This window comes from Misgurnus anguillicaudatus, chromosome 21, assembly GCF_027580225.2.
Source record: "Misgurnus anguillicaudatus chromosome 21, ASM2758022v2, whole genome shotgun sequence".
Lineage (NCBI taxonomy): Eukaryota > Metazoa > Chordata > Actinopteri > Cypriniformes > Cobitidae > Misgurnus > Misgurnus anguillicaudatus.
In genome coordinates this window covers 3,078,235-3,222,413 of record NC_073357.2, presented here as the reverse complement: position 1 = coordinate 3,222,413, position 144,179 = coordinate 3,078,235, and the positions used below count along the sequence as shown (strand labels likewise).

Here is a 144,179-nt window from a genome sequence, read left to right as displayed (position 1 = left end):
CAGGCGTTAAAAGAAAGCTAGAAAAAAACAAGTTGAGAAATAACCAAACGGAGCTCTCCCACACGTGTCTCTCATTCACTCCCAGCATCCACTCAGAGAGAGAGAGAGAGAGAGAGAGAGAGACTTTGACTTTTAACACACTTTATTAAACCATCTGAAAACCACCATATTACACCTTAGAACAAACACATTGCCATATAATCAGGGCGTACAAAATTATGTATAAATGTGAAATATAAACAAAAATAAAATAAAATAAATTAACTCAATTATTTGGGATAAAACCAAGGCATCACCAGTTAAAAATAATCTCACCATCATCACCAAGCATCAGTAAAGCTCCATTTACACACCACTTCAAATCAAACTCAAATAGGTTTTCAGTCATTTGATAGAATCTGTATTCCACCCTTACTCTAGATTCAATCAACCCAGTGAACAGCTTTAGAACATTTATATGTTGTCCTTCAGCAGCCAGACTGCGAGACTTCCAAATGGCTAACTTCGCTTGTTCTAAAATGAAGTTAGCCACAGAGCACTGCTGCTTGCGTGCCCTTGAATACTTGCATCCAAACACAAAAAGTGTCATGTCAAAACCAAAACCCAACTCCCCAAGTATTTTCATTAACAGTGTAAACAATGGAAACAATCTGGAACACTCTGTGAAAACATGATAAACAGATTCTGGTGCAGAACAGAAGATGCAAGCTGGTAAAACATTCATATTAAACTTTGAAACATGTGTGTTGGTGGGTAAGACACAATGCAGTATCCTCCACTGCAGATCTCCGGATCGTTTGGGTAAGGGACCCTTATAAAAAGCCTCCAAGAAGGAGAAACATCAGCTGAAACCCTTAACTCTTTCCCCGCCATTGACGAGATATCTCGTCAATCAAGAGAAAACGCTTCCCCGCCAATGACGAGTCTTTCCGCAATACCGCTTTTATCCACTAGGTGGCGCACTTCCGCAACTTTTAAAACCGGAAGTATTGCTCTAGGGCAGGGCTAATCAATTGGCGGCCCGCGGGCCACTTCCGGCCCGAAAGCAACCTCAAAGTGGCCCAGCCCGTGGTCTTGCCAAAAACGCACATTCACTACGTAAGTCTTTATGAAGTTGCATACCCCCGCTACAGTGGGGGGCGCTATCACCTAAACAAGTTGGTCGCGATCCGCCTATAAACCCAGAAAGAGAGAGAGACCAGAGCGGTAGACTGAACGCTATCAATATGTCTTATTCAACACTAAAACGTAAAATTGACAATGAAAACCGTCAGTTTAACCCTACCTGGACTGAGAAATACTTGTTTATTTTACCGCCACATCCAAACGCCAAACCGATGTGTTTAATTTGTAACGAGTGCGTTGCAGTAGTTAAAGATTACAATGTGCGGAGGCACCACGTTGAGAAACACCAGACTTTCCGAACTAAGTTTCCCGAGGGATCTCAAGAGAGGGCTGCAAAGGTGCAGAGTTTGATTGCATCTTACAACCGGAGCAGTACTACCATAGTGCGTTCATCCACAGCCCAAGAGAGAGCTACCGCAGCATCACTTCGTGTGTCCTGGATATTGGCAAAAAAGAAAAGGCCATTCACAGACTCTGAAACCGTGAAGGACTGTATGTTGGCCGTTGTGGATGAGGTGATACATGACGATAAAATTAAAACTAGCGTGGCATCTGCTATAAAAAACATACCCCTGTCAGATACTTCCAACATTCGTAGGGTTGACATTCTTGCTACAGAGGTGTATGAAACGTTGTTGGGAGACCTGATGAAAGCTGAGACTATGTCTATAGCAGTAAATGAGTCCACAGACAAAACTGATACTGCTCAGTTGTGCATATATGTCCGTTTTTTTGACAGCAAATGTTTCCGAGAGGAGCTGCTCGCCCTACTGCCGTTAGACGGACACACAACTGGCGATATAGTCTTTGGGAAAATTTCCGCTTTTTTTAAAGACAATGGTCTAGATATGAAGCGTGTGTGCATGCTTGTGACAGATGGGGCTCCATCCATGACAGGGAAAGTGAATGGTTTGGCAGCACGTTGGTCTACTGTTGCACCTCAGTTAATCTCCTTACACTGCATTGTGCATCAGGCGGTGTTATGCGCAAAACTAAGCGGAGCGCTCAAAACAACCATGGACAGCGTGATGGCTATAATTAATTTTATTCGCTCAACATCAAGCCTCCAACACCGTTTATTCCGCATGCTGCTTTCAGAAATGTCTGCTGAGCACCACGACCTGCTTTTGCACAATGACGTAAGATGGCTCTCCAAAGGCAAAGCACTGGAGCGTTTCTGTGGTCTCAGAGAGGAGATCATAACTTTCTTCCGCAGCAGCAAGCAAAAAAAGGCAGAAACGCACTTGAGTCGCATGCTGGACGACAACTTCATGGCCGATGCATGCTTTCTGAGTGATGTATTCAAACACCTGAATGATCTCAATTTGGGACTACAAGGCAGAGACAAAACTGTTATCGACCTTGTGGAACAGATGCGCGCATTCCAAGTCAAACTGGACATTTTTGCAACTGATTTGAGCACAGGCCGAATGCTGCATTTTCCGACACTCAGCAAATGCATCTCATCCCCCGCACAAATCACAGATGTGATGACAGATTTCATTGCGATGCTGAAAAAGAACTTTGCTAGTCGATTGGATGGACTGGTTTTGCCCACAGAGGTGGCAGTTTTTGTCAGAAACCCGTTCAATGTTGCAATAGAAGGGGACTTATCCGCCAAAGCAAAGCAAGTTGTCCCTTCCATTGACGAGGGGAAATTCACACTCGAACTTGTTGACATGCAGTCATCTGTAACTATGGCACAGGAGCTTCGCACTAACGGGCCTGCAAAGTTTTGGACTGATGTCAATGTACATCAGTTCCCAAACATGAAGAAGGTAGCGATCGTCATGCTCAGTATGTTTGGATCAACATACACATGTGAGTCAAGTTTTTCACACATGAACTCCGTAAAAAGCAACTCTCGTTGCTCCCTGACTGACCGTACTCTCCACCAATGCCTTCGAATTGCATTGACCACTTACGAGCCTAAAGTCACTGCTCTCGTTCAAAACAAAAAATGTCACTTCTCTCACTAAGTCAGCGGTAACTGTAGCCTTCATCAATTAAATTAAAGAGTTAAAATATGTTCTAACAGTGTGCAGTAGTACACATTGTATTCATGTGTAAGTTAAAGCTGTGAATATGTGCACTTTTCATTTGATGCACTTTGAGATGTTCCTGGGTCAAATGTAAGCAATATGTTTATTTAGTTTTAAAAGGATTTTAATGCTAATACTTTGCACTTTTTTGTTTTATGAACTTTGAGATGTCCCTGGGTCAAATGTGAGCAATATGTTTAGTTTCAAAATGATTTTAATGCCAATACTTTGCACTATTTTGTTTTATGCACTTTGTGATCAAATAGGTCAAATATATTGTCTAGGTAGGCCTAGGCAAGATGTACCAAACCTTATGTCAGTTTTTTCTTTTGTAGCCTAAGTGGAAAAGTAGGGGCTACCTCAGATTCTGTTCAGTTAGCTGTTTTATTGTTTTTTAAGCACCTTTTGCTGTGCAAACTGACCAAAGTTAAAGGAAAAACAATGAATAAACCTTAAATGTAAAAAAAAATGTATTTGTGTTGGTTTTAAAATTGCCGCTGTAATGACTGGCCCAGCTAACTTCTTGGTTTTAAAATCTGGCCCAACTGAATTTGTAATTGAATAGCCCTGCTCTAGGGCAAACAGCTGCATGTCCGTGTCTGTTTTAAAGATCGCTCTGAATGGGATCTCTATGAAAAGTCAGTCCCAAAAATGGAATTATCTCTGCTTTTTGCTCAAAATGTGGTGTTTTTGCAGAAACCTACCCATATTCAAAAGCTGATTACAAAAGAACTTCTCAAGGTAGGATGAAACGGGTTGTTTTGTTTGAAAGCAGAGGGTCTGTTCTTTCATTTGGTATATTGTATGTTTATGTACTTGAAGAAGAACATTTTCTGGAAGGCATTAAACTTTTGTGAAAATCATGAAAAACGCTGGCGCTGGCTGGCAACTTTTTTCAAAAACGCTGGCAGTGAAAGAGTTAAAAGCTCTCTCCATTTCGTATCACATTTATCTTTTATCGCCTCAAAATAATCCGTTTTAATACAAATCTGATAAAGGTCTTTTTTCCCAACCAGCTCAAAATCAAGTTCTTGTAGCTGCTTAAAAGTAAGCAGCTTTCCATCACAGTCATCCCCTGAAAGAACCTAGGGAGACACAATTAACTTAGGGAAAGAGCATATGGAAGGGCCTCCAGACAAAAAAGAGTTTACAAACTGGAGGACAGCGTTAGGGCGCGCTGTTTTCACCACCCCCAATAACCTCTCTGTCGTCCTCAAAGACCTGAATCCTGCCTGATTACAAATGTCCAGTGTTGACCTCCATGTTCTGGAGGAAATGTCAATCAAGTGAAATACTTTGGTCAATCCTTTAGCCATAAAAGTTTTAACAATGGTATTAGATATAGAAGTAATGTCACCTATAAAGGGGTTGTAAAACAAAGGTTCATCAAGGCCATAATGATGATTTTCCTGTCTCAGCATTTTAAAAACATTCCAAGATTTCAAAACAGAAACATAGAATTTTACATCAGATGAAAAATTTCCACCGTGACACGACATTAGAAACAGTTGCCTATCCAAACTGAAACCACCAACAGTTCTAAGGAGTGCCAGACCAAATGACACCCAAGGTTTAAACCCCACAGGATAGAGTAGGTTTTGGGCAGTCCTTAGCCTCATTGGTTTTACCTTTGCTGCTAAGTCAATTAAACCTTGGCCCCCTTCATTAACGGGCAAATAAAGAACCGCTGGGGGAAGCCAGTGATAGCCATCCCAAAAAAAATTAACAAAAACCTTCTGCAAACGCTGTAAGAGCTCTTTGGGTGGGTCCAGTACATTTAGACGATGCCACATCATGGAAGCTGCTAAATTGTTAACAATAAGAACTCTTCCCCTGTATGACAACTGGGTCAAAATCCACTTCCACCTCTGTAATCGTCCAGAAACTTTCTCGAAAAAGCCATCCCAGTTCCTCTGCATGTATTCATGTGTCCCAAGGAAAACTCCCAGCACTTTAAACCCCTCCAAACTCCAGGAGCAGTGCTGGGGAAGTTCTGGAGGACCTCCGTCTTCCCATTCACCAAGCAAAAAAAATGAGCTTTTTTGCCAGTTAATTCGCGAACATGAGGCTTTCTGATAGACCTCAAGGGATTTGTTTAGATTTTTGACATCCTCAGCAGATCTAATAATAACAGTGACATCATCAGCATAAGCAGTAAGTCTAACCGTTACCCAGTCTGTAGTGAATGGACACACTGTTGATATACCGCAAAGCTTTTTCCTCAGCGATACCAGTAATGGTTCGATTGCCACAGCATACAAAATTCCTGACAGACCACAGCCTTGACGTATACCTCTGCCTATCTTAAAAGGTCTTGTCAGGGAACCATTAATTTTCAACATACTAAATATATCCGTATACAGCAGTTTGACATACGATATAAAAGAAGAGCCAAAACCAATAGCCTCTAGACATTTAAAAAGAAAATCATGATCAACACGATCAAAGGCTTTTTCCTGGTGCAAGGAGACAAACCCAGTGTCAAGGTTATGCACCCTGGCAAAGGAAATTAAGTCCCGTATGAGAAAAAGATTATCAAAAATAGTCCTTTCTGGAATACAGTATGACTGATCCATATGGATCACTGAGGAAATGTAAAGTTTCATCCTATTGGTTAGAGCCTTAGACAGTATTTTGTAGTCCACGCCAAGTAACGAAACCGGGCGCCAGCATCTGATGTCTTCAAGATCACCCTTTTTAGGTAGTAGGGTAATCACAGCCCTCCGTAGACTCACTGGTAAGGTACCTCTCTCAATGCTCTCCTTAAAAACCAAAAACAAGTCTTTCCCAATAACTGGTCAAAATTGTTTATAAAATTCAGCATTTAGCCCATCCAAACCTGGAGCTTTACCGGCAGACAATTCTTGAACAGCCAAAGACAGCTCATCTAAAACCAGCAGTGTATCGAGCTTTGACTTCTCTTCCTTTGAAAGCTGGGGTAAGTCCTGCAAAAGGAGGTCAGCCATTTCCCCATCACAAGGTTCAGCTTTGTAAAGATCCTCATAAAAAGACAGCGCATGCGAGATAATGTCATGAGCCTCAGTGACTCTCCCTCCCTCCGGGAGTTTCAAACAGCTTAAAAATTTCTTATCCACAGTTTTCCTTTCCAGGTTGAAGAAAAAGGATGTTGGAGCATCCATATTATTGAAAGTCAGAAATCTTGCACGAATAAGTATTCCTTGCGCTCTTTCCTCCAGCAGAGTCTGCAAAAGGAGCTTGTTTCGTTCTAGAGCCTCAGCAGTATCCACAGTGTCCGCCTCAATGTCAAGATGTAGAATCTCCTGTTCAAGTTGAGCCATTTTATAATCCAAAATATGTTTGTTGTAAGCAGAATATTTCTGACAAAACAGCTTTATTTGGACTTTGCCAATGTCCCACCATTGGCTCAGGGACTTTTACTGTGGTTTTCTCTCTCTCCAGATCTCCCAGAAGTGAGTAAAAGAGTGCACAAAGTTAAGATCTTGTAATAATCTGCTGTTAAATTTCCAATAGGAATACTTAGAAGTGCTCTCTGTAGTGGTGATATCAATAGAAATTAAATGGTGATCTGACAAAGCGGTAGGAAAAATACAACTGTTATAAAATTTTCCCCTTGTGCTTCTCTGTACATAAATCCTGTCCAGCCTAGCTCCAGACACCATATTTGAATTTATTTTTAACCAGGTGTATTGTCTGACCTGAGGAAAAGCCTCTCCAGACATCAACCATGTCATGATAAATAATCAGAGATCGCAGGACATCAGCTGATTGGCTATGAGGTTCTCCATGATTTCTGTCTAATGTGTGCTCTAAAGTACAGTTAAAATCCCCAGCCAGAACAAGCGTTCTATCATTAGCGACATCACTTAAAGCAGTCTTTAGCTTTTCAAAAAAAGAAACATGTTCTGACCCAACATTGGGAGCATAAACATTAAAAAAGGAAACCATAATGCTCTGGACAGAAACATCCACTCTTAATAATCGACCAGGAATTACTTCAAAAATAGTAACAGGTTGCTCTTTATATTCGGGTGCCAGCAGAACAGCAACCCCTGCACTCAGACTGGTGCCATGACTCAAAACAGCCTGACCCTTCCATTCACTCAGCCACTGCGTCTGATTGTTAATATATGTGTGCGTTTCTTGCAAAAAAACCACACTGGCATTTTTTAAAGTGATATAATCAAAAAGACTAGTCCTTTTCACTGCATCACGACACCCATTAATGTTCAAAGAACTCAATCTCAAAGGTGCCATAAAAAAGGTTAAGGAAAAACTCAGAAATAACGCTTTAAAAGTGCACTTGCAAGCCATATTCATTTTTTACCATGTACACTCAAAATACTTCTAACATTACTAAGAAGCTTCTTAAGACGGTAACATTTGGGTTTGTCAAGCTCATCAAAGGTAGCTTTTCTCATAGCCAATTTGCAAGACAGCAAAAACAATTTTAAATCTGGAAAGTATGTCTCAATTTTGGGTTTGCGAACTCCCTTTGTAATATCAAGAAAGTTATTAATTTCTTGAACAGAATAGAGTTTCGTCTTACCGCCAGAGGTAGGCTCAGAGTCCATCGCGTCATTTTCAGGAACGTCAATATCCTCATAATACTCATTTTCGGAATCTTCCGCCTGCACCTTCAAATCCAGTACAGGTTCTTGAGATGACAAATCATCCTGACTCCGAATAAACGAGTCATCGGCAGATTTATCAAGCTGCGATAGCGAATCAGTTTCAGACACAGCCTGCAAGTGCACCTGTCCCGGCCCCGTATCTGCCTGCGGGACAACGGGCAAATGACTCGGCCCGGCCGCCTCCTCATCAGGCTCCATCGGGCCATCATTGGAGGTAGCCAGCACCGGTCTCACCTCGGGCGAGTCAACCGGCGCAGAAATCACTCCGGCTGGCTGGGGTTGTAACTCCACAGCGGCCGCAGCGACATCCGCGCCTCTCGCCCCCTCGCTGCTCCCCGCATCTACAGCTGGAGCCGCCTCAGGGCCCGCCGGCCTGTCCTGATTCGGGCAAGTTTGCATAACGTGTCCATAACCACCGCAAACAAAGCATCTCATGGATTCAGAGCTAATAAATATTGTGTAATCCTTGGCATCAATACTTAATTTTACTGACAGGTCTAAGGGATCACTTTGAGAATTCAGGATCATAAAAACCTGACGCCAAAAAGACATTACATGCTTGATTTCTGGGTTTTTACATCCAAGCGGGATCATTTTGATTGGACTTACTATTTTGCCATACCTCTGGAGTAATTGTTCTTGTTTATCATTTGAAAAAACGGAGGTACGTTTGAAAGAACAACTTTCTTAGATGGGCTTGACAAAGGCAATACGGGCACAAACTGATCTTTAATTATTAATCCATTTTCAATCAGGTCATCCACCATTCCACTCTCATTTAGAAAGAAAACAATGGCCTTATTCATTCGTGAGGCAGATCTGATATTGGCGCCACCGACCACCACACTCACAGCTAACAAACAATCTTCCACCAACACCGGGGCATCAGGCATACATTTACAACCATGCCTAGGTGTTAGACGCGAGAAATCTCTCGCCTCCGTCCCCATTATTCCACCCGCTGACCAAAGTCAGTACTAGTCTCCACACTAAGCCTATAAACTATAACCTAACAGAAAAAAAATAATAAAGTAAAAAAAAAAAAAAGAAAGTGAAAAAAACGAACAGAGAGGAACTCTCGCTCACGACAACCGACTCCGACCACTCACTCCCAGAGAGAGAGAGAGAGAGAGAGAGAGAGAGAGAGATTGACCTGTATGAGATGAAGATGATCTTCACTGTGTGTGATCTTCTCCAGCTCACTGTCTCTCCACTTCAGCTCAGTGATCTCCTGCTCCAGATCTTTAATGAGATCTTCATCCTGTTTCTCTGCTGCTTTCTGTTCCTCCTCCATCATCTCCAGCAGCTCAGTCTGACATCTCTCAATGGATCTGATCAGATCACTGAAGACCTCAACACTCGCTGCTTTCTCCTGCTCTCTGCTTCTCTGAGAAATCAGTTTTTCATTACAATTCATAACCTTTATTTATCATCCATCAAATATTTCACATCTTCAACTCACTTTTCTGAGTTCTGCTGAGTGTTTGATGTCTTGAATCTTCTTGATTCTCTTCTGGATCATCTGCTGAATGTCTGTCTGTGTCTTCATCAGTTGAGTCTATAGACAGACACATTTGATCATCTTCTGACAAAAGATCATGTTGTTTGAATATGTATAACAGATGAATAAAGCATGTATTAATGTTGTTATGAACTCGTACCTTCTTCTCTTTACTCTCCTCCTCTAGAGGAACAGTGTTGTGATTCTTGTGATCTCCATCAGTACAAAACACACAAACACATGTCTGATCATCTCTACAGAAGAGCTCCAGAGGTCTCTCATGTTTCTCACATATATAGTCCTTTATATTCTCCACAGGATCCAGCAGTTTGTGTTTCTTTAAATTAATTTTCTCATGAAGGTCCAGATGAGTTTTACAGTAAGATGTCTGACATGTTAGGCAGGACTTCAGGGCTTTCAGTTTTCTTTCATCACAGACGTCACAGAGGACTTCAGATCTTCTCAGACTGAACTTTTCTTTAAAGATCAGTGTGACCTCTCTAAGTGTTGTGTTGATCTTGAGCTCTGGTCTTTTACTGAATGTTTCTTTACAGTATGGACAGCTGTAGATCTGACTGTTGTCCCAGCACTGTTTCAGACAGATCCTGCAGAAGTTGTGTCCACATGGAGTGCTGACTGGATCACTGAACACATCCAGACAAATACAACACTGAAGCTCTTCAGACAGAGAAACACTGGAGGATGACAGAGATGAAAAACACAGAGAGAAGTCATCAACATTTATCACTGACAGTTTATGTTTCTGATCTTAAGATAATGTTAAGATTTCATATAATAAATAATGTGCTTTGTGTTGTTTGCTTACATGGAGGTAACTCTATACTCTCTCTTCTGGTCCGTCTTGGTTTTGGTGATGTTGGTGAAGATTCTGCCATTGTTTGTCTTTTCTTTAAAGCTTTTCAGAAAACAATCACAACACAAATCGCATTTTACAGCGTTTAGGTTTTTCTCTCTTCAGTTTACTGTACTTCCTGGTTCACTTTGAGTCGTGTTACTCAGTGACAACAAACACTAAACTTTAATTTACTTTACTATGATTTACTATCATTTACATATGATTTATGATTTACTAATACCATACTATAATTTTACTGTAGATTAAAATAGTTCAACTAGTTTAACTAGTTAATTAATCAGACTTTGTCTAATGTGTTCTAGTTAGACATAAACCCTACTGAACCAGAACACTAACATTAGAAACTTGTTCAGAGAAATTTCTCATATATTTTCATCATGTTACCTGTGAATGAGTATCAGATGTGTTCATGTCCGGCTTTAAAACTCTCAAAAATCTTCTTTTTTGAAGAGATAAAGAGTAAAAAAGATAAAGACTGTAGATCATCAGTTTAGTTTCACTTTCACTGTCACACCTGTGCTGATGTCATAGCTCCTCCCTCTTATATATGTAGCTGATCTGTATGATGTGTGTTTATATACAGCTTCAATGTAGGTTGTATAAAATTTTATATTTATAGATTGATCCATTTATTCCCCAGGTTAAAGACACATCAGATTAATATGTGTCAGAGTCATGTCTTGTATTTCTCTGTCTCATGCTCTTATTTTGAAGTTATGTCTTTACCATCCATCTCTGTAGTTCTTTGTAGTTCTTTTGTTTATTGGTCCTTATGTTGATTGTTTCACAGGTGTGCCTTGTTATCTTGTTTACTCATGTGTGTATATTGCTCTTGTGTTTCAATTGTCTTTTTTTAGTCGTTGTTTGTGGATTCTATGGTTTGGATTTATGTTTGTTTATGTCTGTTATATGGGCGCACACAAAATCAGATTAAAAATGAGATCTAGACTTGAAATAAGATAAAGTGCATGACGCTGTAAAGAGCCACCCATTGGCCCAACAACGGTATCTAATGGTGTGAGCGAAGGTAGTGATGGGGAAATGAAGCCTCGAATGAAGCACCGATACTTCCCTTACTGTTTCAAACCATGATCTGAAGCCTCAAAGAGGGTGTCGAAAACAGCGCCATCTTGTGGTTAATAAAACATATAGCAGCTCCGTCTGTGATTAGACCAAAGGCACGAGACCGCAGGCCGATAGAGGAGTAAATCACAGCCGTGATGATATAGAGCTACAATCTATCACACGAGCAATACTCGAGCAATATTGAGAGCGATATTGCTTTTATTCAACAGTTTAAAATAAATGGCACACGTTTGAAAAAGAAAACTAGAAAACAACAACAGAGCCTTTTTTTAATTACAGTAAGTTACGTGCAGTAGCAATCGGTGACTTCTTTTTAGGCATCGTTTGTGGTTTCTTATTTCAAAATATGTGCTTCGCGCATCATGTGAACCATGTGCTTTATGCGTCTTGTCAAGTTAAGCGCGTGCTGCACACGCATGCTGAAACGCTGGTTTTTGCCAGACTTCTTAGGTTTTCCTCTACTTGATGACACCAGGCTTTTTATGCTCATCTTTTGCTATCTATTTGCTTTATTCTCAGGATATAAATTAATATTTTTTTGGCACTTAAAACATTAAAAGTTTTTTTCCATTTAAATTACTTTTTAATTAATTGTTTTTAATGCTTAATTAAGTTGAAGCCTTCATAAAAATAAAACATTTCACATAATGTGTAAAAGCCAACAGAGTATTTATGCACTTTAAATATTACTTTTATGCATTTTAATTATAGTTATGCTATAATGTTTTATGTTTACAATATTGAGCTTTTATTTTGGCAACCTCAGAAACCGGATGTGTAGTGACGTAATTCAGTTTGGAAGAACGGCGGAAAAAAGACGAAAGAAAGTCTAAAGGGTTCACGGTTAAAACGTAAAAGGCACGGATAAACTACAAGGTTTTAGCTTCGATCAATTGGGGAACAAGGTTTGTAAAGTTAATAAAACATATATTCGAACCACTTGATGAATGTTATTGTGAAATGTATAATTTAACTTAATGTTTACGGATTGAAACTAATGTAAGGAGCTGTGTTACGGTTGAAATGTATGTAAAGCATGGTTTATTTGTTTTACTCAGCTCTTACGTTGGTTGATGACACGGAGAGCAATAAAAATCATTTAACCATCAGTTCTGGCCTTCTCAATATTGACCCGATGCTACAGTAAGAGCTTGACCACCGCTACAGCCTGCATGACGTAGTTACAAGATTCAACGGCAATACCCGCGACGTCCAGCAGGTGGCAGAAGTTGGTCAGAAAATACAACAGTTCAACTAAAAGCACTCAAAATGGAAGGATCACAGGCTGCTTCAGTAAGTCAAATGGATGTAAATGAACAGATCACAAGTTTACAACAAGAAATTCAAGATTTAAAGAACTCACTTGAAGCTGAAAGTGAGGATAGACAAAACATTAAAGATTCAATCACATGCAAGGAACAAATTTTAACAGAGCTTCAAAACAAAGCTCAAAGCATATCAGAATTACCAAGACGTTCTGAAAGAGTTAAAGTACAAACGGAAAAGATGATTACATATCAAAGGGAAGAAATGAGCAAAAGGGAAAAAAGACTAACAACTCTTTATGAACAATGGAAAACACAGGTACGTGAAACAAGAGAAAAGTTAAAATCAGATATCACAGACAAGGAGATGTCAGAACTTGCAGATATAACAGAGCAAAGGAGAGATGATGTATTAAGGTTATACTCAGAAATAAGGAACCAAATGGCACCATCATCTGACATAAGGAGGAAGATTGATGCATGTGATGCAATAACTCATGACATTGTTAGGATAATTTTGGAAAGATTAAGTGGTATTGATGAGGAATTTGATGCAGAGCGCGAAAGAACTCGTTTACGTGAACTTTTAAAGCACGATTACGCCCAATCCATATACGGCTCAACCGCAGCATCAAATCCCAGCCAACGGTCCTCAGCTTCACAGCTCACAGCACAACGAGCCGCCGCAGCAGCTGAGCTAGCTGCAAAGGAGGCTGAATATGAGACTGTACTAGAGGAACTAAGACAACAGGAAAAGATAAAAGCTCTAGAAGAGGAGCACAAGAAACAAATGGCAGCTCAAACATCTGAGTTAGAACGCTTAAAGGCACAGAAGGACGTGAAGGCAGCTCGAGCTAGGTTTGAAGCATATGACAGAGAGTTATCACAGGTGAATGATGTACAGTCAATAAAAAGTGAACAGGTGAAACCATACTTCATACCCAAACAGCCCACATCAGCACTTTCTTTCACTCCTGCGCAGACAACTCCACCTAATGTCATTCAACTAGCTCAAGCCGTACAGGACAGCATTAAACTGAACAGACTTCCCACGCCAGAACCAACAGTGTTTAGTGGTGAATCACTAAGCTTTATTGAATGGAAATCCACGTTCATATCACTGATTGAGCAACAGGGCATCTCAACAGCAGATAAGTTGTACTATTTAAAGAGATGTAACGGGCCCAGCTCGAAAATGCCTTGAAGGGACTTTTTTTCCGAAACGATGAGGAGGCATACAAAGACGCTTGGGACAAATTGAATCAGAGGTACGGCCAGCCATTCGTGATACAGAAAGCTTTTAGAGAAAGGCTAGCAAACTGGCCTAAAGTTCAGCCTAGAGATGCTGATGGACTGAGAGCATTTGCAGATTTCATAAATGCATGCTTACTCGCGATGCCTCACGTAAAGGGTCTACAAATACTCAATGACAACGAAGAGAACCAAAAACTGTTGCACAAACTACCAGACTGGATAAACGCAAGATGGAACAGGCAGGTAACAAAGACTTTATTGGAGGGCGAAGAGTTTCCCAGTTTTAGCGCTTTTGCCTCTTTCCTCTCGCTAGAAGCCGAAGTCGCCTGCAATCCAGTCACCTCCATTCATGCACTTCGCTACACTGAAACAAACAGCGACAAAAGGTACACAAAGGAAATCAAAGGAAACAAGGCAAGTGTATTTAACACAAATACAACTGTACAAAATGACAAAAAGATGATAACAAAAATACCTAACGGCTCACCATGCACAATGTGCCAAGGCACCCATCAACTTCACCTGTGCCCTGACCTCTTGAAAATGTCCCTAGAAAACATAAGTAAATATGTGAAAGACAATAGACTTTGTTATGGTTGTCTAAAACAAGGACACAGCGCTAAGGACTGCAAACGCCGCCTCACATGTAAAACTTGTACAAAGCGACACCCAACGTGTCTTCATGATGAAAGTTACAGGAACAGTCTGCAAAGAGAAACACGTGTAAACACAATCAATTCAACTCAAGGTAACTTACCTGAAACAGCAACAGCCATGTCACTTAACGTTGCCAGATCTGAACAGTCAGTCAGCACTTCAATGATTGTTCCAGTGTGGCTCTCGACGACCACCAACCCACTCAAAGAAAAACTGGTCTATGCGTTACTGGACACACAGAGTGACACTGTTTTCATCAATCAGGATGTCACGCATGAGCTGCAGGCAGATGTTTGTCCAGTGAAGCTGAAACTTACTACTATGATGGGTAAAAATGCAGTTGTAAGCAGTGGAAAGGTGTCTGATCTTTTAGTAAGAGGTTATAACTCAGCCACAGTCATAAAGCTCCCCACTGCATACACAAAGGATTACATACCTGCTAACAGAGAACACCTACCTGTGAAACAGCCAAACAGTGGAGTCACTTGCTGCCGATAGTAGACGAGATCCCTCCACTGCTCAGTTGTGAAGTAAGTCTCCTCATAGGTTATAGTTGTCCTAGAGCTCTTGCACCAAAACAAGTAATCTTAGGCAAAGAAAACGAGCCCTATGCCATTCACACTGATTTGGGATGGAGCATAATTGGCAACTCGACACCAGACTGCGAAACAGACATGGCGAGCAGCCTCTGTCACCGAGTCACTGTTAAAGAAATTCCTCCTTCTACTCCAGCAGATGCAATACGTGCTCTGGAAAGAGATTTCAAGGAGACCGACGGAAATGAAAGGACTGTGTCACAAGTTGATTTAATATTCCTTCAGAAGCTCGAGCATGGCATAAAACAGACTGAAAATGGACATTTTGAAATGCCATTAACATTTAAAGAAAAAACACAAATGCCAGATCACAGACAACTCGCTGAAACCAGCGAAAACCCAGCAGACATAGCATCAAGGGGGACATCTGTAAATGAACTGCTTTCATCTAATTGGTTCACAGGCCCTCCCTTCCTGTGGGAAAAAAATTTACAGCTTCCAACAAAAGAGACTGTTGTACTTCCAGTCGGAGACCCAGAGGTGAGAAAGGTACAGTCACTAAGCACTGAAACAGTTGAACATACAAACCTTAGTGTCCGGCTCACGAAGTTCTCATCCTGGTCCCGTGCAGTCAGCGCAGTCGCACGTCTCAGACGATACCTGCTCAAAGACAAATCAAATACACTCACAACTGTGACTGAAAGACAAAACGCAGAGACTGTGATTATCAAAGACCTGCAAAGACACGCATACCAAAATGAAATAGAGACATTAAGCAAAGGCAAACAGCTTTCAAAGAACAACAAGATGTACAACTTGGATGTCTTTTTGGACAAGGACAATGTGCTCAAGGTGGGAGAAAGGGTCCAGCACTCATCGCTGCCCAGCTCTTTTAAACATCCAACAATCATACCGAGAGAACATCACATCACAAAACTGATAATTGCTCACTGTCACGATAGGGTCAATCATCAAGGAAAGGGCTTCACAATGAACGAGATACGATCCAATGGCTATTGGATTCCAAAGTTGAGTAAAACGGTTGCATCCTACATACGTCAATGTGTGTTTTGTCGGAAACAAAGGAGACCTGTGGAAGGACAAAAAATGAGAGACTTACCCACAGAAAAATTTGAACAATCTCCGCCTTTCACATATTGTGGAATGGATGTTTTTGGACCGTTCCTGACCAAACAAGCAAGGAAAGAATACAAAAGAGCTTCTGCTCATCTACGCGAGATGAGGTTCGTCTTGCAAAAGAGGCCAGCAAGAAATATGAAAACCTCAACCCCTCTGCCTCCCCCAGGACAGTGTGTTAAGGAGGACTTGTATGCACAAAGGCGATGGCGTCAAGTACAGTACTTGCTCGAACAGTTTTGGAGCAGGTGGAAAAAAGAGTACCTGCAGAACATAATGGTCAGACAAAAATGGCACAAGCCTAAAAGAAAAAAAACATGTAAATAGGAGACATAGTAATGGACAAAGATGAAATGCAACCATGATCCCAGTGGAAACTTGGAAGGATATTGGACACTGTAAAAGATACAGATGGACTTGTCAGAAAGGTCAAAGTAGGCTTTGCAGACAAGAATCTTACCAAAAAGGGTCAACGTGTGAACAAAATGTCTGTAGTAGAATGCCCAGTTCATAAGTTAGTTCTACTGTTAGAAGATTGTGAAAAGTAAATTTACAATGCTTAAGTGTATTGAAAGTTAAAGTTGTAATATGCTTACAAGGTTATTTCTATATTTTGGTAAAGTAACTTGAAGAAATTATTTGTGTTTTAGTTGTGTAACGACAAATAATTTGGTGGGAGTGTAAAAGCCAACAGAGTATTTATGCACTTTAATTATTACTTTTATGCATTTTAATTATAGTTATGCTATAATGTTTCATGTTTACAATATTGAGCTTTTATTTTGGCAACCCCAGAAACCGGATATGTAGTGACGTAATTCAGTTTGGAAGAACGGCGGAAAAAAGACGAAAGAAAGTCTAAAGGGTTCACGGTTAAAACGTAAAAGGCACGGAAAACTACAAGGTTTTAGCTTCGGTCAATTGGGGAACAAGGTTTGTAAAGTTAATAAAACATATATTCGAACCACTTGATGAATGTTATTGTGAAATGTATAATTTAACTTAATGTTTACGGATTAAAACTAATGTAAGGAGCTGTGTTACGGTTGAAATGTATGTAAAGCATGGTTTATTTGTTTTACTCAGCTCTTACGTTGGTTGATGACACGGAGAGCAATAAAAATCATTTAACCATCAGTTCTGGCCTTCTCAATATTGACCCGATGCTACATAATGTTTCTCCTATATTAGTTTGCAGCAAAAGTGTGTGCATGTGTTGTGAGCAATGCCTTTGAACAAACACTAATAATGCTTCCACTTGATATTCAATATTAAATACATGAAATTAGAAAACAAGACAGCAAAGGCTGTTGTAAAATCTGGCATAGGAGGTGAATGTGGTATTTTATACCACGGGTCTGTTGAATGCTGCATTCTGATTGGCTGAGAAATGTTCTATGGGTGTTGATTACTTTTCTGTAAACCGCACACCTAACTTTTCAAATGTCTTAAAAATAGGCACTAGAGCAATGTTTGTGGTAACCGTGGTATAAGCGGAATAATTGACTTCGGTCCTTTGAATTATTTGAAAATAATGCACACCTTCGCGTCGTGCCGCATTACCACCTTGGTGTGCATTATTTTCTTATAATTCAATGGCCCGTCGTCAATTATTCCTTACACAACATGGCCCTCTATAGACAGCATCAACTTATTTGCCAACAAAACAGTGTCTCCTGCAATAATCAAACATAAAACAATGATTCAGTCATTTCTGTTAAAACTTTCATTTATTGTCCTGTGGGAAACTGAAAAGGGTGCTAATGTCATCTTTTAAATGGCACTTTATATGGAAAACAGCACTTCAACAGGAGGCCTGCTTTTATTCGCTTTGCCCACTATGCCAAGACTACTTTTATTTAATTAAAGCTTTACCAACCACAATGAGGATTGGATTGATAAAAACTGCCAAGACAGGAGAAAAGGCCACGTTTTACTTATATCCATAATGCTGGGGGTGGATCTGCATTTATGTCCTCTCACTGCTTTACATATGTTATTGTCATTAATTAATTTGCTCAATATATCCAACATTTAATTTCCTTTATCTTCAAGAGATGCTGCTGTGGGTATTCCTGTGGGTGCCAACTAATACATCCATAACTGTTAAGTCTTGCACATCTGGAAGTTGAAGGCTGATCATCAGTACATCCCTCCGAGCATCTGGGCTTTATCAGACATGAGAGTGTATTGCCTTTATTGATATACTAAACTATTGTCTTGAGTTGATTTAGTTAACTGAAGTAGCCAGACCCAGTTATATCTCCATCCTCAGTTTAGTCTAAAAAACTTTCAGAATATTCCTCAATTATAGCTTGTGCTAGTACTGTGCAGTCTTTGCGTGTTGGGTTTAAACAGTGTTCTCTTACAGAATCAGCTATGACTTTTATCATGTCTCTCACGGTCTCTCACCATCAAGAGCTCTTTTGAGAGTGGGCCTCATTTGCTCCATGGCACCTGAAACATGTCCACCATCTGCTGTTATCAGTAATCATATCAGGAAATGATCTTTGAATGGGGTCAGGGGAGCAGCCAGCAGTTTGGAGTCAAGTGCAGAGGTGGCTGATTGTGACTGTCTTGAATCTGCATAGAAATTAATACAGGTAGAGACACAAACACACACATGTTACATTTTCATCTAAAGCAACTGAATGAGAAAAAATGCAGGTATAACAAATTTCTTACCACATTTGAAGGAATGGAGAAGTTTTCTGCACTGGACAGGTGTGAGCAGTTAATCATAAACAATTCATAAACAACCACTTTCTAGTTTCTCTCTGTCTAGCTGTGGTAGCACGCTCCGTATCACACTATCAATAAAGTCCATTATAGTCAATGGATATTAATCTGCAAGACTGTCCACGTTCACATGTAATTTTGGTAAACTAAAACAGTCATGTTTCTTTTATACAGTGTGCCTTTATATGTGACAGATACTGTTTCAAGAGTGTCCTCATGACAAAAGCCTCTGAAACTGAAAGCACTCTGAATGCCAATCTGTTATACATTATCATTAAACTTTGTTGTTTCCCATATTTAAAGCATTGGAGGAAATAAACTTCCAGTTTGTAAATATGCTTGTTACTGATTTCTTTTAGTCAAAGTTCTGCAGAAGTTTTTAAAGTTATGCAGTTTTCTCACACACTGCTTGAAATATCTGTGCTTGCTTTCAAAGCGCAGCGTCCATAAACGAATAAGAGGACCAAACTAAAGGATGAGCTCAGGGAAGTGGACAAGGTAATGGCAGCGGTTCTCCTGGAAATAAAGTGCTTCTTAGTTGAAGGAAATCCTCAATGAGAATCTTAAGATATGACATTTAATTGAGGCGATTGAGTGCACATATCAGATCAACAACCTCCCTCAGTTTAAGACACAATGCCTAAACGTCATCTTCAACTGAAGTTTTCATCCTGTCTCCAATCATTACAGGTAGGAGACGTACAGTAAGAGACCAGTTTTGAGCAGCATGACCTCCAAGCTTTTCTCCAGCTGGTCTTTCCTCGCATCGTTTGTTGGTTGCATCTCTGCCTTTGTATTGAAAGTTTGATATTATTCTGTTTAGCTGGCAATAAGTGAATTGTTTCTCAGTTGTCATCAAATAGTTCATGTACAGAGAAAGATCAGCAGAAAAAAAAAATTCTCAAACAGGTCATGGCCCAAACACGACCTGGCTGGTAAACACACACTTTTAAAACGTTTATATAATAGGATCTGATTTTGTGGGTGATCGCTTAAAAGAATTCCTGTCTATGAAGCAGAAATATTTGCTTTTACATTTTTCAGTAAAGCCTCCAATGCTGTGTGACCCCAGTTATAGTGATCAAAGTCTCCTTCACAATGTTTCCATAGGGACCATCAATTCCTGTTTCCTTCATTTCTTTCAAGTCTCTCACTGCAGCAGAAAACATCTTCTCCTGACCAAAACATGTGAAGTCCTCCTCACTACACAACACTGACTACTGTAGCTGCATTTGATCAATTGAAGATCTGTTGTGTGGCGCAATCTCTGACAGTGTCATATACACAGCTAAAATCTTATGTTTCTTCTTCTCAGATCCAAGAGGGTTAGCAACCTCAGATGAGTCTTGATATAAGATTATGAATAATGATGATAGTGAGTCATGTAACAATTTTTTTGTTTTTGAATGCTTTCCCATCTCTCAGGTCTGCCAGCACATCTGAGTTTGCTACTGTGTTAGATCTTGCTTGCAAATATTGGTCTAGTCTAGCACTGAAGTGTTATTTAGTAATGTCTTTTATGTATTTTTGACACATACTGGCAAAATCTCTCATTTCCATTTGCATCAATACACAGATAAATCTGGGTTGGCTTAACATCACTAAATGCGTTCTGTGTCTTCTTCTTGGGAAGTCATTTATGAGAGATTTTCAATGAGTTCCTTAATATCTTAATATAATAATTATATATACTTATAAGCACCGCATCATCACTAATCACTTACAAAGTAATTTATTTCAGGCAACAAACTATTAAAATTATTGAAAATAAATGGATCCATAGAGACACAACAATCACATGTTGACCACAAGATGTCATTAGTGTGCACCGTGTTAAAACCTTAAATGAAGAACCCCCATTTTAGGCTGAGGGGCCGGATATTTTTTAAAACCTTAGTGTGCTGATAATGTGTTAATATTAACTAAACAAACTAATTAATTAGCAAGAAAACTAGAGAAACACACAGCTCAGTGAAAACTAAACTTCATAATTCACACCCATACTGGACATTCTATAAACAAACATTTACATTTGTAAAAACTTTAGGTTGAAAAGCCTTCATTTAACTTCCTTTGCATGAAACCTTAACAGAATTATACCTTAATAATGCCAAAATCATTTATAAACCGTTCACTTTTCTGTGTTATATATTTGTAATGAGAATGATCTTTAGAAAATGAAAATGCTAGATAGGGGCATTGGCCAAACCAAAAAGGGCACTAAGGGGGGTGCTACAATTCATATGGTTTTAATAAAATATTATAACGATGACGTGTTAAATTACTAGCATCAACTAAGACAAGCGATTATAATGAGAAATACAATAAAATGGAACTTTGAATCCATGTTGGCAATGTTGAACTGCCTTTAGCAGCCTCCCTTTCCTCTCTCGGTTGTTATTTTGTGAAGGCATTGGAGTTTTTTGTATTTTTGTATAAACAGCAAATGTAGTTTTTATTAGATCAGGAAAATTAATTCAATTAGACGAGCATTGTAATTCTAAAAATGCGGATGTCGTGTTGTTGCTTGCTTGCTAAGTTGTTAGCACTTTAAAACACAGACAGCTAGTAGTGCACATACTGCAACATATGAGAAGCAAACATAAGCTCACAACATAATGAAATAAAGTTTCATGTGAAAAACTATTAAAGGGATAGTTCAACCGAAAATGAATATTCTGTCATCGTTTACTCTCATGTTACATGTTACAAACCTGTAAAAATGTATTACTTTTGATGAACACAAAAGAAGATAATTTGAGAAATGTTTGTAACCAAACCATTCGTGGACCCAATTCACTTCCTCAGTATTTTTTATTCCTTCTATGGAAGTAAATGGGGTCCACTAACGGTTTGTGGTTTATGGATAAACCATAGTTGTTTATTTTCTTAATTTTGCAAAAAGCACAACATTTTGTTTTTATTGTGAGTGGACACAAATGAACTTTTAAAGTTTTAAATGATGTATAAATCATATCTGTATGTCCAAAATCAGCAGAGTAATTTAAGTCTTTTTGAGGAGTGATTGAAAAATAAAGAGTTTGTGTCGACCTCAGAGAGTTAAGAGTGATTTTGTGCCTCTCTGTGAAGATGAAAAGTTCAGTGTTTTCCAGGTTAAGTTGCAGGTGATTTTCTTTCATCCACGCAGAGATGTCTGATGTAAAGTAGGATTCAAAACAAGCTTATAAATCAAACAGAATGATGTTTCTTGAAAATGTGAAGTAGCAGAAAGTTTTCTGTGATGGTTTGGGTTAGGGCAGTGCTTCTCAAATAGTGGGGCGGGACCCCCAGGGGGGGCTCGAAGCGACACCAGGGGGGTACGCGAGACCCAGGGAAAATACTTTTTCAGGAAGTGATTTTTTTTGCATCGTCACTTAAAGACATTACACCCCAAACACGCTGATAAGCCGCTTGAGTTTTTTATTATTATTTATTGATTATATTTAATTTAATTTTTTCAGTATCAAATGGTCAAAAATATACTGTAAATAAGGATTGATTTATTTTATTTCAGGTAAATTTTCATCTTTTCTGTTACAGACTAAAAAAACAATGTTAATAAAGTTATTATTTGTTGTAAGTTGATTGATATTTCTTTTTTGTGTTTTCTTTAATGTTAATAAGGATACAGTGTTTTGCAGATCTGTAATTTTATAGACAAATTATACTATTTACAGTCGCGGCGGAGAGTTGGGGGGTGGCGCGAAATATTTACTTCTTCCTAGGGGGGGGGGGTGACAGAAAATAATTGAGAAGCACTGAGTTAGGGGAAGGGAATAGAATATAACGTTTGTACAGTATAAAACCATTAAGTTTATGAATGTCTCCACAAAACATGGAAACCAGAATGTGTGTGTGTGTGTGTGTGTGCGTGATGCTGATAATTGACTGCTGATGGAAGTATTTATTAAGAGATATGGTTACGTTGAGTTATTGGGTAAAATGCTTTCACATTGTAATAATCTCTGTTCAGTGTTAAAATAAAGAAAAATGAACCACACTTTCTATCAAAATAAACATTGAATATGCTAATTAATCCCAGACTCCATTTCAATAGTTCACCTGTGCATTCAGTTCTTAATGATTAAAGGGAAAAAAACTTGGCTTACTGTCCTCGAAGGAGCTCTGCAGCTGAGCTCTGAAACTTCAGAGAGAGTGAACCTGAGACCGGGGCTCGAGCCCCAAGTTCAACCCCCCCTTGCAACAGAAATGCACAGAGGAAGAAAGAGAGCAGTGAAGGAGGAGATGGAGAGGAGAAGGGATGCCGGAAAAAATGTTGGGCAGCTGGACCCGGAGGCTGGAAGGCTGCCTTATATACACCCCTAATGATGATTGACAGACCTGAATGTTTAGGCTCCTCTAGAACCTACGTTTAGAACTACAATATATTTCACCCGCTTGGACTCAACTGTAGTAAACATCAACACAATTACAGGTTTAGATTTACATTTATGCATTTGACAGATGCTTTTATCTATTGACAATGTATTCAAGATTTACATTTTTATAAATATTTGTGTTCTCTGGGATTAAACCCAAAAGTTTTGGCACTGCTAACGCAATGCTTTATCAGCTGAGCTACAAGAACGGATCGTTTCAAATTGTATTTTTGAGACTGTCTTTGGTAAACTTCAGTTTTGAGAAAATACTCAACAATGGTGTTGAGTGTTGAATTTGCACATGGTTACACATTGCATAAGCAGGGGTGAACTCACAGAGTTTAGATTCAACCCTTATTAAGCACACCTGAATGATCAAAAAATCCACTTCTTTGCAAAAGACATAGTAAACAATTCTAAAATCACTAAAGATGCGACTAGAAACATTGCAAATGATGAAAGTCAGAATGTAAAAATGAAGAAACTGAATCACACATTAGGGGGCGCTGTGATTCATGTCACTGCCACATACGGGTCGTATTCAGCTCCAAGTATTTACAATGGACCAAAGTTTTAATGTGATCCACGGTCATTCAATTTGCCGTCATTCATTCAATTCATCTTTGGTGCACTTTTCTGAAAAGTATTTTTAACAATTAGCAGCTTTTGCATCTGAGCTTCTCATTTGAGAAGCATTTCTTGGCATTGTTTACATTAATGTCAGCCAGCTGAGTGCTTTCAGCTTCAGTATCAGGTTAAATTATATATCTTACCAACTAATGTCACAACATTATAGTCTTAGAGCTTAATATCTGAAATGACATTGTTTAAACTCTGTTCTTGTTCAAATAAATATCTTTTTCAGATGTTGTGTTACTCAAACCTTTTGATCTGAAGTCTGAATTTTTTAAATATACAAAAAAAGAAAAATATAATTCTGCCAACATATTAATTTGTTTTCCATTAAAGAACCGATATTTAAAAATGGGTGAGTTGGATGAAGTAATTAAATATAAGCAGCAAGTATTAGTCCAGAACGGATGGGAACTCTCTCAAAACTCATGATGCGAGATCAAGAAACTGATTGATAAAATGTCAAGAGAAATATGTTTTTACAGTGATGTTGTGTTGCCAGGTTTTATTGAGATGTTTTATAAATGTAATTACTTTAATACTGTACAAACTGTATATTTTATGCCCTTCCCCTAACCCAAACTCTAAACCTAAACCTCACAGAAAAACATTTTACACTTTCAAATAAACATCATTTAGTTTGCAGATTACTTTCAAACTAATTGCACTATTATACTGTAAATACGGTTTTTGGTTTTGTTAGCTTTTACTGTAATTCATCAAACAAAAAAAACAGAAAATTTGTATTTATTATTTTCAAATAGTCCTCATTTTTCATTTTTATATTCTGGATGTGAATTCATTTGTTGTAATGAACAGGTGAGATGATCAGAGGAGCTGAATTTTTACCTTTATCATTAAGACCTGGACTGAATAATGGAAAGAGTTTCTCAGTGAAAGTTTGATCAGTGAAAGAGTAGATATGAGACCTGGACTCTACATCATAAAAACAAACCAAACCCTCCTCATAATCCACAAACACCCCGACCTTCTGTGGTTTCACTTTCAGACACAGAGAGACATCAGGATCAGCACGAGCTTTATATTCATTCTCATTCCTCAGAGTCAAAGCCCAGAATCCATTCTGAGGCGTCGGTGTGATGTCTCCCTTTCTGTTAATAGATTCTCTGGCCACTCCTAAAGTCCATTTAGTTTTGTCCTTCACCTGAACCTCAAAATAAAATCTCCCTGAGGTGAATCCCTCTTTTCCCAGGACACAGACACACCTATCAAATCTCTCTGGATGACCTGTGAGTTTGTGTTTAATGTCTTCATGTTTCACTTGTTTACCATCTTCAGAAAGGATGAGTTTTGGATGAGCTGTATCAGGATCCAGAGTCACATCCACTGAGAGAGAGATGAGAGAATATGAATGACAATATAAAGATGTTGTTGTGTTTATAATATTAGAGATGAGTTTGTGTATGTAAAGTATTATTGTTAGTGAATGTTAGAGAAGATTTTAGATCACAAATTGTACCGGCATACTGCTGCATCTTCATCAAATCTGTCAACACAAATCTCAATAAAACATCAGCAAGAGTTTAAAGATGAAACTTAAAAACATTGACAGAGAACAAGGATCAGTAACTATATTTCTGTAACAGATGATATGTGAGTTATTATCAGCATATATAGTCTTGTAGAAGATGGTGTTTAAAACACACTTTTTTGTCTAGTTTGTGTACTTATCCTTTAAAAGTGGTCATACTGTGGAGGAGAGCGGGGTTGAAAGTAACAAAGTGATTTTCTCAGTGTTCTGAATACATTTGCATTTCAAGCTATGACAGCACATTCAGCAGGTAACCCTTGATAGGGCTGCTAAATATCTCATGATTTTGTCATCTTTTACTGCTGTCATGATTTACGATGAGGAGAACACAGATACAGATGTTTTCACACAAAACTGTGTTCAAACTGTTGAAAAAAGGTTTTATTCTCAACAATTCAAGTTTGTACTGTCAGGTTGCTTTTGAAACATTTGACGAAACAAAAATGTACAATGAAAATGTAATTTCATTATTTTTTGCAAAGATAAATGACAAAATATATTTGCAGTTACATATTAATGAGGTCATAGTCATGTAAATTTACTAAAAACAAGTGTAACACAAAAATAATTTATTGTTATTATAGTACAATATTTTTTGTGATTTTTTTTTATCAGATATACCTTACTTTGACCTTGTTAATATGTAACTGCAAACATATTTTGTGTGCAAAACATGCAATTTATGTTCAAAGTGAAATTATACTGAAGTCGTTCTACATTTCTACAAAACAATGTCTCTGTCTAAAACATTATCTTTGAAAATTATGTTTTATTCTAAAATATTGTACTTTTGCCCACACTCTCCCCTACATACAGATTCTGTTTTGTCTGGGTTTTTTTGTCATTTCTTTAAAACTTTATGCACATTTCTGGAGGACATAGTAAAAGGGAAAATATAAAAAAGATGGTTGGGAAGAAAAATAAATTCATATTTTGTGTTCTCTTAAAGAATCAACAGTTTACTGTTTTAGAGTTCACAAACTTAATAAATAATCTAAATTATCACTGATCTTGATGAACTAATATTTACCAGTTTGAGTGAGTTTCTCATTGAGAGTCTCCTGTAGTTGAGTCAGAGCTCTCCTCAGAGTCTCCACACTCATACTGATCTTCTTACTGATCTCAGAACAGTTCTTCGTGTCTGGAGCTCCGTACAGGGATGATGAGTCAATCTACAAGAGAAGAGAGAGAGAGAGAGAGAGAGAGAGACTTGACTTTTAGGTCTTTTAGTAATTCAGTAAAAACACAAAAGACCTATACTGCCCTCCAAAGGCTAAGTGCAGTAACTACGCAAAGTTTTTTACACCAACCAGTCAAACATGTTACTGCAATTTTGGCACACACTTTTCTGTAGAATGGGACAAAATTGAACCAGGAGACTTTGTCACGAGACACAACAGATCTCACAAAGCCTTTTCAACCCATAACTCAATTTTGACCAAATGCGTAGTTACTGCGCTTTGGCTTTGTAGGGCAGTATATTTCTTCAAGATTAAAAAAATTTCAAAAATACAGTTTTCACATAAATATATACATAATGAATACAAAAAAGAAAAAAATAAATAAATAAATCTCCCCACACATGATAAAATAATTGACATCACTAATGAGGCTATAATAAGCATATTTCATCATTAATCTTTTCTTAATGAAACCTCTCAACATCATGACAGCATCCACTTTGTTTTTCTTGAACACCAGATTGCCAACTTAGCTGTACCATACAAGTAATTTAATAAAACCACTTTAGATTTATATTTTACTGAGTATTTAGGACCAAAAAATCATCGACTGAATCCGAAACCGCATACTGTTATACTATATAGTAGGCAAAAAGCAGTAGGCGAACAAATAGTATGTCCGAAACCTCAGTATACGTAAAAGGGTAGGCAAAAATTACAGGGATTTTGGACTATTTCTCGCGAGATTCAAAGGCACGTGTTCTTAAGTATCGTACGAAACCGCCTACTTGCTAGAAATGTAGAAGGGGAAACAGTATATGAACAGAGTAGTATGTCCGAATCCTTAGTATTCATAAAATAAGTAGGCGAGAAATCCCCGGATGCCCTACTGAGTTCGCCCAGATTTGGAAGCAGATTTGCAGATTTGTGTTGCGATGACAGTAAATATGTGATAGTTTGTTAGAAAATACATTTGAATTAAGTTTTGTTTCATATGGTATTCACTTCTATACGTTTTCATTTATTGTGATAGTTTTATTCTTTCATTTTTTTATTCATGTTTCCAGTTGTTTTAAATAAATAAAAGAGCATCATTGCTTCACTAAAGTGTAATCACTTGTCATCTGACAATACACATTAAATTACAGTCTGCTTGTTTTACTTATTTTTGTCCACTACAAAATTATGTGTAATAATATACTCTCGCGGTATTGGTGATGTCGTCCTCCTGTCGGTTCTTGTGGTTCCGCATGAACCCTAACAAGGCTACTATGTCATAGGTGACATGATAACGTCAACATGGCGGATGCTGTCCATACTAACGCAAATGTACGTACTGACTTAGCGCTTGTTATGTAAGTACTCAGTGAAATTGAGTACTTACTTAGTAAATATGCGATTTCGGATTCAGCCATCATCTTTACAACTGTCTACAGTTATTTCTGACAAATCATCCATATCTTCACTTTGCCCATCATGCATCTTATTTTCCTGTTCTGCATCACAATATTTTCAGAAGAGTTTTGCCTTAGCTCATTAATAGTGTCTGTCTTATCAGGTCGTTGCGGTGTATTTTTCGTCACAATCAACAGGGTAATTTCTGTCTTGGTGCCGACAGCGGTGTAATAGGCACAAACGTTTCATTAATCCATATTCCGCTTTCAATCAAGTTTTTCACCTGATTTCCAATTTTCCACAAAAAAAACGACTACTGCCTTGTTCATTCTTGAAGCCGAACTAATGTTCTCATGGACAAATTTAGCTCCTACAGCAAGGAGAACATCCTCAATAGAAGTATTTGCCTCTGGTATACACCTCAAACCATTCCAGAGGATAAGAGGCGACGTTCCCCTGCGGGGGTACTTTAGGCGTCATATTGCCTCACACCACGCAATATAAGAGTGAAACTTTCCCTTATAACAAAAATTGTTAAAAAAGAAATAATAAAAATAAAAAACAGACGTTAAAAGAACCCTTGAAAAAAACAAGCAGGGCTCTCCCACACGTGTCTCTCATTCACTCCCAGCATCCACTCAGAGAGAGAGAGAGAGAGAGAGAGAGAGAGAGACACTGACCTGTATTAGATGAAGATGATCTTCACTGTCTGTGATCTTCTGCAGCTCACTGTCTCTCAACATTAGCTCAGCGATCTCCTGCTCCAGATTATTAATGAGATCTTCATCCTGTTTCTCTTCCTCCTCCATCGTCTCCAGCAGCTCAGTCTGACATCTCTCAATGGAATTGATCATGTCACTGAAGAGCTTAACACTCGCTGCTTTATCCTTCTGTCTGCTTCTCTGAGAAATCAGTTTTTCATTACAATTCATCATCTTAATTTATAAGACAAATCAAAACATTATCATCCATCAAATATTTCACATCTTCAACTCACTTTTCTGAGTTCTGCTGAGTGTTTGATGTCTTGAATCTTCTTGATTCTCTTCTGGATCATCTGCTGAATGTCTGTCTGTGTCTTCATCAGTTGAGTCTATAGACAGACACATTTGATCATCTTCTGACAAAAGATCATGTTGTTTGAATATGTATAACAGATGAATAAAGCATGCATTAATGTTGTTATGAACTCATACCTTCTTCTCTTTACTCTCCTCCTCTAGAGAAACAGTGTTGTGATTCTTGTGATCTCCATCAGTACAAAACACACAAACACATGTCTGATCATCTCTACAGAAGAGCTCCAGAGGTCTCTCATGTTTCTCACATATATAGTCCTTTATATTCTCCACAGGATCCATCAATTTGTGTTTCTTTAAATTAATTTTCTCATGAAGGTCCAGATGAGTTTTACAATAAGATGCCTGACATGTTAGGCAGGACTTCAGGGCTTTCAGTTTTCTTTCATCACAGATGTCACAAAGGACTTCAGATCTTCTCAAACTGAACTTTTCTTTAAAGATCAGCGTGACCTCTCTAAGTGTTGTGTTGATCTTGAGTTCTGGTCTTTTGCTGAATGTTTCTTTACAGTATGGACAGCTGTAGATCTGACTGTTGTCCCAGCACTGTTTCAGACAGATCCTGCAGAAGTTGTGTCCACATGGAGTGCTGACTGGATCACTGAACACATCCAGACAAATACAACACTGAAGCTCTTCAGACAGAGAAACACTGGAGGATGACAGATCTGAAAAACACAGAGAGAAATCATCAACAATTATCACTGACAGTTTATGTTTCTAATCATAAGATAACGATAAGATTTCATATAATAAATAATGTGCTTTGGGTTGTTTGCTTACATGGAGGTTCAGTCATACTCTTTCTTCTGGTCCGTCTTGGTTTTGGGGATGTTGGTGAAGATTCTGCCATTGTTTGTCTTCTCTTTAAAGCTTTTCAGAAAACAATCACAACACAAATCGCATTTTACAGCGTTTAGGTTTTTCTGTCTTCAGTTCACATACTGTACTTCCTGGTTCACTTTGAGTCGTGTTACTCAGTGACAACAAACACTAAACTTTAATTTACTTTACTATGATTTACTATCATTTACATATGACATATGATTTACTAATACCATACTATAATTTTACTGTTGATTTAAATAGTTCAACTAGTTTAACTAGTTAATTAATCAGACTTTGTCTAATGTGTTCTAGTTAGACCTAAACCCTACTGAACCAGAACACTACCATTAGAAACTTGTTCAGAGAAATTTCTCATATATTTTCATCATGTTACCTGTGAATGAGTATCAGATGTGTTCATGAACAGCTTTAGAAGTCTCAAATATCTTCTTTCTTGAAGAGATACAGAGTTTAAAAGATAAAGACTGTAGATCGTCAGTTTAGTTTCACTTTCACTGTCACACCTGTGCTGATGTCATAGCTCCTCCCTCTTATATATGTAGCTGATCTGTATGGTGTGTGTTTATATACAGCTTCAATGTAGGTTATATAAAATTTTATATTTATAGATTGATACATTTATTCCCCAGGTTAAAGAAGCATCAGATTAATATGTGTCAAAGTCATTTCTTGTGTTTCTCTATCTCATGCTCTTATTTTGAAGTTATGTCTTTGCCATCCATGTCTGTAGTTCTTTGTAGTTCTTTTGTTCATTGGTCCTCGTGTTGAATGTTTCTCAGGTGTGTCTTGTTATCTTGTTCACCCATGTGTATATATTTTTTTTAGTCGTTGTTTGTGGATTCTATGGTTTGGATTTATGTTTGTTTATGTCTGTTATATAGGCACACACAAAATCAGATTAAAAATGAGATCGAGACTTGAAATAAGATAAAGTGCATGAAGCTGTAAAGAGCCACCCATTGGCCCAACAACCGTATCTAATGGTGTGAGCGAAGGTAGTGATGGGGAAATGAAGCCTCGAATGAAGCACCGATACTTCCCTTACTGTTTCAAACCATGATTCAAAGCCTCAAAGAGAGTGTCGAAAACAGCACCATCTTGTGGTTAATAAAACATATAGCAGTCGCTTCTGGAAGAAGCTCCGTCTGTGATTAGACCAAAGGCACGAGACCGCAGGCCGATAGAGTAGGCAATCACAGCCGTGATGATATAGAGCTACAATATATCACACAAGCAATACTCGAGCAATATTGAGAGCGATATTGCTTTTATTCAACAGTTTAAAATAAATGGCACACGTTTGAAAAAGAAAACTAGAAAACAACAACAGAGCCTTTTTTAATTACAGTAAGTTACGTGCAGTAGCAATCGGTGACTTCTTTTTAGGCATCGTGTGTGGTTTCTTATTTCAAAATATGTGCTTCGCGCATCATGTGAACCATGTGCTTTATGCGTCTTGTCAAGTTAAGCGCCTGCTGCACACGCATGCTGAAACGCTGGTTTTTGCCAGACTTCTTAGGTATTCCTCTACTTGATGACACCAGGCTTTTTATGCTCATCTTTTGCTATCTATTTGCTTTATTCTCAGGATATAAATTAATATTTTTTTGGCACTTAAAACATTAACGTTTTTTTCCATTTAAGTTACTTTTTAATTAATTGTTTTTAATGCTTAAGTTTAAGCCTTCATAAAAATAAAACATTTCACATAATGTTTCTCCTATATTAGTTTGCAGCAAAAAGTGTGTGCATGTGTTGTGAGCAATACCTTTGAACAAACACTAATAATGCTTCCACTTGATATTCAATATTAAATACATGAAATTAGAAAACAAGACAGCAAAGGCTGTTGTAAAATCTGGCATAGGAGCTGAATGTGGTATTACAACATGGCCATCTATAGACATCAACTTATTTGTCGACAAAACAGTGTCTCCTGCAATAATCAAACATAAAACAATGATTCAGTCATTTCTGTAAAAACTTTCATTTATTGTCCTGTCGGAAACTGAAAAGGGTGCTAATGTCATCTTTTAAATGGCACTTAATATGGAAAACAGCACTTCAACAGGAGGCCTGCTTTTATTCGCTTTGCCCACTATGCCAAGACTACTTTTATTTAATTAAAGCTTTACCAACCACAATGAGCACTGGATTGATAAAAACTGCCTAGAGAGGAGAAAAGGACACTTTTTACTTATATCCATAATGCTGGGGTGGATCTGCATTTATGTCCTCTCACTGCTTTACATATGTTATTGTCATTAATTAATTTGCTCAATATATCCAACATTTCATTCCATTAATCTTCAAGAAATGCTGATGTGGGTATTCCTGTGGGTGCCAACAAATACTAGTACATCCCTCCGAGCATCTGGGCTTTATCAGACATGAGAGTGTATTGCCTCTATTGATATACTAAACTCTTGTCTTGAGTTGATTTAGTAAACTGAAGTAGCCAGACCCAATAATATCTCCATCCTCAGTTTTGTCTAAAAAACTTTCAGAATATTCCTCAATTATAGCTATGGCTGAGAGTGTGCAGTCTTTGCGTGTTGGTTTTAAACAGTGTTCTCTCACAGAATCAATAACTTTTATCATGTCTCTCACGGTCTCTCACCATCAAGAGCTCTTTTGAGAGTGGGCCTCATTTGCTCCATGGCACCTGAAACGTGTCCACCATCTGCTGTTATCAGTAATCATATCAGGAAATGATCTTTGAATGGGGTCAGGCAAAAATACTGGAGCAGCCAGCAGTTTGGAGTCAAGTGCAGAGGTGGCTGATTGTGAATGTCTTGAATCTGCATAGAAATGAATACTTGTAGAGACACAAACACACACATGTTACATTTTCAAGGTATACTACATTTCTTACCACATTTGAAGGAATGGGGAAGTTTTCTGCACTGGTCAAGTGTGAACAGATGTTTAATATCATCTTCTTTTATAAACCGTAGATCATCTGGCCCATCCACACCTATGTTAATCATAAACAACCACTTCCAGTTTCTCTCTGTCTAGCTGTGGTAGCACGCTCCGTATCACACTCTCAATAAAGTCCATTATTTTATTTTACCTATTTTATCTATAACACACTGAATGATGGATGACAATCAAAAAGATTATACAGAGTCAATGGATAGTAATCTGCAAGACTGTCCACGTTCACATGTAATTTTGGTAAACTAAAACAGTCATGTCTCTTTTAGTGTGCCTTTATATGTGACAGATGCTGTTTCAAGAGTGTCCTCATGACAAAGCCTCTGAAACTGAAAGCACTCTGAATGCCAATCTGTTATACATTATCATTAAACTTTGTTGTTTCCCATATTTAAAGCATTGGAGGAAATAAACTTCCAGTTTGTAAATATGCTTGTAACTGATGTCTTTTAGTCAAAGTTCTGCAGAAGTTTTTAAAGTTATGCAGTTTTCTCACACACTGCTTGAAATATCTGTGCTTGCTTTCAAAGCGCAGCGTCCATAAACGAATAAGAGGACCAAACTAAAGGATGAGCTCAGGGAAGTGGACAAGGTAATGGCAGTGGTTCTCCTGGAAATAAAGTGCTTCTTAGTTGATGGAAATCCTCAATGAGAATCTTAAGATATGAAATTTAATTGAGGTGATTGAGTGCACATATCAGATCAACAACCTCCCTCAGTTTAAGACACAATGCCTAAACTTCATCTTCAACTAAAGTTTTCATCCTGTCTCCAATCATTAAAGGTAGGAGACGTACAGTAAGAGACCAGTTTTGAGCAGCATGCCCTCCAAGCTTTTCTCCAGCTGGTCTTTCCTCGCATTGTTTGTTCTTTGTTGCTTGCATCTCTGCCTTTGTATTGAAAGTTTGATATTATTCTGTTTAGTGGGCATGGGCAATAAGTGAATTGTTTCTCAGTTGTCATCAAATAGTTCATGTACAGAGAAAGATCAGCAGGAACAAAACCCTCAAACAGGATGGCACAAACATGACCTGGCTGGTAAACATGATAATACTTCAGCTGATTGAAAACTGAGTCAAACTTTATCCCATCAGTCATTTCCTCATGTAATGATGCTCGTGCCACACACTTTTAATACGTTTATATGACAGGATCTGATTTTGTGGGTGTTCGCTTAAAAGATTCCCTGTCTATAAGGCAGAAATATTTGCTTTTACTGAAGTTTTCAGTAAAGCCTCTAATGCTGTGTGACCCCAGTTATAGTGATCAAAGTCTCCTTCACAATGTTTCCATAGGGACCATCAATTCCTGTTTCCTTCATTTCTTTCAAGTCTCTCACTGCAGCAGAAAACATCTTCTCCTGACCAAAACATGTGAAGTCCTCCTCACTACACAACACTGACTACTGTAACTACATTTGATCAATTGAAGATCTGTTGTGTGGCGCAATCTCTGACAGTGTCATATACACAGCTAAAATCTTATGTTTCTTCTTCTCAGATCCAAGAGGGTTAGCAACCTCAGATGAGTCTTGATATAAGATTATGAATAATGATGATAGTGAGTCCTGTAACAATTTTTTTGTTTTTGAATGCTTTCCCATCTCTCAGGTCTGCCAGCACATCTGAGTTTGCTACTGTGTTAGATCTTGCTTGCAAATATTGGTCTAGTCTAGCACTGAAGTGTTATTTAGTAATGTCTTTTATGTATTTTTGACACATATTGGCAAAATCTCTCATTTCCATTTGCATCAATACACAGATAAATCTGGGTTGGCTTAACATCACTAAATGCTTTCTGTGTCTTCTTCTTAGGAGGTCATTTATGAGAGATTTTCAATGAGTTCCTTAATATCTTAATATAATATTATATATGTATATATATATTATATACATCATCACTAATCACTTACAAAGTAATTTATTTCAGGCAACAAACAATTCAAATTATTGAAAATAAATGGATCCACAGAGACACAACAATTACATGTTGACCACAAGATGTCATTAGTGTGCACCGTGTTAAAAGCTTAAATGAAGAACCCCCATTTTAGGCTGAGGGGCCAGATATTTTTTTTAAACCTTAGTGTGTGGATAATGTGTTAATATTAACTAAACAAACTAATTAATTAGCAAGAAAACTAGAGAAACACACAGCTCAGTGAAAACTAAACTTCATAATTCACACCCATACTGGACATTCTATAAACAAACATTTACATTTGTAAAAACTTTAGGTTGAAAAGCCTTCATTTAACTTCCTTTGCATGAAACCTTAACAGAATTATACCTTAATAATGCCAAAATCATTTATAAACCGTTCACTTTTCTGTGTTATATATTTGTAATGAGAATGATATTTAGAAAATGAAATTGCGAGGGGCAGTGGCTCAACCAAAAAGGGCACTAAGGGGGGTGCTACAATTCATATGGTTTTAACAAAATATTATAACGATGATGTGTTATATTACTAGCATCAACTAAGACAAGTGATTATAATGAGAAAAACAATAAAATGGAGCTTTGAATTTATGTTGGCAATGTTGAACTGCCTTTAGCAGCCTCCCTTTCCTCTCTCTGTCTTTATTTTGTGAAGACATTGGAGTTTTTTGTATTTTTGTATAAACAGCAAATTTATTATATATTAGATCAGGAACATTAATTCAATTAGACGAGCATTGTAATTCTAAGAATGTGGATGTCGTGTTGTTGTTTGCTTGCTAAGTTGTTTTAAAGCACTTTTAAAACAAAGACAGCTACGGTGGCCTAGTAGTGCACATACTGCAACATATGAGAAGCAAACGTAAGCTTACAACATAACCAAATAAAGTTTAATGTGAAAAACTATTAAAGGGATAGTTCAACCGAAAATGGAAATTCTGTCATCATTTACTCTCATGTTGTTACAAACCTGTATAAATGTATTTGTTCTGATGAACACAAAGGAAGATATTTTGAGAAATGTTTGTAACCAAACTGTTCGTGGACCCAATTCACTTCCATAGTATTTTTTATTCCTACTATGGAAGTAAATGGGGTCCACAAACGGTTTGTGGTTTATGGATAAACCATAGTTGTTTATTTTCTTAATTTTGCGAAAAGCACAACATTCTGTTTTTATTGGGAGTGGACACAAAGGAAATTTTAATGTTTTAAATGATGTATAAATCATATCTGTATGTCCAAAATCAGCAGAGTAATTTAAGTCTCTTTGAGGAGTGATTGAAAAATAAAGAGTTTGTGTCGACCTCAGAGAGTTAAGAGTGATTTTGTGCCTCTCTGTGAAGATGAGAAGTTCAGTGTTTGCCAGGTTAAGTTGCAGGTGATTTTCTTTCATCCACGCCGAGATGTCTGATGTAAAGTAGGATTCAAAACAAGCTTATAAATCAAACAGAATGATGTTTCTTGAAAATGTGAAGTAGCAGAACGTTTTCTGTGATGGTTTGGGTTAGGGGAAGGGAATAGAATACAACGTTTGTACAGTATAAAAACCATTACGTTTATGAATGTCTCCACAAAACATGGAAACCAGAATGTGTGTGTTTGTGTGCGTGCGTGTGTGATCTGTGATGCTGATAATTGACCGCTGATGGAAGTATTTATTAAGAGATATGGTTACGTTGAGTTATTGTGTAAGATGCTTTCACACTGTAATAATCTCTGTTCAATGTTAAAATAAAGAAAAATGAACCACACTTTCTATCAAAATAAACACTGAATATGCGAATTAATCCCAGACTCCATTTCAATAGTTCACCTGTGCATTCAGTTCTTAATGATTAAAGGTAAAAAAACTTGGCTTGCTGTCCTCGAAGGGAGCTCTGCAGCTAAGCTCTGAAACTTCAGAGAGAGTGTACCTGAGACCGGAGCTAGAGCCCCAAATTCAACCCCCCCCAACAGATATGCACAGAGGAAGAAAGACAGCAGTGAAGGAGGAGATGGACAGGAGAAGGGATGCCGGAAAAAATGTTGGGCAGCTGGACCCGGAGGCTGGAAGGCTGCCTTATATACGCCCATAATGATGATTGACAGACCTGAATGCATAGGCGCCTCTCGAACCTACGTTTAGAACTACAATTAATTTCAACCGCTTGGACTCAACTGTAGTAAACATCAACACAATTGCAGGTTTAGATTTACATTTATGCATTTGACAGATGCTTTTATCTATTGACAGTGTATTCAAGATTTACATTTTTATCTATATTTGTGTTCTCTGGGATTAAACCCAAAAGTTTTGGCACTGCTAACGCAATGCTTTATCAGCTGATCTACAAGAACGGATCGTTTCAAATTGTGTTTTTGAGACTGTCTTTGGTAAACTTCAGTTTTGAGAAAATACTCAGCAGTGGTGTTAAGTGTTGAATTTGCACATGGTTACACATTGCATAAGCAGGGGTGAACTCACAGAGTTTAGATTCAACCCTAATTAAGCACACCTGAATGATCAAAAAATCCAGTTCAAAGACATAGTGAACAATTCTAAAATCACTAAAGATGCGACTAGAAACATTGCAAATGATGGAAGTCAGAATGTAAAAATGAAGAAACTGAAGCACACCTTAGGGGGCGCTGTGATTCATGTCCCTGCCACATACGGGTCGTATTCAGCTCCAAGTACTTACAATGGACCAAAGTTTTAACGTGATCCACGGTCATTCTGCCTGCCATCATTCATTCGATTCATCTTTCGTGCACTTTTCTGAAAAGTTTTTTGAACAATTAGCAGCTTTTACATCTGACCTTCTCATTTGTGCATTATTAAAGTTTACTGAATTGCCAAATGCAAGACAAATGACTAATACCAAACAAACATTTGCTTGGCATTGTTTGGTACATTAATGTCAGCTAGCTGAGTGCTTTCAGCTTCAGTATAAAGTTAAATTATATATCTTTGTCACGGAGTGACTTTTGTGCAGGCGGAACCAAAATGGAGGAAGTAGTTACGCCCGGACCGACTTCGATGTAACACCGGGCAGAGAAATCAAGGATAATCGGGATCAGGTGTGCTGAGTTCGATGTGGCGATCAATGATTGGACATTGTATGGAAGAGGAGGCCCATAAATAGGGCAGCGAAGAGACCAGAAGTGTGAAGTCGTGCTGCGGGTGAAGTCGTGCTGCGGGTGAAGTCGTGCTGCGGGTGAAGTCGTGCTGCGGGTGAAGTCGTGCTGCGGGTGAAGTCGTGCTGCGGGTGAAGTCTGTTCCGTGTGAAGCATATCTGTATGGAGTGTGTTGTGGGCAAAGCTGTTTGAGTGTACACAAAGAGAAGGCTATTGGGGATTACAGACTGGGCAAGGAAACTACGGACATCAAGCTGACTCTATTTGGAAGATAAGTGAAAGATCATACATGTTGCAGCATTGTTATGATTTCACTGTGTATTGAAGGAACTAGAGATGCCGAATGGATGTAACAAGGAAATCTGAAGGGAGGATGCAGAGGCGGAGGAATAGTACATCTGCTGTGAGGTACTGTGAATTGAATGTAACAGTGTGACGTACCAGAACCCCTTCTGTGATATACTGCTGCCCTTATCTCTGTCCTGTTACTCTCTGAGTTTCGTCCGTGTGTAGTAACAATGGATGCTTCTGTGCCACCCAGTCTGTTTTAGTCACTGTGAAGCGTGTGAAGTGTGGAGGAGTTTCAGGATCGTGTAATTTACATCTTCACGTGCTGTTCTCCTGCCCTTGTCGCCTGTGTATCCAGGTCTCTGAAACTGGGCCGAAGCTGTGGTACTGACCTTAGTTCACGTTGAGTGTGAAGATTGCGGTGGGTGCTTAATTTGAAGTGAGTACACGTGGAAGAGTGCTGTGCTGTTCTAAATGTTTGCCAGTAATCACATCCTAGGCTGAGTCAAGAGCCCTGTATACGAGGAGTTGAGTGGTGGGATTGGGCAGCCGTTTCCTATATCTGCACACGATCCAGAGACTGGTTACATCCCCCCAGGCCTGTGTAGAAAGGTGTCGTATGCTCACCGAAAATCAAGAGGAGTTGATAAATGTGAGTGAAGTGTGTGTGCTTTCTGCTATTCACCCTACAGGTCCGGAGCCAAGGGCTCGTGTCGATGTGGGACTGTTTCCATTGATCATTGCAAAGTGAAAGCGTTGGGAAGTCTGCCTGCAAGTAGAACGCCATGTTCAGGAATAAATTCACACTCGCGTCCTCCATCTGGTGTGCTTTGAAAAGTTTAAGCCTCCTTGCCTGCTAAAAGCTGAAGACCCGTGTATTCACCGCCCGCCGTAAGTTAAGCTTACCAAGTACTCACCTGTAAAGCCTCCTTGCCTGTTGTAGTGAAAGCTCAGTGTATTTACCGCCCGCTGTAAGTTAAGCTTACCAAGTATTCACCTGTACAGCCTCCTTGCCTGCTAAAGTCCAGTGTATGCACTGTCTGCTGTCAAAGTGAATTGCCCAAAGTTAAAGGCTCCGCATACTTACCTGCTGTCCCAAGTTAAAGGCCCCGTACACCTACTTGCTGTCCAAAGTTAAAGGTCCCATATACTCACCTGCTGTTGAAGTTAAAGGCCCCGTATACTTGCCTGCTGTCCCAAGTTAAAGGCCCCGTACACCTACTGGCTGTCCAAAGTTAAAGGCCCCATATACTTACCTGCTGCCCAGTTAAAGGTCTCCGGTGCTTACCTGTTTGTCCAAAGCGAAAGGCCCGTTACTCACACCTGGCTGTCCAATGTCAAGAGCCCTGGGAACTTACCTGTTGGCCTAAAGCTAAAAGTCCGGGGTACTCACCTGTATGTCTGTTTGTTCAATACTGAGAGCTGTGATATTGATCGGCGCACCCTTCCGGACCCCTGTTGTACAACGAACATAGAGTGATCAGTGGATGGACCGTAAGCCTTTTAGTCCAGGCAAACTATCTCATTTTGGAGCAAAAAATAGAAGTAATTGTAAAAGAATTTTTTTCAGCATAGATAATTTCTATGAGGTGTCCAGAACAACATACTAAAAGTCCTAAGAAATCTTAGTTGAGGAAATATGTTAATTTCTCATCAATCCGAAATGTGTGCCAATAAGGCCAGACTACAATACACCCCAATGGGGCTATTTTTTTCCTTTACTCCTATAAAAATGAAACTTTACACAATGAAAGTACCCATGAAAAGTAATTTTTTTTGTATTACAAGTTGCTTTGAAAATTAAATTTAATATGCAAATGAGCTATACACTAAAATTGAATATGCCCAAAATACACCCAAAAGTAACTTTTTGGTATTACAAGTTTCTTTTAAAATGAATTTGAATATCCACATGAGCTTTACACTTATTTAATATGTCCTAATTTGCATAGGCAGAAACATTTATATGTATGATAAATATATTGGCCCAATGTTCATCCAATCATCCTGCTGCTTTTAGACTGGCCTCTAACCTGAAAACTGCCTGGCTTGGTAGTTCCTGCCAGCTGTATAACCCCGCCGGTATAATCTTAAGTGTCACGGAGGAACACAAGCCTGAACAGAAGGGGAGGGTTGTGTTTTTTTGTATGTGTTTTTGTTTTTAAATTTTTTTATGTTTTTTATTCAGCCTGGATCCTCAACCCCTTCTCTGTGGGTTTTGGTTCGGGCACCCCCATATCATTTCCTGGTTTGTTCTTTACTTGGTTCTTCCCCTCTGGGTTATATTCATCTGATAAAATTGCCTCACTAAAGCAATCTGAATTGCAGCACTAGCAAAATCTGTACAATTTAAATGCATGTTAAGTTAGAAAATAGATCAACACAGTAAATGCATCAACAAAACACAAGAAAGACTGATACCTTTTTTCTTAAGATCACTAGTATAACAGCATAAATGTACCTGAGGTTTCCTTGCAGCATTGATATGGGTAAAAAATTGCATTGCAAAATACATTCATTACAATGCAGTGCAATTGGCCATTTATTTTGTTGGGGCACTATTATGGGTCAGTGCTGAAATCCTCTTATGTTTCAGAATTTAAATGACATTTTTATTAAGAATGTGTAATTGATTGTTTTCCATAGTTACATTTTAATCAGGGAACGAAAACACTACCGTATTATAGATATTTATTTAAAAGCAACTAAATGATTTCAGACTTTTTCCATTCAAGATGACACATCGAGCTCTTCAAACAATCCAACCCCAATCATTTTGAGGCTGTAATTCTACATCTCGTCTATTTGGCATAGGAAAGGGATGGCACTGAAAAAAAGTAAAGAATGACACTAGCTTTCTCAAACAATCTAAGGTGTTCAGCCAGTCACAGGAAAATGTGGGAAAAGGCATCATCATTGCAGGTGAAAAAGCTCTAGTATCACTGTATGGGGGCAAAAGGATGAATCACTGGACATGCTAAGATACAGGCGATTCTTTATTAAAGGAAGTCATCTCCAGTGGAACCTTAATCTCTCCCTCCAACATCAGCAGCTGCAAAGTTCCATAGTCTTCGGGTCTTTTACCAAATTATGAAGTGGAAAGGGGGAAGTGAACCTATGGACCCAAAACCTTGGGGGTGCCATATTTTGGATGGGAGATTAATGCCAATAATGACTGATCAGCCAAGCAGCGTAATGAGCCAACACCAGGTCATTTTTTGCCAGGCTGGGAGGACCAGCTTAAACCAGCTACTGCCACCTTAAATCAGCAAAAAACAGCTACCAGCTTATGCTGGTCTTAGCTAAAATTTTCAGTAGGGATTGTTAATCACTGCTATGACTAAACACATACGCATAGGTCTAAAAGGTACCAAATTGTGAAAAGCACTATATAAATAAAATTGAATTGAAAAAATATAAATACATAAATAAGATGCTCACTTACATTATAGGCTATAGCATTACATTATAACCACATTATAATTTATAGCAGCATTTTCCGGGCTTCAGTTCTGGATGGCATGATGCACACAGCAGCTCTAAACTTCAGCTCAATCATTACATACGCAGAAAGATTGATCCATACCATTTAAAATAATGTTTACTTACTGCTGCACTTTTGTAGTTGATAGTATTTGCAAGAAAGACTGCAGCACAAAGAGATGCAAATGCAAAAAAACATGGACTCCCTTGCACTAACATTTGTGGAGAATGTTGTGGTAATAGCTGTACAAACTCACAGTTGCCTGATTTATCAGATGAATATGACCCAGAGGGGAAGAACTAAGCAAAGAACAAACCAGGAACTGATATAGGAGGTGCCAGAACCAAGAGACACAGAGAAGGGGTCAAGGATCCAGGCTGGATTTAAAAAAAGATGTAAAAACAAAATCTCCAAAAAACAAAAACACAAAAAAGGCCTCCCCTTCTGTTGCTACCTTGTCGTGGTGGGGAGGCTTGTGTTTCTCCGTGACCCTGAAGATTATACCGACAGGGGTTATACAGCTGGCAGGAACTACCAAGCCAGTTTTCAGGTTAGAGGCCAGTCTAAAAGCAGCAGGATGATTGGATGAACATTGGGCCGATATATTTATCATACATATAAATGTTTCTGCCTATGCAAATTAGGACATATTAAATAAGTGTAAAGCTCATGTGGATATTCAAATTCATTTCAAAAGAAACTTGTAATACCAAAAAGTTACTTTTGGGTGTATTTTGGGCATATTCAATTTTAGTGTATAGCTCATTTGCATATTAAATTTAATTTTCAAAGCAACTTGTAATACAAAAAAAAAATTACTTTTCATGGGTACTTTCATTGTGTAAAGTTTCATTTTGATAGGAGTAAAGGAAAAAAATAGCCCCATTGGGGTGTATTGTGGTCTGGACTTGTTGGCGCACATTTCGGATTGATGAGGAATTGGCATGTTTCCTCAACTGGGATTTCTTGGGACTTTTGGTGTGTTGTTCTGGACACCTCATAGAAATGATCTATGCTGAAAAAAATTATTCCACAATTAGTCTGTCGTAAAACGCTATTTTGCCTGGACTATTTGGATTACCTACCGTTAAGAGTTGTTGTTTCGGTCTACGTACTTACCCTTGCACTTGCAACTGTCATTTCCTCTTGTAAGCCCAGGGCCAGAGGTTGAGAAGAAGATACCAGCTGCTGCCTGGTGAAGAAGGATCACTTAGCTGTTGTGCACAAGGTCTATCAAGAGGCATTCCCTTCTCTGCACCCTTGAGTCCGGGAGGACGAGCCTGGGCATACACATTAGTTCCCCCAGCTCCCCATCTGATTCCAGCAGCCCTTTTTAGATTTCCCCTCTTCCCTTTTCCCTTTTTAATATTTAATAAAACTTGTTTAAATTTTATATCTTATATCTATATTTATATTTTATATTTATATTTTTTATATTTATATCTAAACAATGTGTGTGCATGTTATTGATGTTGGACTGAATAGTTGCTTATAACTCTCTTTTTATTTTACTCTATTATTATTTTTTTATGTAGCTGTTTAACTGACCTAAATGACTTAGGTGGACTTAATCTTGGGCCTTCTTTTGTGACGCCTTTTTTTTCTTTTATTTCATGTAGTATGTGTTCTAATTGTGTACTGAGGCAATTGAGTATTGAGGTAAAGGCGATGTGTTTATTGTGATAGTTAAAGCATGTCAGGGTTATGCTGTGTTATAGGTTTAGGGTGTTGGTGTAGGCTGCCTAGTAACTTATTGGCTTTGAGCAAGTGTGTTGTTGTTGTTGTTGTTGTTGTTTTATGTTATGTGTATTGGACCCTCTTGAAAATGAGAGGTTGCATCTCAAGGGGCTATCCATAAATAAATAAATTACAAATTACAATATCTTCTTGTCTGTGTTGTCGTTGGGGTGTTTTGGGACCTCCTCGGGGTGGAAACTGAGGGACGAGCGAGACTTACGATAGGGGTGGTCCGCTCCGACCTGTGACATCTTACCAACTAATAATTCACAACATTATAGTCTAAGAGCTTAATATCTGAAATGACATGGATGAAGTAATGAAATATAAGCAGCAAGAATTAGTCCATAAAAGATGGGAACTCTCTCAAAACTCATGATGAGAGATCATGAAACTGATTGATAAAATGTCAAGAGAAATATGTTTTACAGTGATGTTGTGTTGCCATGTTTTATGGGGATGTTTTTTACATGTAATGACTTTAATACTGTACCAACTGTATATTTTATGCCCTTCCCCTAACCCAAACTCTAAACCTAACCCTCACAGAAAAACATTTTACACTTTCAAATAAACATCATTTGGTTTGCAGACTACAAACTAATTGCACTATTATACTTTAAATACAGTTTTTGATTTTGTTAGCTGTTACTGTAATTCATCAAACAAACAAAAAACAGAAAATTTGAATTTATTATTTTCAAATAGTCCTCATTTTTCATTTTTATATACTGGATGTAAATTCATTTGTTGTAATGAACAGGTGAGATGATCAGAGGAGCTGAATTTTTACCGCCATCATTAGGACATGGACTGAAGAAAGGAAAGAGTTTTTCAGCGAAAGTTTGAGCAGTGAAAGAGTAGATATGAGACCTGGACTCTACATCATAAAAACAAACCAAACCCTCCTCATAATCCACAAACACCCCGACCTTCTGTGGTTTCACTTTTAGACACAGAGAGACATCAGGATTAGCACAGGCCCAATATTCATTCTCATTCCTCAGAGCCACATTCCAGAGTCCATCCTGAGGAGTTAATCTGATCTTTCCCTTTCTGTTAATAGATTCTCTGGCCACTCCTAAATCCCAGTTAGTTTTGTCCTTCACCTGAACCTCAAAATAAAATCTCCCTGAGGTGAATCCCTCTTTTCCCAGGACACAGGCAGATTTATCAAATCTCTCTGGATTATCTGGGAGTTCATGTTGAATGTCTCCATATCTCACTTGTTTTCTATCTTCAGACAGGATGAGATTTGGTTGAGCTGTATCAGGATCCAGAGTCACATCCACTGAGAGAGAGATGAGAGAATATGAATGACAATATAAAGATGTTGATGTGTTTATAATAGTAGAGATGAGTTTGTGTAAGTAAAGTATTATTGTTAGTGAATGTGAGAGAAGAGTGTAGATCACACATTGTACCTGCATACTGCTGCATCTTCATCAACACTGTCAACACAAATCACAATAAAACATCAGCAAGAGTTTAGAGAAGAAACTTAAAAACACTGACAGATAACTGACAGATATTTCTATAGCAGATGATATTTGGGTTATTAGCAGCAATTTCATTTTTGTGGTTATACTGTACATGCAGATTGTGTTTCTTTTTTATTATTTCTCTAAAACTTCATGCACATTTCTAAAGCGTATTTTTAAATGGTGGGGAAACAAAATAAATGAATGTTTTTGTGATCTCTTGTGTAGTGTTTTGTATTCGCTCTAGACACTTTTATGTTTTCAGATTCTTGACTCTTTCCTAACTCATTTCCCTAACAACACTGTAAAAATGTCTGTAGAAATTACAGTATTACAGTATTAACTAGCTGCCAGTAACTTACTGTAGATTTTACATTTATGTTATTTACTTGCAACAGTTTGTTTAAAGGTAAATGAACATGAAACAGTTTCAGTTTTTCAGTAATTTTTTACAGTGAACCACTCGGTACATTTACAGTATTTAAAAAAAAATAGTTTTAAATACACTCTCAGATAAAAAGATACAACAGTTGTCACTGGGCCAGTACCTTCTAAAAAGGTCCTAATATGTAACACGTAGGGCCCTATTTTAACGATCTAAGCGCATTGTCTAAAGCACACAGTGCGCAGTCTAAATGGGCGTGTCCGAATCCACTTTAGCTAATTTAACGATGGAAAAAATGGTTTGTGCACCAAGCGCACAGCCTAAAAGGGTTGCTCCTATTCTCGTAATGACTAATGGGTGTGTTTTGGGTTTAACGTGCAATAAACCAATGAGAATCTCAGCTCTCATCCCCTTTAAAAGCAAGTTGCGCCTGGTGCCATGCCTAATCCCTATTTAGACAGCGAAATTTGGAGACTGAAAAACTAAGCAGAGGAAAAAGACCACCAGTTTAAGATTAATGTTAGAAAATTGTGTTGTTTTCATATTTATTAAAATAGTTTTTTTTTTTTTTATTAAAACCTTTAAAAGACATTTTCTTTCAGTCATAGAAGTAAAAATAGCAGGCTTTTAATTGCTGTAAATGTATTGATATCCTACATAATCATTGTAATCTCATAAAATAATTTCCAAATATGCAAGAAAAGGTTTGTACTCTAAAAATACAAACAAGAGATAAAGAATTTACAAATGTGGGGAGAGCCGAAGCGTTTCAGCACTCGGAGCCATGGGATTTTTAAAAAGCATTACTTAAATGGTTCTCATCTCATCATATACACAGGTACAGAGTCATCATATACAATAAATCTGTTAAGTAGCATTTAAAATACATTTTAAAATAGATGCAATTATTTAAAGCAAATCATTTATTTACTTACAGGTGAAGCAGCTCTTAACACCTTCTAACGTCTCATAATCGGTCCTCATTTATGTCCAAGAGACTCAATAATAATCTTTAACATTTTAATCTTTTTTTTTCATATTTAAAAGCTTTTTGTGCTGCTGCGCATTCATGTATGTGATAAGCAAACCTGCGTTGTCGTCCCGTTTATAGGCGCATATTACTAATGCGCTCATTAAATAACAAAAACAATATTTCGCCATTGACTTTAGAGGAGGTTTTAGTTTAGTTAAGTAGTCTATTTTAATTGCCTCAAAATAGCAACGTGCCAACAATGGGCTTGAACACACCTCGTTTTCAGACCAGAACGCCCATGGGCACAAAATTTGGCGCAAATGCATTTGCTATTTAAACAACGTGGCGCTAAACGTGAAAATGATCATTGCACCAGGTTGAAACTAGCAAAAGACACTTGCGTCACGCATTGCGCCGGGTGTATGATAGAGGGTCTTTGAGGTACAAAAGTGTAGTTTTTGAAAAGGTACCACTGTGACTTGTACTTTTGTACCTTCCTTTCTGAGAGTGTATTAGAAATGTTTCATATCATGCATTTACATATTTTAAGATTTACACTTTGTGTCTGAGAAAAGGGCAAAACAATAAAATCATGAATAAAAACTTTGCTACAGAGCCGCCTCACACGACTACGAGAGCGATATTGTGTTTCGACGGCACAAATGTGTAAAACAACAAAGGAGAGTCTTTAAAAGCATTTTTTTTTGTGCAGAACAACTTACTTCTGTCATGGATTCAAAGCCCAGATGACAGGAAACCCTTTTAGGTGTTTGTTTAAAATATCATAACTGACTCACAGGCGTGAGGTTTTTATTGTACAGTACTGACAGAAGTGAGAAGAGCACAAGACTAAATCCCTGTTAAACAAGGTTAACTGACACACTGTCATTTATAAACCTGACACAGAGCACTGTTGTTGATCACTAGCGATTTGTCTTTGTTTATTGTAGTACTTATGCTCTTATTTTAAGTGTCTGTGACATGAAGGTGAGTGGTGAGCAGATGAGAGTGTAACCGTCACAAAGTCACAAATATGTGAAAGTACGGCTCAAGTTAATCCTTCTGAAATTACTAGTTGAGGAATGATACAAACAGTGAAACGTGATGGAACTGGTGTATAATAATAATAATCACTGATCATTGATGAATTCATATTTACCAGTTTGAATCAGTTTCTCATTGAGAGTCTCCTGTAGTTGAGTCAGAGCTCTCAGAGTCTCCACACTCACATGAGTCTTCATACTGATCTCAGACCAGTTCTTCATGTCTGGAGCTCTGTACAGGGATGATGGGTCAATCTACAGCAGTAAAGAGGGAAAGGAGAAATACATTAGTATGAGAGAGAGAGAGAGAGAGAGAGAGAGAGAGAGAGAGAGAGAGAGAGAGAGAGAGAGATTGACCTGTATGAGATGAAGATGATCTTCACTGTGTGTGATCTTCTCCAGCAGCTCACTGTCTCTCCACTTCAGGTCAGTGATCTCCTGCTCCAGATCTTTAATGAGATCTTCATCCTGTTTCTCTTCTGCTTTCTGTTCCTCCTCCATCATCTCCAGCAGCTCAGTCTGACATCTCTCAATGGATCTGATCAGATCACTGAAGACCTCAACACTCGCTGCTTTCTCCTGCTCTCTGCTTCTCTGAGAAATCAGTTTTTCATTACAATTCATCACCTTTATTTATAAGACAAATCAAAACATTATCATCCATCAAATATTTCACATCTTCAACTCACTTTTCTGAGTTCTGCTGAGTGTTTGATGTCTTGAATCTTCTTGATTCTCTTCTGGATCATCTGCTGAATGTATGTCTGTGTCTTCATCAGTCGAGTCTATAGACAGACACATTTGATCATCTTCTGACAAAAGATCATGTTGTTTGAATATGTATAACAGATGAATAAAGCATGTATTAATGTTGTTATGAACTCGTACCTTCTTCTCTTTACTCTCCTCCTCTAGAGGAACAGTGTTGTGATTCTTGTGATCTCCATCAGTACAAAACACACAAACACATGTCTGATCATCTCTACAGAAGAGCTCCAGAGGTCTCTCATGTTTCTCACATATATAGTCCTTTATATTCTCCACAGGATCCAGCAGTTTGTGTTTCTTTAAGTTCAGGACTCTCTGGTGAGGCTCCAGATGAGTTTTACAGTAAGATGTCTGACACATCAGGCAGGACTTCAGGGCTTTCAGTTTTCTTTCATCACAGACGTCACAGAGGACTTCAGAACTTCTCAGACTGAACTTTTCTTTAAAGATCAGCGTGATCTCTCTAAGTGTTGTGTTGATCTTGAGCTCTGGTCTTTTACTGAATGTTTCTTTACAGTATGGACAGCTGTAGATCTGACTGTTGTCCCAGCACTGTTTCAGACAGATCCTGCAGAAGTTGTGTCCACATGGAGTGCTGACTGGATCACTGAACACATTCAGACACACACAACACTGAAGCTCTTCAGACAGAGAAACACTGGAGGATGACAGATCTGAAAAACATCAACATTTATCAGTGACACACCATTTACCGTATGTCTTAAATTAATGATAAGATTTCATATAATAAATAATGTGCTTTGTGTTGTTTGCCTACTTGGAGGTGGACTCATACTTCTTCTTCTGGTCCGTCTTGGTTTTGGTGATGTTGGTGAAGATTCTGCCATTGTTCGTCTTCTCTTTAAAACTTAAAAAAAAAACAATCACAATCACATTTGAAAGCTTTTCATTCTGTCTTCAGTTTACATACTGTACTTCCTGGTTCACTTTAAGCCGTGTGACTCAATGACAACAAACACTAAACTTTGATTTACTTCACTTTGATTAAGTAATACCATATTATCATTTTACTCTAGATTAAAAAGTTCAACTAGTTTAACTCATGCATTAACCAGACTTTGTCTAATGTGTTCTAGTTAGACATAAACCCTACTGAACCAGAACACTAACATTAGAAACTTGTTCAGAGAAATTTCTCATATATTTCCATCATGTTACCTGTGAATGAGTATCAGATCATTTCATGTATGGCTTTAAAAGTCTCAAATATCTTCTTTCTTGAAGAGATAAAGAGTTTAAAAGTTTGTAGATCGTCAGTTTAGTTTCATTTTCACATAACTGTCACTCTATGATGATGTCATAGCTCCTCCCACATTTCCTGTTACATACAGAGCTGATCTCTATGATGTGTGTTTATATACAGCTTCAATACAGAGATTATATGAAGTGTTTATATAGATTGATAAATTTATTGCCCAGGTTAAAGAAGTATCTGATTATATGGTCACACACAAAATTGATCAAATTAAAAATAAGATCAAGACTTGAAATAAGATAAAGTGCATGAATATTACATTTAAACACACTGATCAGTTAAATTCAGTGTTTCTAAATGGCATGTAAAATAGTAACAGATGAATTAGAGATTAAGGAAAGAGAGACTTAAGCCAAAGATTTTGTTACTTGCAAGACAAGTGTACTCAGAAGTGGTGAGATTTCAGCAGTTTTTTTGAATAGTGTGACTGATTCGGTCGTCCAGATAGAATTGGGAAGATCATCTCACCAGCAAAGAACAGTGAACAAAAACCTCCTGACTCTATTCTGTGAAAGGAGGAATGACACCTGGCTGAAAACAAATCATTCAAGTGTTTTAGCTTTAAATGAGTGGAGAGAGACTTGGTTGTAGCTCTCTAGAGCTAGTGTGTCTAGTGTAGGTTTAGGTTAAGCTCTTAAAGGCGGAGTCCACAACGTTTGAAAAACGCTTTGGAAAAGGAGACGGGCCGACTACCAAAACACACTTATAGCCAATCAGCAGTAAGGAGCGTGTCTACTAACCGACATCCTTGCCGGGTTGCGTATGTGTGGGGCGGGTCTTTTAAAAGAAGGTCCAGATTCTATTGGGGTAGGGGCGTGTTTGTTTAGGTGATTTCAAATATCAACATTGGCTTTCAAACATCATTGACTCCGCCTTTAACTAACGTAGTATATACGTACAGTCATGCTCAAAATGATTCATACCCTTTGTAAATATGACCAAAGAAGGCTGTGAAAATGAATCTGCATCATTAATACTTTTGATCTTTAATTTAAAAATCTACAAAAATCCAACCTTTCATTGGAGAAGAATAATTTTAAATGGGTGAAAATCTCATTATGAGAGAAATATGTTTCTCTAATACACACTGCTCACAATTAATCATACCCTTTTATTCAATTCTTTTTGCAACCTCATTTTCCCAAGAGAACAGCTCTGAGTCTTCACCTATAATGCCTGATAAGTTTGGAGAACACCAGACAAGAGTTTAGAGATCATTCCTTCATGCAGAATCTCTCCAGATCCTTCAGATTCCAGCTCCATGTTGGTGCTTCTTCTCTTCAGTTCATCCCACTCATTTTCTTTAGGGTTCAGGTCAGGGGACTGGGATTGTCATGGCTAAAGCTTCATTTTGTGTTCAGTGACTCATTTTTGTGTTAGTTTTGATGTTTGTTTTGGATCATTGCCCTGAAGGAAGATCAAACCATGGCCCAGTATATGATTTCTAACAGGGACAGTCAGGTTTAGATTTTTTTATCTGTTGGTATTTCATAGAATCCATGATGCCATGTATCTGATCAAGATGTCCAGGTCCTCCAGCAGAAGAATAGGCCCACAACATTAAAGTTACAGCAGTATATTTTATTGTACACATTGGGGTACTTTGTACCCCTATGTGCACCAAACTAATGTTGAGTGTTTGCTGCTAAAAAGCAATTTTTTTGCTTCATCAACAGCTAATCCCTCACTCTAAAAATGGCTGGGTTATTTTTTAACCCAAAATGCTGGGTTGAGTCTGTTGGGTTGTTTTGCTGGGTTATTTTTTTACATTTTAAACACTTTTTGGGTAGTTTTAGTTTTCTAGGTGTTGGGTTAAAACTGCTGGGTTTTTATGTTGGGTTGTTTGAAGAGGCTCATGTGCTTCGCGCCCTTGATGTTTGAATGTGCTCAGCAACGGTCTTCGTGAAAGGACAGAGTCACTGGAAGCAGTTGTTTCTAGGTAAGTTTATATGTTTTTGTGAACATTTCATGAATATAAACAAGATTATAACATTTTGCGAGACAGCAACGTGTTAATTTATACAGACTAAGACGACGGGTGTAATTTGGAGGAATGACGACTGTTACCTCAGATCGCCATTTACACAAATTGACTCGAATAATCGTTCTAAGATGTTTGATATGGCATATTAATAAAATTAATAAAATCGGTGTTACAAAATCCCCATCACACGGTTGATTACGTTCTAATGACTTACCACAAGTCCACAAGTCAGAGGCGAATCGTGTCCGGGGAGTGAGCAATTAATTGACTCGTGTCAATAAAGGCAAATGTTCTTATACTGATGTTGCGTGTGTTTTATTATAACAAGCATTTCATACAGTCACCATATTTCCACTGTTCATTCATCCACAGTTTAGTAGTTTACTAGTCCACGCCAATCCTGGACATAGTATACATGTGTAGCTAAACAAAATCCACAATGGTGAAAGTAAATGTTCACACAATAAATATCACATATTCGTGGTCAAGATCATGTTTCACGCTCCTGTTTCAATTGTTTCACGGTCTTTCACGGTCAAAAAACTGTGAGCTTCCCCGTACACACAAACACCTCTCCCTCTATCCCAGGTGCACTCATTTATTTAAAAAGAGATTGCCCCCTACTGGTTCAACCTGGAACTTATATTAGGCTCCTACATACGTTAACTCATGACAATTTCTGTAAGCCTTTAACAAAGCGAGTCAAAACCGGTACCGAGTCGACCTCCGCAACCCCCATTTCGGCTTCTTGTGTCACACACGCGCATAGTTTTACCTTTCCCAGTTTAACAAGCGATAGCGACGCTGTTAAATTAAATTTAGCGACAAACGAGTTGCTTTCTTGTCATTCGATATGTAAAGACAGACCGCGAGGCGCGAGCACATGTTAACCGGCGGCGGAGGATCACGGAGCCGGCGTCTACTCGGTCACTGAGGCAGGGACAAGGGACAAGCAGCACATTCACTTCACAGTCGGTACGGCAGGTCACGCGTCGATAAATGAAAACGAAACAGCGTTTCCAAGAACTGGTGTCTTGTATGTATATTGCTTGTTCCTCTCTTTTAAAATGAAACAATAATTTAAGTGTTTGAACATGAACTTGAAAATATAATTGTTGATACAGAATTGTTGATACATCCCTCTATCATCTGTGTGCGTGCATGTAAGCGCTGGAGCGCGCTGCGACGCTTCGATAGCATTTAGCTTAGCCCCATTCATTCAATGGTACCATTTAGAGATAAAGTTAGAAGTGACCAAACACATCAACGTTTTTCCTATTTAAGACGAGTAGTTATACGAGCAAGTTTGGTGGTACAAACTAAAACGTAGCGCTTTTCTAAGCGGATTTAAAAGAGGAACTATATTTTATGGCGTAATAGCACTTTTGGGAGTACTTCGACCCGCCCGAAAAGTCCGCTCCCCTTCTCACTCTCATAATGGGAGAGGGAGGGTGTTACTGCGCCGAGTCGAAGTACTCCCAAAAGTGCTATTACGCCATAAAATATAGTTCCTCTTTTAAATCCGCTTAGAAAAGCGCTACGTTTTATTTTGTACCACCAAACTTGCTCGTATAACTACTCGTCTTAAATAGGAAAAACGTTGATGTGTTTGGTCACTTCTAACTTTATCTCTAAATGGTACCATTGAATGAATGGGGCTAAGCTAAATGCTATCGAAGCGTCGCAGCGCGCTCCAGCGCTTACGTGCACGCACACAGATGATAGAGGGATGTATCAACAATTCTTAGTTAGTTAAGGTAATAACATATTTTAATATTGAAAATGAGTAGACTATTCCCTTAACAAACATGTATATGTGTTATATGAAATTAGATGTGTTATTAAGTCGTATTTAGTTACTATTTTATATTCATTTCATAATATTTTTGGGTTGTCTCCTGTGATTTCAAATTTATATTGATCAACCTTCTGATCTGTGGCCGATACTGTAACAGAGATGTTATGTTTTTAGCAGAGATCAGATGTGATGTTGTTTTCCAATTCTTTTTTTAGAGTGTGCAGAGTTTTAACGTCCATCCATTGATGAGGCTAGCAAGACCTTCATACAACTTCAGCCAGTAAGTATAACATTTAATAATTCCTATTTAAAATGTATTGGGAATGTCTTAATTATCTGCTACATTTAAGTTCTGCAGCACTTTATTCTTTACATTTAAGTTCTGCAGTACTTTATTCTTTATAGTCAGATCATCCTATTTGTCAGTCTGTGTGATTTGCAGCCTTTGTTGTTGGCACAACAGTTAAAGGAGTGTAACACCAAAGTTTTATGCAAACTGACAAAAGGCCATTGCATTTTTGGAAAAAAAAATCTCACACGTGTTGGTAATGCGGCCAAGGATGCAAAAGAAAGCCTTATAATTTGTATAAAATTTATAATTCACTTGGCCCACATGGTTTTCTGAATACTTAAATCTGATCATTCAGTTCAGACCACTAAAAGTTTTTTCCTCTTTTGTAGATTGCAACAAATGTGGTGGAATTTCTTCTCTGGACAGAATCCTCGAAACCCTTTCCTTTCGTCCTGGCCATGGGACACATGCAGCAGATCTCTCAATCTTTTTTCTCAATCAGTCTCTCTTAATACGGAAGTGACTTAAACTGCAATTCGGCCAAGATGGCGACGGCACGCACCGCCTACTTTAAGCTTCAAAAATGCTCTTCACAAGAGGTGACGTCACAGACACTACTTGCATATTTTTTAGTCTCTGATTTAAAGGCATTTTTTAAGTGCTTGAAAATAAATACCCCAGGCAATGTGCTTCTATGGGAATTCCTGTAGTCTGTCATTTTTAAAATGCGTGAATCCTCTCCTGTTCGATTCCTTTGTACATCTTTGTTCGCGATGAGTAACTTTAATAAATGAAGTATTTTTAGTGAAATACATTCCATTCTGTGAAACTTAAAACATTTGTTCTGTAAAAAACCTTTACACATCTATGAATGATTTTACTTTTAATTTAACAATTACATTGTTTCTTTTCTTACACTGCTGTAGTTTTGTTTATGTACATTTCAGTATTTCATTTATATACTGTAAAATTACAAATTCTGTCTTAAATTCAAACAAATTGATTCAACCTGTTACATTGTTACTTCAATGTGCATAATTTATGATATTTTATAAATATATTTATACTTGGGTCAGTAAGCAGTTCTTTTAAATGATTTTGCAACTTACAACTGTAAAAATGTAAGAGTTTCTAGTTATTTTGCAGTCAAATAAACATTTAATTGCTGTTAACAATGGTCTTGATTTACAATAAAGCACATGATAAAAATAACCCAGCAAGAATAACCCAAAACCCAGAATATTAATCCCATAAATGGTTAAAATGACTACATGTTGGGTTTTCTAAACAACCCAACCTGCTGGGTTAAAATGTGTTACCCAACGTGCTGGGTTACTTTAACCCAGCATGTGTTCTGTCCAATATTTACCCAGCGCTGGGTTACCAATTGGGTTGTTTTTAACCCAACCATTTTTAGAGTGTTGTCCAGGAAACCACCCCACAGAGTTGGACAGTATTCAAGTATTTTTACTCAACTTAATAGCATTTTACAAGCATTTGCACTTTATGAGAGTGTTTGTCTTGGGAAAACTTTTACTACATTCTGAAGCAAAGAATCATATGGTTTATCTTACTGTTACCTACTGTTACATTGTGTTACCATATGAATCTGTGTGAAACGTCAGATTATGAATACTCAGGGTTATCTCTTAACCCCTGGTTAAACAGATAACGCAGGATTCCATTAACCTGGAGTTATTTATTTTTAAGTCTGAAAAGCCCCAAACTGTGTAAATAGGGCTTTTCACACTGGAAATAGTTAACACTGGTTTATTCTCAACCTTACCCTACAGGCTTTTGTTTGCTTTAGGGTGCACTTATTTTATACTCAACCAAACCATGCAATTTGACAAAGGGATGAAGTCCTTACCTTTTTTGTGTTGTGGCAACATGATTTTCTTTTTTTTCATGATTTTTTGTTAAATAAAAGTAACTTCTATCATTTTTCCAAGGCAGACATCTAATATTTATATAAATATTTGCCAAAGCGTGCCAACTGGCAAAAAAAAACTGTCACACTTTCATTATTAACATCTTTAAATCCAGAAATTGTGAGGTTGTGCTGCTGTTTGTTATATAAATTTACCCATCTAGCACATTCTTTTATAAAGCCAAACTTATTAATGCATTTAGTAAAGTTAAATAAAATTTGGTGTTTTAATAATGAAGAGGACTACTGCTGCTTCACTGCGGTAAGAAAAAATCCCCTACCGTCACAGCCCTACACGCAAGTGATGATTCTCTGTCAACCAATTAAAGCATTGCAGTGAATCAGCTCCACCCTTTGAAACCGTACTATTGTATTAGATACCATAACGAAATGGTCCTGTAAAAGTGTTACAGAACGGTTCGCTATTTTGGTACCATTGACAATGGAAACAGACAAAATTATGTACTGTTATGTAACCTACCGGCCGGTGGAAATGAGGCATTAGTTGTCAACACTGCTGTGTGTGTGATGATGTGACACAGGAGCTAAAGTGTGGGCCGGGCACTGACTGATTGATGCTTTGCAAAAATAATGGTCCAAACACAACATTAGGGACCTTTATGATATTATAAGAAGTTTAAAAATTGCTTTGTTTTGAAATACTGTGATAAATGTTGATAACTTCTGTTTTTTTTTTAGATTTATCATCCTCCAGTGTTTGTCTGACTGAAGAGCTTCAATGTTGTGTGTGTCTGGATGTGTTCAGTGATCCAGTCAGCACTTCATGTGGACACAACTTCTGCAGAATCTGTCTGAAACAGTGCTGGGACAACAGTCAGATCTACAGCTGTCCATACTGTAAAGAAACATTCAGTAAAAGACCAGAGATCTGATGTTCCAGTTGATTGGACATTATCCTGCTCATTACACAGCTATTTGTCAAACAAGAAAGCAATAAGATACAAGAGACTGTTCTCTATTGTAAAATAAATCACATTGGGTGTTGTTAGTAGGGTTGCCAACTTTCTGAAATGGAAATAAGGAACAGTGAACGCGTGAGCCCCTATTCGGGGAGGGGGTCCGGTGACATGCCCCCACGGAAAAGAATTCTGAAAAAAACTGAAATCATGACTTCTGGTGAATATAGTGGAAACTAATTGATACATTTAGATAAATATATTTCATACAACTCATTAGGCCTAAATATTTATAGAATAGCAAAGTAGGCCTAATCTGCATACAAGACTGAACCACATAGATGTGAAGTATAAAGGCTATCATGATAATTTTGCCAACAATAACCCATGGATTTGTTAAGTTTATAATATGTTTTATTTTTAACTTAAACAAATACAACACATAACATTCAAAACTCATCGGCTTATATTGCATTTGAAGAAAAATTAAACAACAGTTTTCTGTAACTTTGTGCGAACTGATTCAATAGAGTTAGACATCTAGAATGTTCTTTCCAGAACAAAATTTTTTTTTTAATTTAATTAGACAACATTTTAAGGAAGTGTAGTGCAAAAATGTTTTTATAATTAAACTTCTATTGTAGTTAACTTTCCAGTGCAACACAATAACACATAAAAAACAGCTAATAAAGAAAATATAAAATATTGCATTCAAGCAATACAACACCTGTATGTGTGCACATGGAACATTTAACAGAAAAAATAAACCTTCAAAATAAGTACATTTTGCATCTATTTTTTCCATGTGTACTTTTTTTATTTCTTGCAGCAGCGAGTAGTTGTTTGTCCTGCAGAGCTGCACTGTAGAACTCTGTACAAGACATCTCATAATTTAGAGTGATGATCAGCTCACTTTTTATTAGTCCAACTGAACATTTGTTTCGTACATCTGACCATTTATTTTTCATTGCTGAGAACACCCTCTCCACATACCCAGTGGAAGATGGGATGCTGAGGACAAAGGACACCACAGCAAGGATGTTTGGAAGACCAGCTGCCTGTAGAACTGCCATCCACTTCTCTGCTGTTCCCTTGGACACCCAGTCATCATGCTCTGTGAGATGCTTTAGAATGTTGTTGGCAGTAACACACTCATCATAAAGCATATCCATGGAGATGTTTTGTCTGCTTACCAGGTGAAGCTGCTCAATGATCTTCTCCATAGCATCATAAGAGATCCTCCCAGATGTCAAAGAGAGGGGCTGCAGATGGAAAAGCCAGTTGTCTTCTGAAAAATTGAACCATTTTTGTATGTACATTATGGCAGTGTTTAAGAAGGCTGTAAACTCCTGTCTGGCAACGTCAGCATCAGATGGAGAAAGACGCTGAAGCTTTTGTTTAGTTAGGTAGCCATAGAACCCATCATCTCTTCTCTGAGATAGTTTTGTCAGAAAGAGTCCATGATGGCATAGAGGTCAGCTGATGTGGTGTCATTCCTCTCCAGCTTTTTGACCACCTCTTCAAAGAGGGTCAGGATGTTGTTACAAAATAGGAGATACACCTCCACGAGATCAGGCTCGTCCTCAACGCCAGCAGCATCGCTTGTTAATTTCAGCGATGTTTGCAGGTGCCTTGGACAGTCAACCCCCATGCTAATAAAACAGGACTTGAGAGCAGTCCAGTTCTGGAGCAGGCGACCGATTGCAGGGTTGAGTGACAGCCATCTGGTCACCACATGGCGCATGACTTCATGAAACTTGACATCACAAAAGGCACAAAACTCCTTTAGGGACTCTCTCCTTTTTGCAGAAATGGAAAAGAAACTGTAGACCTTCAGAACTACATTTTCTATGTCGACTGAGAGCTGATCCAGGGCATTCTTTATGGTGTTATGGACAATATGCGCATGGCAGTTGCCTCTGAGGAGATCACTGTTGAAACTTTTTAAATTTGAGAACACTGAATTGTGACACTTAATTCCATAATTGACATTTGTATTGTCTGCACTGAATGCAGATGTCACACAGGTCGGAGCGGACCCAAGATAGCTGAAAGGGTCACGCCCCTTCCTAGTTTCCACCTCGAGGAGGTCCCAATGCCACCCCAATGACCAGACACACAAGGTAAGAATTGAAATTTAAAATAAGCTTTATTAAATTATTTAAAAGAAGTTAGGTTTGGGGAAGGGAAAGGGGACTTAAAAATAAAGGCCTCTTCTGGCCTCCAGGCAAGTATAAAAAAGAGGGGAGGGGACGGGGCCTTTTGGGGGTTTCTTCTTTCCGTGGCGCCCTCTGTTATCCTGGAGGCAGAACTTCACCGGAGGTAAGTTGTGAGTATGGTCCGTACTCCTAGTTCCTTTGGTACACGTCTGCAACACAGAATAGTCTCTTGGTAACACTCTCTAACTTTGCTCTTACTTGCAGGTGGCAGCAGCAGTGGATGTGGGGAGTGTGTTTGCAGGTAACTGACTCTTCGCTTTCCTTGTTTAAAGAGGCTGGGACTATAACACACGGTCACACTTCACCTTTAACTGAACTTCCTCTTACTTGCAGGTGGTAGCAGCAGTGGATGTGGTAAGTATGTTTGCAGTTAACAACTCTTCGTTCTCCTTCTTTAGAAGGCTGGGGCTGTAACACAAGATCACACTTCACCTTTAACTGAACTTTCTCTTACGTGCAGGTGACAGCAGCAGTAGGTGTGGTAAGTATGTTTGCAGGTTAACTGACTCTTCGTTCTCCTCCTTTAGAAGGCTGGGGCTGTAACACAAGATCACACTTCACCTTTAACTAAACTTTCTCTTACGTGCAGGTGGTAGCAGCAGTAGATGTGGTAAGTATGTTTGCAGGTTTAACTGACTCTTCGTTCTCCTCCTTTAGCAGACTTGGGCTGTAACACAAGATCACACTTCACCTTTAACTGAACTTCCTCTTACGTGCAGGTGGCAGCAGCAGTGGATGCGGTAAGTATGTTTGCAGGTTTAACTGACTCTTCGTTCTCCTTCTTTAGAAGGCTGGGGCTGTAACACAAGATCACACTTCACCTTTAACTGAACTTTCTCTTACATGCAGGTGGTGAGTAAGCGGTGGGTACAGTGAGTGGTTATCTGTAGTCTTCCTTTCCCAGGGCCTTAGTTTGGAAAGATGGATGCCGTCACTGTCGAGCCGTACGCTCCCCTCTCCTTCCCTTGTGTGGGATTTGCTGGACTCAGGACAGGGGCGCACCTTTGGAGAGGCTCTGTAACAGGCAGTTAGTAACCAACTAAGCTTCAGCAATTCAATACTTTCACTCTCAGGAAAGACCAACACTCTAAATTGTACTCACGTACGATCTTCACTGCTTGCACCTCCTTCCACCGTCACCACCGTAATACACGTTACTCGGGCCGGAGACTCCGTAGCGTCTCACCGGCCTCCACACTGGTCTAGTGGACAGCGTATAATAGACTGACCCTTCACCTGCCACACAGTGTCTTCTTCATTCCAATATGGCCGACTCCAACCGATGGTAGCTTCTGACAACAAGTACACACAGCACTTCACTGCAATACAATCATGTGAACACACTCACTCTATAAATCCAGACTCCCCCACGACACACTTGGTGAACAATAAGGTCAGGCCAGGGTTTGTTTTTCATGGAGTCGGTTTGAAGAAGTCCGCGGGGCACTACAGCGAAGAGCCAAAGATTGCAAAATGGCTGACACCCGAAGCCCAGTGGTGTTGCGTTTCCGGCTCTCCCACCGCTCAGTTCCGTGATGGGGCCGCTGCGTCCGTCGCTACAACTCACACATATGTCACAAACTGATCGATTTGGTGCACACGCCTCACTTGGCACATTTAGTACTCACACGTGATGATCACACTTTCTCTCCTTGTTTCTGCGGCTTCTACGCTGTTTAATTTCCTTTCGTGTGGCACGTCATCCAATGACTGTCGTTCAGGAGCTTCACATGTATATCTACGGGACAAGTGAGTCAGTATTTCTTGAATGCAACAGAAGTTTAAATCATACTCAGCCAAGCCGAATGATACTCCGTTTTGGTGTCCAAAACACCCGCTTCACTGCTCCAATGTACGTCCTCACTGCACTGCCACAATACACAGCCCAACTGCACAGCCACACTCGCGACCAAAAACTCCACATTAACCTTCCGTGGCGCTCCTTTAGCAAACACTTTCCACTCCTTCCTTTAGGCTCACTCGGCCGTCTTCTTTCCGCTCGCTTTAGCGATTCCCGGATCAACAGCGCCTGCAGAGGAGTGGACGTTTAATCCGGCCGTGGCGGAGCGGAGCTCACCCCGAAATCAACTTCTCCCCTTTGGGTTTTTGCCAATCTCTTTATATTGCCCGTGCTCTTCTTTTCCTCCAATCGTGGGTTGCCACATTCATCCTGCGCACCTGTTGCTCGTAAGCCGTGATTTCAGTAGTCAAGGAGATCAGGAAGTGAAAGTTTAAAAATCGGGTCCGGGCGGAAACCATCTTCAGGCGGAACCACTCTCCGCCACTTTTGGTTCCGCCCTACAATAGTCACCCTGTGACACAGACACATGATCCAAAGTCAGACCCAGGTTTCCAAGAGAGCTCAGAATTGTAGTGACTATTCCCTCAGCAGATTCATTTGGATTTTCAACAAAATCTATCAACTTGTTCATGACCCCGCTCTCTGCAGTGAAAAACTGTACAGTCAAGGGAAACATCTTGCGATTGCCCTTGTTAGATGCGTCAGTTTGAATAGAGAATGGACGTGGATTCTCAGCACTTTTTAATTTGTTGATCACCTCCTGTACTGCCTTTGGGGCAAGGACTTCTGTGACCAGTGCCTCTGGTTTTGTTCTCCCACAGGACATCTTCTTGACAATATTAGAATCGCTCATTGTTCAGTGACAGAGCTTAAGCCCACAGTCAGAACTGTTGTAGCTTAAGTTGTGGTTTACTGTATGATACACATGTGCTAGCTCAGCAGCAGTGACCTGTAAAGAAAGAGATACAATTTCACTAATTGTAATATGCTTTTTGTGTAGGCTTGGTTATATGAACTATTTGTATAGCCTACCTAATAAGGTGGTTGGACTGTTGGACTGAATGTGTGTGTGTGTGTGTGTGTGTGTGTGTGTGTGTGTGTGTGTGTGTGTGTGTGTGTGTGTGTGTGTGTGTGTGTGTGTGTGTGTGTGTGTGAAATAGATAGCCTACATTGAAATATAGCCTTTTTAAGTGTCAAACATGAATTTTGTAATTAACTTGGCTAGTCTGAACCCTCTTCAAAGAACCCACCCTTTTTTTAATCTTGAGCTATCTAAATCCATAATTATTTATTAAGAAACCCATCAGAAATGATTGACACATTATGAAACGGGAGGGAGCAGAAGACAGGAACAGAGGGGGACCCTTATGAAAATTAACCATGGTTATTTTGTGGTTACCATGGTTTTACTACAGTAAACATGTTTTTTAAACCATGGTTAATTTTCGTAAGGAGAACACTGGGGAGATATATGTGGAATGTTAGGCTAAACCTGTACTATCCCTTTTAATATAATCACTTTCTTAAAAACTATATTTGAGTTTAAAAATCCACATGATAACATACCATATCAGCCTCTGGAGCCGTCTGATGGACAAGAAACCTTGACATTGCTCCCTCCTGTGCCCGCAGCCTCTTGCTCCTCTTGTAATTATCTCCTGATGCATGCTGCTTAATATCACACACTCTGCCATGACATATAGAAAAAACGTGACGGCATACGGTACAATTGGCCTTGAATTCATTGTCCCTCACGCATTCCAGCCACGGGTAGTCATTTTCCCATTCAACCCTATATTTTTGTGCGCGTTTCTTTTTCGCCGGCTGCTCGGATGTCATTTTTTACATTTCCCGCTGTTTCGTTGCTACGATACAATGACTGAAACGACCAATCAAAAGGGCATTCCCTGATGATGCTGCAATCAGAGGCGGTCTTAACATAGAGGCATAGGTAGGCGGCCGCCTGGGGCCCCCCACCAGCGGTCAAATTAGGGGGGCCCTCAAACAACCTAATAAATAGCCTACATAAATAAATAAAACCCTTATCATCACAAGCACTTCAAAAGCATTGTAAATTGTATTAATATTCTTAAGAAATACGTTGAAACTTTGAAATAGTAGTTAAAATGTCCAGTTCATGTTTTGTCACTAAACACTTACACCCCCTTCTTTCACAATGAAATGGACTAGTCCATAACGGTGCGCGCTGCGGTGCGAAAGATAAACACAAAGTAACACGGGGACTGGGAAAGTACACGAACAGAGACGTAAAGACAAATATAAACGCGAAAATGGGGCTTTGGTAAGTCAACCGGCTAGTAATAGCCCTACATTGATAAAAATTATTTTGTGGTGAAGTAAATAATGCTACTACAGAAAAAAAAAACTAATGTAACCCTACAGGGCTCCAGACTGCGAGTAAATAGTCGCATTTTGCAACAATTTTTTATTAAATGTCGCACTGGCTGGACTGTGAAATTTAAATACAATTATATTAATATAATGCGCAGGTGATTGCGTCTGCGGCGCATTCAGTAATTCTTCCTGTTGTTGCCCGCTCCCCCGACTTTCTATCACAGCTCAGGTGCATATCACCTCTCTAAACCCGTCTCTTTTGTCCACTTTTGACCGCTTCTGCCCTGATTGTTTTGAGGGGTGGTCTATGGAGGCTGCGGGCGAGAGCCTCTGCTGTCATTTTCGGGAGAAATGACGGGTTTAAAATGACGCGAACTAATATTATGTCAGAGTCCGGAGCTTGTGTTGTAATTAACGATGCTGCACAGTGTTTTTTTATGTGTATGTAAGAGCTTTCTCTGATATTTCAGCGTAGTTGATGAAATAATCTCCCCACAACCTCCACACGCTCGCAAAATGACACTAATAAAAGAGGCGGAGATCAGCTGCTTCAGTTTTATCAATGAAAGCCTAAAAATAGCTCTGCACACTGCGTATTTACGCTAGAAGTCAGAAAAAACATAATACATTGTGCTCAGTAACAAGTCCTGGCCAAATGAAATCTTCAGAGTGCATGGAGACATTTTGAAGTGATTACAGCACAAGAATGTGATTTCTTTACTCAAGTCTGTGTTAAAGTAGCCTAAAGCTTTTATAACAAAGTAATAAAAAGTTGATTGTAAGTTTAATGGTTTACAGTAAGGCAAATATATGTTAAAAATAATAAGTATGGTAAAGTAAAACAAATAATTAATGTATATAAAGAATACAATTATTTGTATTTGTATTGAATTTGTTAATGCATTAAACATGTTTGGACTTAGTTTTAGTGTTTTTTACACCACCCAGTGACTGGTGCCACCAAATTGAGTCCCAGCGCCACCAAGTTGTACAACTTGGTGGCGCCAGTGCAACCTCTCTCAAATGCTAGTCTGGAGCCCTGCTGATGTTATGTTGGGGATGTTTTCGTCCACTATGGGGTGTTGTTGAGTCTTAATTTGGCCACAACTTTCAGCAAATGGAATGATTTTTGGTGAAAAATCTTATGTTGACACATATTTTGGGAAAATGCTTTGAACATTTTTCAAAAACTCAACAATACACTGTGGTAAAATTCACAACCCTTTTGTTATGTTTGTGAAGAAAACATCAAAGAAAACATATTTTTAATATAAAAAGTGATTGTAGACTGGATTTTTTTAAACCTTTTATGTATGTCTTGTGTATGTGAAAGATTAGTAACAACATTGGCTTTGATGCGTTGCTAGTTTTTGTGCAGCAACAGATTTAAATAATTCCTCCCTCATTTACTGTTCGTGGCTGTTTTTGCCCCATTGACTTGTATTCACACCTACCTTGTTTGGTTCGATTCAATCGAACTCAAGTTCGTTTCCCCCCTTGGTGCGGACCTTTTGGGCAGGTGTGAATACAGCAATCGAACTCTGGTGCGGACCAAACAACCGCACCGAGACCCAGCTGAAGAGGTGGTCTCGGTCCGGTTCCAAACGAACTCTGGTACGGTTCGTTTAAGGTGTGAACATGTACCGACCTCGATTCGCACCAAATGTATTATATTATTGTTATTCTGCTAGTGGGAGACGCGCTATCAAGCAGTTTATGGCGTGCATATACTGTACGGCAATGATTTTGAATACCTTTATTGTAATAATAAACGTTTTATTTCTTTGCTTAACTTAGGTGAGTTTGTGCATGTTTTATATTGTTGTAGTTTTATATTCATTAAGAAATGCAAGCTAATCATTTGTTTCGAAAAATCTAAGGATCTTAAGATTTATTTATGTTATAAGGCGGGTACAATGGTTTCCGCCTATTCCTATTGTTTAATATAAGCGAGTAATTTAACTAATATGATGTTGTTCTGTTTTAATAAAAATAATAATAAACACATACTAAGCATTATGGAAAATTATGAGACGCGCTGTACAGTGTTTTCCGTCTATTCCTATATTTAATATAAGCGAGTAATTTAACTAATTTAATGTTGTTCTGTTTTAATAAAAATAATAATAAACACATACTAAGCATTATGGAAAATTATGAGACGCGCTATCAAGCAGTTTATTTCGTGCATATACTGTAAGGCAATGATTTTGAATACCTTTATTGTAATAGCAGAATATTATGCATACAAACAGCGCATCTAAATCCGCGTAATTTAACTTTTTTCCGCAATTGCGGAACAAAACGCAAAAGAAATGTCTTGCCAACCTGCATTATTTATTTCATGGCAAAATAATATCAGTAATTTAAAATGTCTTATTATATTTTTTATAAAATTATCTAATATTCTTAGATACAGAGTAAGACAACTTGGTAAACATTTCTGGCTTTATTTTACTTCAATCTTTCTCCAGCACCCTGCACCCCATCACCAACACCGCGCCGCACACATATAACAGTCAATCAAAATCTCCTGTGCACATTACTACATTTTTTTTACGTTTTTAATTGTTATCTAGTATAATTAATTATTTTTATGAGGATACATACGTGAAAGGTCTTTGTGAGCTGCGTGTCGCATCTGCTGTCTCACATAAATTACAAAAACTGGGTGAAGCAATGTCATAATGCATTTCAATTTACTGTTTTAGTCCTTATATTAAGTTGTTGAAAATTTGGGACACAAAAGAAAGGCATCTGTCCACTACCATCTCATCTCAGCGTTAGCAAACTTGTGCATGCTGTCAGCGCGTGAAGACCGATCTTTTTCCTTTAAGGCTTTGAACTTGAATGGTCCGGTCACATACACGCATAATAATAAAACAAAAATTAAACACACATTATAGGGAAAATGTAGCTTTGGACTTGTGGCTATTGTGCATTACTGTAGGTAAGTAATTTTCAAACTTTTCAAGAAACAACCATAAAAAACAAGATTACGCAACGCACCTCTCTCAGTGTTGGCGATAAGGATTGATTCATATATTCTCATTATTATCAAGCATTTATAAAATATTTATGCGCCCTACGTGGTTAATTATTTTAATAACAATTTCCTTAAATCATCTTGGCAAACCACTGTATGACAGTTGTCTAGGTTAAATAAAAAACAAACAGTGTATCTGTATCTTGAGGTTGTATTTATTTTTCATATGTTCATTTTGTTTCTCTGTTCTTAATATATCACTGACTGTTTACTTATTATTTAATTACTTGAGAACTTCTCATTTAATATTTTACACGCATTGGTATCGTAATTGGAGAGAAAAAATATCTATTTTTGTGCAAATTTCTAAAAATTACTGCCACGCAATTACTGCATCGCAAAAATCACAAAAATAAATCGCGAAATCCTGGAGGGACTGAAATAATTGTGTTTGAACAATCTGAATAGTTATATTTGTATGAATAATGAAAGCCGCGTATACAGTATCTGTACGGCGCAAAAGCCTGATAACTTTATACCTGATACATCATCTGCACAGCGCAACCGTCAGAACATGCTGTCTATGCAAAATATATATAATAATATAATATCGTTTAGATGAAATTATATTGTGTGCTTCTCAATATAGTGTCGGTATTTTGGTTTACCTGCTGATAACACCAAATCAGTAACAGAACAAGTATTGCATTATGAATTATCTCTATTATTTTGCTCTTCCTGCTTTCCCCCACGTGATAATTTCTGTCCAATGAATGAATGACCTTAATACACATGTGGTTTTGTTTAAATATTTTGGTTCACTTGAAAAAAGGGCAGTGTGAATGCGAACCGCACCAAAAAATAAAAAAATAAAAAACATTTGGTCCGGACCAAAGCAAGTGAACTAGCGGACTTATTGGTTCGTGTAGTGCTGCACTTTGTGTGACCTCTGCTTTCCATCTTCATTTTGGAGTAAAAAATACCTTCGCCTAGGGCCCCCAATTTGCTAAACACGTCACTGGCTGCAATATGTTAAAAACGCTACGCTGATCATAGACTAACAGCGGGAGAAATTACCGGACCTTTCTTATGCAAATGAAGCTGTCCTCGTTCATCGTCTGACATATTAAGAGTCTGTCATGGATTTGCACTAAATTGATTCTCAAAAATACGGAACAAAGTCCGTTTCGTATCAGTTCAATACGGAACAAGAATTTTATGTGTCAAATACGGGACGATTCCGTATTATACGGGACGATTCCGTATTATACGGAACGGTTGGCAACCCTAGTTGTTAGGCACGGAGTGGAAGTCAAAGCAATCCCTGTTGCTGTGACTTATTCATGATACAGTACAGCCCCGAGTATCTTATTGCTTTTATAAAACTGTTACCACACTATGCGAATATAATGCGGATATACACAAAATACTCAAATAAAACGCAAAAAAGCATGTATAAACGCAACTTTCGTTAAGTAATATCACTAAAGCCTTCCTTTCACTTAAAAATTAGTCTCTGACTTACTGTGAACATTAACAGAATGTTTTACATATTTTTACATAGCTTAGGTTGCTTTCTAAGGATCATTGGGTCTCATTCATGAAACTTTTGCAAATTTATAACTAAATGCCGAATTACTTCCGTGTAAACTGACCTTTCCTCCAGATTCACAAATACTAAACATCTGATTCGATGGTAAAATGTGTGTATATGTTTGGATGTGCATGCATGCTCATTCACAATTAGCATATAAGCAAGCTGAAATAATAACTGATTTTCTTCTGAAAAATGACCAGCATGTGGCGCTTGAGAGCGCTTTGAAAGCTCTGTGCTTTATTCTGGAGATGCGTTTGTTCCAGCCTGATCTCATGAGAATTCATACATATTTTATGAGTTGGTTAATTCGTATGAATTAGTACGAAGTTAATTGTGCAAAAACATACAATTATCATAAATAAATAAACAATAACGAAACCCTGCCCCTAACCCCAACGTCACAGGGGTCAAGGCAAATCGTTAAAAAATTTACAAATGTGGTCGTACAAATTTTATACGAATTGGCCACCTCGTAAGATATGTACGAATTGCCATGAGATAGCGTTGGAATATGCACGACTTTGAAGAATATTACTGAATATAAAAATGCATTATCCATTAAAATGAACTTTTAAGTTGTACAAGTATGATGGTTGGTCAATGTAGTGTTTGTCCCGCCCCTCCTCTGCTGTGATTGGATGGCTGTATAAAAAGGACAGTGATAAGATCTGCATTTTTCCCAAAGTTATAGAGTAAAAATAAATAAAAAAATCATTGAAATATCATTATGAAACATAGTGCATAAAAATGCAGTGTCATCAGTTTGTACATGTTTTAAGCACCATACATAGAGCAGGTGTAAATTTCTTTCGTACCAAGTAACATTTTGAAAATACAAACATTTTTATGAATCCGAAAATTTTAGAACGGCTTTAAACAAAAAAAGGTTTCATGAATGAGGATAATTGTGTGCAATAGCCTTAGCTGTGTTTTATCATCAATAAACCACATCTACCCATAGCTAAATTAAGAACCAGAACTAACTGTTTTTGAAGTGAATATACTTACTGATTTTACTTCCTGAGGAGACTTAGAAAGTTTGGCATGTCACCACAGATACTACAAAAATTTCTGCATTGGTTTGTTGTATAAAAGCAGCACATCACATGACAGAAGGGCGCTTCAGATGGTAATAAGGCTGACCCAGAAAATCACAGGGACAATCTCCCATCACTAAAGACATTTTCAATAGCAGGACAGCCCCAGTTTGACCCTCGGTTGGGTCATGTGTCCTTTCTGTATGGAGTTGAGATGTTCTCCTTGTGTCAGCGTGGGTTTACTCTGGGTACTTCGGTTTCCCACACAGGCCAAAAACATGCAGGTTAGGTGAATTGGAGATGCCAAAATTGCCCTTCCCCTTACCTGTGTATGAATTAACTTGTGTGGATTAACTTGTTAATCGATGAACCGGTTCTCGCCATGAATATAAGCATAGATGCTGGAATGCTGTTAAGAATAAACAAACAAACAGGAGCAGGACATACAAGTGGGCCAGCAACATCATCAGCGAGTTCCCTCATGCCATTTACATATCTTTACTCTTATGAAGTCTCAGGCCATTAGGCTGATTAACAATTTGTCATCCACAACCACTTTCACAGGGATATCATGGATAAGACAGATCCTACTATTGAAATGCACCCTGCACTTTGCAAATAGACTATCATACCTAAACTTCATATTAACTGGACTAGAAAGCTTTTACACCTCATACACTACGCTACACTGTCACTTTATATGTATACTGAACCCAGTCTCACAGAGATGCGTATAAATAGCACAAAGTGTGAAAAAAATAAAATGACAAAAAAGATGCACAGTTTAAGTGAATGGGAAGGACTGGCATATCATATGCACACCAAAGTGGAATTTGGCGTATGTATAGCACGATTTTCACACTTCGTGCTATTTATACGCATCTCCGTGAGACTGGGCAGGTATACTTACCCTACTGTGGAAACGGAGTTAACAAATTGTTTCAATTAAATAGAGGTTCTCTTATGTTGTAAATTGTTTTATAGTATTGAGTATTTTTCAATTGTACTTCTTACTTTTTTCCAAAACTTATGTTTTAAATGTTTACTTTTTATTGCAATTTTAACTTTTTCTGTAATTTAAAGTTTTATTTACTTTATTTGTAATTAAGTTTTGTATTGATTTTAAAGTTTTACTACTGAATTATAATGCACTAAATATTTTGGCACCTCAACTCTGAAATTCCCTACCTGTAGAGATAAGAAATACAGAATCCTTGTACCTTTTATAATCTAGCCTTAAAGCATTTTATGTAATTTTGTTTTATTCAGTTACTTGTAGTTGTTTTATTCTATTGTGATTCAATGTTCTTATGTCGTTCTGAATCTGATCTCTATCAAAAGTCCTTTACATAATTGGAATTATCTCAGCATTTTGCTTAAAATTTGGTGTTTTTCAACGTTTTTTTTTTTTTTTTTTTTGAAAGCAGAGAGTCTGTTTCATTTGATATATTTGTATGTTTATATATTTTAAGAAGAGCATTTTCTGGGAGGCATTAAACTTTTGTGAAAATCATGAAAAATGCTGGCAAGGAAAGAGTAAATGTTAGTTGGCCTTCTATCATATGTTCTTGTGAGGTAAAAAAAAATGTATTGTTCCAGGTACATGATAATAAAAATATATAGGCAATAATGATTTGATATATTTTATTAGCTCATTTTTAAGACATGTAAAGATTCAAACAAGTTCAAAGTCCAAACAAGATGAACATGTGTTTGGTTTAATCATTTGAGTATCATTTGTATTTCAAAGTCTCATACATGTTGTTAATTATGGTTATTTATATTGAATTTATGTGGAAGTATTAAACCACACCTGTCAAGATGAATCACAGTACCCGGATGACTGTGTATTATTAGTTTTGGGGGGTGATTATTGGGAAATAATCAATTATTGGCCAATCAGAATCAATAATTCCAGACTGCTGTGTAATAAAAACAGATTAATTAAAGACCCCCTTTTATAGATTTGCATTTTTTATCTCTAGTTTGAGTGTAACAATGCAGTTTGAGCATAAGAAAGATCTGCAAAGTTACAAGCTCAAAGTCCAATCTAAAGGAAGATATTCTCGTTTAACAGGAGGCATTTTCGGAGACTGCCAGAACAGGGTTCCTGCGGGGTCATTATCATTATTAAAATCATTATTTTTTAAAGAGGATACAAATGTAGGCTATTATAATCCATGCAATTCATGCCATAAGCTATATTTCAGGTGTTGTGATCTGACTGTATACTCTAGGTTTGGCGAGAAACAAACCTTAAATGCAGTTTTTTATAAGCAAAAATCTTTTCTGTGTTAATTTAACCCACTAACCCGTGGCTTACATGAGCATTTGGCAGGTTCTGAAGGACCCAGAAGCAAAAAAATCAACACTGCTTTATTGAAAATCAACTTAAACAGTCGGGCCGTCGAGTCCCGAGCCACCAACAAGAAGTCAACTTTAGTGTTACACAGTTTTCACTTGCAGCATATGCAGCCTACAAATGCGACCTCTGGAGGCTACAGCCTTCGGATTTAGAAACGGCCTTGTTAGCAACACACAACAAACCACAAATAGCCTTTTAATGGTAAATTTCATTTTCATTTAATTATTGTGTAATAAGAGTGGCAAATAAATGCGATGGCGGTATAGCGCATATTTATGCATATAACGTTTGGGTGGAAAAAGTGTAAAACATGTTAACAAGGCACATATCAGCAGCTGACCATACTGAACTTCCCATATTAGTGGATTTTATTTGTAAAAAAAACAAAGATATAATAAAAATATAATGTTTTGAGAATTTCTGAGATCATTGTGTCGCGTTGGTCTTAAATTTCACTCATAATGTTCTTAAAAAGGTCTTAAAAAGTCTTAAATTTGACTTGGTGAAACCTGCAGCAACCCTGCAGAACAGTTGTAGTTCAATTACTTCCGTAACCCATCTGGGCCCATATTCACAGACCATACTAAGTTTAAAAGTAGCTCCTAACTTGCTGATTTATGGGAAACTCTTAAAAATAAGCCTCGGCGCGAAGTTGCTCGTGATCAAACAACATTGTGTTAGGCGGCGTCAAACGGAACCTGCGCGTTTGCACATTAGGCTTCACAGATGGTGTGCTAAGGACGTCGGCAATTAGATGGTAAGCTGTTTTAAACAACTTTGGTGAAGAAATGTGGATGTTAACTTCAGGTGTGCTCGACTTTTAAGCAACATGTGTGTGGAAACGTCCGTAAACAGTCTGGGGGAAACCGCGTCACCTGTATAAAAAACTTTCTGATTGGCCCGATCTGTCAGCACGGTCTGACGTCGTCCGTTCTAAATGCCGGTAATGCTATTTTCGTTCACACACAGCGGTTACCGGTAAATTACCGTTAATCTTACAACCTGTCTTACTGGTAAATTGGGAGCACTGATTTACCGGAAAGGTTCTGTTCACACATGACATGTTAACTGCAATTTACCAGTAAATTACCAGTAAAGACTGTATGTGTGAAAGGGACTATAATGTGTGTGTCCATCCTAATTATAGTTAATTAGTAATTAGTGTTAAAAAGTTATAGTTTTATGTGACTTAAGCTCAAGTTTCACATTAAATGTAATTACTACTCTTAATGTAAAATCCAGTTTTAAAATACTCTTTGAAACTTGGTGGTGTGCCATGGGATTTTTAAAAAATCTGTGCTGTGAAAAGAAAGGTTGGGAAACACTGATCTACTTCAATGAAATTTTTCTTGGGGAGGACACACCCACATTTTATTTGCTTCCAACGCCCACAGGTAGCACCTTTTTAAGAGTGTGGGCATATCTGACAATGTCTTATGAAATGCAGACATGTAAGAGGCTGTAAATTAGATGAACATTTACTTGTTTAATTATTCTTACATTCTACAATGTTTATTTTAATACAGTATGGTGACACTTTTATTTTAAAAATCTTTAATATGTCATCATGATACTTCGCTCTACAATATTTAATCATTTTTAAATATTAAATCAGTCAGGGAGACCCATCCCCTATTAGCCAATCACTGTTGCCATAGTTAGTAATCTTGATGACATCATCCATAGCAACAAGGTCAACCCCGCTATATAGCTAAAGGGGGTATTCCATGTATTCTGACTTATTAACACAGTTAAAAAATTGGATTCTGAACATGGATGTTTGACGGATTTCAGTGCTGAATGTACTTGATCTGGGTTCGTACAAGTTTACAGAAGACAGAACATAGCAGCAAATAATAATAGAAAAAACCCATAAAGAATTTACAACATTTATTGTCAAGTATGCCAATTGATATGTTCTGTTTAGAGACAGATGGCATTCCAGTTTACTTTGTTAAGCTGTTGTTTTAAATGTTTTAGGTATTTTTCTTTTTATAATTTTGTTGATTATAATTGGGGTTTGGGATTCAGGTTGATATGTTTTGGATTGTAAAGTCAGTTACTGAGGTGATTTCTCTCTGGACTCAACTCTTTAAGGCAGGGTTGGGGAACTCTGGGCTACTGTCCTACAGAGGTTAGTTTCAATCAAACACATCTGCATTTCATTACCAAGTAATCCTGAAGACTTCGGTTTGATTTTCAGGTGGTTTAATTAGGGTTGAAACTAAACTCTGTAGGACAGTGGCCCTCCAGGACCAGGGTTCCCCACCCCTCCTTTAAGGTTTTGTAATGGAGAGCATGTGTATCGCTACTTTTTAGGTGAGCAAGGAATATAATGGGTTTTTTATTTGAATTATAAGGGGGTACAGTACAGTCCTTATTCTGCTCTGCAGGCGTTGTTTGGGTGTTTTGGGTGGTGTGATCTTTTTAAATATCTCTTTACATATGTCTCTATAGCAGTGGTTCTCAAATTGGGGGATTTCCTTCAAACCAGTTAAGAACAAACCCTTACATTTAAACCCCACCCCGCAGCCATGACTTACGTGTCTAGCTCAATTTAATTTGTTAACTCTGTTACAAAGCCACCTGAGAAGTGTAGAAATCACACCATGACCGTTGGACCATAGCTGAGATAAGCCAGTCGATTGTTTTAATATCATTTTATTATCATAAGTAAAGCGCTGCTTCAAGTTGAACACATCTAAAGTCTTTTGAATTGAAGGCTTAGACTGCAGGGTAATGAGTCATATTGTTTGCTTGACTGAACTGAATAATGAAGAATAACCTAAAGAGAGTATTTTTTATGTTTTTATTGTGTTTGCAGATTTTTGTTCTGTACAGTACACAAGCGTAGTTTTCTCAGCCTTAAATTCTTCATTTGTTTGTGTTTTATAGCTGATATGTGCATAGTTTTATTCCTTTTAATGCACACGTTTTTCATTTGTAAGTTGTAAATTGCATGTGCAACAATTCCTTTGTGTATCTTTTTGGTATTTTGGGTATTATACTAAAATTAGTTTGTTTCAACATGGTGTGGCTGATCAGCGCTGCGATGTAGTTGGCCAATGAAATTGAGGCAGAAACTTTCAACTTTCCTGTTGTTGTTGAACTTGAACTTGTTTAAATATCCAAATCATTAGATTTTTTATGCTTAGTTGTTGTTGGACCTCACTGTTTAAAAAAAAACACATTATCATTACCTTTAATTGAGATAATATCCCAGCCTGTAAGAAGCTTTCTCATGTAATTAGTTGTAGTAATTTAATACAGTTGGTGGTTGTTTGTAATTATTAGTGTGCAGCTTCCTCACAATGCATAACTCAGATCTGATTCAGCTCGTTATTTTTCATTTCAGCTTAGTGATCTCTTCTACACATTTTCCTGTGTTTCACTTGAGTAAATCGGTGAAGTTGGAGTTTCCACAAAGAATGATCAAAGATTCAAAAAGAAAATGTCTGATGTGTCAGTGTGAGTTATTATATTATACTGAATCACCTACATTTTATACAAACTACAGTATGTTATGAGTCTGCATGTTGATTTATAAAGGATTATAAATTCACATCTGACTATAAACATTGATTATTTGTCATTAGTAAACTATAAACTGATTTCAACACTGAAGAATAAATTATGATCAGTCAGCGTATCAGTTGGTTTTGTGTGTTTATGATATAAAGAGTGAAACCTATATAAGAATAATGTCATGATTTTTAGCTGAAGCAATATCAAAAAGTCAGTTGTTGAAATTAATATTTAAATAAAATTTTCCAATCCAATTAGCTAACACAAATGTAAGAGCAGAGGAAAACTTGCGTAAAACTCATTTATGGAGAATTATAAAACTTTATTTTACACATAATGTTATTGTATTTAAAAACATAATGGAGTTTACTGTAGCTTACATATTATCAATAGAAAAACAGGGATTTCATATTTATTTTCTTATTTATACAGTAGTTCTCAGCTTTTTATACATGTTTTACTTAATGTTTTATATTCTGGATGTGAATTCATTTGTTGTAATGAACAGGTGAGATGATCAGAGGAGCTGAATTTTTACCTTTATCATTAAAACATGGACTGAATAATGGAAAGAGTTTCTCAGTGAAAGTTTGATCAGTGAAAGAGTAGATATGAGACCTGGACTCTACATCATAAAAACAAACCAAACCCTCCTCATAATCCACAAACACCCCGACCTTCTGTGGTTTCACTTTCAGACACAGAGAGACAGAGGGTTCATCAAGAGCTTCATATTCCTTCTCATTCCTCAGAATCACAGTCCAGAATCCATTCTGAGGAGTCGCTGCGATGAATCCCTTTCTGTTAATAGATTCTCTGACCACTCCTAAAAACCATTCAGTTTTGTCCTTCACCTGAACCTCAAAATAAAATCTCCCTGAGGTGAATCCCTCTTTTCCCAGAACACAGACATACTCATCAAATCTCTCTGGATTATCTGGGAGTTTATGTTGAATGTCTCCATGTCTCACTTGTTTTCTATCTTCAGACAGGATGAGTTCTGGATGAGCTGTATCAGGATCCAGAGTCACATCCACTGAGAGAGAGATGAGAGAATATGAATGACAATATAAAGATGTTGATGTGTTTATAATAGTAGAGATGAGTTTGTGTATGTAAAGTATTATTGTTAGTAAATGTGAGAGAAGAGTGTAGATCACACATTGTACCTGCATACTGCTGCATCTTCATCAACACTGTCAAGACAAATCACAATAAAACATCAGCAAGAGTTTAGAGAAGAAACTTAAAAACATTGACAGATAACAAGAATCTGTAACTATATTTCTGTAACAGATGATATGTGAATTATTATCAGTATATTTAGACTTGTAGAAGATGATTTTTAAAACACAGTTTTTTGTCTAGTTTGTGTACTTATCCTTTAAAAGTGGTCATACTGTGGAGGAGAGTGGGGTTGAAAGTAACAAAGTGATTTTCTCAGAGCTCTGATTATTTTTGCATTTCAAGCTATGACAGCACGTTCAGCAGGTAACCTCGATAGGGCTGCTAAATATCTCGTGATTTTGTCATCTTTTACTGCTGTCATGATTTATGATGAGGAGAACCCAGATTCAGATGTTTTCACACAAAACTTTATTCACAGTAACATAAAGGACCGCGATGGGGCAAAACCACTGACAAAGCAGTAAATGATGAGGGTGCAGGTCACATGAATGAAACAATAACAGAATAATTGATAAGGAGACAAAGGAGTGGGGTCAGGAGACGAGACAGGGAAGCACACAGCACAAACAAAAACAATGTGCTACCACACAAAACACGTGGGACTGTCATAATCCTGCCACAAGGAGCAAAAACTATGACATGAAGGCCGGACCATGAAAATCACAGTAAGGTTTGGAAAGCTTTTTTCAATCATGAAAAGTAAATTACTGAAGCTGTCATTTTTTAAGTTGTGTTTCTGGTTTCATGTCTTACAGTACTGATCAATCTACAGGTTATTTAGTGCTGTAACACATCCTAAAATTTGATGTAAATGTCAGGGTAACACTTGTTACTTTTGTCCTGCTGCTAATGTTGCGCATTATGTTGGAAATGTATATTGTGCTAATTTCATTTCATTTTCGTACTGTTCATGCTGTTGAAAAGAGGTTTTATTCTCAACAATTCAAGTTTGTACTGTCAGGTTGCTTTTGAAACATTTGACGAAACAAAAATTTACAATGAAAATGTAATTTCATTATTTTTTGCAAAGATAAATGACAAAATATATTTGCAGTTACATATTAATGAGGTCATAGTCATGTATATTTACTAAAAACAAGTGTAACACAAAAATAGTTTATTTTACTGTTGTGTTACTTTCGACGCCGTCAGCTGGGACAAAAGTTACACAACAGTACAATATTTTTTGTGTTTTTTTATCAGATATACGTGACTTTGACCTTGTTAATATGTAACTGCAAACATATTTTGTGTGCAAAACATGCAACTTATGTTCAAAGTGAAATTATACTGAAGTCGTTCTACATTTCTACAAAACAATGTCTCTGTCTAAAACAATATCTTTGAAAATTATGTTTTATTCTGAAAAATTGTACTTTTGCCCACACTCTACTCTTCATGCAGATTCTGTTTTGTCTGGTTTTTTTTTGTCATTTCTTTAAAACTTTATGCACATTTCTGGAGGGCATAGTTGAATGAGGAAAATATAAAAAAGATGGTTGGGAAGAAAAATTTATTAATATTTTGTGTTCTCCTAAAGAATCAACAGTTTACTGTTTTAGAGTTCACAAACTTAATAAATAATCTAAATTATCACTGATCTTGATGAACTAATATTTACCAGTTTGTGTGAGTTTCTCATTGAGAGTCTCCTGTAGTTGAGTCAGAGCTCTCCTCAGAGTCTCCACACTCACATGAGTCTTCATACTGATCTCAGACCAGTTCTTCATGTCTCGAGCTCCGTACAGGGATGATGGGTCAATCTTTAAGAGAAGAGAGTGAGAGAGAGACTTGACTTTTAGGTCTTTCAGTAATTCAGTAAAAACACAAAAGACCTATACTGCCCTACAAAGGCTAAGTGCAGTAACTACGCAAACACTGAAACTGAGAAAAATGCACTTAAAGTTTTTTACACCAACCAGTCAAACATGTTACTGCAATTTTGGCACACACTTTTCTGTAGAATGGGACAAAATTGAATTTCAACCCTTAACTCAATTTTGACCAAATGCGTAGTTACTGCGCTGCGGCTTTGTAGGGCAGCATATTTCTTCAAGATTAAAAAAAATTCAAAAATACAGTTTTCACATAAATATATACATAATGAATACAAAAAATAAAAAATAAATAAATAATTCTCCCCACACATGATAAAATAATTGACATCATTAATGAGGCTATAATAAGCATATTTCATCATTAATCTTTTCTTAATGAAACTTCTCAACATCATGACAGCATCTCCTTTGTTTTTCTTGAACACCAGATTGCCAACTCAGCTGTACCATACAAGTAATTTAATAAAAAACACTTTAGATTTATATTTTACTGAGTATTTAGGACCAAACAATCATCAACTAAATCCGAAACAACATACTGTTATACTATATAGTAGGCAAAAAGCAGTAGGCGAACGAATAGTATGTCCGAAACCTCAGTATATGTAAAAGGGTAGGCAAGAATTACCAGGATTTTGGACTATTTCTCGCGAGATTCAGAGGCACGTGTTCTTAAGTATCGTCCGAAACCGCCTACTTGCTAGAAATGTAGAAGGGGAAACAGTATATGAACAGAGTAGTATGTCCGAATCCTTAGTATTCATAAAATAAGTAGGCGAGAAATCCCCGGATACCCTACTGAGTCCACCCAGATTTGGAAACAAGCATCGGATGGACAATTCTATCCCAGCTTTCCCATGATGCCACGGGAAAGCAAAGCAATCGACCAGAGACCAGCCAATCGGGTGATTTCGATACGTTACACAGGGCTGTTCCTCAGCACCCTGACTTCACGCACAGACCGGCCAGGATATACCACAAAGTGCTCAACTGATTCATGAAAATAAAGCTGCAGAATTGTCACAGCTGTATTGAGATGACAGTAAATATGTGATAGTTTGTTAGAAAATACATTTGAATAAAGTTTTGTTTCATATGGTATTCACTTCAATACGTTTTCATTTATTGTGATAGTTTTATTCTTTCATTTTTTTTATTCATGTTTCCAATTGTTTTAAATAAAAAAAGAGCATCATTGCTTCACTAAAGTGTAATCACTTGTCATCTGACAATACACATTAAATTACAGTCTGCTTGTTTTACTTATTTTTGTCCACTACAAAATTATGTGTAATAATATACTCTCGCGGTATTGGTGATGTCGTCCTCCTGTCGGTTCTTGTTAGGCATGAACCCTAACAAGGCTACTATGTCATAGGTGACATGATAATGTCAACATGGCGGATGCTGTCCATACTAACGCAAACGTACGTACTGACTTAGCGCTCGTTAAGTAAGTACTCAGTGAAATTTAGTACTTACTTAGTAAATATGCGATTTCGGATTCAGCCATCATCTTTACAACTGTCTACAGTTATTTCTGACAAATCATCCATATCTTCACTTTGCCCATCATGCATCTCATTTTCCTGTACTGCATCACAATATTTTCAGAAGAGATTTGCCTTAGCTCATTAATAGTGTCTGTCTTATCAGGTCATTGCAGTGTATTTTTTGTCACAATCAACAGGGTAATTTCTCGGTGCCGTCAGCGGTGTAATAGGCACAAACGTTTCATTAATCCATATTCCGCTTTCAATCAAGTTTTTCACCTGATTTTCAATTTTCCAAAAAAAGACTACTGCCTTGTTCATTCTTGAAGCCGAACTAATGTTCTCATGGACAAATTTAGCTCCTACAGCAAGGAGAACATCCTCAATAGAAGTATTTGCCTCTGGTATACACATGAATCCATTCCAGAGGATAAGTGGCGACGTTCCCCTGCGGGGGTACTTTAGGCGTCATATTGCCTCACACCACGCAATATAAGAGTGAAACTTTCCCTAATAACAAAAAGTGTTAAAAAAGAAATAATAAAACTAAAAAACAGATGTTAAAAGAACCCTTGAAAAAAACAAGTTGAGAAATAACCAAACGGAGCTCTCCCACACGTGTCTCTCATTCACTCCCAGCATCCACTCAGAGAGAGAGAGAGATAGAGAGAGATAGAGATTGACCTGTATGAGATGAAGATGATCTTCACTATGTGTGATCTTCTCCAGTTCACTGTCTCTCATCTTCAGCTCAGTGATCTCCTGCTCCAGATCTTTAATAAGATCTTCATCCTGTTTCTCTTCTGCTTTCTGTTCCTCCTCCATCATCTCCAGCAGCTCAGTCTGACATCTCTCAATGGATCTGATCAGATCACTGAAGAGCTCAACACTCGCTGCTTTCTCCTGCTCTCTGCTTCTCTGAGAAATCAGTTTTTCATTAAAATTCATCACCTTTATTTATAAGACAAATCAAAACATTATTATCCATCAAATATTTCACATCTCCAACTCACTTTTCTGAGTTCTGCTGAGTGTTTGATGTCTTGAATCTTCTTGATTCTCTTCTGGATCATCTGCTGAATGTCTGTCTGTGTCTTCATCAGTTGAGTCTATAGACAGACACATTTAATCATCTTCTGACAAAAGATCATGTTGTTTGAATATGTATAACAGATGAATAAAGCATGTATTAATGTTGTTATGAACTCGTACCTTCTTCTCTTTACTCTCCTCCTCTAGAGGAACAGTGTTGTGATTCTTGTGATCTCCATCAGTACAAAACACACAAACACATGTCTGATCATCTCTACAGAAGAGCTCCAGAGGTCTCTCATGTTTCTCACATATATAGTCCTTTATATTCTCCACAGGATCCAGCAGTTTGTGTTTCTTTAAATTAATTTTCTCATGAAGGTCCAGATGAGTTTTACAATAAGATGCCTGACATGTTAGGCAGGACTTTAGGGCTTTTAGTTTTCTTTCATCACATATGTCACAGAGGACTTCAGATTTTCTCAGACTGAACTTTTCCTTAAAGATCAGCGTGACCTCTCTAAGTGTTGTGTTGATGTTGAGTTCTGGTCTTTTGCTGAATGTTTCTTTACAGTATGGACAGCTGTAGATCTGACTGTTGTCCCAGCACTGTTTTAGACAGATCCTGCAGAAGTTGTGTCCACATGGAGTGCTGACTGGATCACTGAACACATCCATACACACACAACACTGAAGCTCTTTAGATAGAGAAACACTGGAGGATGACAGATCTGAAAAACACAGAGAGAAATCACCAACATTTATCAATGACAGTTTATGTTTCTAATCATAAGATAACGATAAGATTTCATATAATAAATAATGTGCTTTGGGTTGTTTGATTACATGGAGGTGGACTCATACTCTTTCTTCTGGTCCGTCTTGGTTTTGGTGATGTTGGTGAAGATTCTGCCATTGTTTGTCTTCTCTTTAAAGCTTTTCAGAAAACAATCACAACACAAATCGCATTTTACAGCGTTTAGGTTTTTCTGTCTTCAGTTTACATACTCTACTTCCTGGTTCACTTTGAGTCGTGTTACTCAGTGACAACAAACACTAAACTTTAATTTACTTTACTATGATTTACTATCATTTACATATGACATATGATTTACTAATACCATACTAAAATTTTACTGTAGATTAAAATAGTTCAACTAGGTTAACTAGTTAATTAATCAGACTTTGTCTAATGTGTTCTAGTTAGACATAAACCCTACTGAACCAGAACACTAACATTAGAAACTTGTTCAGAGAAATTTCTTATATATTTTCCTCATGTTACCTGTGAATGAGTATCAGATGTGTTCATGTACGTCTTTAAAAGTCTTAAATATCTTCTTTCCTGAAGAGATAAAGAGTAAAAAAGATAAAGACTGTAGATCATCAGTTTAGTTTCACTGTCACACCTGTGCTGATGTCATAGCTCCTCCCTCTTATATATGTAGCTGATCTGTATGGTGTGTGTTTATATACAGCTTCAATGTAGGTTATATAAAAAAATTTATTTATAGATTGATCCATTTATTCCCCAGGTTAAAGACACATCAGATTCATATGTGTCAGAGTCATGTCTTGTGTTTCTCTGTCTCATGCTCTTATTTTGAAGTTATGTCTTTGCCATCCAACTCTGTAGTTCTTTGTAGTTCTTTTGTTCATTGGTCCTCATGTTGAATGTTTCTCAGGTGTGTCTTGTTATCTTGTTCACCCATGTGTATATATTGCTCTTGTGTTTCAGTTGTCTTTTTTTAGTCGTTGTTTGTGGATTCTATGGTTTGGATTTATGTATGTGTATGTCTGTTATATGGGTGCACACAAAATCAGATTAAAAATGAGATCGAGACTTGAAATAAGATAAAGTGCATGAAGCTGTATAGAGCCACCCATTGGCCCAACAACAGTATCTAATGGTGTGAGCGAAGGTAGTGATGGGGAAATGAAGCCTCGAATGAAGCACTGATACTTCCCTTACTGTTTCAAACCATGATTCGAAGCCTCATAGAGGGTGTCGAAAACAGCACCATCTTGTGGTTAATAAAACATATAGCAGTCGGTTCTGAAAGAAGCTCCGTCTGTGATTAGACCAAAGGCACGAGACCGCAGGCCGATAGAGGAGTAAATCACAGCCGTGATGATATAGAGCTACAATATATCACACGACTCGAGCAATATCGAGAGTGATATTGCTTTTTTTCAACAGTTTGAAATAAATGGCACACGTTTGAAAAAGAAAACTAGAAAACAACAACAGAGCCTTTTTTTAATTACAGTAAGTTACTTGCAGTGGCAATCAGTGACTTCTTTTTAGATGTAAAGCTCGTCACAACATTTAGGCATTGTGTGTGGTTTCTCATTTCAAAATATGTGCTTCGCGCATCATGTGAACCATGTGCTTTATGTGTCTTGTCAAGTTAAGCGCCTGCTGCACACGCATGCTAAAGGGTTTATGATAAAAGAAACGCTGGTTTTTGCCAGACTTCTTAGGTATTCCTCTACTTGATGACACCAGGCTTTATATGCTCATCTGTTGCTATCTATTTGCTTTATTCTTAGGATATAAATTAATATTTTTTTGGCACTTAAAACATTAAAGTTTTTTTTCCATTTAAGTTACTTTTTGCAATTAAAGTGTTATATGGCCCAACTCATCTAGGAATCGTATAGTAATTGTTTTTAATGCTTAAGTTGAAGCCTCCATAATAATAAAACATTACACCTAATGTTTTCCTATATTAGTTTGCAGCAAAAAGTGTGTACATGTGTTGTGAGCAATACCTTTGAACAAACACTAATGTTGTGGCTGCTTCCACTTGATATGCAATATTAAATAAATGAAATTAGAAAACAAGACAGCAAAGGCTATTGAGAATCCTGGCATGGGAGATGAATGTGGTATTACAACATGGCCCTCTATAGACAGCATCAACTTATTTGCCAACAAAACAGTGTCTCCTGCAATAATCAAACATAAAACAATGATTCAGTCATTTCTGTTGAAACTTTTATTTATTGTCCTGTGGGAAACTGAAAAGGGTGCTAATGTCATCTTTTAAATGGCACTTTATATGGAAAACAGCACTTCAACAGGAGGCCTGCTTTTATTCGCTTTGCCCACTATGCCAAGACTACTTTTATTTCATTAAAGCTTTACCAACCACAATGAGCATTGGATTGATGGGAATGGGGAGCTGGGCCTCAGCATCAGCAGGAATTGTAGTTGTCTACAAAAATTAGATGAACAAAGAAATAAACACTAAGGGCCCTATCTTGCACCCAGCGCAATTGACTTTGTCAGTGACACATGTATCATTCGTATTTTGCATCGGCGCACAGCGGGTTTTTCCCTCCACAGTCGCACGTCGGCAAACTAGGTAATGAACTTGTGCTCCCTGGGCGGTTCAGTGCAAAAAAGGAGGTGTGTTCCGGCGTAAACCATCCCTGATGCTATTTGCAGTTTCAAAAAACAATTGCACCACTGACCAAAAAAAAAAAAAGTTTAAAGTGGTTCATTATGCTATTTTAAGGGCGCATGCTCGACCATAATGTATAGCGTGCACAACGCGCACACAGTTTGCTTATCTAATCTACACAGATGCAACAGTTATTTTTGCAAATCATAAATTGTTACAATTAAAAAAATTAACACATGAGATAAGGGAAATCATTGTGTTGAGCATTGTGGTGATAGTTTTTATTTATTGTGTGGCTGCGTTAAAAAATTCTCATGCAAATAACGATTAAAATATTTTCATAAGTTTGTTGTGTGGCTGTATTACGTTTATTTTATGTAAATAATAATTAAAAAGTTTTTATAAGAAACCTTAATGTATATGAACTTGATTTGTAAGTGTACTTTAGGGTTGGACCTTGCTTGCATTTCTTGGCTGTGGGTGAGGGTGGACGCAGCGATGTCCTCTGCTGGCGTCAGGTCATGTGTAGAGGCAGATCCACCTCCCGTTACACGGCGTGCTCGATTTATGCTGGCAAGTTTGGGATTCCCTCGTCTTCTGACATCATTGTAGCGATTGGTGCAACGATGGGGATGCCAGCTGATGAGACAATTGTGGCTATTTCCTCTCACGCCTGTTTAATCGACGCTGATTTGGGCGGGTTTCTCCCATCCCCATACAAAACAACTTCTCTGTCTTTGACTGCTCTTACAAGAACGTGGGTCTCCTCGGCTGTGAACCGCTCCTGGCGTGCGCCTGGTAAATCCGTCATAATAATAGCAACCCGCCATGGAACTTGCGCCCTTGCGTTTAAAGGGAATGTTGGATAGCGTTCTGATTAGTTTATGTGACGTTACGCCCAAACCACACCTATGAATAATGAACCTACTTCAGATCAACCCCTTATTGATTTGCGCCCGGCGCAAGAGTTATTTCTCCTTCCGGGAAAATAGCAACAGCGCCCAAGATCCGCCCACAAAGTCACTTGCGCTTTTCGCTTCACACTTGCGTTTCAGATCGTTAAAATAGGGCCCCAAGTCTTTAAAAAGCAATTACACTCAAGCATAAGCTTGTCAGAGCTGTGTGTTCACAAAACACCTTTTACAAAAGTGATTCGCAAACTGGGGGCTGTGAACAGATTATGCTAGACAGACCAGAATTTTATAACATTTTTTGGAAATATATCATTTTATAATATATTCTGAGCTACATTGAATATTTTTAAATGGTTTGATTTAATTAATGTCACAAGGTGACGATCTTTTTTTCTTTGGGGCGGAACCAAAATTATGGAAGTTTGGTTCCGCCCGGAAGTGTTTCCGCCCGGACCGGAAAAGACGAACACTGGACTTCCGGTAAGCGCCGCAACGGGAAAATCGGCGTATTCGATGCACCTGTGCCTAGTTGGGAACAGCGGCTAGTGATTGGAAGATACGCTGAACAAGGCAGTACTTAAGGCCAAGTTTATTCACAGTCTGGAGACCTTTTGGGTGTGTGTGGAAGCGCTGTGTTGTGGCCGCTGGTGCGCTGTTTGTGGCTGTCTAACTCTCTCTCTCTCTCAGGCTGGAACTGTTGATTGGGAAGTCATCGCGAACCTTAAAGGTTGTGAGGAGAACGAACACATGACGGATTGAGACGAATTGAAATAGGGTATTTAAAAGGGCATCGCTGTGAGTACCTAGATCTAGCTTAAAGTATCTTGTGTATTGTGCTTGCTTTTGTTAACTCCGTCCAGGAGAAGGAGGACTGCACTACCCCTAACAGAGCATGGTGGGTGAGCCGAGGAAATACTTACCGAAGCAGACACAACAACGACACCACTAGCTGGGCCGCATATTTCCATCGCCAAATCTGAACTAAGCGAAATGAAGGAAGACGGGCGTCTTTTTCGTACACTTGGAGTGGTGGGTGAGTCTTTGTGCTGTGGAAACCTTTATTTTTGACGTGGTGCTGTATATTGCTGTGGGTTGCTGTGTATTGCTATGTGTCTTGTCAGATCAACCCCCGCCTTCACGCACTTCGTCGAGGGAAGACAAAGAGGCTGCTGGCTTTAGCTCAGTTCAGTACAGCATACGTTGTGAGCGTGCTTCGGGCCTTCAGAAATAGTACGGTGCCCAGAAACGATTTTCCCCCGTCTAGACCTCGGGCGGATGTGAAGAGTGGCGGTGAAGAGCCGAGGAAACAGCAGAGGTGTGAGTACGATTTGGGGCTATTATTATTGACGTTTTCGATTGCATAAACATTGTTGTTGCAGAGAGAGAGGTGACGTAATTCCATCGTCCCGTGGCCTCTACAAAGGGGCGCCCCTGTCCAGAGCTCGAATGCCTGACGGTAACGAGGAAAGGGCAGAGCTCGGCCCGGTGAGACGTTGGGATATTCCACCCCTCTGCCACCATCTAGCGGTCGTGAGGGTTCACCCTGACGCCACCTAGGAACTACCTACCCCATCGCACGTTGCGCCGACTGCTGTAAGTCCGCCACTGCTGCCTGTGTGCCTATTAAATCTCTTAAGCTGTTGATCTATAGAGACGGAGCATGCACTGTATCCGGTAGACTTGTGGGGAAGAACCTGAGAAGAAACCGAGCAAAACCTGTACTTACGGTACGCTGAGCACAGTCGAAAGGTGAGAGCCATTTCAAAGCAAATTAACTGTGCTTCTGTGTCCAAGTCGATACCTGTGGAGAGAAGAGGAGAGAGAGTGAATATTCTGAGGAGAAACCGAGCAAAAAAACGTACTTACGGTACGCTGAGTCCAGTCGAGAGGTGAGAGCCATCTTGAAGCAAACCAACTGTGCTTCTGTGTCCAAGCCGATACCTGTGGAGAGAAGAGGAGAGAGAGTGAATATTCTGAGGAGAAGCCGAGCCAAACCTGTACTTACGGTACGCTAGTCCAGTCGAAAGGTGAGAGCCATCTTAAAGCAAACTAACGGTGCTTCTGTGTCCAAGTCGATACCTGTGGAGAGAAGGAAAGGAGTAGTGAGTAACCTGACGAAAATTGTGTAACTACAAGGGAGAGCCTCCCCGAGGAAGATTCAGGTACGCGACCAATATAATAATCCCCCACACTCATACTGGTTCTGATTCTGCCTCCAGGAGGAAGAAGGAGCGCGCCACGGATTATTAAGGCCAGGCCGGAGCCTGAGTCCCACGTCCCGGACCCCCGTTGGCCCCTTGTTTCCCGTCATCCCCCGGCTGAGGCCCACCTGGAGGGCAGAGCTAGATTTAGTTTTTATCCCCCTTTCCCCATTCCCCAAGACATTTTAAATATTTAAATTCAATAAAGATTGTTTTATACTTACCTGTTCTCGTGTTGTTTGGTCATTGGGTTGGCTTTGGGGACCTCCTCGAGGTGGAAGTTGAGAAGGGGCGTGGCTTTAGCCTAGAACAGCCAGCCCCTGCCGTGACATTAACATTCTTCAGTTAGATATTGTTTTGTCATGAATTGTCTTGGGGGGCCCAATGAGGAGATGCACTGTACACAACTTAAAAGTTTATTACACACTTTAAAGTTTGAGAACCACTGAGTTACTGCATGAGTTATAGTCAATAAATACTTACACCAGCAAGAAGATAAAGGTGTGTCCTCTGCCTCATTGATATAAGACATCATAACTAACACTGCAAGACCATCAGTGCCGTTTCTGTCCTCTTTCATGGCTTCTTTCACTTTTATCCATTTTAAGGGCGCACTCACACTATCCAAACCAAACCGCGCTCGGGCGCGTTTGACCCCCAAAGCCTGGTTCGTTTGACTAGTGTGAGTGCTCTGTTCCGCGCCCGGGCGCGGATTGGTTAATCGCGCCGCGGCCGGGTTGCAGAGGTGGGCCGGAGCGCGGTTCACTTGGGCTCAGGCGCGGAAGGCTGTGGTGTGAGCGCAATCGCGCCTGAGCGCGATTCAAAAGGTGAAGACGTCAGTTGCGCGACCACTCACCTTCATCTGCCTCCGTAAAAACCTTTTGATGCGCGCAGCGGGGTTACGTGAATGTCGCACTGCGCACGTGACAGATCAACTAAGCAATGTTGTGAGAGGGCTGTCTGTAATCGCGCACCAAACAACTCCGAATAAAAAAACACAGACCTATCATTACGGTGGGTTCCAGTGTTCAGCGAGAGCTTTACTTCCTGCTTTTTTCAAAACAATCGCATCTTGATGACGAAAGCGCGCCCGGACTCGGATCGATAAAAGTACAGTGTGAGTGCGTGCACATGGGGGAGTAGGGAGGGGTGACATTCGCGCTGGGGCATGGTTTGGTTTGGTTTGGATAATGTGAGTGCGCCCTAAGGGTAGTAAAGTGAGACAATAAAAACTGCCAAGACAGGATAAAAGGCCACTTCTATCTTATATCCATAATGCTGGGGGTGGATCTGCATTTATGTCCTCTCACTGCTTTACATATGTTATTGTCATTGATTAATTTGCTCAATATATCCAACATTTAATTCCCTTTATCTTCAAGAGATGCTGCTTTGGGTTCCTTTGGGTGCCAACTAATACATCCATAACTGTCAAGTCTTGCACATCTGGAAGCTGAAGGCTGATCATCAGTACATCCCTACGAGGATCTGGGCTTTATCAGACATGAGAGTGTATTGCCTCTATTGATATACTAAACTATTGTCTTGAGTTGATTTAGTAAACTGAAGTAGCCAGAACCAGCTATATCTCCATCCTCAGTTTTGTCTAAAAAACTTTCAGAATATTCCTCAATTATAGCTATGACTAATACTGTGCAGTCTTTGCTTGTTGGGTTTAAACAGTGTTCTCTTACAGAATCAGCTATGACTTTTATCATGTGTCTCACAATCTCTCACCATCAAGAGCTCTTTTGAGAGTGGGCCTCATTTTGCTCCATGGCACCTGAAACGTGTCCACTATCTGCTGTTATCAGTAATCATATCAAGAAATGATCTTTGAATGGGGTCAGGGAAAAAATACTGGAGCAGCCAGCAGTTTGAAATCAAGTGCAGATGTGGCTGATTGTGAATGTCTTGAATCTGCATAGAAATTAATACATGTAGAGACACAAACACACACATGTTACATTTTCATCTAAAGCAACTGAACGAGAAAAAATGCAGGTATACTAAATTTCTTACCACATTTGAAGGAATGGAGAAGTTTTCTGCACTGGACAGGTGTGAGCAGATGTTTAATATCATCTTCTTTTATAAACCGTAGATCATCTGGCCCATCCACACCTATGTTAATCACCACTTCCAGTTTCTCTCTGTCTAGCTGTGGTAGCAAAGTCCATTATAGTCAATGGATAGTAATCTGCAAGACTGTCCACGTTCACATGTTATTTTGGTCAACTAAAGCAGTCATGACTCTTTAATCATTTTTCAGTGTGCCTTTATATGTGACAGATACTGTTTCAAAAGTGTCCTCATGACAAAAGCCTCTGAAACTGAAAGCACTCTGAATGCCAATCTGTTATACATTATCATTAAACTTTGTTGTTTCCCATATTTAAAGCATTGGAGGAAATAAACTTCCAGTTTGTAAATATGCTTGTAACTGATCAAGTTCAAGTTCAAGTTTACTTTATTGTCAATCAAAACCATGCAACATTACATTACACAGCAGACTGAAATTGCGTTTCTCCCATACTCCAATGTGCAGTATTAAAAAGGATTCCACACTCACTGAGACAAACTAAACATAAGATTAGACATAGGACACCACTAGAAAAGTACAAATAAATATTTAACAGATGGACAACAGTTATGAAGTTTACAATTATTAAACTTATTGCAATGCCCCAAAAGTGTAGTCAGGATGAGGTAATTTGTAATAAGTGCAACATAAGGTGCAACATGGCAAAGTGCAAAGTGCAAAAGCAGCATGAGATAATAAAACGTATTGTTTAACTTATATTATAGGAGCCTTTTGCGGACATGAGTTCCACATGAGTTCCACAAATCTTAGTCAGTATGAGTTATTAGTGTGGGGATTTGTAGTCCAGTTTTCATGAATGAATTAATCAATCAATCTGATGGCTTGTGGGAAAAAACTGTTGCTGAATCTTGTACTCCTGTAATGCTTGCCAGATGGTAGGAGGGTGAACAGTTTGTGTGTGGGGTGGGGTCTTTGATGATGTTGATGGCTCTTTTGTGGCAGCGAGATGAGTATATGTCTTGGATTGATGGTTGAGCTGATCTGGTGATCTTCTCAGCTGACCTCACAACCCTCTGTAGAGCTTTCCTGTCAGCAGCGGAACAACTGCCATACCAGACTGAGAGACTGCTGGTAAGGATGCTCTCAATGGCACCGCTATAGAAGTTAGTGAGTGCCTGTGGGGGGAGGTTGGCTCTTCTCATCCTACGTAGGAAATGAAGGCGTTGCTGAGCTGTTTTCACAAGGGAAGTGGTGTTGGTGGACCATGACAGGTCATCAGTGATATGCACCCCCAGGAACTTGGTGCTTTTCACTGATTCCACAATGCTACCGTTGATGGTAAGGGGTGTGTGTGGTTTGTGATTTTTCCTGAAGTCCACAATTATTTCCTTTGTTTTAGTAACATTGAGATGTAAGTTGTTGGTATCACACCAGTTAATGAGTTGGTGTACCTCATCTCTGTAGTCTGACTCGTCGTCGTTATTGATGAGGCCCACCACTGTTGTGTCGTCTGCAAACTTGATGATATGGTTTGAGTTGTGTCTGGCACAACAGTCGTGAGTCATCAGTGTAAACAACAGAGGACTCAACACGCACCCTTGAGGGACCCCAGTATTCATGATGGTGGTCTGAGAAGAGTTTTTGCCAACTCTTACTGTCTGTGGTCGGTTGGTAAGAAAGTCTAATAGCCAGTTGCAGAGTGGGGTACTGATGCCTACAGTACTAAGTTTTTTCACCAGATGTTGTGGAATGACTGTATTGAAGGCAGAGCTGAAGTCGATAAACAGCATGCTCACACAACTGTTTTTGTTCTCCAGATGGGCCAGACTGAGGTGAAGTGCTGTTGCTATGGCACCATCAGTGGAACGCTTGGGACGGTATGCAAACTGGAAGGGGTCAAATGTGGCAGGTAGGCTGGTTGTTATGTGGGCCTTAACCAGTCTTTCAAAGCACTTCATTATAATGGGCATGAGTGCTATAGGCCGGTAATCGTTCAGTGTTGTGACTGATGATTTCTTTGGTATCGGTATGATAGTGGTGGCTTTAAGACATTGTGGTATAATGGCTTTGCTCAGAGAGATGTTGAAGATATCTGTGAGAACATCTGTAAGTGAATTAGCACAGTCTCTAAGCAAACGCCCAGGTATATTATCAGGACCAGACGCCTTCCTGGGGTTCACCTTTTGAAGAGTCCTCCGCACATCACCAGGGTCAAGTTGAAGTGTTGCATTGTCCAAACAGGGTAGAGCTTTTGTTGAAGTGATGTTATTGCTTTCCTCAAAACGGCTGAAGAATGAATTGAGTAGGTTTAGAAAGTCTGTGCTTTCCTCGCACAATGGGGGTGTAGGCCTGTAGTCCGTCACTGACTGGATGCCTTGCCAAAGGCGTCTGGGGTCTTTTGTATCAGTAAAATGTGACTGGATTTTCTGTCCATAAGCACGCTTTGCTGTTCTCAGGCCCCGGTTCAAGTTTGCTCTGGCAGTTCTAAGGGCCTCTTTGTCTCCAGACCTGAAAGCCGCATTCCGTGCTTTTAAGAGCTCACATACCTCCCTGGTGAACCATGGCTTGTTGTTTGCCCTTGTGGTGATGTGTTTTATGACGGTCACATCTTCCATGCATTTGGAGATGTATCCTGTCACAGACTCAGTGTATTCCATTATATTGACATACTGTTTGGAAGTGGCAGCCTCTCTAAAAACAGACCAATCTGTGCATTCAAAACAGTCTTGGAGCGCTGGAGTAGCCCCATCTGGCCATGTTCTGATCTGCTTCACAGATCGTTTGTTCCTCACAAGCAGTGGTCTATAAGATGGTATTAACATAACAGAAAGATGGTCCGAGTTTCCTAGATGGGGGTGTGAAAAGGCTCTGTATGCCTGTTTGATGTTTGAGTAGACTTGGTCCAGAATATTTTCTCCCCTGGTCGCAAAGTCCACATATTTATAAAAGTGTGGGAGCACTGTCTTTAATTTGGCCTGGTTGAAATCGCCCGCAATTATACAGGCAGAGTTCGGGTTTAAGTCCTGCATAGAGCTCACAGATTGATACAGTGTTGAAAGTGCTTCCTTGGTGTTTGCATTAGGCGGAATGTACACAGCTGTAATAGTCACGGCTGAAAATTCCCTCGGTAAGTATACTGGGCGGCATTTAACTGTTAGAAATTCTATGTCTTCTGAACAGTAACTTAAGATGACTTTAACATTAGTACACCAGTTGTTATTGATGAAAATTGCCACTCCACCACCTCGTAGCTTACCGGTGAGTGCGTGGCTTCTGTCCGCCCTGAATGTTGTTAGACCGTCCATCTGAATAGCGCTGTCCGGAACGGTGTTGTTAAGCCATGTCTCTGTAATGACGATAACATTGCAATCCTTCACCTTTGTTTGTGTAATTAAATCCAATCTGAGGTAGTCCATTTTGTTTTCTAGCGAACGAACGTTGGAAAGCAGAATCGAAGGAAGTGCAGGTATGTACGGTTTGGTTTTTAGCCTTGCGCTGATACCCGCTCGACTGCCTCGGTTGCTAGGTCTAGCACACCGCTTGCGGCGCCTCCAGCGTCGGCCGGTGTCGGGAGGGGAGTCCGCTTCGTTGCAGGCCTCTGGGTCTTGCTGATGTAGGATGCCTAACTCTTCAAGTACTTTGTGTTCCAAAACAAACATAACTCCGGAAAGATCGTTTGAAAGGTTCAAATTCCGTAATTCAAGTAGTTCATTTCTGTTGTAGACTTTTCTTGTATAAGACTGGGATGATTCAGACGACACATTTAACATAAAACGCACATAATTACCGGGAGCAGGAGTAGCCGCTGCCGTATAGGGCGCCGCCATTTTTCTTTGATGTCTTTTAGTCAAAGTTCTGCAGAAGTTTTTAAAGTTATGCAGTTTTACACACTGCTTGAAATATCTGTGCTTGCTTTCAAAGCGCAGTGTCCATAAACGAATAAGAGGACCAAACTAAAGGATGAGCTGAGAGAAGTGGACAAGGTAATGGCAGTGGTTCTCCTGGAAATAAAGTGCTTCTTAGTTGAAGGAAATCCTCAATGAGAAACTTAAGATATGAAATTTAATTGAGGTGATTGAGTGCACGTATCAGATCAACAACCTCCCTCAGTTTAAGACACAATGCCTAAACTTCATCTTCAACTAAAGTTTTCATCCTGTCTCCAATCATTACAGGTAGGAGACGTACAGTAAGAGACCAGTTTTGAGCAGCATGACCTCCAAGCTTTTCTCCAGCTGGTCTTTCCTCGCTTGGTTTGTTGCTTGCATCACAGCCTTTGTATTGAAAGTTTGATATTATTCTGTTTAGCTGGCAATAAGTAAATTCTATCTCAGTTGTCATCAAATAGTTAATGTAGAGAAAGATCAGCAGAAAAAAAATTCTCAAACAGGTCATGGCCCAAACACGACCTGGCTGGTAACATGATAATACTTCAGCTGATTGAAAACTGAGTCAAACTTTATCCCATCAGTCATTTTCTCATGTAATGATGCTTGTGCCACACACTTTTAATACGTTTATATAACAGGATCTGATTTTGTGGGTGATCGCTTAAAAGATTTCCTGTCTATGAAGCAGAAATATTTGCTTTTACATTTTTCAGTAAAGCCTCCAAATGCTGTGTGACCCTAGATTGTCCCCAGTTATAGTGATCAAAGTATCCTTCACAATGTTTCCATAGGGACCATCAATTCCTGTTTCCTTCATTTCTTTCAAGTCTCTCACTGCAGAAAACATCTTCTCCTGACCAAAACATGTGAAGTCCTCCTCACTACACAACACTGACTACTGTAGCTGCATTTAATCAATTGAAGATCTGTTGTGTGGCGCAATCTCTGTCAGTGTCATATACACAGCTAAAATCTTATGTTTCTTCTTACCAGATCCAAGAGGGTTAGCATCCTCAGATGAGTCTTGATATAAGATTATGAATAATGATGATAGTGAGTCCTGTAACAATTTATTGTTTTTGAATGCTTTTCCATCTCTCAGGTCTGCCAGGACATCTGTGTTTGCTACTGTGTTAGATCTTGCTTGCAAATATTGGTCTAGCATTAAAGTGTTATTTAGTAATGTCTTTTATGTATTTTTGACACATATTGGCAAAATCTCTCATTTCCATTTGCATCAATACACAGATAAATCTGGGTTGGCTTAACATCACTATATGCTTTCTGTGTCATTTATGAGAGATTTTCAATGAGTTCCTTAATATATATATATATATATATATATATATATATATATATATATATATATATATATATATATATATATATATATATATATATATATATATATATATACTTATAAGCACCACATCATCACTAATCACTTATAAAGTAATTTAGTTCAGGCAACAAACAATTCAAATTATTGAAAATAAATGGATCCACAGAGACACAACAATCACATGTTGAACACAAGATGTCATTAGTGTGCACCGTGTTAAAAGCTTAAATGAAGAACGTCTCGGTTACGTATGTAAATGAAAGCGTCAGCGTAAGTTCTACCAGGAAGACTCTAATACCACGTCATTCATTCATAAAATCGGCTTACCAATCACAGCTCAATGCCGACTATTTAAACGCTGAACTAACACTCTCTCCTGCTGCCCGTAGGTGTCGTAGCTGAAGTTCGTTTGCTCGATGCTTAGTGCAAACCAAACGTTTTCAAAGCGATTGTTACTCGTACCAAGCAGAATCGGATGTCAAAACGCTCGCCTTTCCTCTGCTTATTTGTGAATTCGGTATGTTTACTCGGCCCTAGTGATGGGCAGTCCGGCTCTTTCCATTGATTCGGCTCTTTCGGCTCAAGCGCTGGCTCTACATTTTAGTGATGGCAGTCCGGCTCTTTTCATAGATTCGGCTCTTCTGGCTCGGCTCCCTTAGAAGAGCCGGCTCCCCTGCATGCGTCTGAAGATTCGGCTCTGCTCGTTCGCTAAAAAGAATCAGCTCTTAGAGCCGCTCGTTCGCGAATGACCCATCACTACTCGGCCCGCAATGTTTTCGTGCCAATTTAACCTTTTCCCAGGATCTCTCATCCACGATATGCTACTCGTCTCATTTGCCGCTCGTTCTCACAGACTGCAACACAAGGTTACGGTAGGCGTGTTTGACCAGTCCCTTCGAACGCAACTCATCTTTGCCAAAGACCCTTATTTAGGGAAGCTCGCAAACTTGGCACAAAAACGCAAGGAAAGAGGCCGTTTCATTTCAATGAACAGATTAAAATGCAATGCAGTCCTGTTAAGCGTAAACTGTAATCGACCATAGCAACTCACTGGACGCTTGCACAGGTGTCACTGATGATTGCCTGAGAAGTTCGGCCGCAACAGGTGTCACTGATCATATTGATTGCCTGAGGAGTTACGGTTCATGGTAAACACCGAAGGGTGACGTCTTCCTAACTAAAATATCTTTGTCTTCTCATGTAAACGAGACCACACGAAGGCTCTGTAAAGCAAAGATATGTTTTTTTTACGGCATTATTCCTCCTGAAAGGCGATCGCGTTTCAACAGCACGGCATTAACGTGTGAGTAAGTTAACGTCAAAAAGACCCGAACGCAACTGTCTTAATTATCTGTGCGTGTTTGTTGTAAACAAATGGTGAAAAATGCGTAAACGACAAAATGGTGTAAAATCATATGTGTCTGCCTAAGAAACAAGGTAAGGTCACTGCTTTACATAATTTTCCTGAATATGTCTATCCTATACAACCTTCCCGATATGTGCCTACCTGTTCCTACCAATTTAAGGGACATATTAAATGTTACCTACTGTATTTGTCAGTTATTGCAGTCTTTGACCAAAATATACGGGATGTCTTATTTTAGTTGTTAATGTCATTGTTAATGTCACTGTTAACATCACTATGCAGCCTGCTCAATACTGACGATAGGCCACATTGGCATACTAACACAGGAATAAGCACGCAGTCGTAACGCTCAAGTTGCATTTCTTGCGCAAATTGTGAGTGATTGTCTGGTTATGTCGGTCAAATGTACAATTATCAATGTTTCGTCCGATGATGAAGTTTGTTTAAATCCGAATATAAAGGAATTAAGTATAATCTTACTTTACCATTATGTTTTTCTATATGAATATAACCATAGTTCACCATTGTGTGTATGAAATTTACCAGCATGCATTGCAGTATGTTCTTATACATGGCGAAGGTTGTTACATGTCGAAGGCCGAGACAAAAGACGTACTGTACTCTTGACAAAGTGATGCCATATGTTTTCCATATGATGCAAACCATATGTTACTGAATATTAGACCCTATATGGAGTACATGGGGTGGGGAAGCCCCCTTATATATATACCACTTGGGGTACAGTAAAACTTTAGTGGATCTTGCAAGATCTCCTCACGGCTTTATTTGGCTGACAATAAAGTCCATCTTTGAAATCAAAACCTAAGATTGAAGATTGTTTCATCCGAAAAAGGGAAACCACAACATTTTGGCGTCACGAACAGGATAGAAAAGGGCTGAAGTAACGAACCACCTGGGTGGACCTGACGAACAACACAAACAAGAATGGCCATATACTAAGGTAAGCACTTTTTGCTTATTAAATTAGGTTTGTGTTGTTTGCCAGAACTGCCCAAAGTGGTGAGACATTTAAGCTCTTCTAAATTTAAGAACCATATATGTGAAAGGGGTTTTGATTTCAAGGGTACAATTTAACAAAGGCATGCATGCATGAATCTGTATTGACTTACTGATGGGTTGGCTATTAAGACCATAGTGATTTGACACAGATTTGTAAGTGAAGAGAACGCGTGTAAGGTAATATACAGTGTTGAGGAAGTGTTATCTGTATATTGTTTATGTGTCCTGTCGAGGAAGTGTTATTGTTGCATAAGGTAATATACAGTGTTGAGGAAGTGTTATCTGTGTATTGTTTATGTAACATGTCGAGGAAGTGTTATGGACACATAAGGTAATATTGTGTGGAGGAAGTGTTATCAATATTACGAGTTGATATACAGTGTTTATCTGTATATTGTTTATTAATCATGTGGATGGAGGTGAAATGATTAATGGTTTTTAGTGTATAAGTAAAACTGTGTGGTTTTTCGGTTTTAAGTGTTGGAGTACTCTGTGTCTGTGTCTGTGAGCGTGGGAATTTTGAGTGAGGTTGCAAGCTGCTGTGAGACTGTTAAATAAACTTTGCATCTGGCAGACGGTGAGAGCGTTTCCCTTGGACAGGCCTTTGGGCTGAAAAAGGGGGGTGTAATTACTGTCTGGTGGGTGTGGGGTGGAATGTTTGATAAGCCCTATTAAAAAGGGATACTTATGAAAGTTTGAAAAACCCTATAAAATAGGGATACTGATGAGTGATGAGCCCTGTAGATAAAGGGACAAAAGACTGAATGTATAAGCCCTAAAATAATAAAGGGTTAGAGTGTGCGTTATGAGCCCTAAAAATGAAGGGAGCCCAAAAATAAATAAAGGGATTGATACGAATGCGAGTTTCTTACTGAAGGTTTGGTCAAAACAAAGTTTCTGTATGAAAAATAAAGATTTAACTAAGAAATAAAGATATTGTTGTTTGATATGTTTTGGATTTGAAAACATTTTATACAATCTCCTTTCAAAGCATAAAAACCTGTGGGGACGTATAGGAGAATAAACAATTGAACATATAAAATTCAATAAACCCACAAAGTGTACTAAGGGTTTTTGTATTATGAATAAAGACATGGCATTCAGTCCTGTTGAAACTTTGGGATCAAAGTATCCATTGTGTAAGGATCTTATAAATAAAGTGTCTAAAAAATGGCAAAAACGTACAAAAAACATGGTCACCAGATGGCCAGAAGAGGGGACTTTTGATGTGGCATTGTGTGAGGAGATGGAAACATTGGTTAAAAATTACAAAACCAAAGAGATGAGTAAGAAAAACAAAAAAAGAGAAGAAAAACGTGAAAGGGAGCAGGAGATTTTAGCATTGTTCAAAAAAGAAGGGGAAAGTCTGCGTAAACATTTAAAGCAGGCCAGAAGGCTGTTGAAAGACTTGGAACAAGAAACCAAGGCTAAGGAGCAAAAATATGCAGACCCCCCTCCTTATTTGAGCTCTGAGGGTCAGTTTCCATTGCTCAAGGGAACTGTTGGGATTTTGGGTGAGATGCAGATGAAAGGAACTGTGGAAATAGAAGATGATGAGGAAGAGGAGGAAGAGGAGAGAGAGCCAGTTGTAAGACCTAAAACCAAATCAGCTCTTGCTACAAAAGAAAAAACATTACAGTTAGACTGTTACAAACAAGCACGAACAGCACTAGAAAAGATGAAAATGCAATGTAACATAAAAACACCAAGTGCAAAGCAATCATATGAGCAGGGAGAAAAAGAAAAACAAGAGAGTAAAAAAGAGAACTTACTAGAAAGAGCAGTAAGTGAAGAAAAATGTTTATTTGATGAAACATATGAAAAAAGCAGGGAGGGCGAAGAGAGAGCGGAGTCCCTGGTTGATGTGGGGAAATGGTCACGCGGGGAAGAAAAATCACTTAGACCTTTAACTAAACAGCTCCCCATATTAATTAAAGGAGCTCAAGGGAACTACGTCCCCTGGGCTTCACAAGATCTTCAAGGACTCGTCAACCGACTCCCGGACATCCACGAGGGGGCTGGCAAGTTCATCAGGATTTTGGAGGAGGAATTAGCTGGAAAGCTCATTGCAGTTGGAGACATCAAAGCCCTTCTAGCGAAGATCGTAGGGGGAGCTAAGACTGATCAGATCCTCCAAGACGCTAATCTACACAGAGCCGTGAATTCCTACGACATGGATGGAATTGTTTTTGATGCATACCGCCCCGCGGTGTGGCGAGTTTTACGAACTGAGTATGAAACCAGAATCGACCCCAAGGCACTGAAGGGGGAGGAACTGAGCGAAACAGAAAATCCCCTCACTTACGTTCAAAGGCAATTAAAGAGATGGAAACAAGAGACTGAGGGAGACCCCGAGGGGGATCCTCTTATGACCACCCTTTTTAGAAATGCCATAGTGGATGCTATGCCACAGACTGTAAAAAGCAAACTAGAAGATGTGGTAGGTCTAAACTCTAAATCACACAAAGAGTTTTGTGACCATGTGTCTCATGCTGTGGACTTATTCAGAAAAAATGAACAGAAACTGAAAACGCAAGAGAAAGAACTGCGAAGAAAACTGACACAGTTACAGCTGGAAGAACTTTCAAACAAAAACAAGAGAAAGATTCAAGCAGCCGTGCAGAAAGACGAACACAACCAGATGTCAGTGATGGCTCCGGTGACTTCTCCTCCACCAGCTGTTCAGCCGACCCCTCCCGCAACAAACCCTCCTAATGCACACCAGACCCCCGTGCCCATCATCAATGTATACAATCAACAGCCAGGGCCGATGGGGTGGACAAAAAATCCACCACAAGGGGACAGGAGAGGAGCAAAAAGACTTTCTGACATCATCTGTTGGGGGTGCAAAGAAAAAGGTCATTTGAAGAGTGCTTGTCCGAGCCATTCATGGACCCAGTCCCCTGGGGGTAGAAGGGGGAAGAATTGGCAGAGGTCTGTGAGGGGTCCTGTAATTCCCTGGGTAGGGACAAACCCAGATTTTTAGGGATGCCCAGAGAATCCTATTGGGGAGAGTCAGTTACCAATTTTAACCACTAATGCAAATCAAGAACCAATTTTACAGGTTAAAGTAGAAGGAAAAAACATACCCATGATGGTAGACACAGGAGCGGTTTATACATGTGTAAATTCAAATTATGCATCACATCTCCCCATGTCTGGCAAATTTGTAAAGACAATAGGATTCTCGGGACAAATTCAGTTAATTCCAATGACCGCTCCGATTTGTCTACAAACTAAAAACAACCGTGTGACCTTATCAATCCTGATATCAAACCAGACTCCTATTAACCTTTTAGGAAGAGATGCTTTGTGTAAATTGGGTCTTAAAATTTGGTGTTCTGCAGAGGGAGTGTATGTGGATATAAAAGGAACTCAAATGATGATCTCTGAGCCAAAAGCTAATGTGTACTGGTTAGGACAGATTGAGAATGAGGTTAAACAAGCACTTGATAAATGGGGTAAATTCATTGAAGCACAGATTCCTGATGCACAAATACCAAAGTCACGGTTCCATTGTGCAATGATGTATGATCCTTTAAGAGGTACAGAACTTGAAACGAGATGGCAGGAAGAAACCAAAGGGCAACAAATTGAGTTAATCTCAGATTCCATTATAATAGGCAAACAGGGAGCAGCTATAACCTTAAAGGAGAATGACTTCACAAACAAATGGTTTACTATAGCTGATTCTGTACCACATATAGCTCTGTATGTAGGGGAAAATTGGAAATCAAAAGATGTTGGGCCTATGCTGAAAAAGGCCTCACAAAGTCAATGGGAGGTAACAGAAAATCCATTGATTTTTCATTCTGCTGATAAAAATCACATTAAAATTCTGTATGGAACCTCACTGTTAGGAATTCCTCAGGAAGTAATTATTAATCAGCAGAAACAAATTCAAATGATGACAAAACTTGAAACAGAAGAGAGTTATATTGCTGAATTACTACAGGATGTGGAACGACAAGTCCCACCAGAGCTGTGGTCTAAACATGAAACAGATGTGGGCTTGGTAAAATCAGCCAGCCCAGTGAAAGTGAAACTTAAACCAAACATCTGCCTTCCCAGGAAAGCACAATACCCATTACGCCCAGAGGCTGAATTGGGAATAAGGGCTACTATTGAAGGATTATTAAAAGCTGGGGTACTTTTTGAAACAAGCAGCTATTGTAATACTCCAATTTATCCTGTACTTAAAGCAAACAAAACTAAATGGCGCCTCGTACATGATCTACGAGCAATAAATGACATAGTAGAGGATAGTGAAGTTGATGTGCCAAACCCACACACTCTGCTAACAAATGTCCCCCCTGATGTCAAATACTTTACTGTGATTGATCTATGTTCTGCATTTTTCAGTGTACCAATTGCTGAGGAAAGTAGATATTTGTTTGCATTTACTTATGCTGGTAAACAATATTCATATTGTAAATTACCACAGGGGTTCAAAATGTCACCAACAATATTTAATCAGGTACTCAAAGCTGATTTGGAAGATCTCATAATAGACAGCACTTTGCTGCAATACATGGATGATTTGATGATTTGTTCAACATCACTGGAACAATGCCATAGAGACTCAATAACGGTACTGACTAAACTAGCTCAAGGAGGTCATAAAGTATCCAAAACCAAACTACAATATTGCCAGCCACAGGTGGAATATTTAGGGAGGTTAATCTCATATGGAACAAAGGCCATAGCCCCAGCACACCTAGAAGGCATAAGTAAAGCACCATTGCCACAAAAAGTAGGACAGATGATGACTTTTTTGGGCATGACAGGTTTCAATGCTGATTGGATAGAAGATTATGCAATCAGAACAGCACCATTGAGAGACATTATGAAACAGGCTGGGCTACAAAATCTTAGTGCTCCCTTAAAGTGGACTACAGATGCATTAGCAGCCTTTGAGTCAATTAAACAGGAGCTTCAAAAAGCACCTGCTTTAAGTACACCTGATTATACTAAACCCTTCCACCTGTTTGTTGCCAACAGAGCTGATGGATATGCTTCTGCAGTATTAATGCAAGAAACCTGCAGTGGTAGGAAAAAGCAACCAATAGCATACTACAGTACTAAACTAGACAATGTAGCACAAGGATATCCACCTTGTTATCAGCAAGGTCTGGCAGCAGTATTTCAAACATATGAAAAGGCCTCGTCAATAACTATGGGGTATCCAGTTATCATATATACCCATCACAAAATTGCAGAGTTAATTGAACAGGGAAAATTTGTTTTGACACAAGCCCGTATTTTGGCATATTCGTTACTACTGACACATCCAGATGTAACAATTAAACGGTGTAACACGGTGAATCCTGCAGAGTTGATTCCTTTGGCTTATGAAGGTGAGCCACATGAATGTGTTGCTGACTCGTTAGCTTTCACCAGGTTACGACCCGATCTCGAATCTACCCCAATTACTGAAGCAGAAGTCACTTACTTTGTGGATGGATCAAGTTTCAGGGATCATTCAGGAATTCACACTGGTTATGCAGTAGTGAAAAAAGAGGGAGAGGATTTTGTGTCTGTACTGTCCCAACACTGCGCACAGCCGTGCTCAGCTCAATTGGCAGAATTAAAAGCTCTTACAGCAGCATGCAAATTGGCAAAAGGGCAAACAGCAAACATTCTGACAGACTCAGCCTATAGCCATGACGTCTGTCACCACTATGGGGCAGTATGGAAACAAAGAGGTTTTAAAAGAAGTGATGGCACTCCTATTCAACATGCTGAACAGATTGTTGAATTAATCTCAGCTATGATGTTGCCAAAAAGACTGGCCATTATCAAATGTCAAGCTCACAAAAAAGGAAATAGTTATGTCATCAAGGGTAATAATGCAGCAGATTTAGAGGCCAAAAAGGCCTCCGGGTGTCAGGTGGCAATAATAGCTCCAGAAGTTCTTATTGAACCCAACCCAACCATTGATGATATTGCTCGGATTCAACAACAGGCAGGACCATATGAGCAATCTATGTGGCACCGAAGAGGGGCCACAAAAGACTCCCAAAACATTTGGCGGTCGCATGAAGGTCACATTGTTGCACCAACAGCACTGTTAAATGTTCTAATCACAGACGCGCATGGATTTGACCACTGTGCTCGAGCAGAAGTGATTAGAAAAATTAAAGAACAAGGATATTGGTCTCCATACTTGTATGCAACAGTAGAGGAGTTTTTGTCAACATGTGAAATTTGTGCCAAGTACAATGTCAGAAAAGGAATAACAACAGCAATAGGTCATATTCCGGTACCAGAGGGACCATTTAAACACTTGGTTATGGATTATGTGGATATGATCAAGAGAGTGCAGGGTAAGAAATATTTGCTTGTTGTTATTTGTAGGTTTAGTCGTTGGGTGGAGGCTGTACCGTCGGCTGACGAAGGAGCCGGAACAATAATCAAATTTCTGACAAGAGAGGTTATTCCTAGATTCGGAATACCATCAGAAATAAGTTCAGATAATGGATCAGCGTTCATTCAAAAAACAGTAAAACAAGTACTACAACATTTAAGAATAAAGCAAAGATTGGGATGTGTTTATCATCCACAATCTCAAGGGATGGTTGAAAAAGCCAATGGAATCATTAAGGCAAAACTCAACAAAATATGTGCTAGTACTAAACTTAACTGGATTGATGCTTTACCTCTTGCACTAATGAGCTATCGCATGCAAACTAACAGAACTACACATCTAACACCGCATGAAATGCTTACATGTCGACCTATGCCCGCTCCACACTGCAGAGGTCCATATTCTGGGCCTCCATTAGAGCAATTGCAAATGGAATTAAGGTCATACATGAAAAAGCTAACTGCTATCCATAAAGCTATTTTTGTGCAGGAAAGGAGAAAGCAGCCTTGTGAGGAGACGGAGACCACATGTCCAATTGTCCCAGGGGACCAAGTCTATCTGAGGGTTTTCAGGAGGAAATGGAACGAAGCCAGAAGGGAAGGACCATATAAAGTGGTGGCCTCTACCCCAACAGCAGTCCGAGTGGAAGGCAGCAACACGTGGTACCACTTAAACCACTGCACTAAAGCTCATAAAGAAAAAACAGTGACTGGAGAGGACAGCCTTGGAACAACCAGCCAAGAAACTTCTGCTAAAAGCAATGAGGCACAAGATGTGGCATCAGGAAATGACCATGGACAGAACACATCTGACGACATGCCTGATCATCATATGCTTGTGGCCAGTTCATGCTTTAAACAACACCACGATTCCGCCTCCAGTTATTCAGGCCCGGAATCACACCACCCTGCCATTGACTTCAACACCTGTAACTCCAATGCTGAACCACACTTCCCTGTCATCAACTTCACTTTCAACCACACAGCCTTTTAGTTTTACAACTTTTAAAGCAACGGAGCGTGCAACCACACAGACTCTGAACCATACCTCCTTTACATCAACTGCGTTTGCAACCACACAAACTTTGAACTCTACATCCCTTACGTCTACAGCGTTTGCAACCACACAAACTCTGAACTTTACATCCCTTACGTCAACAGCGCTTGCACCCACACAGACTTTGAATCACACATCCCGTATGTCAACGCCATATACAAACACAGAGACTTTGAATAACACATCCCTTAAGTCTTTAACGTTACTACCGTCAACACAAACGCTCAACCAAACGAACTTGCCATTGATTGTTGAACCCTCAAAAGGACTGAGGAACAATACAATCTCAAATACAACTGAACTAACATGGAGAGGAAAACAACGTAGAGATATTGAGGATGATTACAGTATGTACGGAGAAGATGCCCAACTAGACATTTTATGGGAAACGGCAAAAAGTAATCAATGGTATGAATGGGCAACCTTTACAGCAACAGATTTACAAGGAAAAAACTGTTTGTTTTGTTCTAAATCACCTGCAAGTCAAGTAATAGTAGTGCCAAATCCATTTGATTTTGAAAAATGTGCGGAGATGAATAGACTCCATTGTAAAATGAAACTGCACAGACCTATTTGTCCAGCAGAATGTTTGAGTTCTCTAAGTAATAGTAGAGAAAGACTTATGTATCGACACATACGATCATTTGCATCTAGATGCAGAGGTATTGATGTATCAAAAATTCTGCAAGTAGGAAATGACCAAATAGAAATCCCACAATGGTACATCATAGATTATAGTAAGGAATATGAGTGTTTTGTAAAAACCACAGGGAATATTAATATGGGACAATTTAAAGGAAAATGCAAAGTAATTTGGATGTTAGATAAGACAAAAGTTCGACAAGCCAGTGATACTTTAGATCTCCCACCTATGAGGTCATCAGGAATAAGAAATGGGAAGAAAATGATTCCAGAAAAAATCTGTGAAAATCAAACTATAGCATTCCCCGATGTAGACACCCATACTGATCAAACACAAGCAATAGCAGATTTTTTCTGGATTTGCGGACATTGAAAATTTTACCTTCTTTGCCATTAGGATGGAAAGGAAAATGTACAAGAGTACGACTAATACAGGAGATTCATATAATGGAATGGGATTTCGATTACAAATCAGAACCAAAGGACACAAGTAACCATAGAGTTAAGAGAGGTTACGAATCAGATCCTACAGTATACATAGATGCAATAGGTCAACCCAGAGGTATACCAAATCAATTTAAGGCCCGAGATGAAGTTAAAGCAGGTTTTGAGTCAATATTCATTTGGATTTCACAAAATAAAAATACAGAATGGATCAATTATATATACTATAACCAGCAGAGATTCATTAACCACACCAATGAAGCTTTAACTTCACTTGGAGAGCAACTAGATGCAACCAGTAAAATGACATGCCAAAATAGACCCGCGCTTAATTGGATATTAGCGGATAAAGGAGGAGTGTGTATTTTATTTTCTAATTACTGCTGTACTTTCATACCTAATAATACAGCACCAGAAGGTACGTTTACAAAAGCTATGACCAAACTCAAAGAGTTACAGATTGAAATGGCAACTAATGCCGGAAGGGATGAGAAAATGTGGGATTGGTTCGATTTAAAACTAGGAGCATGGGGAGCTTGGTTAGCAAAATTAGGAATATTTGTAGGAGTAGCGATCAGCATCGGAGGACTATTATTTTGTTGTGTCATACCGTTATTAAAGTCCCTCGTTATCAAAGCTACTGTTAAACAAATGGAAATGACAACTTATCAGGATGATAAAAAACTAAAGGCACAAAATGATCAGTCCGGGCATTACCAGGACTTACTTTACAGAACAGTAATGAACCTACAGTTAGTAAATGAATATTCAAGCACCTCTGAGGAGGATGAAAACGAGGAATAAAAGCAAATCTCAAGCGCATGTAGGTTAAGTATAATCAAAACGTATTACACGAATCTTACTTAAAATGTATTATTAGGTAGTACTTTTGTTTTATTGATTTGAGTTTACTTTTTGTTTTGGGTTTTATATGTATGCTTAGCTTTAGTTTATATTGGGTTTTATATGTATGCTTAGCTTTAGTTTATATTGGGTTTTATATGTATGCTTAGCTTTAGTTTATATTGGGGAATTTTATATACACTTGTGTTATTCAATTTAATTTACATGTCTCTCGTGTTTATCATGCATACATAACTTAGATTGTAGTATCAATTATTTCAATTTACTTATTTTATTTGGTTTGATTTAAATTTACATTTTACTTTATGGTTATCATACATACTTAGTTTTGTTGATTATTTCTGGTTACTTATTTTTTTATTTAACTTTATATTTACTTTATAATTATTATGCATGTTTTACTTAATTTTGTTTATTTCTACTTACTTGGTTTGATTTTACTTTACAGTTATTTGTTCTCTATGCATACTTTATTTTTGTTTTAATTACTTACTATATTATTGCTTTTCATTTGCCAACATTTATATATACGGTATGATTATCATATATTTTGTACCATGTACTTAACCAGTTTTACCACATATGTTCAATATAACTACAACAGCCGCAGACAAGTGCAGAACCAATTGCACACAAACTGTTTATGTAGGACTTAAGTTCTTTTACTTTTACATTCAAAGACAAAATAAGAATGGAAAGATGTTTGCTCTTATTGTCCATAGTTCGAAGTGCAGTGGCATAATTTAGTAATTGGTAATGTATAGTGGTTTTCTTTAACCACGATATATAGTGATAACTGAGAAACTGAATTATGAAACGGCACTCCGGATTAAAATAAATAAACAGGAATGTGAGGCTAGGTAAGCCTCAGAGCGGGGATTATGATGAAGTTTGTTTTAATCCGAATATAAAGGAATTAAGTATAATCTTACTTTACCATTATGTTTTTCTATATGAATATAACCATAGTTCACCATTGTGTGTATGAAATTTACCAGCATGCATTGCAGTATGTTCTTATACATGGCGAAGGTTGTTACATGTCGAAGGCCGAGACAAAAGACGTACTGTACTCTTGACAAAGTGATGCCATATGTTTTCCATATGATGCAAACCATATGTTACTGAATATTAGACCCTATATGGAGTACATGGGGTGGGGAGGCCCCCTTATATATATACCACTTGGGGTACAGTAAAACTTTAGTGGATCTTGCAAGATCTCCTCACGGCTTTATTTGGCTGACAATAAAGTCCATCTTTGAAATCAAAACCTAAGATTGAAGATTGTTTCATCCGAAAAAGGGAAACCACAACACCGACGACCGTCGGAAACGCTGTCACACAGTTGAAATCAATTGATTGCATTTCATAAGAATTATGGCATTAAATGTACTGTCATTTTAATTTGGTGTGAGGTAAGTTACATCATTAAATTATTTTTTTTTATCATTGTATCGCAGCCCGTGAGATTGCCGACACGATAGTACTGGGAATGTGACAATTTATTTCTTCTATTTAATATAGCAATGCTGACATCGCGGGTACGCGCATCGAATAAAATCTGCTTCCGCCCGCGCGGTACTTTTACAATGCGTCTCATGCAATATTCAGTCATCGTCGCAAGGTTGTAGTATGTTTTCACTAAATACGACAATAAATACGTCAAGTCCGAACACCGGAAGCGTTTGATATTTTGAGTATTCAATTCGGAGGTGTTTTTAGTTCACAGCAACGGTTTAAAATTGAGTGTCACTTTCAACCGGTCGATGTGCTTCCACTAAACTCTGGACAATAATGAAATGTAAATGGACCACAATATATATCTTTTATCTTGGTGCTGAAACATGGTAATGGTATGGAGGAGATTGTATTTAAATAAATCGTGAAAATTTGCATATTACGTTTCTTGTTTTAGACTACAGTGAACGTCATGTCAGAACGTCCACCGCAGGCATCATTCTAAAAATAATGGTTAACATGGGTCCGATGCCCATTCTGACTAAAACAGCAAATGTTTATAATTTAATTTGAAAGTACTAACAAAGTTCTACCTTCTGTTAAAATTTCATGAACATATCTGATAAAATGAGAAGTTATAAGCAAAAACATGTAAATAAGCAGCATTTCGGTCACACACATTCCATAGACATCCATATAACTTTTCTCTGATTTCTAATAATAAAAATATCATAACTTTCTCAATCTTCAACGGATTTTTCGTCTGCAAACCTCTTAAAACTTTGTTGCACATCACTGATACCTTAGCGGTATGAAAATTACCTTGTAACAGGGAATGGAACTCTCTCTCATTGATTTTAAACCCAGCATGCATTTTAACCACCCTAGTGCGAAGTCCACGCTACATGCATTACAAGTTCAGGTGCAACGAAGTCAAAGCATTACTCGTTTATTGAAAAGTTTCTTATGAGGCAAATCATGCTATGCATATTGGTGTTGCAACTGCAGGTTATGTAAGAATGGTATGTGACAATATGCGATTGACTTGTTTATCCATTAAAGTTTAACTTAATTATGCTGAACATTTTCAAAGACTTTAGGTGAAGTCTGACTCGCAGTATGGTCTAAAATATGTTCTCTAAAATTGTTTGAGGCTACCGTGTCAACACAACCTCATCCCGTAAATGTTCTGGGATCGCTCCCGTAAAGAGAACCTAGTAAAATTGCCGAAAGATGCACGTTTAAAGTTCTCTGTGTGAAACGATGCGTGCTCATTATACGTGCTGCTAAAGCTGAGATCATTCACCTGCATGACAGAGCAGCGCATCACGCGCTCCTCATGATCTCATTTAAAATACGAGTTACGAATAACTGGCGAACTTCAGAAGCGCTTAAAAGTCAAGCATGTGCAGGACTTTACATGTATCACATGTCTTTACGGGTTTTCGCAGTAAGCATGACTCCGAAAAATAATCGGCAGAATAAATGACCCAAAAGTCTAATGATTCCGGACAAATCCTGGAAGCATTTTCTGTGTAGTATTAATAATCTCTGCGTGAGAAGGGCAATTGATGGTGTCGGCTATCATTGATCGTGGTCTATTGACATAACCTGATCCCGCACCTTCTAGTAGTTTCAGGATTTTAATAACACTCCAGTCAAGACACTAAGCATTCAAATGCGTATTGTTCGTTCACATTTAGTTCATACAGTTTAGATTAATTTACTTCCATATTTTCTAATCTTTCTAGTCTATAATTATTAATCTTAAAATTCAATAACCTTAATTTCTTTGTTTTATCAATTTCATGTTAATGTTATGATTCTGTTTTCCTAGGTAATTTTTTTTCTGCCATTAGTACACTTGAAATTTAAAGCCATAGCCAAAATCCCATCTTTTACTACATAAATACTTTGAAAAGTGAATACACTTGAAATGCAACGTTTCATCAGTTTCTATAGCTTTAAGCTGCATAATGATCAAAGTACGATTCAGCAGATACTGGTGGTGGTGTAGGTTACTCAACCATGTCTCATTTCTCGCTAAACTTATCTGTGGCATAGCGCGCTTTATAGGAATATTGTCGCTTTCCATCACAGCGTCCGACATAGCATACGCAGCCTTTCTCACTATAGGGTATATTGTTGCCCCATTGCATGGCTCTCGTGACCTCCTTGCTGCGTGGCATATCATTGCCTGTATCCAGCATTCGCAGTCATACTGCTATACTGCAAATTGTTGATGTGTATCATGGCCTTCTCGCTAATCAGCATATGGTTACATTGTGTCATGGATACCACAACCGACTTATTACATTGCATATGGTGCCCCGCATCTATCCTCCGCAGCCTTTATTATGATTCAGCATATCGTTGCCCCGCATCATTGCCTTCGCGGTCTTCACGCTACATGGGAAGTCGTTGCCCCGTAACCGTCTTTGTTGCATACAGCATATCATTGCCCCGTATCTTGCCCTTTGCGGTCTTCGCACTAAATTGCAAAACGTTGCCCTGTAAGTGTTCTCCACGGCCTTCTCGCCTATCGGGGCTATCGATCGACGTGGCTTTACATATCGCTTATCGTGGTTTTACACATCACCTATCGGGGCTATCGATCGACGTGGCTTTACACATCGCCTATCGGGGCTATCAATCGACGTGGCCTATCGTGGCGTTCCACAGTGCCTATCGAGGCTGTCGATCAAGTGGCCTATCGTGGCTTTAGGTATCGCCTATCGGGGCTATCGATCGACGTGGCTTTACTTATCGCCTATCGTGGTTTTACACATCACTTAACGGGGCTATCGATCGACGTGGCTTTACACATCGCCTATCGGGGCTATCAATCGACGTGGCCTATCGTGGCTTTACGTATCGCCTATCGAGGCTGTCGATCAAGTGGCCTATCGTGGCTTTACGTATCGCCTATAGGGGCTATCGGTCGACGTGGCTTTACATATCGCCTATCGGGGCGATCGATCGACGTGGCTTTACATATTGCCTATCGTGGTTTTACACATCACCTATCGGGGCTATCGATCGACGTGGCCTATCGTGGCTTTACACATCGCCTATCGGGGCTATCAATCAACGTGGCCTATCGTGGCTTTACATATTGCCTATCGAGGCTGTCGATCAAGTGGCCTATCGTGGCCAATCGTGGCTTTACATATCGGCTATCGGGGCTATTGATCGATGTGGCCTACCGTGGTGTTACACATCGCCTATCGGGGCTATCGATCGACGTGGCTTTACACATCGCCTATCAGGGCTATCGATTGCTGTGGCCTATTGTGGCTTTACATATCGCCTTTTGGGGCTTTCAATCCACGTGGCTTTACACATCGCATATCAGGGCTATCGATTGCTGTGGCCTATCGTGGCTTTACATATCGCCTATCGGGGCTATCAATCCACGTGGCTTTACACATCGCCTATCTGGGCTATCGATCGTTGTGGCCTATCGTGGCTTTACATATCACCTATCGGGGCTACCTATCCATGTAAAGCCTACCGTGGCACTTTACGACGAAGCATATTGTAATTCTTATCCTATTCCTTTTGTGTGAATCAGACATTAAAGTGAATGCCTATGCCTATCGTGGCTTTATTTTTGGGGGGTTCCAATAAATAGCTGTTGTAGCTTAAGAAGTCTGATTCCTTCTTAACATTTTCTTTTGTTTCAGGATTGACATCTCTTCGATATCCTAGCAATCAAGCCAGTTGATCTATTTCACTTTTGGGGGTAGGCTCCGCCCCTGCCTTCAACATCAGGCAGGATCTGCCGGACTACAGCTAGACCCGGACGAAAGGCGGGGCATATGCCAAAATCTTATGAGACTCAAGCATCTCTTTTATTTTGAGACTGATTCGAATTTCTGTCTTTTAATTTAACATGGAATAAATGTCATTCAAACGTTCACTTGCCTTCTGAGTCTTTATGGTAGAAATGAAAGCGTCAGCGTAAGTTCTACCAGGAAGACTCTAATACCACGTCATTCATTTATAAAATCGGCTTACCAATCACAGCTCAATGCCGACTATTTAAACGCTGAACTAACACTCTCTCCTGCTGCCCGTAGGTGTCGTAGCTGAAGTTCACCTCCATCCTACCCACCACCACCAGGTTGTTCCCTGTTCTTTTGTCCGGGGGTAGGCTCCGCCCCTGCCTTCAACATCAGGCAGGATCTGCCGGACTACAGCTAGACCCGGACGAAAGGCGGGGCATATGCCAAAATCTTATGAGACTCAAGCATCTCTTTTATTTTGAGACTGATTCGAATTTCTGTCTTTTAATTTAACATGGAATAAATGTCATTCAAACGTTCACTTGCCTTCTGAGTCTTTATGGTAGAACCCTTGTTCCCTGAAGGAAGGGAACGGAGACGTCACGTCGTGACCGACGAATTGGGAACTCGCTTAGAGAGACCAATCTGCTTCATACTCTACTAAAACGCCAATGAACTTGGCATTGAGATATTTGCATAATGCTGGCGCCGCCCCGCCAGGTGCGCATATAAGCCACAGGTGCAAATATGGAAATTAGCTTCATTTCGCTGAGAAAGCCGGAAAGTGTGACCGGCCGATAACCAGCAGGGAGCAGCCCTGTGGCGACGGGACGTGATGTCTCCGTTCCCTTCCTTCAGGGAACGAGGGTTACATACGTAACCGAGACGTTCCCTTTCAGTCGGTCACTACGACTTCACGTCGTGACCGACGAATTGGGAATCCCTACCAAAACGCCACTGAGGGCTGACCTCTTCCAGTGTCTGCGTAAAGCCCTCCGGTTCCACTTAAGGATAAGGAGAATTAGGTTTTAAGGCAGAAGGCCGGGCACTAGATGTTCCTTTAACCCCACAGTAGTGCCAGCGACTGGGAAGCGCCCTATCTGAGCGGTATAGGAACGCTGCGGAAGCCACCGCCCCGTTAAGGGCTATTGGTGGGTGAAAGTCAACCGTAGTTGAGGTAAATAGACAGTGGCTGTGTAAGCAAAGCAGTGCTCTGCTGAGGGAAACGTGGGCGAGTAGGATTAACCCCACGGAAAATACTCACAAAGGAACCCGGTGGGACGCAATGTGGATGCCCGAGCCAAACACAGGTTCGCGAGGATGCAGCTAGTGAGAGGCTGGCAGCGGATGCTCCGCAACATCAGGCTGCCAAGGCAGCGGAGGAAGGCAAAACAAATTATTATGCGTTTTTGCCTCGATGGCCTTCCATACTGAGCTCAGTTTGGAGCACCAGTCGGAGGCTGCAAGCCGACCTGCGAGCCTGTTCTCTGTGCTTCCCCTAACGAGGAAAGAACACGAGAGGAGACAGGCTCGACAAAAACACTGTAAAATCTAATGAACGTATAGGTGTCGCCCAACCAGCAGCTCTGCAGATGTCTGTTAGCGAGGAACCACGAGCGAATGCCCAAAATGAGGCAACACTTCTAGTAGAGTGAGCTCTCAAATTAAATAGACAAGGAATGCCCTGCAGATTATAAGCAAGGGCGATAGTATCAACTATCCAATGAGACATCCTCTGCTTAGTGACAGCTTTCCCTCTCTGCTGACCACCGTAACAAACAAAGAGCTGATCTAAGGTCCTGAGGCTTTGTGTGCGATCCACGTAGAGGCGTAACGCTCGTACGGGACATAATAAAGCCATGGTTGGGTCTGCCTCCTCCGGGGGGCAGCGCTTGCAAGCTCACCACCATATCTCTGAAGGGAGTGGTGGGAACTTTGGGCACGTAGCCTGGTCTGGGTCTCAGTGAGACAGCAGGACCAAACTGAAGGCACGAATCGTCAACAGAGAATGCATATAAATCCCTTACTCTCTTCACGGAGGCCAATGCTAGCAGGGTCAGATTTTCATTGACAAAAACTTCAGACTCGCAGACTGCAAAGGCTCGAACGTGGAACCTGTAGTAGGGCTTCAGCACCATGGACAGGTCTCTGAGGAATAGAGGGAGGGCAAGAGGGGTTTAGCCTGCGAGTGCCTCTTAAAATCTAATAACCAAATCATGCTGGCCAACTGATCTGCCGTTAATAAGTGAGTGATGAGCAGAAATAGCGGCGATATCAACTTTAATGGTGGAGGGTGACAGCCTACCATCTAACCTATGTTGAAGATATATAAAAGCACAATGTTAAGCATTCTCTGGGGTCCTCGCGTTGCGAAGAGCACCAGGTGACGAAAAGGGTTTCATTTAAGCGCGTAAGCCCGTCTTGTGGACGGTGCTCGTACCGCGTCGATGGTGTTAGATACCGCTTGCGATAAATCACCTAAACCTTGCGCGCACTCAACGACCATACATGGAAATCCCACAGGTCGGGGCGCGGGTGCCATAATGTGCCCCTTCCTTGAGAAAGAAGTCCTTCCTCCGGGGAATTCGCCAGGGAGGGGCTGTCGCGAGGAGCATTAACTCTGAAAACCAATTCCTGGTCGTCCAGTACGGGGCGACTAATAAAAGGCTCTCCTCATCCTGCCTGACTTTGCACAGTGTCTGTGCGATTAAGCTCACTGGAGTGAATGCATATTTGCACGTCCCCCGTGGCCAGCTGTGTGCCAACGCATCCACGCCGAGGCTGCCCTCGGTTAGTGAATAAAACAGGCGACAGTGGGTATCGTCCGGTGACGCAAATAGATCTCTGCACACGACCGAACTTCTTCCAAATTAGCTGAACCGTCTGGGGGTGGAGTCGCCATTCGCCGGTGCGCACAGCTCGGGAAAGCGCGTCTGCCGCTGTATTGAGCGTACCCGGGATGAAACATGTAGCAGATAACTGTGACGATCTAGATACTGTAATAGAAAACCTGAACAATGTCTGTTCTAACACACTGGATGCCGTTGCTCCCATTCGAAAAAAGAAAATCAAAGAAAAACCGCCAGCTCCATGGTATGATCATCACACCGCAGCTCTTAAAAAGGCAGCTAGAAGAATGGAAAGAAATTCTAGAAGCACAAACTTAGAGGTATGGCGTGTAGCATGGAAAGAGAGTGTTAAACACTACAGACAGGCTATAAAAACGGCCAGATCTACCTATCTCAGTACGCTTATTAAAGAAAATCATAATAACCCTCGTTTCCTCTTTAGCACAGTTGCAAAACTGACAAGAAACAAAGAACAAACAGAAACCAATAGTAAGCTCCAACACAATAGTAACGATTTCATGAACTTCTTTTCTAACAAAATTACGGCTATTAGGGAAAACATCGTAACTACCCAAGCAGCCATCACTCTACCCATTAGTTCACTTGACACTAGACTACCATATGAACATCTTGATTCATTTAAACCTACTACAATAGATGAGCTCTCTAAACTAGTCACATCATCCAAATCATCGTCCTGTATATTAGACCCCGTTCCCACAAAACTACTTAAAGAAGTATTCCCTGTAGTGTCAACCCCGGTTCTAAATATCTTTAACTCATCGCTAAAAATAGGATACGTTCCAACAGCTTTCAAGCTAGCAGTTATTAAACCGCTGATTAAAAAACCACAGCTTGATCAGGGAGAGCTTAATAACTTTAGACCAATCTCAAATCTCCCTTTTCTTTCGAAAATATTAGAAAAAGTAGTGGCAAGCCAGTTACGCACATTCTTGACAAATAATAGTACGTATGAAAAGTTCCAATCAGGATTCAGGCCCCACCATAGCACAGAGACAGTGTTGCTTAGAGTTACAAATGACCTCCTGTTAACATCCGATCGTGGTGAAATCTCAATCCTTATATTACTAGACTTTAGCGCAGCCTTTGACACAATAGACCACACAATCTTACTCAATAGACTAGAAAACTATGTTGGTATCAGTGGTCAGGCGCTAGCCTGGTTTAGGTCGTATCTAACCAATCGCTATCACTTTGTTTATGTAATTGAGGAAGAGTCATATCACTCCCTGGTTAAATATGGTGTACCGCAGGGATCAGTTTTAGGTCCTATCCTGTTCTCATTATATATGTTACCTCTAGGAGACATTATCAGGAAACATAACATAAGTTTTCACTGTTATGCGGATGATACCCAGCTTTACATCTCCTCACATCCCAGCGAAACACACACGTTTTCTAAGCTAACAGACTGCATTAGCGATGTTAGTGACTGGATGGCACATAACTTTCTTAAGCTCAACTCCAATAAGACAGAGATGCTTATTATTGAACCGAATCGCTACAAACATAATATGTCAGATTACAAGTTGCACATAGATGGCTGCACTGTGGTACCATCTTCCTCGGTTAGGAACTTAGGTGTGATGTTCGACAGCAATTTATCCTTCGATAGTCATATCGGCAACGTCTGCCGCACAGCATTCTTCCGTCTTAGAAATATCTCAAAAATACGCCATATACTGTCTACATCTGACGCAGAGAAGCTTATCCATGCTTTTATGACCTCTAGAATAGACTATTGTAACTCGCTACTTGGGGGATGCCATGCAAATCAGGTAAACAAGCTGCAGCTAGTTCAAAACGCCTCTGCAAGAGTGCTTACTCAATCTAAGAAGTATGACCACATAAGTCCAATTCTAGCATCTTTACACTGGCTACCAGTTAATTATCGCATACAATTTAAAATATCACTTACAACCTACGAAGCCTTAAATGGCCTAGCACCCTCATATCTTAGAGAATTACTATCAGAATACAATCCATCACGTGCACTGGGTTCGCAAAACTCTGGTCTCTTAGTTATCCCTAAAATATCAAAAGTGTCTAAAGGTGGAAGATCCTTTTCCTACTTAGCCCCTAAGCTCTGGAATGATTTACCAACCGTTGTCCGAGAATCAGACACACTAGATACCTTTAAATCTAGACTTAAAACTTTTCTCTTTAACAAGGCATTCACATAACTGTTTTAGTAATGGTACTCATCTTACAATAGATAGCTTGTACAACCTGATAAATAAATAAACTAAATCCTCATTTTCGTCAACATTTCAAAGCATGGTAAATGCTATTAATAAACTTAAGAAAATGTTTAATCTCTCCTTACTTGTTTACATATGTGCAGCAAACCATGAGCCGGGCATAAACTTTCAAAAACAAATGTCACATATAAAATAGAAAAGGCTACATATAAGGAAAAGAAACGCTACTTTGTGCACATACAAACCACAATACAAGGCCAAAACTTCAACACTTGACCAATAAAACCCCAAATCGGGCCATTAATTGCCAAGCGCAGAGGAGTGATTGAAAATTATGTATGGCATTATGTTATCACTTGCTCGGCCCTCCACCTGAGGTATCTGAATCGAGTAGGGGAGTACTGTGAAGCCCAGACAGGCATCAGGGAGATGGCTGGCGCAGTCACGTCCCCGTCTCCCCTTTACTCCCTTGCTCATCCGGATTTCAATAAAGCTTGGTGGGTATAGATTTGTGGTGTTAAGCCCACTAGTCGGGGGCGGGACTTCAGTCCTTAAAAGGGTGTCACTGCATCCATTTCCTAAAACATTTGCCGTCCCGTGCATTTTTCTCGTTCTCCCTAAACCAAACTGTGCAGAGTATGTCACTGGGATGACGTTGTATCTTCAATACGTACATGTGTGTGTGTGTGTGTGTATATATATATATATATATATATATATATATATATATATATATATATATATGTATGTTTGTGTATATGTACATGTGTATACATATTAATGGCCCCTACGCTAATTGGGTTTTGTTTTTCTTTCTTCATGTCTCGTCCTTGTCTCCGAGGACACTGAGACAAACAGACCCAATTCCGGTAAATGTGAAAGTCGGCACACCTCTGACTCACCGGCAGACCGTCAACGTGATGCCCAGCTTATACATGACCAACGACCACCAGCAGAACCCACTTTACCTCCGCCTAATCTCCTTAATCGTTTCAATGTATATATAAATATATCTCCCAAGGGTTTTTCCCTCCTAAGACTTTTTTTTACTTCCCCGGCTGAGCCTGGGGGTTTTTTTCTCCTAGGGGGTTTTTCAACCCGGGGAGGCAGCCTTCTTGGGCTTAATTTAGCACCCTCTTCTTTACGTTACATTAGCAATACGCACGCTTATAATGTTGATTCATAGCCGCAGCAAATTTAGCTGCTTTTGCTATCGTGTATTATGTCGTGCTATATGTCGTTTTTCTATGCTTTTCACTGCTTCTATTATTGTAAAGCTGCTTTGAAACAATCACAAATTGTGAAAAGCGCTATATAAATAAAATTGAATTGAAATTGAATTGAATTAAATGGCACGAAGGGACCTCAGATGCTTCTGACTCCAAAGGAGGAGATGACGAGCGAGATGCGACCTTGAACACTGTGGTGGACATTGCACGACTGAAGGTCGCAGCTTCCCTCGTAAACCTCTAAAGCCTTCGCTTGGTGAACCTGCAGTAACGTTATTGCGTGCAGGGCTGAAGCCGCATCTCCGCATGCCTGATGGGCAGCGCCCGTAACCGGACGACTGTCTATACAAACACGGGAGGGAAGGGTTGGGTGGTCCCTCCAGGAACGCAGCTGCATCACAACCCCCCGCTCCACTGAAGGGATCCCCCCTTAGCGGCTCCGTTGGTGAGGGAGGTGAGGGGTGAAAGCTGAACGGCCGAGACGGCCGCAAATCACATCCGCTCTTCGTGCCGTCGGGAAATCCAGGCACAGGAGGTGAGGACCGTAGAGGCCCGGGTAGCTCCGAAGTACCAATCATGTGGGCGGGACGGTTCGGGTGGAGAGGGGTTAACCCCTCCAACTCTACCGTTTCCGCCGCTCGAGCGGGCATGGCCGCCATCTCCGGGACGACTCCGCCTCGGAGGGAAAAAATGGACACCCCTCTGATGCTGCAGAAGTGACAGGACCAGAAGGAGGTCCAATGGATTCAGCAGAAATCGCAGAACACGACTCTGCAGTCTCCACCGGAGCCTCAACCGGCTGAGGATGTGAAGGCCGGTAGGTGAAGGACGCATCCTCCGTCCTACTCAGCGTAGTGATGCGAAGAGCGTCCTGCGAGCGCTTGACAGCCGCACCATGACGGCGTTCAGCACTGCAAAGGTGCGGACGTCGTTCCCGTAGAAACGACAGTCGTCTCCACAATCCAAGAGGGTAATGGTCTCACAGAGAGAACAAAAGCTCTCCACGAACGCAGCCTCGGAGTGCTCGATGCCCAAGCACGAAGACAGCGCTCGTGACCGTCACTGGAATCCCTGTACTTCTCGCAACCAAGATCGCACGGAGGAAAAGCTATCCTGAAAAGGACGCTGATCTCCAAATATACGAGAGTGGCGGTCTTTAAAAAGACACAGAGCTCTCACGTATCACTCTTTAGGGAAATCACTCTTTAGGTGCTCAGCTGATGATGCGCACAGGGAGAGGCAACGCACACACTAAACTCAAAACAAAAAAGATACAGAGCAGTGGGATACTGCGAGCGTCCGCTGTGTCAGTACTGCTTGTCAATCAACTTCAGCAACCATTCCCAGAAGAGCAGAGAGTAGCTTCTCAGTAGCAGATAATGCCGGCTTTCGAAGCGAAAAAGCTAATTTCCATATTTGCACCTGTGGCTTATATGCGCACCTGGCGGTGCGGCGCCAGCATTATGCAAATATCTCAATGCCAAGTTCATTGGCGTTTTAGTAGAGTACGAAGCAGATTGGTCTCTCTAAGCGAGTTCCCAATTCGTCAGTCACGACGTGACGTCGTAGTGACCGTCTGAAAGGGAACCCCCATTTTAGGCTGAGGGGCCAGATATTTTTTTAAACCTTAGTGTGTGGATAATGTGTTAATATTAACTAAACAAACTAATTAATTAGCAAGAAAACTAGAGAAACACACAGCTCAGTGAAAACTAAACTTCATAATTCACACCCATACTGGACATTCTATAAACAAACATTTACATTTGTAAAAACTTTAGGTTGAAAAGCCTTCATTTAACTTCCTTTGCATGAAACCTTAACAGAATTATACCTTAATAATGCCAAAATCATTCAGAAACCGTTCACTTTTCTTTGTTATATATTTGTAATGAGAATGATGTTTAGAAATTGAAATTGCGAGATAGGGGCAGTGGCTCAACCAAAAAGGGCACTAAGGGGGGTGCTATATGGTTTTAATAAAATATTATAACGATGATGTGTTATATTACTAGTGATTATAATGAGAAATACAATAAAATGGAGCTTTAAATTCATGTTTAAAATGTTGAACTTAAAACACAGACAGCTATGATGGCCTAGTAGTGCTCATAAAATGCAACATATAAAAAGCAAACGTAAGCTCACAACGAAATAAAGTTTCATGTGAAAAACTATTAAAGGGATAGTTCAACCGAAAATGGAAATTCTGTCATCATTTACTCTCATGTTACAAACCTGTATACATTTCTTTGTTCTGATGAACACAAAGGAAGATATTTTGAGAAATGTTTGTAACCAAACCATTCGTGGACCCAATTCACTTCCATAGTATTTTTTATTCCTACTATGGAAGTAAATGGGGTCCACAAACGGTTTGTGGTTTATGGATAAACCATAGTTGTTTATTTTCTTAATTTTGCAAAAAGCACAACATTTTGTTTTTATTGGGAGTGGACACAAATGAACTTTTAAAGTTTTAAATGATGTATAAATCATATCTGTATCAGCAGAGTAATTTAAGTCTCTTTGAGGAGTGATTGAAAAATAAAGAGTTTGTGTCGACCTCAGATTGATTTTGTGCCTCTCTGTGAAGATGAGAAGTTCAGTGTTTGCCAGGTTAAGTTGCAGGTGTAAGACGCCACCCAATTGGCCCAACGTCGAAGTCCAATGCGGTGGTGAAGGTATCACGTGTTCTTTCCTTCCGTAGCGCTTCTAGAAGAATAATTCCATTTATTTAATTTGTTTCTTTGACCTCTGCGGTTAAATTATAATCTGACTCCAATTTATAAGTTACCAATACTATTCTGATGCTGATCATAATTTATAAAATTATTATTATATTTATTTAGAATTAATTATATTCACATAGGGAATAAGGTGTAATTCTGAAGGTGCTAAGGCAGTTCCATACAGCTGGGCATAGAGGCATTCTCCTTCTAACTTAAGTTAAAGTTAGAGGTTTCTCCAAAACACATTGAAAATAAGAGGATCCATCTATGTTTTAGGTTGAGGTTTCTCCATCTAACCTTAAAACGGGGAGGCAATTACTCCAGTAATATTTTCAATAGAGGCAACTCTCCTAATCTATGCCCCCTTCAATACATAACTTAAACCCTGAAAATATAATAAAGATTTGACAAGTTTTAGAATGAATAAAGATTAACAATTTATTTTGCCAGGCAGGTTACACTTAAATCAATCATTTGGTTATTCAAATCAACCAATTACAAATATATCAAAACATTCATTAAAAGATCAGCCTAGAAAATGAAACAGTAAACATAAAATACAATCATATCTGGCAATTCAAGACACACAGCAGTGTGGGAAGATCTGACTACAGAATGCTTCCATAAGGTTTTAATACACACACAAAGTGTGAGAGCTCCTGGTTACAGGATGACTCCATAAGGTTTGAATACACACAGAGTGTGGGAGCTTCTGGGTACAGAATGGCTCCCTGAACATTTTGCCAGGCCACCTTTTATACACAGCTTGAGAAAACTACCAAAATCTAGTTTGACCTGTACCAAGTGATACTAAAGAACACCTTGTCAAAATCCAGTTTGACCTGTGCCAAGTGATACTAAAGAGCACCTGGTCAAACTAGCCAGGAGTATCTTGGCAACTGGTCAAACTAGCCAGAAATATCATGGCAAAACCCCACCTCTACAAGAAATGCATCTTCTATCCAAAGTTCTAAAACCTTAATCCATCTGATCTTAGACTTATAGAAATGAGACCTTTTTACTCATCGCACCATGACCTTTAAAATAATACTAAACATTAATATAAAATGACAATCTTAGAACCACATAATATGTCATATATTTCAGCAGAAACTCAGTGATATGAGCCTAAAGGCTAACAGTGCAAAAGCCTTTGTGATGAAGAGATTAGGAGCACCAAGAGTTTCATGTCTGTAACCAGTTCCACCTAAGAGTCAAATTTGGGTTAGCAACACCACCTGAGGTTTAATTGTTTTATAGTGTCTCTTTATAAATTAAAGTTGATTATTTAACATCCAGTATTACACAGGTGATGTTCTTTTATCCATACAGAGATGTCCGATGTAAGGTAGGATTCAACCAGTGATGTGAAGTTCTAGTAAAGCCCATGAATGAGAGGACTGACAGAAGATGTTAATGATTTACAGTGTCAAAGCTGGAGACTCGTCTATCAGAATGAGACAATTTGGTCTTGTTCAGTTTTAGTATTTTAAAACTTGACTCCATTCTGTGAAAGGAGGGATGATGTGAGTGAGTGAGTGATGGACGGAGTGTAGGACTGATAGCTTATAGTAGATGTGTGAGGGGATGAGGTTTAAAAGTCAGGTGGATGGATCAATGAAGAGGAGAAGTTTGAGAAACATCTTTCTCTGTAAGGGGGGAAAGAGATTTAATGGGCCGCTGTGTGTGTGTGTGTGTGTGTGCGTGCGTTTTTGTGTGTGTGTGTATAAACATAATTTTTTGTCATTAGTCAACTACAAACTGATGGCATTGGCAACACTGATGAAAAGTCGTGCTTTACATATAGTTCTGAAATTTTGTTTAGTGTTTTATTTTCTGGATGTGAATTCATTTTTTGTAATGAACAGGTGAGATGATCAGAGGAGCTGAATTTTTACCTTTAGCATTAAGACCTGGGCAAAACAATGGAAAGAGTTTCTCAGTGAAGGTTTGAGCAGTGAAAGAGTAGATATGAGACCTGGACTCTACATCATAAAAACAAACCAAACCCTCCTCATAATCCACAAACACCCCGACCTTCTGTGGTTTCACTTTCAGACACAGAGAGACAGGAGGACGAGCACAGGCCGAATATTCATTCTCATTCCTCAGCATCACAGCCCAGAATCCATTCTGAGGAGACAGTGTAATCAACCCCTTTCTGTTAACAGATTCTCTGACCACTCCGAAATCCCATTCAGTTTTGTCCTTCACCTGAACCTCAAAATAAAATCTCCCTGAGGTGAATCCCTCTTTTCCCAGAACACAGACACACTTATCAAATCTCTCTGGATTATCTGGGACTTTATGTTGATTGTCTCCATCTCTCACTTGTTTTCTATCTTCAGACAGGGCAAGTTTTGGATGAGCTGTATCAGGATCCAGAGTCACATCCACTGAGAGAGAGATGAGAGAATATGAATGACAATATAAAGATGTTGATGTGTTTATAATAGTAGAGATGAGTTTGTGTATATAAAGAATTATTGTTAGTGAATGTGAGAGAAGAGTGTAGATCACACATTGTACCTGCATACTGCTGCATCTTCATCAACACTGTCAACACAAATCACAAAACATCAGCAAGAGATTACATAAGAAACTTAAAAACCACTGACAGATAACAAGGATCAGTAACTATATCTCTATAGCAGATGATATGTGGGTTATTATCAGCAGTTTTATTATTTCTCTAAAACTTCATGCACATTTCTATAGAGCAGAGTATTTTTAAATGGTGGAGTAGCAAAATAAATGAATGTTTTTATGATCCATTGTGTAGTGTTTTGTATTCGCTCAAGACACTTTTGACACTTTCCTAACTAATTTTCCCAAAAAACACTGTAAACATTTCTGTAGAAATGACAGTATTGGGTATTACTGGCAACTAGCTGCCAGTAACTTACTGTAGATTTTACATTTATGTTATTTACTTGCAACAGTTTGTTTAAAGTTAAATGACCTGACGCGCACCTCGCAAAATTTTTAACAGCGCGTCAGTTCTACGCGGACCGCAAGTGCTGTGATTGGTCCACCAGAACCCCTCCCGTTAGGTAAAAAAAATGCGTCATAGGTATTTCCATTTGCGATGGTAAAAAAACAAAGAATAGCCAAGTTGAGGAGTGATTTAACTCAAACTGCAACAAAAGTCGCTGTTTATTTACATCCATCATTGCTAGTCTTCTCAAATTATACACAACAAGTTGCTGTTTCTTCTTCGTTTGTGGCTTAGCTTGCAAAGCTGCTTCTTCTTTGGCGTTCGCGCTGCTACTGTGGTTACAAGCGTAGATACTGCCTACCAGCGGCCTGCACGCGTGTTTGCACGTCGACACGGACGACGACGCAAAAGTATAAATGAAAACTGACGCGGAACCTACGCCGTCGCGGCTACGCCGTAGGACCTATGCACGCCTATAACAAGCCCTTTACACGTAGGGCCCTATTTTAACGATCTAAGCACATTGTCTAAAGCACACAGTGGTGTTCGGTCTAAACAGGTGTGTCTGATTCCACTTTTGCTAATTTAACGATGCGGAATATGGTTTATGCGCCAAGCGCACAGCCTAAAAGGGTTGTTCCTATTTTCCTGATGAGTAATGGGTGTGTTTTGTGTGTAACGTGCAATAAACCAATGATAGTCTCAACTCTTATCCCCTTTAAAAGCAAGTTGCGCCTGGCGCTATGCCTAATCCCTATTTAGCAAGTGAAATTTGGACCAGTTTAAGATTAATGTTAGAAAATTGTGTTGTTTTCATATTTATAAAAATTGTTTTTTTTATTAAAACCTTTAATAGACATTTTCTTTCAGTCATAGAACTAAATACAGCAGGTTTTTAATTGCTGTAAATGTACTGATATCTTACATAATCATTGTAATCTCATAAAATAATTACCAAATATGCAAGAAAAGGTTTGTACTCTAAAAATACAAACAAGAGATAAAGAATTTAGTGTGGAGAGCCGAAGCGTTTCAGCACTCGGAGCCCTGGGATTTTTAAAAAGCATTACTTAAACGGTTCTCACTTCATCATATCCACAGGTACAGAGTCGTCATATACAATAAATCCATGAAGTAGCATTTAAAATACATTTTAAAATAGATGCAATTATTTAAAGCAAATCATTTATTTACTTACAGGTGAAGCAGCTCTTAACACCTTCTAACGTCCGGTCCTCATTTATGTCCAAGAGAATCAATAATAATCTTTTACATTTTAATATTTTTTTTATATATTTAAAAGCTTTTTGTGCTGCTGCGCATCCATGTGTGTGATAAACAAACCCGGGTTGTCATCCCATTAAAATGACAAAAACCCTCCTGATGTTAATTTTCTCTCCCACGGTTTGCTATTTAAGTTCTCTTCCTCTCTGTGTTCCCTGAAAGTTCGTCATGTTATGTGCTTCGCCGTTTGGTTCTTGTCCAGTCTTGTTTTTGTCCATTAGTCCAGTTTTCTTTTTCTTAGTTTATTTTGCCATCTGTGCGCTCTACTGTTTCGCTCTGTGCTGCCTGGAGTGCTCTGTGTGGTTTCTCTGTCCAGCCTTCATTGGTGTCTTCATCGCACCCTGTCTACGTACAGCGGAATCATCACCCTGTCTTCGTACAGTGGAATCATCACCCTGTCTTCGTACAGTGGAATCATCATCCTGTCTACGTACAGCGGAATCATCATCATCCTGTCTTCGTACAGCGGAATCATCTTCCTGTCTTCGTACAGCGGAATCATCATCCTGTCTTCGTACAGCGGAATCATCATCCTGTCTACGTACAGCGGAATCATCATCATCCTGTCTTCGTACAGCGGAATCACCATCCTGTCTACGTACAGCGGAATCATCATCCTGTCTTCGTACAGCGGAATCATCATCCTGTCTACGTACAGCGGAATCATCATCATCCTGTCTTCGTTCAGCGGAATCACCATCCTGTCTACGTACAGCAGAATCATCATCCTGTCTACGTACAGTGGAATCATCATCCTGTCTTCGTACAGCGGAATCATCATCCTGTCACGCCCTAGGGAAGCGAAATCGCAGAGGGGAGTCTGGACTGCTTAAATGACAGCGAACGGTAGGCTTGTCTTGGATGCTGCGCGGCGCCCCTCCAGGCCCTTATGGACATTCCGACCGTTGGTCAACCCGAAACGATCCCTGACCATTGGTCAACCCCCATCGACTTAGGTTTTGAAGCGTTAGTCAATCCCAGTATCAGATTATTTTGACCATGTAAATAAGTTATGAATGGGATGCTGTTTTGGACTTATTTGGAGTTTTTAAGCTGATCTCGTCCGGTTGTAACTTATTTGACGCACTCAGCATAAGCTGCTGTTGGACTTGATCGTGGGGCTCTCTGGTCGGAAGGGCTGGGTGGGTCGAGCCCCCTGGATCATGGATGTGGATAAGCTGCCCGTGTCCAACTGCAACTTATTTGACGCAACCAAATTAGGTTGTTGTTGTACATCCCGACTGTAACTTATTCGAAAGGGCCTAAATAGGCTGTTCCTGGACAGCGCATTAAAAAGAGTGTTAATTCGTCAAAATTCGCAAATGCAATGGTGATTTTTCGGTTGTACGTGTACAGGAAGGCGTGTCTGACATCATAGGGTAGTTTGCATATGTAAATTATGCATAATTAGGCTTAAAATGGCTTGTCCAGCAACAGCCTATTTAGTCCCCGTTGAATAAGCTACATATGGGATGACTAAGCTATGACTGGGATGCTGTTTTGGACTTTGTACCTTGGACCCCGATCGCACACCCTGGAGCTCCAAGTGGACATACCCGGCTCTCCGTTTTGGCCTGGGCATCCTACTTTTAGGCACCCCCTTCCAGACAAAGCCACATCCTCCAGGCCATTATGGACATAGGACTAAGCTATGACTGGGATGCTGTTTTGGACTTAGAAGTTTTTTTGCACATCATGTACATTTGCAGATTATTTAAGCCATGACTGGGATGTTAATTTCAAGTAAATTAAGCCATGACTGGGATGGCATTTAAGTTACGAATGGGATGCTGTTTTGGACAAAGTTTTTTAAGTAATCATCTCCAGTTGTAAAATATTAGCCAATAACAAACAAGCTTGGGAAGGGCCAGGAGCCGTGGAACTCTGGGCCCCAGACTTGGGGGCCCTCGCCGTTACGCTGTGCCGAGTTTCGGGCCCCTGCGACATTCGACCCCTGAGATATAGGCCTGTCCGTCTGCCGCCTAATAAGTTACAGGTGGGACTTCCTGTCGACCTAGGGCTGCGGAACTTAGGGCCCCAACTCTGGGGCCCTAGGCGATGTGCCGTGCCGAGTTCCGGGCCCCTGCGACCTTCCTGCCAAACAGGAAACTCCCACCAGCGACTTGTTTGACGCCGGACGGACACGGCTCCCGCGCAGCCCCCGAGGGGCCCCAAACTTTACAGAAAGTTGCGTCGCATGGCCCTCGACAACGTACGGCGGGGCTGCGTCCTGGACGTGCAAAAAAGTATTTTTTATTATTTTTAATGCATCTCTCTGCCTTATATAGGCCTCTATGGCACCATGTGCTCGTGAAGGCCTCAAACAGCAGTTTTCTACAAGGAACTCCGGACCCCAAGCCGGGGGCCCTCGCCGTTACACTGTGCCGAGTTTCAGGCCCCTGCGACCTTCGACCCCTGAGATATAGGCCTTTCCATCTGCTGCCTAATAAGTTACAGTTGGGACTTCCTGTCGCACCTGGGGCTGCGGAACTCAGGGCCCCGACCCGGGGGCCCTAGGCAATGTGCGACCTTCCTGCCAAACAGGAAACTCCCACCTGCAACTTGTTTGAAGCCGAACGGACACAGCTCCCGTGCGGCCCCCGAGGGCCCGACAGGCCCCAAACTTCACACGGGTATTTGACGCGCGGCCCTCGACGAACGACAGGCGTGAGAAAGTGTTTCTCGTTATCCGCTTTTACACCTCCGCACCACATGTTCTCCGTAGCACCATGTGCTCAAGTAGCGCTTTTTTGCCGCGAGACATGCTCCGGAAGGGCCAGAAGCTCGAGAGGGCCGAGTCGATACGCCGTGCCGAATTTCGGGGCCCGGTGACCTTCGACCCCTGAGATACAGAGATTTCCGTCTGCCACCTAATAAGTTACGGACGGGACTTCCTGGTTCGCAGGGAGGGCACCAGGAGCTGCGGAACTCGGCAGACGCGACGTGCCCAATTCCGGGGCCCGAGGGCCTCCCGAACCCTACCTTTGACCGCCTACCGTATAATGGCGTAAGTTGGGCGCGTCCGGGCAACCCGTTCAGCCCCCGAGCGGCCCCTGACTTTGCGCCCTGGTTCGGCGGGGGCCCCCGCCCGTCATACCGGAGCGCCGGCTCCCTGGGAACCGGGCGAAAAAAGTCGGACCCGTGCAAAGAAATCTCTCGTGTGGTCTGGCTGCTTATAGCCTCTAGACCCTTTTGAATGGCACATTTCATGAAATTATTATTTTTGCCTAAGAGGCCAAAAATAATACTTAGGAACGACGCAGAGGGCCAAAACTTTAGGGGTCCGTTCGGGGGCCCCTCTCGAGCCACCGACCTGAATTTCGAGGCTCCCGCGATCTTCGACCTCAGAGTTACGCGGCGTCCGGTAACTGCCTAAGAAAATAGGCTGTTGCTGGCTTTTGGGGCCGATCGCTTAACGGGGCCCGGGGGCCGTGGAACTTTGTAGGGAGGGTCGGTGGACCGCGACAAGAAAACCGAGCCCCGTTTCGAGGCCCCACAATCTACGGCCACGTAGATATGCCACCGTACGTCTGCCACTTATTCGACTGTAGACGGGAGTGTGGGGGATGGGTAGGCGGTCAGGGGGATGAAATAGGACGTCTGCGGACCGGGGAAGACTCCGGTGAAGCTAGGGGGTCAGGGGGATGAATAGGCGCTCCCTGGACGAGATGAAGAAACTAAGCGGTCAGGGGGACGAATAGGCTTTCCGCGGGATAAGGAAGACTCCAGTGCGGCTAGGGGGTCAGGGGGAGGATATGTCACTCCGTGGACGAGATGAAGAAAACTAAATGGCCAGGGGGATGAATAGGCTGTCGAATAGGCTTTCCACGGGAGCGAGGAAGACTTCTGTGAAGGTCGACGGTCAGGGGGACGTATAGGCACTCAGCGGACGAGATGAAGAAAAAAAGGCGGTCAGGGGGACGAATAGGCTTCCCGCGGGCGCTGGTTAACAATGGTAGGCACCCAAGTGGATGAATAGGCTTGCCACGGGAGTACCCTGAATGACGAAAGCTCCCCTAGTTGTGTCCGTACACTGTCTATGCGGTATATCGGCCCCTTGCAGGTTGCAAGGGCAAATCCTCCCGGTCATCACTTATTTAGACGCTCCGTGGATGTACAGGAACTGACTACGGTCCCTCGCACCAACTATGGTTACAATGGCAATCTATATGAATAGGCTCCACTCCCACGAAAATGCTAGTTTCCCTTACTACGTACAGCGGAATCATCATCCTGCCTACGTACAGCGGAATCATCATCCTGTCTTCGTACAGCGGAATCATCACCCTGTCTACGTAAGCGGAATCATCATCCTGTCTTCGTATAGCGAAATCATCACCCGGTCTACGTACAGCGGAATCATCATCCTGTCTACGCACAGCGGAATCATCACCCTGTCTACGTACAGCGGAATTATCATCCTGTCTTCGTACAGCGGAATCATCATCCTGTCTATGTACAACGGAATCATCACCCTGTCTTCATACAGCAGAATCATCATCCTGTCTACGTACAGCGGAATCATCATCCTGTCTACGTACAGCGGAATCATCATCCTGTCTACGTACAGCGGAATCATCATCCTGTCTTCGTATAGCGGAATCATCACCCGGTCTACATACAGCGGAATCATCATCCTGTATACGTACAGCGGAATCATCATCCTGTATACGTACTGCGGAATCATCATCCTCTCTTCGTACAGCGGAATCATCATCCTGTATACGTACAGCGGAATCATCATCCTGTCTTCGTACAGCGGAATCATCATCCTGTCTACGTACAGCTGAATCATCACCCTGTCTTCGTACAGCGGAATCATCACCCTGTCTACGTACAGCGGAATCATCATCCTGTCTACGTACAGCGGAATCATCATCCTGTCTACGTACAGCGGAATCATCATCCTGTCTTCGTACAGCGGAATCATCATCCTGTCTACGTACAGCGGAATCATCATCTTGTCTACGTACAGCGGAATCATCATCCTGCATACGTTCTGCGGAATCTTCATCCTGTCTTCGTACAGCGGAATCATCATCCTGTATACGTACTGCGAAATCATCATCCTGTCTACGTACAGCGGAATCATCATCCTGTCTTCGTACAGCGGAATCATCATCCTGTCTACGTACAGCGGAATCATCATCCTGTCTACGTACAGCGGAATCATCATCCTGTATACGCACTGCGGAATCATCATCCTGTCTTCGTACAGCGGAATCATCATCCTGTATACGTACTGCGGAATCATCATCCTGTCTACGTACAGCGGAATCATCATCCTGTATACGTACAGCGGAATCATCATCCTGTCTACGTACAGCGGGATCATCATCCTGTCTACGTACAGCGGAATCATCATCCTGTCTACATACAGCGGAATCATCATCCTGTCTACGTACAGCGGAATCATCATCCTGTCTTCGTACAGCGGAGCTTTTCTCTGTCATCACTCAGCGGACATCACGCCCTGTCATCACACCGCGTAAGCTTCACCCTATCTTTGTTCAGCGGAATCTTCATTCTGTCTTTGTACAGCGGACATCTCGTCTAGACTCTAAGCAGCGGGTATCTCACCCTGTCTTTGCCAAGCGGAACTCTCACCCTGTCACCAAGCAGTAAAACTCTCACCCTGTCACCAAGCAGTGGATCTCTTCCTGTCTTCTATCAGCATTTTCCTCTCTCTCTCCTTATTGTGCTTAATACATTTTTCATCTGCATTTGGATCCGTGTTTGTTTCATTTTGTGACAAAAATGATCATTGCACCGGGTTGAAACTAGCAAAAGACACATTGCGCCGGATGTATGATAGAGCACTTAGATACTTTGAGGTACAAAAGTGTAGTTTTTAAAGGTACCACCGTGACTTGTACTTTTGTACCTTCCTTTCTGAGAGTGTATTGCCGTGAAACATGGTTAACTGACACACTGTCACTTATACACCTGAAACAGAGCGCTGTTGTCAATCACTAGTGATTTGTCCTTGTTTATTGTAGTAGTTATGCTCTTATTTTAACTGTCTGTGACATGAAGGTGAATGGTGAGCAGGTGAGTGAGTAACCGTCACAAAGTCACAAATATGTGACCATACAGTACAGCTCAAGTTAGTTATTCTGAAATGAGCAGCGGTTCCTGTGATGATACTGGTGCATAATAATAATAATCACTGATCATTGATGAACTAATATTAACCTACCAGTTTGAGTGAGTTTTTCATTCAGAGTCTCCTGTAGTTGAGTCAGAGCTCTCCTCAGAGTCTCCACACTCACATGAGTCTTCATACTGATCTCAGACCAGTTCTTCATGTCTGGAGCTCTGTACAGGGATGATGGGTCAATCTACAGCAGTAAATAGGGAAATGAGAAGTACATCAGCATGAGAGACAGAGAGGGAGAGAGAGAAAGAGAGAGAGACCTGAACGAGATGAAGATGATCTTCACTGTGTGTAATCTTCTCCAGTTCACTGTCTCTCAGCTTCAGCTCAGTGATCTCCTGCTCCAGATCTGTAATGAGATCTTTATCCTGTTTCTCTTCTACTTTCTGTTCCTGCTCCATCATCTCCAGCAGCTCAGTCTGACATCTCTCAATGGATCTGATCAGATCACTGAAGAGCTCAACACTCGCTGCTTTCTCCTGCTCTCTGCTTCTCTGAGAAATCAGTTTTTCATTACAATTCATCACCTTTATTTATAAGACAAATCAAAACATTATCATCCATCAAATATTTCACATCTTCAACTCACTTTTCTGAGTTCTGCTGAGTGTTTGATTTCTTGAATCTTCTTGATTCTCTTCTGGATCATCTGCTGAATGTCTGTCTGTGTCTTCATCAGTTGAGTCTATAGACAGACACATTTGATCATCTTCTGACAAAAGATCATGTTGTTTGAATATGTATAACAGATTAATAAAGCATGTATTAATGTTGTTATGAACTCGTACCTTCTTCTCTTTACTCTCCTCTTCTAGAGGAACAGTGTTGTGATTCTTGTGATCTCCATCAGTACAAAACGCACAAACACATGTCTGATCATCTCTACAGAAGAGCTCCAGAGGTCTCTCATGTTTCTCACATATATAGTCCTTTATATTCTCCACAGGATCCAGCAGTTTGTGTTTCTTTAAAGTCATTTTCTCATGAAGGTCCAGGTGAGTTTCACAGTAAGATGTCTGACACATCAGGCAGGACTTCAGGGCTTTTAGTTTTCTTTCATCACAGATGTCACAGAGGACTTCAGATCTTCTTAGACTGAACTTATCAGACTTTACTTGACTTGACTTTTCTTTAAAGATCAGTGTGATCTCTCTAAGTGTTGTGTTGATCTTGAGTTCTGGTCTTTTAATGAATGTTTCTTTACAGCATGGACAGCTGTAGATCTGACTGTTGTCCCAGTACCGTTTCAGACAGATCCTGCAGAAGTTGTGTCCACATGGAGTGCTGACTGGATCACTGAACATCTCCAGACAAATACAACACAGAAGCTCTTCAGTCAGACGAACACTGGAGGATGACAGAACTGAAAACACAGAGAGAAATCATCAACATTTATCACTTACACACTATTTACCATATGTCTTAAATTAAGATTTTATTTAAGCAATATCGCTCGAGTAGGAGTGTGATATAGCTCTATATCATCACGGCTGTGATTAGGCCAGAGGCACGAGGCCGCAGCGATATTGCTTTTATACAACAGTTCGACGGCACACGTTTGAAAAACGAAAACTAGAAAACAACAACGGAGTTATTTTAAAAGCCTCTTTGTTTGAGAACTACTTCTTCCGCCACGGATTTGAGGGCGGCCAGAATGACAGGTAAAACTTTCGGCTGCTTTGAAGCTCATAACAACTCAATGGACGGAAAAGCCGTTACTTTATATTACCGTTTCTTGGTCACAAAGTGTAGTTTTAAGATTAGTTCAGTCGAGAATGTATATGTATTTGTCACGGTCCTGTCAGACATCTGTGCTAGATGTAGGTCTGAGTGCATCTGGCAGGACCGTGATAGTATTATGTTCTGTGTGGGGACATGTGGAATCACATTGTGTGCGTGGTTTCCACATGTTCCCGGTGTCTTGTTGCTGTCATGATCTTGCCAGACCTTAGTATAGGTTCAGGTCTGTGTTAGAGAGCAAGATCATGGCAGCATTGTGTCTACGTGGGAACACGTGTGTTTCACATCATGTCTGTGTAACACGTGTTCCCAGTGTTTTGTGGCTGTCATGGTCTTGCCTGACTTTGGTTATAGTCCAGGTCGGATGTTGGCAAGATTATGGCAGCATTGTGTTTATGTGGGAACACGCGTGTTTTCACACCATGTATGTGCAACACGTGTTCCCAGTGTCTTGTCACTTTTACCCTACTCCCTTATGTACGCGTGTCTTACGTGATTAATTATGTTCACCTGTTCCCCATTGATGTGCTGTATATATAATGCCCTCGTGTTCTCTGTGTGGTGTGCGTGCGTTGTTGTAGTTACTGTGTTGATGTTCCCCAGTTACCTGTCCGAGTTATTCTTGTGTTCTGTTTGATTTGTGTTTCTTCACAGTGTTTTTGTTCCTTTCTGTTTGACCCCCTCGTGGGTATTTTATGTTCCATTTGTAAATAAATCATAGTTATATTTTCTTACATCTCTTGCGTTTGGGTTCTCCTTTTGTTTTTCCACAATCCGGTTAAGACCGATCGTGACAGTATTATATTTAAATCTACAGTCGATTAGTAAAGATAGCGCCTGTTTGAACGTTTGCTTAGTGAGATTCGGTATGAATGAGAACCAAAGCATGAGAGGACGTCAGTGTTCACTCGCCCCGCTGACCACCGCCCTCTCTGGGCTACACCTCTGACAGGGATTCCCCGGCTCTCATGTTGGCCTTGTTTGTTTATGATCGTCAAAATGAAATCAAATCAGCAGTATTTGGTGTCATGATCAAACTATTACTTGTTTTTTTATTCATATTTAGTGTCTTTTGTGTTGTTATTGTTTTGGTGCGAGGTAAAAGTTAATAAAACTACTTGTATAACGTTACTATTGCGTTCTCATTTATTCTTAACGCGATACGAGCACTCGATTATTATTATTAAACTTTGTTCTTGTTAGTACTATACAAAACGGTTTTTTATAAGTGTCAGAGAGATGTTTTTGCATGCTGCTTATAAATATACCAGTGGCGATATCTCATAACATGTTTTAATAGTCACATCACGATAAAGTAAATGATCAATGTCCACATTTAAAAGCTGCGATGCTTACCTGCTGTTTCACGGTGTTTTCGCGTTCTGATAAGAAATATAGCTCCAGAAAAAAACGAGTGTCTATATTCCTCTTTCCAGGTGTTAATCGTCCACACGATGTGACAAGACATTTCTCCCATTAACTTTAACGTAACATCCAAGAGCGCTGATCTTTGACTAATAACTTCCGATTGGGGATTCACGGACTGATTTATGAGCTAGTAAACTAATGAGACACACGGAGAGTGATTCAAAACAGGGCGTCTGTGTTTTTCCATTCAGAGATGAGCCTGCTTAGGACCTCCATTCACTAGGTGGTGGAATAATACGAAAGGTGAAGCGGTTACAGTGCCGTTATCAGCACAATATCGTATGGCTCTTAGCCAATCAGATTCGACAACCAGAAAGAACTGTTGTATAAATAATAAATAATGTGCTTTGGGTTGTTTGCTTACATGGAGGTTGACTCATGCTTCTGGCCCGTCTTGGTGATGTTGGTGAAGATTCTGCCATTGTTCGTCTTCTCTTTAAAACGTTTTTGGAAAACACATTACAATCACATTTGTAAGCTTTTTATTCTGTCTTCAGTTTACATACTGTACTTCCTGAATCACTTTAATCTGTGTGACTAGATGACAAATAGATTTCCAATAAATGAAGCCCTAGCTTGACGCTTAGTCCACTCCTTTCGTCCACAATCCACATCCCATAATTCACAGTACCACTTGTAGAAAAAACGTCTCGGGTTACGTATGTAACCCTTGTTCCCTGAGAAGGGAACGAGACGCTGCGTTGCCATAGAGACGCTTTGGGAACGCCTTCAGGTGTGAGTGCGTCTGAATGTGTATATCAAATCCAACCAATGGTGGGGCGTGACGTCACCGGCGGGGTGACGTAGGAGCCGGAAAGCATAAAAGGCGACGTACAACCACGCCCCCACTATCTGAAATATTGCCGAAGACGGCTTACAGGTACGCAGGAAGTATGGCAAAGGAGACGCAGCGTCTCGTTCCCTTCTCAGGGAACAAGGGTTACATACGTAACCCGAGACGTTCCCTTTCGAGGGAACTCGCGCTGCGTCGCCATAGAGACGCTTTGGGAACGCTATACCCAATCCGCCAGACTACGAGTGCCTGTCTGTGTGTAAAAAGCACAACTAAGACCTAAGCACCAAAGATCCAGGAGTAGGAGTGAGATCCAACTCATAAAACTGTACAAAAGTGAGCGGTGAGGACCAGCCTGCCGCATCACAGACATCCTGGACAAAGGCACCTGCCCACAGGGCTTTAGATGCTGCCATACCTCTAGTTGAATGCGCTCTGACGGTTAAAGGAGAGGGCCGTCCAGAGGCTTCATACGCAAAAGAGATAGCCTCGACTATCCATTTACTCAAAGTTTGCTTTGTGGCCGGGAAACCTTTCCGGGCCGAACCAAAGCACAAAAATAACTGCTCTGCTTTCCTGAACTCCGCTATTCTGAGCACATACATGTCCAGTGCTCATACTGGACAGAGTAAATTAAGCTTTCTTTGGCTCACATTCTTAAATGGTGGAGGGCAGAACGCCTGCAAGACTATGGAGCGTGGTATGTTGCTCAAAACCTTCGGAACGTAGCCCGATCTAGGGTATAGAAAAACCTTTACCATGCCTGGAGCGAACTCGAGACAGGTTGGTGAAACTGAGAGAGCCTCTAAATCTCCTACCCTCTTAAGGGAGGTAATAGCTAGGAGAAATATAGTTTCCAGAGTAAGAAACTTTCTGAAATTATACCAATGGCTCAAATGGTGCCCCTGATAAGTCCTCCAGGACCACAGACAGATCCCACGCAGGGATCCTAAAATGACTCGCAGGCCTCAGCCTCCGAGTGCCACACAGGAAACGCATGAATAGATGGTCTCTACTTAATGAGGGACTGACCACTAAGGTATGAAAGACAGATATAACTGCCACATAAGCCTTAATGGTCAAAGGAGGCAGCCCTGCTGCAAACTGCTCCTGTAAAAACTCCAGAACTGTACCAAGGGGCAGTTAACTGGGTCATATGTGCTCTTGGCACCACGTAATAAAAGTCTTTCTGCAAATGCGTATAATTTCCTGGTGGTGGGAGCTCTGGAAATAAAATAGTCTGCACAACCTCAGTTGAGAGACCCATTTCTATGAGTCTGTCCTCCTCAGAGGCCAGACCCAAAAACTCTAGGCAGGGGTAAAACACAGTGCCCCTTGCCTGAGACAACCTATCCCTCCAGATCGGCCCCTGGAATGGGGAGCCGTCTAGGAGGGAGACCAGGTTTGAAAACCACACTCGGGTCAGCCAACACGTGGCTACGAGCAACAGCTGTGCCTGTGCTGCCGGACTCTCTCCAGAACACCCGGGAGCTGAGCAATTGGGGAAAAACACACAGGAGGCCCTCAGACCCTTCCTGTGTCATGGCAACCAGTCCGAGTGGGACTGGGTGAAAGAGAGAAAACCAAAGAGTACAATGTGAATTCTCCTGAATTGCAAACAGGTCAGCTTTCGCTTGGCCGAACCTGAGCCAAATTTGCTCCCCCACATGTGGGTGGAGTCTTCATTCCCCAAGCTCAATGCCTGCCTCAGCAGAATGTCTGCTCCATGTGGACTTACATAGATTTTGACCTTATGGTCTTCCATAGCCACTTCCCGGCCTTAGAGGGATGCATCCGTCGTAAGCCTGATGTGACGACCCTGAGCCCCCAATATTGGCATTCTTGGGAAAGGAACCATGCTTTCTTCCATAATACTAAGGCACAAAGCACCTGCGTGTGACCTTGATCATGAGAAAAGTGTTGCCCCTCAGGGAGCCCCATGGTTAAAGGATGGATTTACGAGCAGGAGACAACCGTGCCTGCAATCGTTGAAATCCATACCACGCCCAGAAAAGAGGTCCTCTTTGCTGGAGAAGCATACTTTTCCTGGCGTTTAGTTGATGGGACATTTTTGGCCCTTTTGGCTTTCCATAACTGATCACAGCTAGAAAGGGATGTGTCTGTCATTAATGTTATGCGGCGACAGACCGCACCTAACTTGGGGCCTGTAAACAAATACCCAACATTTTTTCCATATTCTTAGGGCACGAAGACATATGCACGTAACCCTGAACATGTGAAAAAGCCAACACTGGCCTTTTTGAGAAAGGAACCATAGTTTCTGCCATAATACTAAGGCACAAAGCATTCGCGTGTGACCTTGATTATGCAAAACGGGTTGCCCCTCAGGAAACCCCATGGTTAAAGGATGGATTCTATACGAGCAGGAGACAACCGTGCCTGCAGTCGTTGAAATCCATACTACGCCCAGAAAAAAAGGTCCTCTGTACTGGAGAAGCACAATTTTCCTGGCGTTTAGCTGATTGGACATTTTTGTCCTTTTGGCTTTCCATAGCCGATCCTCAGCTTAACAGAAATGCATCTGTCATTAATGTCATGCGACAACAGTCCGCACCTCACCCCGGGCCTTAGACAGAAACCCGGCATTTTTCCATATTCTTAGGGCACGAAGACATGCGCGCGTAACCCTGAACATGGTAAAACGGCCAACACTGGCCGAAAGAAACCATTGTTTCTTCCATAATACTAAGGCACAAAGCATCTGCGTGTGACCTTGATCATAAGAAACGGGTTGCCCCTCAAGGAACCCCATGGTTAAAGGATGGATTCTATACGAGCAGGGGACAACAGTGCCTGCTATCGTAGAAATCCATACTACACCCAGAAAAGAGGTCCTCTGTACTGGAGAAGCACACTTTTCCTGGCATTTTAGCTGATTGGACATTTTTGTCCTATTGGCATTCCATAGCTGATCCGCAGCTTAAGAGAGATGCATCTGTCATTAATGTCATGCAGCGACAAACCACACCTCACCTCGGGCTTTGAGACAGAAACCCGAAATCTTTACATATTCTAGAGTACGAAGACATGTGCGCGTAACCCTGAACATGCAAAAAGGGTTGCCCCTCGAGGAAAAACCCTGATTTTAAAACCATCACTTGGTGTGCGATTGACCTAGCTTCAACTCTAGGTCAACTCAATTCACTTATGTGAAAAATGGACACGACACGAGCAGGAGACATCTGTGCCTGCATCATCGTAGAGTTCCATATTATCCCCAAAATGTGATCACCTGTGTTAGGACCAGAGGCGGACAGAGTACACAGCTTCATTACTTGAGTAAGAGTACAGTTACCCCTTGCTAAATTTTACTCAAGTACAAGTAAAAGTACTACAGTCAGATGTCTACTCAAGTAAAAGTAAAAAGTACTTGTTTTTAAATGTACTTGAGTATCAAGAGTACAAGAGTATATTTTTAAATGTTGCATTACTACTGCCTCAGTGCACATTGAACCACGTGAGATGATTGACAGCTATACAGCAAATGATAGAGCTCTGAGGTCAAATCTGACACGAATCAGGAAGAGGATACACACATCTCACTCCGTTCGCTCTTTGAGCTCTTCAGATCGCATAATTCAGTGGAAAATGAATAGAAATCTTATTCTGTAAGACTAAATATTTTACTAACATGTGATAATTAATCATTATTTCTCCAAATATGTGCACCATTGTACTTATATTGAATGTTTTATGAGTGATGATTTCTATTCAAAATAATGAAGGTTACAGATTAATTATTTTGCACTCCTGGCATAAATTAAGAAATTAATGTCACTGCAAACCAGTTTAATCACAAACAGTGGTCAAATGTCGAAGCTGTGGCCGGTTGCATAAAACTTTAAAACTAGCTTTAAAAGTTAGTCATGAATTTTTTTCTTCAAGACTGATCATAACTGTTTTAAGTATGTTACATAGAAAGGTAGATTGGTCTAATTTAAATCCAAACAATAAGACTGATTAGCCCTAACTAATTGCTAGTTAGTCAGAATCATACTTAAGACGCAATCTTAACGTCACGGCTATGTTTATGCAACCGACCACAGGAGTCTTAAACCTGTCTTGTGATGCTGAGTTTGTCCAGATCAAGTAAGAGTGTGATGTTTTAAAGAGTAATGAATTTTGAACAACAATAATCCGGGATCACCAGTGATCCCTGCCGCTCTCAAGGGGTTGAATTTTAGTAAGCGGTGATGAAGCTCTGTTTTGGTAAACACAGCAAACACTTAAAGCGAAAACAATCATTAACTTGTTTAGAAAATTAAAATAGTCTGGCTAGGTGGAGCCACGAGTTGTCACATTCCCGGGATGGACCTGCTGCGTCTTCATCCATTGTTTCGTCCATGGTTTCTTCTCTTATCTAAATCTGACTATTGGGACATTGGCGGAAAGCTGAAGGTGATAGCTGTTAGGCTGTCCCAATCAGTGGCGCCTGCACAATCCAATCACGTTTGAGAAAAGGGAAACAACAAATCGAGGGTTTCTGAGATTTTTCTTTTTTCTTTTTTTTTAGAAGAAGTAACGGATACTCACGGTTATGGATAGAAATGTAGTGGAGTAAAGAGTACAATATTTGCCTCTCAAATGTACTTGAGTAAAGTCATGAGTACTCCCCAAAAATAATACTCGAGTAAAGTACAGATCCCTCAAAATTGTACTTAAGTACTGTACTCAAGTAAATGTACTCCGTTACTGTCCGGCTCTGGTTAGGACTAACATACTTTTCTTGGTGTTCAGTCTCAACGCTAGGTATCTAGATGTGCAAACACAACATCTCGATGCTGTGCTGCCATCTGTGCTGACTGTGCTAATATTAGCCAATCATCAATATAAATAGTATTAGTCTAGTAGCCAGCCCATAGAGCCCCATTGTGAACCCGGAAATGTTGAGTACACCAAAGTTTTATTGCATGAATGGGAAGTATAGGTCCCCAACATACAGAAACTGCCGGATGCTAATTTGCATATGTTGAGCAATTTGCATAATTAGCAATATTAGCTTAATTGTCCATTTTGGTCACATATTTTGCACTGTATGGCAAATTTCTACAATATGTAAGTGGTTTTAGAGGTTTTAGAGGATTCTGATTTCATTTCTGCCACTTTCAGACTTAAAAATGGTAATTCTATAACAGATTTGGATAAATTTAGACACTTTTTTATTAATTCCGAACCAAATTTTAGGTTATTTTTATGATAAACACTATATTCTCACATTTCAGAATCACAAGAACTCATGCTCTTTGATGTGAATGTTGATAACCTCAATATGTTTACATTTCTTGAGGTCTGGTCATGTTTTTATGCAAATAAGCTGTTACAGTGAGCTGTTGTATATACAATAAGTATGTTGTGAAGCAAAGGAGCATAGTCTATTTTTAAAGTCGAAATTATCCTTGCCGATATTTTTATATTCTTATATCATATTTATGTTTTCACATTAAGATAAAAGGTTATAATGAGTTATAGTTTTGTTCAGTACATTGTGAATTTCTATTCAGATCCATTTTGTGAGTGAATCTGGTGTTCAAAAATTAGTTACCATTATTAAAAAAATTTGTATTCTTCTTTTTTTAAATTCAGACTTCTTGTGATTTGATCAGGAATGGATTAAAAACATTGGATATTCAGTGTTCTTGCTGCTTTCTCAAGTTGTCGTGTAGTATTAATTTAACCATTTGGATCTAGGTTTGAGGGACGGGTTCGGTGTTTTGCACTTGAAGCCCTGTTTTCGGATTGTTTATGATGAAATAGAATGGTTTTGGCTGAAATTTCGACATATGCGGCTGCCCTGAGAATTTTTGGGTGTTTGTGTTTCACCTCACACCTCTACAATGGGTTTAATGGTGCACTGGAACAATCCTTTCTAAAATGCATTAAACTTTCGTTTACAAAGACGTGAAACTCAGCGAGTGGTCAGGGGTGTTCAGTGATATGCTCACACAGAAATCGCTGCAAAAGATGCTATTTCACTATTTCATCATAAACAATCTGAAAACAGGGCTTTAAGTGTAAAATACCGAACTTGTCCTTTAAGTACTTTCAAAACAAAGAGAAACATTTTGATCAAGTCGAAATGTCAGGAAAGAAGTGTCTGTTTGCACCATGCAGTGACACAAATAGCGACTTTAAAATATCTTTACAATAAGAGGAACTCTGTAACCTTGGATGGAGCCCGTATGAAATTTACCGAAAGCGCAAAAGGCCCCCAGCAGTGAAAGCACTACCTCCTACAGAACGTAATATGTGCCTTCATGGAAGACGTGCCCACCTACAGGTGCTACTATGAAAATCAGCTGACCAGCCTGATCCACCGGTTGTGGATATCACCTTGTTTGGATGGGACAAGAAGATGGGTCTAAAGGAAGGAGAGGAACTGCTTATGCCCACACAGGATTCAAGTCCAGTTGCTCCTCCTGCTTTGTTAGATGTTGTCAGCTGTGGTTTCAAAGCTGTGTTGAAACCTTGTACATCAGCAAAGTGCAGCTGTGTAGCTGCAGGTCTGGGCTGTACCAGTTATTGTTCTTGCAAAGGCAATGATGGTATATACGGCAACATACTTACACAACACCAAGAACACAAAGAAAGAGATGAAGGGTCTGGAGAAGATGATGACAGAACAGAAGAGAATAGTGAAGATGATGAGGCTGCCTTTTTATTAACTGTGAGGCATAGCAGTTCGCCTGAAGGTGGTAGCCAGTGTGTGCTTTGTGTGGTGCGGAGGTAAGGCCCTCTTGGTTAGCCTTCCGTCTGGCGAGCTGACCCGGGTTGCCCAGACTCAGTTTTAACTCTTGCGTCTGGCGAAGTTTTATTTTACCCGATTACTATGTATCATACAGTTCCAGGATCCAAGTTATGTCAAATACCCGCATTGCTTTTTCATCCAGAAATGCATAACATTCAGCCTAACAAAGATTAATTGTTTATCCAAAAAGCTATTTTGAATCTTCAAAAGTGTCAGGATTCAGCCTCACTATACCCTGTAAACAATGAATCAACATTTATAAGTGCACTCATGATTCTGAAATGTTAGATTATTTTATTAACCATAAAATAACCTAAAATTATGACTGAAAGTAATAAAAATTTGAATAAATAAATCAAAATTTGTAATAAAATTAGCTCTTTAAAATCTGAAAATGCCAGAAATGAAATCAGCATCATCTAAAACCTCTAAAACCACTCACATATTGTAGAAATTGGCCATTTAGTGCAAAATAGGTGGTCAAAATGGACGATTAAGCTAATATTGCTAATTATGCAAATTATGCAAATTGCTCAACATATACAAATTAGCATCCGGTAGTTTCTGTATGCTGGGGACCCATACTTAACATTTCTGCAATAAAACTTTGGTGTACTCAACATTTCCGGGTTCACCTAGTTGGCTACTAGACTATATGCAAATGCCATAAAGATGCAATGACACCAGGGCAGCATTTACACATTTTGTAAATGTGTGAAGGGATAGATCTAGGCCGAAGGGAAGTGATATTGGTATGCCATGCCCCCAAAGGCAAACCTGAGATTCTGTGAGCAGGAAAAATCCATTAACAAAAACCAGTCCTTGGATATGATTTGAGATTAATGTGAGTGACGGTCAACATCATGAACCATAATTTTGTGACAGTTTTGTGTAGCCTTTGAATAAAAGGAATTCCAATTCCTGCTCTAAAATTAGGGATAGCCTAATTTTCTGTGCATAACACCCATTGAGATATGTTTGGAATGTTTTTTCATTCTATTATAATTTTTACCAAGGGAACCTGATTTACTGTTCTCTGTACTACAAGAGGCAGAGTGTTCACAGTTAATACAGGAGGGTACTGAGAAGTGTGGGGACCCGTAAATGGCGGATAAAACCCACACTACCCAGGAGGGCATACCCTGATAGGGCTTTATATATTTGACAACGTTGGAGGCTTTAGGGATGAAGCCACTCATGGCAACATAAAAACATCCTCTAAATATAGCCTATTACGTTTAAAAGCTAGCTGAAGTGCTTGTGTAAACATGGTCAGATGGTCTTTTCCATGACTTGCATAAAAATGGAGATCAGGAAAGAAAGAAAGCCTCTGGTGTTGAGATTGCACTCATTTTGTAATAAAACTCTCATCTAATTTGCTGGATGATATAGTTTCTTTCTTTTTATATATATATATATATATATATGTATGCTGGTTCATACATATTAAAACTAGCAGTGACGAGTAACAACCTCGATAAACTTCTGATTTAATAGACCGGTCGAGGCGGGCCTCGAACCGCGGGATACGCGAACATCGTCTGACACAGTCAAACAGTAAAGCACGGTCTACCGATCGGGGCGGGAGAAACCGACATGCGGGCTCCCGAATCCCTTCCGATAGCAATGATAAGTGCACACCGCCTTAGCGGACGCGGATCTGAACCGGTCGGTGAAGAGAAGGGCTGTGTTTACAACATATATCTCCTCAGAGGTAAAACATTGCATAGAGCTCCCGTTCGGGTTGGAAGTGACCGCAATGCGTGCTTCCAAACCCTCCCGAGGCAGAGCTTTCACGGTTAAAGTACACTACACCACCTCAGTGGACGCAGGACTTAAGCCGCGAGAAACGCGATCATTGTCTTGACTCATCAAAACAACGACACACAGCCCGAGTGGTGTGTGGCTGAGTTTAAGCATTTTGGAAGGGCTCTGGCAGCTTAACGTGCGGACGCTCTTCCGGCCATAGCTATGCGTCCTCACTACCCTGTACTCGAATATATCAACCCCCTCGGGGGAAGATTACACGAGATCACGTCCCTCTCAATGAGGGGAAGTAACTGCAGTGCAGGCTTCCACACCCAGAGGAGGAACAACGGAGCATTTTGAAAGGTAAGTTATCATAATAAACACACGTCACACCGCGCCCTCAAGAGCGGCGTGAGCGTGCTCAGCTCCTAAACTTTCTGATTTTTTTTTCTCCTCATTATCAGCCACACAGTTAAACTATTCAGTCACACAGTTTTTAAGCTATTCAAACACTCTTTGACACACACACACACAGATAGCCGTCTGAGGCAATAGAGATAGTGGGGGCGTGGTTGTACGTCGCCTTTTATGCTTTCCGGCTCCTACGTCACCCCGCCGGTGACGTCACGCCCCACCATTGGTTGGATTTGATATACACATTCAGACGCACTCACACCTGAAGGCGTTCCCAAAGCGTCTCTATGGCGATGCAGCGCGAGTTCCCTCGAAAGGGAACTGAATCCGTTTACTTGGTTAGTAACAAAAACTTCAGCACAGGAATATTACAGAAATAAAAATTATTAGTTAACAACCAAAAGAGAGAGAGAGAGAGAGAGAGAGAGAGAGAGAGAGAGAGAGAGAGAGAGAGAGAGAGCGAGAGAAAGGTAAAAAAAAACTGTGCGGCTCCACTCTGATTGCCTGTTTTTTTTTTAACTTCACAACTCTCGTTTACCTCTCTCGTGAGAGTATTCCCAGTAATTAAAGGTCTGCACGTTTTAAAGGTAAAAATGCAATAACAGGTATTATTTCCGAAATATCCCCAAAATAATTTAAATGCACTTTAAATTATCCACATACATTTTAGATAATTATACAATTTACTCCTTGCATAACTGTAAATATTAACTGCATGAAACTGAAAAATACTGTAAATATGCCCTTCAATTTCCTCCACATAAATGAATCATGAAAATTACTATTTAACGCAGAAATTAAAATAATTTATCAGGTAACTGCATTTAGGCTCCTACAGACAACAAACACTAAACTTTGATTTACTTCACTTAAAGTAATACCATATTATCATTTTACTCTAGATTAAAACAGTTCAACTAGTTTAACTCATGTATTAACCTAATGTCTAATGTGTTCTAGTTAGGCCTAAACCCTACTGAACCAGAACACTAACATCAGAAACTTGTTCAGCGAAATTTCTTATATTTCCATCATGTTACCTGTGAAAGAGTATCAGATGTGTTCATGTACGGCTTTAAAAGTCTCAAATATCTTCTTGAAGAGATAAAGAGTTTAAAAGCATGCAGCATGTAGTTAATCAGTTTAGTTTCATTTTCACTTTTAGCTGTCACTCTATGATGATGTCATAGCTCCTCCCACATTTCCTCTTACATACGGAGCTGATCTGTATGATGTGTGTTTGGTCGGTGTGTGTTTATATACGGCTTCAATACAGAGATTATATAAAATGTTTATATTTATAGATTGATCAATTTATTCCCCAGGTTAAAGAAGCATCTGATTATATGGTCACATACAAAATTGATCAAATTAAAA

At 39.8% G+C, this 144,179-nt stretch overlaps 5 protein-coding genes across 5 annotated transcripts; all 5 read right to left on the bottom strand.

Annotated features, from left to right (window-relative positions):
* Positions 1-7,444: 7,444 nt before the first annotated feature.
* LOC129417518 (E3 ubiquitin/ISG15 ligase TRIM25) lies at positions 7,445-10,177 on the bottom strand. Its single transcript, XM_073859688.1, has 3 exons — positions 10,108-10,177; positions 9,243-10,049; positions 7,445-9,167 (listed from the first exon to the last, which is right to left on the bottom strand). The coding sequence occupies exons 1-3, from the start codon at positions 10,175-10,177 to the stop codon at positions 9,133-9,135; spliced, it is 912 nt and encodes a 303-aa protein (XP_073715789.1). The 3' UTR covers positions 7,445-9,132.
* Positions 10,178-23,686: 13,509 nt separating this feature from the next.
* Positions 23,687-30,023, bottom strand: LOC129418113 (E3 ubiquitin-protein ligase TRIM39-like). The gene is made up of 7 exons (XM_073859892.1): positions 29,835-30,023; positions 29,169-29,719; positions 28,970-29,065; positions 28,653-28,808; positions 26,427-26,568; positions 25,325-25,351; positions 23,687-25,191 (listed from the first exon to the last, which is right to left on the bottom strand). The coding sequence occupies exons 1-7, from the start codon at positions 29,902-29,904 to the stop codon at positions 24,644-24,646; spliced, it is 1,590 nt and encodes a 529-aa protein (XP_073715993.1). The 5' UTR covers positions 29,905-30,023; the 3' UTR covers positions 23,687-24,643.
* Positions 30,024-44,112: 14,089 nt separating this feature from the next.
* Positions 44,113-143,972, bottom strand: LOC129418653 (E3 ubiquitin-protein ligase TRIM39-like). Its single transcript, XM_073859890.1, has 8 exons — positions 143,843-143,972; positions 48,838-48,927; positions 48,180-48,733; positions 47,981-48,076; positions 47,649-47,885; positions 47,408-47,546; positions 44,834-44,860; positions 44,113-44,700 (listed from the first exon to the last, which is right to left on the bottom strand). Exons 2-8 carry the CDS (start codon positions 48,905-48,907, stop codon positions 44,153-44,155), a joined length of 1,671 nt encoding a protein of 556 aa, XP_073715991.1. The 5' UTR covers positions 48,908-48,927; positions 143,843-143,972; the 3' UTR covers positions 44,113-44,152.
* Positions 74,151-81,105, bottom strand: LOC129418182 (E3 ubiquitin-protein ligase TRIM39-like). Its single transcript, XM_073859889.1, has 8 exons — positions 80,978-81,105; positions 80,539-80,628; positions 79,873-80,423; positions 79,674-79,769; positions 79,345-79,578; positions 76,951-77,092; positions 75,311-75,337; positions 74,151-75,177 (listed from the first exon to the last, which is right to left on the bottom strand). Exons 2-8 carry the CDS (start codon positions 80,606-80,608, stop codon positions 74,630-74,632), a joined length of 1,668 nt encoding a protein of 555 aa, XP_073715990.1. The 5' UTR covers positions 80,609-80,628; positions 80,978-81,105; the 3' UTR covers positions 74,151-74,629.
* LOC141353342 (E3 ubiquitin-protein ligase TRIM39-like) lies at positions 121,221-143,966 on the bottom strand. The gene is made up of 8 exons (XM_073859888.1): positions 143,843-143,966; positions 133,445-133,514; positions 130,701-131,275; positions 130,502-130,597; positions 130,173-130,406; positions 129,955-130,096; positions 122,063-122,089; positions 121,221-121,929 (listed from the first exon to the last, which is right to left on the bottom strand). The coding sequence occupies exons 1-8, from the start codon at positions 143,930-143,932 to the stop codon at positions 121,382-121,384; spliced, it is 1,782 nt and encodes a 593-aa protein (XP_073715989.1). The 5' UTR covers positions 143,933-143,966; the 3' UTR covers positions 121,221-121,381.
* Positions 143,973-144,179: the final 207 nt, after the last annotated feature.

Excerpts from the sequence above, each read along its gene's own strand:
- LOC129417518 (XM_073859688.1), bottom strand. The coding sequence starts at position 10,177 with ATGGCAGAATCTTCACCAACATCACCAAAACCAAGACGGACCAGAAGA. Across the intron at positions 10,050-10,107 it reads GAGTATAGAGTTACCTCCAT|ATCAGAAACATAAACTGTCA; the intron begins GTAAGCAAACAA and ends CATTATCTTAAG. Across the intron at positions 9,168-9,242 it reads ACTCAGCAGAACTCAGAAAA|AGAAGCAGAGAGCAGGAGAA; the intron begins GTGAGTTGAAGA and ends CTGATTTCTCAG.
- LOC129418113 (XM_073859892.1), bottom strand. The coding sequence starts at position 29,904 with ATGGCAGAATCTTCACCAACATCCCCAAAACCAAGACGGACCAGAAGA. Across the intron at positions 29,066-29,168 it reads AGGAGAGTAAAGAGAAGAAG|ACTCAACTGATGAAGACACA; the intron begins GTATGAGTTCAT and ends GTCTGTCTATAG. Across the intron at positions 25,192-25,324 it reads GAAGATGCAGCAGTATGCCG|TGGATGTGACTCTGGATCCT; the intron begins GTACAATTTGTG and ends TCTCTCTCTCAG.
- LOC129418653 (XM_073859890.1), bottom strand. The coding sequence starts at position 48,907 with ATGGCAGAATCTTCACCAACATCACCAAAACCAAGACGGACCAGAAGA. Across the intron at positions 48,077-48,179 it reads AGGAGAGTAAAGAGAAGAAG|ACTCGACTGATGAAGACACA; the intron begins GTACGAGTTCAT and ends GTCTGTCTATAG. Across the intron at positions 44,861-47,407 it reads TGAGAAACTGATTCAAACTG|TGTTGATGAAGATGCAGCAG; the intron begins GTAAATATGAAT and ends TTGTGTTGACAG.
- LOC129418182 (XM_073859889.1), bottom strand. The coding sequence starts at position 80,608 with ATGGCAGAATCTTCACCAACATCACCAAAACCAAGACGGACCAGAAGA. Across the intron at positions 75,338-76,950 it reads TGAGAAACTCACACAAACTG|TGTTGATGAAGATGCAGCAG; the intron begins GTAAATATTAGT and ends TTGTCTTGACAG. Across the intron at positions 75,178-75,310 it reads GAAGATGCAGCAGTATGCAG|TGGATGTGACTCTGGATCCT; the intron begins GTACAATGTGTG and ends TCTCTCTCTCAG.
- LOC141353342 (XM_073859888.1), bottom strand. The coding sequence starts at position 143,932 with ATGCTGCATGCTTTTAAACTCTTTATCTCTTCAAGAAGATATTTGAGA. Across the intron at positions 131,276-133,444 it reads AAGCATGAGTCAACCTCCAT|TTCTGTCATCCTCCAGTGTT; the intron begins GTAAGCAAACAA and ends CTGTGTTTTCAG. Across the intron at positions 122,090-129,954 it reads TGAAAAACTCACTCAAACTG|TGTTGATGAAGATGCAGCAG; the intron begins GTAGGTTAATAT and ends TTGTGTTGACAG.